The sequence below is a fragment of the Stenella coeruleoalba genome (assembly GCF_951394435.1).
Source record: "Stenella coeruleoalba genome assembly, chromosome: 7".
NCBI lineage: Eukaryota > Metazoa > Chordata > Mammalia > Artiodactyla > Delphinidae > Stenella > Stenella coeruleoalba.
The window spans coordinates 122,196,103-122,326,090 of record NC_137153.1 but is presented as its reverse complement, the minus strand read 5'-3'; the positions used below and the strand labels follow the sequence as shown (position 1 = coordinate 122,326,090).

The 129,988-nt window shown below is 63.6% G+C and overlaps 18 protein-coding genes across 35 annotated transcripts; 7 read left to right on the top strand and 11 right to left on the bottom strand.

Annotated features, from left to right (window-relative positions):
• Positions 1-7,444: 7,444 nt before the first annotated feature.
• TOR4A (torsin family 4 member A) lies at positions 7,445-8,280 on the bottom strand (the record flags this gene model as incomplete). Its single annotated transcript, XM_079926599.1, has 2 exons — positions 7,445-8,215; positions 8,248-8,280. The coding sequence occupies 2 exons, from the start codon at positions 8,278-8,280 to the stop codon at positions 7,445-7,447; spliced, it is 804 nt and encodes a 267-aa protein (XP_079782725.1).
• Positions 8,281-8,478: 198 nt separating this feature from the next.
• On the bottom strand, positions 8,479-22,168 carry NELFB (negative elongation factor complex member B). Of its 7 annotated transcripts, XM_079926461.1 has the most exons (13): positions 21,689-21,922; positions 21,192-21,355; positions 20,910-21,009; positions 20,329-20,559; positions 18,218-18,403; positions 17,473-17,585; positions 16,784-16,886; positions 16,522-16,617; positions 16,217-16,359; positions 16,037-16,143; positions 13,751-13,892; positions 13,534-13,642; positions 12,833-13,368 (listed from the first exon to the last, which is right to left on the bottom strand). In XM_079926461.1, the coding sequence occupies exons 1-13, from the start codon at positions 21,788-21,790 to the stop codon at positions 13,222-13,224; spliced, it is 1,743 nt and encodes a 580-aa protein (XP_079782587.1). In that variant the 5' UTR covers positions 21,791-21,922; the 3' UTR covers positions 12,833-13,221. The 7 variants fall into 7 exon arrangements, with proteins under 7 accessions (XP_079782592.1, XP_079782589.1, XP_079782588.1 ...); XM_079926466.1 differs by lacking the exons at positions 12,833-13,368; positions 16,037-16,143 and adding an exon at positions 8,479-8,732; XM_079926462.1 differs by lacking the exon at positions 12,833-13,368 and adding an exon at positions 8,625-8,732 and having other exon boundaries at positions 13,534-13,892.
• A 2,380-nt stretch (positions 22,169-24,548) lies between these two features.
• Positions 24,549-25,947, bottom strand: STPG3 (sperm-tail PG-rich repeat containing 3; the record flags this gene model as incomplete). The annotated part of the gene is given in 6 exon segments (XM_079926598.1): positions 24,549-24,736; positions 24,738-24,802; positions 24,888-25,013; positions 25,109-25,332; positions 25,399-25,620; positions 25,841-25,947. Coding segments are annotated over 6 exon segments (846 nt in total). The 3' UTR covers positions 24,549-24,634.
• Positions 25,948-27,883: 1,936 nt separating this feature from the next.
• CIMIP2A (ciliary microtubule inner protein 2A) lies at positions 27,884-31,488 on the top strand (the record flags this gene model as incomplete). 2 transcript variants are annotated; one of them, XM_079926539.1, is made up of 7 exons in its annotated part: positions 27,884-28,040; positions 29,436-29,650; positions 29,736-29,998; positions 30,140-30,221; positions 30,474-30,568; positions 30,861-30,978; positions 31,400-31,488. In XM_079926539.1, the coding sequence occupies exons 1-7, from the start codon at positions 27,985-27,987 to the stop codon at positions 31,486-31,488; spliced, it is 918 nt and encodes a 305-aa protein (XP_079782665.1). In that variant the 5' UTR covers positions 27,884-27,984. The 2 variants fall into 2 exon arrangements, with proteins under 2 accessions (XP_079782665.1, XP_079782664.1); XM_079926538.1 differs by having other exon boundaries at positions 30,095-30,221.
• On the bottom strand, positions 31,481-33,931 carry TUBB4B (tubulin beta 4B class IVb). The gene is made up of 4 exons (XM_079926537.1): positions 33,800-33,931; positions 33,412-33,520; positions 33,224-33,334; positions 31,481-32,694 (listed from the first exon to the last, which is right to left on the bottom strand). The coding sequence occupies exons 1-4, from the start codon at positions 33,854-33,856 to the stop codon at positions 31,634-31,636; spliced, it is 1,338 nt and encodes a 445-aa protein (XP_079782663.1). The 5' UTR covers positions 33,857-33,931; the 3' UTR covers positions 31,481-31,633.
• Positions 33,932-37,773: 3,842 nt separating this feature from the next.
• On the bottom strand, positions 37,774-43,521 carry SLC34A3 (solute carrier family 34 member 3). The gene is made up of 10 exons (XM_079926597.1): positions 42,822-43,521; positions 42,456-42,545; positions 41,939-42,067; positions 41,715-41,858; positions 41,527-41,638; positions 40,969-41,455; positions 40,785-40,872; positions 40,098-40,454; positions 39,900-40,024; positions 37,774-38,622 (listed from the first exon to the last, which is right to left on the bottom strand). The coding sequence occupies exons 1-10, from the start codon at positions 42,904-42,906 to the stop codon at positions 38,158-38,160; spliced, it is 2,082 nt and encodes a 693-aa protein (XP_079782723.1). The 5' UTR covers positions 42,907-43,521; the 3' UTR covers positions 37,774-38,157.
• A 1,764-nt stretch (positions 43,522-45,285) lies between these two features.
• On the bottom strand, positions 45,286-46,406 carry RNF224 (ring finger protein 224; the record flags this gene model as incomplete). The annotated part of the gene is made up of 1 exon (XM_079927302.1): positions 45,286-46,406. The coding sequence occupies exon 1, from the start codon at positions 45,754-45,756 to the stop codon at positions 45,286-45,288; it is 471 nt and encodes a 156-aa protein (XP_079783428.1). The 5' UTR covers positions 45,757-46,406.
• Positions 46,407-46,669: 263 nt separating this feature from the next.
• On the bottom strand, positions 46,670-48,861 carry CYSRT1 (cysteine rich tail 1). Its single transcript, XM_079927157.1, has 2 exons — positions 48,835-48,861; positions 46,670-48,545 (listed from the first exon to the last, which is right to left on the bottom strand). Exon 2 carries the CDS (start codon positions 48,535-48,537, stop codon positions 48,196-48,198), a length of 342 nt encoding a protein of 113 aa, XP_079783283.1. The 5' UTR covers positions 48,538-48,545; positions 48,835-48,861; the 3' UTR covers positions 46,670-48,195.
• A 3,882-nt stretch (positions 48,862-52,743) lies between these two features.
• RNF208 (ring finger protein 208) lies at positions 52,744-53,669 on the top strand (the record flags this gene model as incomplete). Its single annotated transcript, XM_079926758.1, has 1 exon — positions 52,744-53,669. The coding sequence occupies one exon, from the start codon at positions 52,744-52,746 to the stop codon at positions 53,539-53,541; it is 798 nt and encodes a 265-aa protein (XP_079782884.1). The 3' UTR covers positions 53,542-53,669.
• Positions 53,670-54,403: 734 nt separating this feature from the next.
• Positions 54,404-56,386, bottom strand: LOC307188987 (ring finger protein-like). The gene has a single exon (XM_079926645.1). It carries the CDS (start codon positions 56,112-56,114, stop codon positions 55,218-55,220), a length of 897 nt encoding a protein of 298 aa, XP_079782771.1. The 5' UTR covers positions 56,115-56,386; the 3' UTR covers positions 54,404-55,217.
• Positions 56,387-56,536: 150 nt separating this feature from the next.
• Positions 56,537-64,851, bottom strand: NDOR1 (NADPH dependent diflavin oxidoreductase 1). 3 transcript variants are annotated; one of them, XM_079926642.1, is made up of 14 exons: positions 64,649-64,851; positions 64,234-64,311; positions 60,546-60,643; positions 59,400-59,498; positions 59,218-59,319; positions 58,917-59,126; positions 58,582-58,703; positions 58,244-58,464; positions 58,059-58,166; positions 57,776-57,890; positions 57,504-57,650; positions 57,300-57,436; positions 57,138-57,232; positions 56,537-57,053 (listed from the first exon to the last, which is right to left on the bottom strand). In XM_079926642.1, the coding sequence occupies exons 1-14, from the start codon at positions 64,808-64,810 to the stop codon at positions 56,909-56,911; spliced, it is 1,839 nt and encodes a 612-aa protein (XP_079782768.1). In that variant the 5' UTR covers positions 64,811-64,851; the 3' UTR covers positions 56,537-56,908. The 3 variants fall into 3 exon arrangements, with proteins under 3 accessions (XP_079782768.1, XP_079782769.1, XP_079782770.1); XM_079926643.1 differs by having other exon boundaries at positions 57,300-57,418; XM_079926644.1 differs by lacking the exon at positions 59,218-59,319 and having other exon boundaries at positions 57,300-57,418.
• Positions 64,852-64,922: 71 nt separating this feature from the next.
• On the top strand, positions 64,923-66,900 carry TMEM203 (transmembrane protein 203). Its single transcript, XM_079927507.1, has one exon. It carries the CDS (start codon positions 65,157-65,159, stop codon positions 65,565-65,567), a length of 411 nt encoding a protein of 136 aa, XP_079783633.1. The 5' UTR covers positions 64,923-65,156; the 3' UTR covers positions 65,568-66,900.
• Positions 66,901-68,738: 1,838 nt separating this feature from the next.
• On the top strand, positions 68,739-77,761 carry TPRN (taperin). Its single transcript, XM_079927262.1, has 4 exons — positions 68,739-70,613; positions 76,105-76,366; positions 76,463-76,569; positions 76,688-77,761. Exons 1-4 carry the CDS (start codon positions 68,790-68,792, stop codon positions 76,748-76,750), a joined length of 2,256 nt encoding a protein of 751 aa, XP_079783388.1. The 5' UTR covers positions 68,739-68,789; the 3' UTR covers positions 76,751-77,761.
• A 497-nt stretch (positions 77,762-78,258) lies between these two features.
• On the bottom strand, positions 78,259-80,113 carry SSNA1 (SS nuclear autoantigen 1). The gene is made up of 3 exons (XM_079926263.1): positions 79,996-80,113; positions 79,320-79,519; positions 78,259-78,980 (listed from the first exon to the last, which is right to left on the bottom strand). The coding sequence occupies exons 1-3, from the start codon at positions 80,045-80,047 to the stop codon at positions 78,873-78,875; spliced, it is 360 nt and encodes a 119-aa protein (XP_079782389.1). The 5' UTR covers positions 80,048-80,113; the 3' UTR covers positions 78,259-78,872.
• A 34-nt stretch (positions 80,114-80,147) lies between these two features.
• Positions 80,148-91,213, top strand: ANAPC2 (anaphase promoting complex subunit 2). Of its 2 annotated transcripts, none has more exons than XM_079926261.1 (13): positions 80,148-80,326; positions 80,602-81,239; positions 82,192-82,324; positions 83,318-83,492; positions 83,637-83,756; positions 84,089-84,206; positions 84,862-85,043; positions 85,396-85,537; positions 85,875-85,950; positions 86,032-86,235; positions 89,710-89,839; positions 89,986-90,221; positions 90,309-91,213. In XM_079926261.1, exons 1-13 carry the CDS (start codon positions 80,216-80,218, stop codon positions 90,519-90,521), a joined length of 2,478 nt encoding a protein of 825 aa, XP_079782387.1. In that variant the 5' UTR covers positions 80,148-80,215; the 3' UTR covers positions 90,522-91,213. The 2 variants fall into 2 exon arrangements, with proteins under 2 accessions (XP_079782387.1, XP_079782388.1); XM_079926262.1 differs by having other exon boundaries at positions 80,172-80,326; positions 80,617-81,239.
• Positions 91,214-93,158: 1,945 nt separating this feature from the next.
• TMEM210 (transmembrane protein 210) lies at positions 93,159-94,431 on the top strand (the record flags this gene model as incomplete). The annotated part of the gene is made up of 4 exons (XM_079926596.1): positions 93,159-93,527; positions 93,691-93,826; positions 94,044-94,073; positions 94,245-94,431. The coding sequence occupies exons 1-4, from the start codon at positions 93,440-93,442 to the stop codon at positions 94,429-94,431; spliced, it is 441 nt and encodes a 146-aa protein (XP_079782722.1). The 5' UTR covers positions 93,159-93,439.
• Positions 94,432-95,398: 967 nt separating this feature from the next.
• Positions 95,399-96,447, top strand: LRRC26 (leucine rich repeat containing 26; the record flags this gene model as incomplete). Its single annotated transcript, XM_079926595.1, has 2 exons — positions 95,399-96,071; positions 96,146-96,447. The coding sequence occupies 2 exons, from the start codon at positions 95,399-95,401 to the stop codon at positions 96,445-96,447; spliced, it is 975 nt and encodes a 324-aa protein (XP_079782721.1).
• A 907-nt stretch (positions 96,448-97,354) lies between these two features.
• GRIN1 (glutamate ionotropic receptor NMDA type subunit 1) lies at positions 97,355-119,822 on the bottom strand (the record flags this gene model as incomplete). 8 transcript variants are annotated; one of them, XM_079926782.1, is made up of 21 exons in its annotated part: positions 119,543-119,822; positions 117,263-117,397; positions 114,575-114,751; positions 112,441-112,503; positions 111,576-111,676; positions 108,497-108,618; positions 108,252-108,426; positions 107,078-107,222; positions 106,897-106,980; positions 104,104-104,245; positions 103,888-104,015; positions 103,481-103,645; positions 103,287-103,405; positions 103,040-103,152; positions 102,808-102,956; positions 102,544-102,701; positions 101,660-101,821; positions 101,390-101,499; positions 101,140-101,285; positions 99,819-99,929; positions 97,355-97,423 (listed from the first exon to the last, which is right to left on the bottom strand). In XM_079926782.1, exons 1-21 carry the CDS (start codon positions 119,798-119,800, stop codon positions 97,355-97,357), a joined length of 2,832 nt encoding a protein of 943 aa, XP_079782908.1. In that variant the 5' UTR covers positions 119,801-119,822. The 8 variants fall into 8 exon arrangements, with proteins under 8 accessions (XP_079782908.1, XP_079782912.1, XP_079782910.1 ...); XM_079926780.1 differs by lacking the exon at positions 97,355-97,423 and adding an exon at positions 97,674-97,790; XM_079926786.1 differs by lacking the exon at positions 99,819-99,929.
• Between the last annotated feature and the right edge of the window lie 10,166 nt (positions 119,823-129,988).

Below are 129,988 nucleotides of genomic sequence, written 5' to 3'. Positions count from 1 at the left end.
CAATTAAGGAGAAAAATGGAACACTGGGCATTGGAGGGTACCAGTACAAAAAGAAGTGAGAAATAAGAAAAAAGAAGCATAGAAAAAACTGGACAACTAAAAGGCACAAAATAAAGTCAAAAGAAGAAGTTTAAGTTGTGGAATTAATTATAGAACCCTCAGTTAAAGTTGGAGTCAGGACGGGTCTGTAGGGAGCTCTCTCCACGAATATGCACGTCAATTACCCCAAACAGGAAGAGATTTCCGCCTACATCTTGGACAGGAAGGTGCCTCTACTTACCATCAGTCAGGAGGAAGGAAACTTCCCTCCACCCCCGACAGCCCAGCCAATCAGAGACTGCAGGGGCCCAGTCAATGGGAAGACTCCATTGAACCCCAGCTCCTCCAATGGAATCTTTGGTTATCACAGCCCCTCCCTACTCCTCCTTTTCCCTATAAAAGCAAGTTCCCCCTCCTTGTTCTCTGGATTTGGCTTTTTTGTCTGCCATAGTTTCCACATCCCAAATTGCAATTCCTCTGCTATTCCTGAATAAGCTTGCTTTCGCTGGTAAAATAACTGGCTACCATTTACTGAAGTTGATATATTTATATGGTGTCAGAAGTGGGATCTGAAGGCGGCGAACCCCAAGAGATGACAGGCCCTGGAATGGAGCGAGGTACCCACACTGTGAGCCCTTCATGCTCATCACTTCCCTGAGTCTCTTCTTGTATTCCAAACTGCTTCTTTGCGTTTTGAGTTCTCTAGCTTTTTTCGGGATCTGGAAAGGCTTTGTCCTTTCAGGGGAGAGGTTTCATCCTTTCTGGTTCAAGGTTTCGCCCTTGGTGAATACTCAGTTGTCTTCTGGAGTGTGCAAGAGTGGGGGGATCGAGCTAACTGGAATCGAATAATTTGCTTTATTCCTTTTGGAATCTGGGCTAGGACTCCAGCAACTTTCTTGGGTTTCCAGGAGAACTTAAGGAAAAGGGATCCTGGTCATCTATGCGCTCTGAGGGCAGCCCTCCCTCAGGGACTCTGGAAGGTTCATGTTTGAAAGCTACGGACCCTGACATGCTCGTTTCTTTTTCCCCTGACATGCTCATTTTTAACTAAGTGGGCTGAACCAACTAAAAGTAATCCAGAATTATCACGGCCATTACAGGGAACTTTCAATCTTCCCAAACTTGTTTTTCTTAAGATTAAATTGGAGAACTGTGGTTCTAAAATTTTATTTTATTTAATTTATTATTTTTTAAATTAATTTATTTACTTTTGGCTGTGTTGGGTCTTCGTTGCTGCACGCGGGCTTTCACTAGTTACGGCGAGGGGGGCTACTCTTCCTTGCGGTGCACGGGCTTCTCATTGCAGTGGCTTCTCTTGTTGCAGAGCACGGGCTCTAGGCGCACGGGCTTCAGCAGTTGTGGCACGCAGGCTCAGTAGTTGTGGCGCGCTGGCTTAGTTGCTCCACGGCATGTGCGATCTTCCCGGACCAGGGATCAAACCCGTGTCCCCTGCATTGGCAGGCGGATTTTTAACCACTGCGCCACCAGGGAAGTCCCATGTGGTTCTAAAATTAAATAAGAAGAATGGGATATTTATTTTCATTGGTACCTGGAAGCTTGCAACTGTGCACCAAAGTCTACAATTGCCTCTTTGCAAGATGCCATTTCTAAAGTGGCCAAAACAACTAAAAAACTTGAAAAGAGCAGAACAGTTTCTGAAGCCTTGTGCTCCTTGAGTTCCCCTCCCCTAACTTCTTTGTCTCTGGCACCATCTTGTGTGTCTTCTCCGTCCCCTTTGTCTCAGACTCCGCCCCCTTTGTTTCTTCCTTTCCCCTCCCCTGTGAAAACCTGCCCCTTTAAAATCAGACCCTCAGGGGGACTTCTCTGGCGGTCCAGTGGTTGAGGCTTCACCTTCCAATGCAGGGGGTGCAGGTTCAATATGTGGGCAGGTAGCTAAGATCCCACATGCCTCGAGACCAAAAAACCAAAACATAAAACAGAAGCAGTATTGTAACAAATTCAATAAAGACTTCAGAAGTGGTTCACATCAAAAAAAAACTTTAATAAAAATTAAATAAAAATAAAATAAAATTGAACCCTCTTAGGGTCCAAATGCTTAACCCCTAATTATAGTTTTTAAGTTAACTGGAGCAGGACTCCCCTGGTGGCACAGTGGCTAAGAATCCGCCTGTCAATGCAGGGGACACAGGTTTGAGCCCTGGTCCACGAAGATCCCACATGCCACGGAGCAACTAAGCCCGTGCGCCACAACTACTGAAGCCCGTGTGCCTAGAGCCCGTGCTCCGCAACGAGAAGCCACCACAATGAGAAGCCTGTGCACTGCAACGAAGACCCAATGCATCCAAAAATAAATAAACTGAAATAAATAAATTTATAAAAAAATACTTAGGTAAAACTAAAACAATTCTCTTTCATTTACTAAGAGGACAAGGTTTTCTTGGAATATTGGTTTGCTTCTCGTGGGAGATTATGAATTTTTCTTTACCATTTTTTAAAGTAAACTGCTTAGAAAGCAAAGATTTGTGTTTTAACAAAATTATTTCCTGTGCTTACGTTGTCTTATTCAGGACTTTCATTACTAAAGAAAACTGAGTCTTCTCAATATTTTTTATTTATTTATTTTTGGCTGCATTGGGTCTTTGTTGCTGCACGCGGGCTTTCTCTAGTTGCGGCAAGTGGGGGCTACTCTTCGTTGTGGTGCGCGGGCTTCTCATTGCAGTGGCTTCTCTTGTCGTCGCGGAGCATGGGCTCTAGTAGTTGTGGCTCGCAGGGTCTAGAGCGCAGGCTCAGTGGTTGTGGCTCACGGGCTCTAGAGCGCAGGCTCAGTAGTTATGGTGCACGGGCTTATTTGCTCTGCGGCATGTGGGATCTTCCCGGACCAGAGCTCAAAGCCGTGTCCCCTGGATTGGCAGGCGTATTCTTAACCACTGCGCCACCAGGGAAGTCCTCTTCTCAATATTAAAAGAGCTAAAAAAATTAAAAATAAATAAAAGAGCTAAGTTTTGCTTACAACTATGTAACCTCTTGTATTTGCCTTTGAAATCTTTTATTGTTACTTTGGTCAGACAGATAATTAAGTATCATTTCATAATGATCTGTGGTCCTGTTTGGTCAAATGTCCAACACCTTTTGTTGCTTTTGACAAACTTACCCCAAATCATGTTATAAATGAAGTCTTGCTGACCTTACACTAACTGGGCTCTTCCAGAGGGCCCCTGGAGAATCTCAAAGGATTTGTCTCTCACCTGGTAAAATGCTGAACTAATCAGGCTTATTTGATGAGCTAGATTACATGGGAAGCTTGTAATAGGCTTCTAAATAAGAAGGAATACAGAACCTTTTAACCTTATAGTTGTATAGGTACATATTAACATGCGCTCAAAATCATATGAAATTGCTAAATTCTGAGATGTCCTGATATAATGTTATTGGTCATGATTTTTGTTTTGTTTCTGTTTTTTGGGTTTTTTTGGTCGTGCTGCATGGCTTGCAGGGTCTTAGTTACCCGGGCCCCAGCAGTGAAAGCGCCAAGCCCTAACCACCGGACCACCAGGGAATTTCCAACCGCTCACCATTTTAAACATATGTCAAAAAGATAAGCTGATCCCCTTGCCACTCCCATTATAATGAATTCTCATCAGATTTTTAATAATGGGCATTTTCAAGTCTTTCTGTCATTATAGTTACTGCGTTACTCTGATGCTTCTCGTAATGTGTTCCTCTTTAAAGAGATTCACGGAAAGGACTCTGACGGGTACTCTGAAACAGTTTTCTTTCTTATAACTCTAAGATCATACGACTGAACTGTGTAAGAATTTCTAAAACTCTAATGGAAAACCAATTGCTTTAATGTTTTGCTTTCCAGACATAACGGATCCCCTTTTCTCCTCTCCTTTAAGCTGTCTATAACTTAAAACAATTTGGTAAAGTGTACGTTGGCATCAAAGGTTGAAGCATTTACATTTTCTCCCTACCTGGTCCCTCAAGAGTTCTGAAACTCTTCTTAAGTATTTTTGTTTTTCATGACAGTGGACGTATGTGCACACGTTCAATGGAGTCTGTTGTCCCTGAACAGGACACCCAAAGCACGTGGTTCTTTGATCCGAGCTGAGAAAGGGAGAAATACTTCTGCATTGTAAAGGCCTCATTGCTTCTACTGAAAATAACCAGTTGGGCAATGCCCTGGCGGTCCAGTGGTTAGGACTCCGTGCTCTCACTGCCGAGAGCCCAGGTTCGATCCCTGGTGGGGGAACTAAGATCGTGCAAGCCACATGGTGTGGTCAAAAAAAAAAAAAAAGTTTAAGAAAATAGTTAGGATTAACATATACACACTACTATACATAAAACAGATAACCAACTCAATATTTTATAATAACCTATAAGGGAAAAGAATCTGAAAAAGAACATATATGTGTGTGTGTGTAACGAATCACTTTGCTGTCCACCTGAAACTAACGTAACATTGTAAATCAACTATACTTCAATTAAATTTTGAAAAACTAAAAAAGAAAGAAAATCACCAAGCTCTGGCAGAGCACTCCTTTTGCAGCACACTCCCGGAAGACCAAGACCCCGAATGTCACAGCCCACAGCCTGGAGATTCTGGGTGCTGGAAAAGGCACCTCCAAAAGGATCCTCTCCAGGCTCGCCAGCAGGGCCCCATCAAATCCTGTTGACTAACGCTTGTGCCACCAAACTCCAGAGAGGGGACTCCTGGGTTCAGTGTCCCATCTAAAGGAGGCACCAAATCCCAACTGGACCTGTACACTCTCTGGCGACCTGAAGATAATGCCCATTAGGACCCGAAGCAGAGGACATCTGAGGCCAACAGCTTTCCCAAAACGTCTGGACCAGGCCTGTATACCTTTACTTCAATACAGTCCCTCACCCTGTTCCTCCCTCCCTTCTATGGAAGGACAACACCCTCATTCGTTATCTCCCAGTCCCTGAAGAAAGGGGGAAACCTCTCCGATTGCTCGATTTGCCATTGGAATCCTCAGCTGGCCCAGCATAGCAACGGCCTCTTGGTTCAGCCTATAAGTAATTTCACTGGGGTTCCAGATGCTGCTGTCTGTCCAAATTGTCCTGCAGGCCCATTTTATAGAGTTAGGGAGCTAAGCCCACCTAAATGTATTTCTTGCTTCAATTTGACCCACCCCTGGCATAGGAAAACAAGATCCTTTGAATATCTGCATGAAAGTTCAACGGAGCTGGCAATGCAAGTTGAGTCATCTGTAAACTCGCTGACATATCCGTACATCCAGGTAACTTCCTGTCGTGGAACAACAAAATTTCCGAGCCTTGGCTAAGCAATGCCAGTGCCTCTGCACCACTGAAGGAACCCAGAGATTCCATCACTCGTGTGGAGGCTTCATGAGCGCCCCCTGGTTTCACCTCCATATGTGGAAGTTTGGGGGATGGCCTTTATGCTTGGGCAGCCCATTGTCTTGATGGCTGGAGAACACAGGACGGTGTGCCCTGCTCTATTCACTGTCCTGTTCTCCTGACATAACTGAACAGAAGCCTCATGTTGATCCGTCCCATTAAACCTCTATAACTGCCTTAAGCAAGAAATTCCAGCAGGCGTAAGAGAGTCTGCCTTTACCTCTGTAGGGAGAGCTTTCCTCCCACGGATGGACGTATGATGAGGAATCTCTCCCTGACACTAGGAGAGTTAGCCACTCCGGAGCCAAAGCAGTTTCAGCTCAGTGATGGTCACTTAACTCACCAGCCAAGGTGGTTTCAGGTAACCACGAGCCTGCAATTACCTACCTGCTGAGCAAGGAGGTGTCTGCAGCAGCAAACCCCTCTTGCTGCAAGTGGTTAAATGCCCCTGGGGAAGCACAGACCCAATGACATAAGGCTAAAGAGCAAAGACGTTGGCTAGAGCGACGTCACCGGACAACCCGCTGTCTCTCAGGTGTATTCAGCTGGATACCTGCAGGTCTGGCTCCTGCTTTAGAAGCGTCGTGCAAACTGGCCATCCCTCGCAGCCCCCAGGGAGCCCTGGAGCTGGGAGGAATCCAGCCTTTCCCGGCAGGACGTGCCCCCTCCCCACCCTTCCCGTCGGGGCCCAGGGGCTGCGTGCCAGCTTGGCAGGTCAGCCGCTTCCCTGTGCCGGAACAGGCTCCTCTCCCTGACAAACCTCAGCGCATCCAGGTCTGCAGCCGACCACCATGACCACCACGAAGAGGATGGATGGCGGCGAGGCGGCTGTGACCATGCGGGACCCCCAGGGATGGGGCGTCTGACAGGGTCTCTAGAGACACCAGCCCCCGTGGTCCTTGAGGTTCTGGGAGGGCAGGGGTCGGGCTGAGCTCGGCGGTGCGGGACTGGAGCTCCTGGCACGGTCCACGCTGGCGGCGCCTCCACCCTGACCAGCCCTCCCCTCGGCCCCTAGCTGTGCTCCTGTCCCGCCCACCTCCCAGGCCGCGCCCTCCTCCCGGGTGGGTGGGGCCGTGCTGACCCGCGTGCCCACCACGAGACAGCACTGAAACTGCCTCGCCCCCCTTGGGAGCCCAGCCCAGGAGGGGCCCCAAGGCTCACCCACCCCAGCCAGCCGGCGCGGTTCCTGCAGTCCCGCTCGGGGAGACACGAGCCTGCGGAGCCAGGGCTGTGGAGAAGCCAGGATGGCAAGCGTGAGGCCCCAGTCCAGGCCTGGGAAGCAGTGGACCTCTGAGGTCTGAGGGATCCCTACTCGAGGCCTCCCCCGAGTTCAGCACCCTGGAGCAGGTTGGTGGGCAGCGCAGGGGGATCCAGGAAGTCAGGGCCCCCGACTTGGACCCACCTCCTGCTGCTGTCACCCTGAGAGAGCCCCCCTTCTGGACCACTTAGGGAATATTCCACTGGACCAGTTCATTGGGTGGAGCCCCCACCCATCCCTTTGCCTGCCGGGGAGCTCCTGGGCCCAAGAGGCCATGAGAAGTCCAGGCAGACCCACGGGATTCTTGCAGTGGTGAAGCATCCGGAATTTTAGGCCCCCGGGGTGAGCAGGTGTGTGTGGGGGAGTGTGTGTTCGGCTGCTGCGGGCACCCGAAAGACTCGTGGTCACATGCGACTCTGCAGGGGACCAGCTGTGTGTCCCTGGGGCCTGCTCACGCTGTCTGCCGTCATCTATCCTGTCCCACAGAGACAGACCTACCCACTCCCCGGGAGCCAGCCCTGTGGGACATACTGGCGCTGAAGAATGCAGGCTGGATTAAGGACCCAGCAGGTGGCAGGCTGGGGCTCTGAGGGAGGTTGGAATTGGCAGAGGAGCTCAGAGCTGCCCCAGCCCCACCGGTCCCCCCAGGTCCCAGTGTGAACCAGCGGAGGGCCATGGACAGATTTATTCGAGGCGTAGAGGCCTGGGGCAAATCCACAGGGTCCCCTCCCTCCAAATGCCCCTGTCAAACCAACGTCCCGTCGTGCCAGTGGGCGTCCACTGCGTCCGGTGGCACCTGCGCTACAAGAGGTTCACCGTGGCCACCACCTGCTTGCAGCCAGTGACGGCGAACTCCCGGCCAGCCACGCGGTAGTAACTGAGCTGCGCGGCCAGGAGCTCGGCGCGGGCCTGCTCTGGGAAGAAGCCCTCCCCGGCCATCTCGTCCCGGAAGCAGTTGACCACGTCCCCCTTGTCCAGCAGCAGGAAGGGCACGATAGTCGCGACCTCCCACAGCGGGTGCTCGCGGACCAGGAGCGCCCTCAGGCTGGCGCGCAGCTCCTCCTCAGCCTGTGCCGCCACCGCCGCGGCCCCGGCCCCGTGGGCGCCGTCTGCGCGCAGGGCCAGCGCGCGGGACGCGTTCTGCAGCACGAAGCGCGTGACCTCCGCGCCGCCATTGCCGCTGAGGAGCACGTAGATGGCATTGTGGAAGTGGTGCGAGCGCTGCGGCTGCAGGAAGCCGTGCAGCTCGTCCAGCAGCGCCGGCGGCAGGAGCTCCACGTCGTCCAGAAGCAGGAGCGGGGTCTTCTCCTCCGCCTCGGCCCGCGCCACGACGTCGGCCACGCGCCGCGCCAGCTCCTGGCGACAGTCCCCCGCGGCGCGCGGCTCGGGGCAGTGGTGCCGCGCGTGGTACTGCAGCACGAGCGCGCCGTCCTCGAGCACCGCGCGGAAGTGGCGCGCCAGCAGGCGGCCCACATGGCTCTTGCCCACGCCGCTGGGCCCGTGCAGCGCCAGGAGCAGCGGGCGGCTGTGCACGTGCGTGGCCAGGTAGTCCCGCAGCAGCGCCACGATGCGCTCCACGGCCGCCGGCTGGCCGAACACGGCACGCTGCAGCGCCTTCTCCAGCCCGTCAAGGTCATAGCGCTGCGCGTTATCGTCCAGGTTCTCGATGGCGTTGAGCACCTGGAAGCCCACGATGGCCACGAGCAACAACAGGCAACGCTGCGCGCGGCTCCGGCGCTCCACGCGCGGCCGGTACTTGCGCGACGTCTCGGGGTAGAGCACCAAGCGTCTGCGCCGGCGCTTCTTTCGCGGCGGCCTCGAGGACAGCTCCGCCGGGCCGTCGAAGGTGAAGAACTGAGGCTGGTCCGGGTCCGCGCGCGGCGCCCGGGGCTCGGAGTCCGGCCTCACGGCCGTAGGCGAGAAGCACCGCTTGCGCAGGAGGCGCACGCGACGGCGCAGGCGGACCACGGCGCGCACGGGCGCGATCACGCTCGGGCCGGGGGCGACGTGGTCCGCTGCCGCGGGCTCCGGACTGGGCTGGCCGCGGTCCATGGCGCAGGGGCGGCGCTTGGCATGCAGGTCACCCTCCCTGCAACAGGAAGACGGAGAGGGTCTCCAGACTTCCGCCCGGCCGACTGGGACCCTCCCCCGAGATCTCAGCCCCACCCACCCCCGCGAGGCCCCCCGGAGTGCGGCCCGCTGCCCCGAGGGCAGGGCCTGGCACGGGCCTCGCCCCTCTGACCAGGAAGCGGCTCCCGGCCGGGCCCCAATGCAAATCTCTCGGATCCTCGCATAAACAGCCTCCGGCCTTGAGGAAGTGGCTGCGGGGGGGGTGGGGGGCGGGGGCGCATTTTATCAGGCGGCCGCCGCCCGGGCTTCCTGGAGGAGGAGTCGGAGTCGGTGCCAACCTGCCGCCAATTAGGGGTGGAGCAGGGTCAAGGCCGGACCCCGCCCCTGACGCAGCTCGACTGCCGGGCGCCGGGGGCCCTCCGGTCCCTAGAGGGGGGCGTGGGAAGCAGACGCCCAAGCATCCCCAGAGTTCAGAGATGCCCCTCCCCCACGAACACTTGGTGGTGGTGGTGGTGGGGCGGTCTGGCCGTTACTTCTGCTTTCCAGAATGGGCCCCTGTCCCCAAGCTGAGCCCAGGCCTCCCAGCATTGCTCTAGTGGGCACACTAATGGAGTTGGGGGCAGGGAGCCCCCTAGAGGCGGGTGGGGGTGGGGTGAAAAGAAGAACAGAAAGACAAGACCCGGAGAAGGAGAGATGAAGCCACTGAGACAGCTGGAGAAAGGTGGGGTGGATGCCCCCGGCCCTCCCCAGTACCTGCAGCTGCGTCAGCTCAGGCTCTCGCTGGCCCGCCCTCAGCCCCCCAGGGCGGGCCCCCAGCCCACGCCAGAGGCTGGGGCCTGCGACGCAGGAAGCTGAATGTGCTGGCTTCCTGGCGGGGGTCGGGGTGGGGTCAGGGGCCTCACTGGGTCAGCTCAGGCTCAGAGGGGCAGCGACACCTCCTCCGGAGCGGAGGAAGCTCTGGGGAGGTTTCCGCTTCTTTGCAAAGGAAGTGAGTCAGGGGTGTGGCGCGGGCGGGACTCAGGCTGGACGGAGGCACCAGAGGGGGAGGCCTGGCTGACTCGCCCAGGTACCCCGGCCGGTTGGTCACCTACCTTAAAGCCCTCCCAGCCCTCCTGACTCAGCCCAGGCCCAGGACACCCGGTGAGGCCGAGGGCAATGCCTCCCCTGCGGTCCCACGTGCCTTTGCTCCTCAGCCTGCCCTCCACAGGACCCCCACCTCCCCAGGGACATCTGCGCCTGACCACCCCCCGCCCCCCGCAGGACCCACAGCGAGGGGGATAGGCATGTCCAGGCTGCCGATTAGCAGAGGCGGAGCGGGCGGGCAGGGTCGTCCCCCAGCTGGGGTCCTCCAACCCTCTCCCCTCTTCACCCTGCCCAAGCCCAATCCGGGTGCTCACAGAGTAGGGCTCGTTTCCTTTTCCTCCCCCTCTTCTACCAGGTCCCGGGCTCCACGGCGCTCCCCCCCCCCCCCGCCTCCCCCTTTGTCTTCCCCTGTACCTCGGCCTAGAGCACCCCCCCAGGACAGGGCAGGAAGTTCTAGAATGGGGGGAAAAAACCCACACATGACTCAGGGCCCTGGTCGGAAGGCAAATTTAGAAAGAACTTGGACCCGGAGTTGGCAGATGGAGGCTCTGGGCCCCTCCCCGCCACCAGCTTCAAGTGGCCCTGCCCCCACCCCCGTTCCCATCTCTGTGGAGACTGGCCTATCTGGATGACCCTCCCCTCTGGAGCGGGTCTACTAACCAGTAATGCCCCCAAACCAGTCCTGGCCCCGAGCTCAACTGTGTCCCGCGGGCGCTGGCAGTCCTGAGCCCCCCATCCTCCAGCCTCCCTGTCCCTCATCCTCCACACTTCTGCCCACACGGGGTCCCTCTGCCGAGCGTGCCATCCCTCCCCACTTCCTAGCTTCCCTCCACCTCCCTGTCCAACCTACATCAGGGAGAAGCCACTCATGGGCTTGGGGGTTCCCGTCCTCCCCAGAATATGGGGCTCCTGCCTGTCCACGTGTGTCCGATGCCCTCTGGCAGGATCACTGAGAAACCACTGCTTCTCCGCTTCCTCCTCTCCAGCTGCGGGCCTGGCTCCCCGAGACCCGCTGCCCCTCTCTGTGCTGGGCCAGGTGCTTAGGGACCCCTCGGGCCTCACGCACCATGTGGCCCCTGCCCAGGCCTTCCTGGAACCAGGACGGAAGGACATCTGTCCAGGCCTCTGCTGGTGCCCCACGGCCCTGGGATGAGGGTGGGGTCCTTCGGCGTCTTCAGGCTTTCTACAGTCTCCCAGCTGCTTCTGACACAGAGAACCCCAGGGGGCCCTGACAGGCAGATGCAGGAAAAGGTGCCCAGGGGTGGGGGCGGGGCGCTGGCTGGCGGCTGCTTCCGCCAGATGCTGGTCCCAAACCTGCTGGGGTCCAGAGCCCCAGCACTGGGTGAGGTGGGGGCCTGGACGTGGGGTGTGGCAGGAGTCAAGAAAGTCATGCCTCAGAGGGCCTGCCCCCAGCGGGGTCAAGGGTGAGCCTGAGCCCTGCACTGAGGCCCGCCTCCTCTGTACTTTCTCCCCCATCTCCAGGGGTGAAGGGGGCCCCACCTGTCCCTACCCTTCAGGACCGAGCCCACCACGCCCGTAGGATGCCCTCCCACCCCTCCCTCCAGCCTGCGCCCTGTCCAGCCCTGTCCCCAGCCCCGAATTCAGGTCCACAACTTCAGCCTGGTCTCTGCAGACCCCTCACCTCGCTGCCCACCCACGACCCCTCCACCAGCCCAGTGTGGGCTCAGGTTCCCAAACTGCTGGCCTGGAGGTGGGCGGGGCCTGCACCACACACATGCTCCCTCCTCCCCGAATTCCCGTGTGGACGCTCCCTTCCTCTGACCAGACCTCCCACCCCCCAGCCTCCCCGCAGCCCTGCCCGGTCCAGCCTCAGGATTCCCGCCTCCCTCGCAGCCCCAGAGTGTCCCTGAGCTCAGCTGCCCCCTCCCACCGGCCCACCTGGGGCTCGCCGTCTTTGCAGCCCTCACCCCCACCCGGTCCGTCCTTGCAGCTCACGCCCTCCCCCTGACGAGCCCCGCCCACCGGGGGCCTCTGGGCCCCGGTCCCTTTGTCGGGGCTGGAGGAGCTTGGCCTCCGACTGGTCTCTGTCCCCCTTGACCGTGAGCCTCAGGGGGGGTCACGCGGGCCCCGTGCGGGCACTTGCTCCTCCCCCGGCCCAGCTCCTTCCTCATCCTCTCCTCACCTCTGCCCCATCCTGCCTCCCAGCCCAGGACCCCCTGGCTCCCGGAGGAAAAGCGGCAGCTGGAAGTGGGTCCCCGCCTCCTCCCTGGGAACGCGCCTGCTCCCGCGGGGCCCACCTGGGCCTGGCGCTGCCCCCTCCCCCACTCAGTGACACCCCAGCCGTCCCCCAAAGCCCCATCCACTTTTCATTCCTTGTCACTCCCATCAGCGCACGCACACCGGGCTCCTCCCGACTGCTGACGCCCACACCCCCGGGTCTTTGCTTTCCTCAGTCACCATCTCTACCAGTGCCTCCCGACACCTGCAGAGCCGCACCTGTCGAGGTCACAGTGACCTCCACACAGCCTGCCCCTCGGCAACATGTCAGCACTGGTGATGGGCACTGAGGCCCACCCAGGGCTGACCGTGTCGAGTCTTTTGGCCCCGAGCGCAGCCAGGCCCAGGCCTCACCATCCACAGCTGCTGTCTCGGACGGGGCTGGGCATCCAGGCTGTGCCCACGGAGAAAGGCGCCAGGAAAGTGCTCGCCGGCCTGCACTGCAACCAGCCCTGGGCGCGCACAGAACAGCTCCTCTGCTGGATTTACCAAAACGCCTTTTATTTACAAAAGTGAAAGTCTCACTATGAGCAGCAGCAGACCCTCCCCTGGCCGAGGACGCTGCTCGGAGGGTAAATCGAGGCAGCAGGGGACGCTGGGCTTTCCTCCCCCATGTGCTACTCGGGACTGCCAACAGGGGAGGAGCTCCTTGGAGAGCTGGGCTCCACCTGCAGACCCCCGCCCCCGGCAAACTCCGCGGTTCTGCCAATCGGGCGCCAACCCTGCCGGCCCGCCCTCTTCCCCTCAGGCCTCGGACCCTGCCCCACCCCCCACCCCCCACCCCTTGGAAAACGGGTGTCCTTTTCCTAATGCCAACTACTGCCTGTCTGCCTGACAGCAGTGGAAACCCACACGCGAGGAGGAACACGCAAGCAGCTTTCCACGGCGTGGGAGTGCGAGGGGCCCGGCGGGGGGCAGCAGGCCTGCAGCAGGCCTGTGCTCCAGGGAGCCAGCCGGGTCCCGTTCACGCAGGAGGCACGCACCTCCCAGGACCAAGTTCCAGGGGAGGCTGAGGTGCAGAGCACCGGTGCCCTGCCCACAGGACGGTCCCCGGGGTCTCCGCTCAGCCCACCCCCAGTCCCAGAACAGTCAGTCCACCTTCAGGAGAGACGCCTCTTCCCCTGGCTGACCAGGGCCACGACCCCACCGGGGGCCCTGCCCACCCCTGAGCAGCCCCAGGCGGAGCCTCAGAGTACAGCTGGGGCGGGCACGCTGGGGAGGGGCAGCTCCAGGGCTGGGGTCTCTGTGGCCTGGGCCGGGCTGGGCTTCCTCCGGTCCAGCTGCTCCAGCTTCTCACCAAGCTGGGAATACAGCTCCTTCACCGCCTCTCCACTCTGTGGGGGGAAGCGCGTGGCTTCGGGGCAGGCCCAGAGCGTGTGCACACAGATCTCTCTCCTCTCTCCCTCTCCCTCTCCCTTTCTGTCTCTCTCTCTCTCACACACGCACGCACATGCACGCCAGCCAGCCTGGGGCGGGGCGGGGCAGGGGAGGGCACCCACCTGGCCCGTGGGCTCCAGCGCCTTCTGCAGGGCCTCCAGCTTGGATGGGGCCACCCGGTGGTGCAGGTGGAGGAGGAGCCGCAGCACGTGCCGCTGCACATTCTCCTTCCTGGAAGAGGCCGCGCTGGGCTGCAGGCGGCTGCAGAGCCGCCCTCCCACCCCCTCCCCGGCTGTGCCCGGCGCCCCCGACCGAGATGTGGACCGAGAGGACGGGCACCTCGGGGAGGCGGTGAGGAGAAAGCCGTCGAAGAGGCTGCTGCAGAAGTCCTCCAGGGCAAACTCGTCCGCCAACAGCGCCAGGTTGCCCGTGAGCAGGTGCAGGAAGATGTCCCCGAACGCCAGATCGCTGAAGGTCTCCACTGCAAGCACAGCAGGCGTCGCACAGCTCGCCCAACACCCACCTCCCCGACCCGGGCCTGAGGGCCAGAACCTGGGCCTGGACGGGGGAAGCAGACGGTGGGGGTGGGGCTCCAGAGCAGGGGTGGGGAGGGACGAGAGCCCGTCACGGGTGGCTCTGCCCAGCGGCCAAGGGGCTTAGGATGAAGGGGACTCCAGCAGAGGGAAAGCTGAACGGGCCGGTAGCGAGAGGACACACAGAAGTGCCGAGGGCTGGCCCGGCAGGCCTGCCGGACCACGGGCTCTAGAGGAGAGAGAACGGAGCAAACGAGCCTTCTTTTTTTGAAGCCACGGCCATCAAACCTCAGAAGAGAGAGATGGCAAGAGTAACTATCAACCGATCGCAGCGATCACCGGCAACACCACCGAGTGCACGCGGGCAGGCACAGCAGCTGAGACAGAAACGCCGACGCAACCCCAGCCACCGAGCCCCTAACGCGGCGGGAGACACGACCCCACCAGACGCGCCCGGGGTGCACTCCTGCTGCACAGCTGACCGGGGACTCGGCTGGCCTCGTGGCCGGTTACAGGACACTCGAGCGAGCACACGGTCACTGCACCAAGGGACGCTGCCAGCAGAGTCCCGACCGGGGAACAAACGCCCTGGTTCCCCCAGCAAACCCCGCGTAGCCCTACAGACCACAAGACCTGAGAGTCAGCCGGAGAAGCCAGGTGAAGGGAAGCCCTTGTTTGACTCCTGACTTGCACACACCATCCGCACAAAAGTGTTATATGACAACTGGGGCAACGCGGCCACCGTCAGGACCTGGACCCCAACCAACCACGTGCCAAGGTCGTGGTTTTTAAGAGTCTGTCTTCTGTAGAGACACCTGCTGCACCGTGCCAAGCCAGTCTGCCGGGTTTACGTACAGACCGCTGAGCGGACGGGACGGCAGCCACACGCGGACCCCAGTGCAGGTGGGCGACGGGCACTGGCCTGCACAATCCTGTGCTCTTTACTTGGGTTTCATCAAAAACTCCCACCAAAAAAAAGTTTAAAAATAAAGAATTTTAAAAACCAACATTCTTTCTTACCAGAACCTATCAGTTACAGCAAAGAACGAGATCGCTCTCCCTGAACGTGATTGAAGACCTGCACCCCAGCCCCCCAGGCGGCAGCTCGTGGCTGGGAGACACTGATGCTCCCACCTCACAGGACATCCTGTGTCTACAGACACGATTAAACAAGAAAGATACAGAAGTTCAAAAGTGAGTAGAAAGAATGAGGCAAATCCAAGTTCCTTATGACTGTGCTCCTGGAAGCCCCCGAAACAGACAAGCTGTCGCCCCTGAGATCGCCACATGCTGACCCAGAAGCCTGTGAACGCGCCACCTGAGGGGCACCGGGCCCCGAGACGGAAGATGGTCCTGCACGCCCCGGGTGGGCCCACGGTGATCGCAGGTCCTTGGAAGAGGAAGGCGGGAGTCAAAGCCAGAGACAGGAGGACGGGAGAAGCTGGACAGATGAACTGAAGGGGCCAGGAGCCAAGGACGCGGCTCCCGGAAGCTGGAGGAGACAAGAAGGGGCTTCTCCCTGGAGCCCCAGGAGAAGCCAGCCCTGCCCACACCTGACTCCAGCCCTGGGAGACTCACTGCAGACTTCTGACCCCCAGAACCGTAAGAATAAGTTCCTGTTGATCAGTTGGGTGGTGGCTGGGTAGAAACTAATACCCACAATGGGCCGCTTCCCCCACGTGGAAAAGTCGGGAAACAGCTCGCACCACTGTCAGACGGTGAAGCGTGAGATCCTCCCCGGGAAGCCGCAACGCCTCAGACGGGACCAGGACCGGGCCAGCAGAGGCCCCGGGCCTGTCGTGCGCGGCGGGCCGGCTGGGCGCTCCCTTACCCTTGAAGGGGTCCACTCAGATCCCTCCCTCGTCTTCCTGCCTTGCACCCCGCACCCCAGGCAGAGCAAGGCTCCCGGGGGAAGCGGCCTCTTCACCACCGCGGAGCGGGGGCTCTCTCAATGGTCTGAGGACTTGAGGGGCTCCACGCCTCTCGCCCCTCAGGAACAGATTAAGGTGGCTCTTCGCAAACGCGGGCTGCGGCGAGAGCCGAGGGCGTCTGTGAGAGGACATGGCTGGGCCCCGCCGCCCACGTGACTCACCGAGACCCGGGAGCAGGCGCAGGAGCGCGTTCTTGTTCCTCTGCTTGGTGATGTGCAGCACGTAGTACAGCCCCACCTCGCAGGCCACGCGCTGCTCCTGCAGGAACCTGCGCCCGAGCACCGTCAGCCCCGAGGGAGCCCAAGGGGAAGGCCCTCCCGCCCAGTGCCCGCAGCCCGTACTTGGTGAAAGTCTCTGGCAGCGCGCTCGGGTACGAGACCGGGGCCTTCTCCTCGGCCGGGAGCTTCTGATCCACGTTGAAGGCGTGGTCGTCCACCACAAAGGACATGAGCGTGGGCAGGAACCTGGTGACCAGCTCCACCTCCTGGGGCAGAGGCCCGAGAGCTGTCCTGCATCGTCCCTGCCCCTCGGCCCCCTTCCTCCGTTCATCCTCCCGGACGTGGGCCTGGGGCCCGTCCTCCTCCCCAAACCCCACCCCACAGTCCCTTGAGAAGGCAGTGGGAAGGAGCCCGCCTGACCCTGTTACCATCTTGGGTTCCTTGAAGACCTGGCTGTCGATCATGTCCCATGCCCCCTGGCCCAGCGCCAGCAGCCGGAGCAGCAGGAGGAGATCCGGGCTGTCCTGCAGGGAGACGCAGGCCTTGGCCGTGCTCACCTGAGCTCCCCGCCCGGACCGCACTCAGCCAGGGGCTCTGGCTGCACATGCCCTCCACCTGGCTGGTGTGTGTGCTCTCCCCACACCCACATGTCCCCCAGAAAGCAGCATATGGCCAGCCGGGTGCGCTCACCCTGGGCAGCAGCTCCTGGCCCACCAGCTCCTGCAGGTGCCTGACCGTGCTCAGCGACAAGGTGTTGATGGCGAAGGGATCACACAGGATCATGGACAGGTCCCTGTGAGGACGTGCCCGCGGCATCAGTGAGGGGCGCTCCCGGCCCACCAAGCCACTGACCCGAGGAGACGGCCCTTCGGCATGGACAACGGCCACGCCGCCCAGGACCGCCTTCCACAAGCTTGTGGTTCGTGACTTGCCCTTAACTTACTTAACAACCTGAAGCATCAAGTGGTTTTTAAAGAATTAAGGTCCAGTCCTGGTCTAGAACCCGACCCGGACTCCATAAATTCAATCAGGTTCCCACAGAGACAATTCCAGGAGCGAGGAGCTGAGACAGGAGACCAGGCGGAGCCCACCCAGAGAGGGCCCTGCCGGGAGCCAGACCCCCCCACCTCCGGGTGCGGCGGGCCTCTCAGCTCACAGGCAGGCCCCACGTGGCTGCAGACACCAGAGCCCCAGCCCGGGCGCCCAGCTCGCCTGGGACAGCAACGGCCTCACCCCAGCAGCCGAGCCTCTCAGCCGTGGGCACGGGCGCCAACCAGTCCTCCTAAAATGTACTGGAAAAAACAGCCGCTCCCGACTGCGGCCACAGCACGCTCGTCCGGACGCCCGTGGACAGGACCCGGCACAAGGCCGACCCTCACCCCAGGACCTGCTCCTGCCCCTTCTTCACTCCGTCAAGGAAGCCCTGCAGCTCCCGGGCCCTCTTGCTGTCCACGAAGCGCTCTCGGATGCAAGCGTCCAGGCACCATGTGAACTGCGGGGAGGAGGCGTGGTCAGGACTCAGCCAGAGACCGCAGCCTCCAGGCAGCACTCACCGCTGCCTGAGCTTTCTTGAGCCTTTGGCGAACATCGGGACCCCCACCTCGAGTCGCCGAGGCATGGCTTGCCCCCAGGAATGGGACAGCACAAAGGAAGCAGGCCCAAGTGCCCACACCCCCACAGGCCAGGTGCTGCAAGAAACAGCAAAATGGGCGTTTTGTTCTGAAATGGGCCCCTCCAGGGCCCCCACTGTGCGGGGGTGGGTGCAGTGCCGGCTCAGAGCGTGACGCTGCGAAGCCCCCGGGAAGGGACGCCGTCTGGGGCCGCACGGCACCTATGCCAGGACAAGGGCAGTGCAGAAAGCCCTGTTCCTAAACACAGAGCTCGCCAGTGAGCAGCCCCCGAGGGCTCTGGGGCAGGGGAGGGCCAGAGGCCCCGGAAAGACCGGAGGGGGCGGGGCGCAGCTGGCTCTGGCTCAGACGTCCAGGGGACATCACGGTCCCCCAGCCGGGTGGGCAGAGGTGGCACAGGGGCTAGGGCGGAGCCCACGTGCCTGGACCGCCACATCCAAGGGGAGGGGAAAGAGAAGCCGAGGGGGAGAGCAGCAACGGCGGGGCGGGTGCCCACCTTGTGGCAGGGGTCCACGGAGCAGATGTCGCCGACGTCCAGGTCATGCAGGGACATGAGCAGCTCGGCGCGCAGCGTGCAGTAGTGCACATTGCGGGTGCGCAGGAAGAGCGTGCGCAGGAACTGCAGGACCATGTCGTACAGCTTCACGTTGCGGCCCACCATCCGGGTCAGCCTCTGCACCACCTGCCGGGACACCGGGCAGGCCTCGCACACGCCACGGCCCTGTGGCGCTAAGCTTCCTCTCTCACAAAACATCAACTTGTGCTGGGTGGCGACGTTTCTTGTCTTTAAGGAAGCGAACCCATCACGCCCTGCGGCTCCTCTGAGAGGCCGTCAGCCCGGGTCCCAGACTCCACCAGAGTCGGTGGGCGGGGCAGCCGGTGGTGGCGTGGGGGACTCGGGCCCAGATGAGGATGGGCGGCACCGCCACGCTCAGCGTCTGCTCAAGGCCCTGCCGCAGCCACCCCACTCCCGCCTTCTCCCGGCGGCCGCCGCCGCCCCCCTCCGCCCCCTGCCCCTATTTGGGAGGCTCCTGCCAAGGCGGCAGCCAACAGGAGGGGGCCCCACTTGGGGCCGTAAGGATGCACAGGGCCACCTGGTGTGAGACACCAAGGCAGCCCAACAGGCTGCATGCAGCGAGTGGGGAGGTCAGCAGGGACGGCAGCCCACCGTAGGGCCCCTGCCGAGGACCACCAGCAGGCCTTGGCACCCCGACAAGCGGGGCAGGCATAGAGCATCACCCGCGTCTCAGCGCCGACGTACCAGCACCTCTAACGCGGAGACAGGCGCGCACTCCAGCCTGACCACGGCCTGGCCTGCTGGGCACAGAACCACAGCCCCAAGGCCTAACCCACCCGAGGACGGTGGGGCAACGTGTCACCTGCCACCGCGCTCTCCCTTTACCCTGGCAGGACTCCAAGGCGGACCCTTGGCCTGGAGGGGAGAGTGAAGAAGGGGCAGGAGCACGGCCCAAGGCCAGGCTCCCCCAAACGAAAGGGGACGCAATGCAGGCAGGGCTCTGACACACTCAGCGGCCTGTCCAGGAAGTGGTGCTGCGAGCACCGGCCCAACATCTGAGAGAAAACATTAGGTGAGGCCCTACCTCAGGCCACACACACAAAACCCCAGGTGAGAAGGCTGGCGGTGAAAGAACACGGCGAAACATCGAACGCTCCTTGGCCAACGTTTGGCCTCGTACCATCACCTCCCTCCCAGGTTGAGGGGTCCTCCTGGAACCGGGCCAGGGACCCCAACCTCACCAGGAAAGGTCAAAGTGTCCACGGTGGCCTCCAGACAACAACCCCCCCCCCCCCCCCCCCCCCCGCCTTCCTCTACCCCTGGAGCTCTCAGGGACCGAAATATGACACCTACTGCATAGGGTCCGCCCCACACGAGCCTGCAGTACCCCCAGGCAGGTGCCCCAGTACCCCAGGGGTCACTGAAGGGCCCAGGGGCCAGGGCAGTGAGTCAGCACCCTAAAAGCATTTGTTGGGCTTCCCTGGTGGTGCAGCAGTTAATAATCCGCCTGCCAACGCAGGAGACCCGGGTTCGAGCCCTGGTCCAGGAAGATCCCACATGCCGCAGAGCAACTAAGCCCGTGCGCCACAACTACTGAGCTTACGCTCCTAGAGCCCACGAGCCACAACTACGGAGCCCGTGTACCACAAATACTGAAGCCTGTGCGCCTATAGCCCGTGCTCCGCAACAATAGAAGCCACGACAATGAGAAGCCTGCGCACAGCGACGAAAAGTAGCCCCCGCACATCACAACTAGAGGAAGCCTGCGCACAGCAACGAAAACCTAACGGAGCCATAAATAAATAAATACATTTATTTAAAGAAAAAAAAAAAAGCATTTGTTGAAACAAGGAATGAATCAAACACAGAAACAGAGAAAAGCTCCCAAAGCTGAAAGAAGACACAGAGAGTTTAGCTGAAGAGGCCGGCTAAGCTGCCGAGCTCCAAGTACGCAGGAAAGACCAGAGACCCACACCCAGGTGCAGTGCTGCAACGCCCCTTGCCAGCCCCACATCTGAGCCCAGCCTTCTGGAAGCAGACAAGCCGGGCTTCACGGGGGAGGCCCTGCACACATCCCCGCCCCGCCTCACCTCGCCCTGGCGTCTGGTCTTGGGGGAAGGGCTGAAGAAGTTGTGCAGGACGGAGAGCTCCGTGCTGAAGAGCGCGCTCTCCTTTTCCACGATGTACTGTTTCAGCAGCGGGGAGACCTCGTCGCCAAAGAGCGCCTGGTTGTCCTGCCAGATCTGCCGCTTCACCTCCACGGCGCAGGCCCGGTACAGCTCCTTGTCGGCCATCACCAGCTTCAGTTTCTTCTCAGGAACCTACGTGACCCCGGAGCCCACCTGTGAGCAGCACCTGTGCCCCAGGGGTCTCCCTCAAGACAAGCCGGCAGGCCTCAGCCCCCCACAGCAGAGGCCACAGCCAGCCCAGCCCCAACTGACAGCGGCACCCGTGACTGGCCCCCCAGGCTCTGACGGGGCAGGAGCTGTGCTGCCCACAAACAGCTTTTTCCCAGAAAGGGCGCCACGCTCCAGAGCTTGTGCCAAGGTTCAGTCGATGCGCGGCTCGGCTCAGGGAGAAGCCAGCGAGGGGAACGTGCTCCGAAGCTGCTATTCCTGAGGCAGGCAGCTCGGGAAACCTCCCCAGGGCAAGCTGGTCCTGCGGCTGTTACCTTGGGCAAGTGTTTCATGACGCACATCACCACTGGCTGCAGAGATGGCATCTTCACCAGAGAAAAGCTCTTCTCCAGAAGGTCCTCGAGTTTCTTGTACCTGGAAGGACTCTCAGCACTGAGGGAGCAGCCCAGGACCAAGTCGGAAGCAGCTCCCTGCCTGTCCCCAGACCGGTGGGTGATGTGCACAGGCGGCCCCTTTTTCAGTAGGGATGTGTAGCCACCGGGGCACATTCAGTGCCCGAGCTGGGGAGGGGGCTGCCCATCTCACCGCCCACTTACCTCTCCTCGGCCTTCCCCTCTGTGGCAATGGCTGACACGCGCTCCAGCAGCTTGTCCCGAAGCTCATCAAACACTGACTGGTGGAATTCCAGTCGGGGCGTCCCATGCAGGTCCAAGAAGGGCAAGGCCGACTGCAGGGAAGGCAGCAGCACGCCATTTTCTGTCTAAAGAAGCGGAGCTCGATTTGACTCTTCGGGCGACAAGAGAAACCTCAGCCACAGCCCCGTCTGGCCAGGCACTCCGGATGCCCTGAGTACACACGGAGGCAGGGACAAGGATGTTCCCAGCCGCGCTGGCTGTAACTGCAAAAATTGGAAACCACTCAGATGTCCGTCGACGTAGTCTCAACTCAGGACACTTGGTTCCTCCAGCCCGGGGAAAAGACGCAGCGATCGGGAGGGAGAGAAATCTGCCCGCTTTCCCACGCGACCTCGCCCCACGCCGGACTCACACCCAGACGCTCGGCCTCTCCACCCGGCCCCTCCACCCGGCTCCACCTGGAACTGCTCGATGGCTTTGAGCGGCTCGGTGCAGTTGGTCAGCGTCTCCTTCAGGTCCTCGCCGTTGGCCACGCCCAGGTCCTGCAGCCCCGCGAACATGGCCGACGCCCCGGCCCCAATCCGGCTCGGCGCCCCATCTCCTCCGCGCTCCCCGGGCACCGCCGCGCTCGCCGCAGGCCCCGCAGCTGTCCGCTCGCCCGGGCCTCGGGGGCCGCCCGAGCTCCGCTCCCCGGCGCCCTCCAGCTCGGCCAGATTCCGCCCGCAGCGCGGATCCCCTCGGACCGCAGCCGCCCACTTCCGCCCCGCACAGGAGCCGGGTCCGCCCGCCAACCGGCTCCCCGGAAACGCCGCCGCCGCCCCGGAGAGGTTCCCGGCAACTGCGCCGCGGCCCTCGCCTGGCGGAGACGGAGCGCGAAGGCGGTGCCAGGACGACGCACAGGGCGTCGAGAAAACCCCGCCCCGCCCACCCGGGCCCCGCCCTCCTGCGCGACCCCGCCCAGCCTCGCGGCGCTTGCAGCCGTTTACCGGCAAAGGAGAACAGGGTTGGCGCGGAGGGAGGGCGGAGTGCTGCGGGGCGCCTGGGGGAGGGGGCACCGGAGGAGGGGGATGGAGCACAGAGGGCGGGGTGCCGCGGCCTGCTTCAGGAGATTCATAGCTGCTATTTTAGCCAAGAGCGTTTTAGTAATCATGAAAAATATTGTTGCTGACCTCACAGCGCCCACCAGGTGCACGACCCTCTCTCATCCTGGAACTTGGTTTCTTCCTTGTCCAACCCGGCGAAGCTCACACGGCGAAGCTCACACCGTAGTGTTATCACAAAGACCAAAATCTAAGTGTGGGAACTTCCTTGGTGGCGCAGCGGTTAAGAATCCGCCTACCAATGCAGGGGACACGGGTTCAAGCCCTGGTCCGGGTAGATCCCACATGCTGCGGAGCAACGAAGCCCATGCGCCATAACTACTGAGCCCTCGGTGCCACAACTACTGAAGCCCGCACGCCTAGAGCCCGTGCTCTGCAACAAGAGAAGCCACGGCAATGAGAAGCCTGCGCACCGCAACAAAGAGTAGCCGCCCCCCTCCGCCCCGCTCACCGCAACTAGAGAAAGCCCGTGCGCAGCAACGAAGACCCAATGCAACCAAAAGTAAATAAATAAATTTATTTAAAACAAAAACAGTTTGCCTCAAATAGGGAGTGCCTAGCAGAGACCTGGACACGCAGTGACAGGGTGACAAAGGATGGCTGTCCTCTTGTCACCTTGAGCATCTATCCCCCTTGCTAACCAAAAGTGTTAGGCCCTCAGGCTGAGGTCCAGCCCAACTCGCTGCACATGTGAGCCCTGGATTCCATGGGGTCCCTCATCTCTTGCAGTGCAAGATGCCCATACAGTGCCTGCAGCAGTCACTGCCTGCCCTGCACCCTCCGTGGGCTCCCCATTGCCAAGCATGCAAGCCCCCGGACCCAGCATGCAGCCCTCTGCAGCTTTTCCATCCCTCCAGCTCACCTCCTTCTGTCCCACCAGCTCGGGGTCTTCCCAAGCTTGGCCACACCAAACATCACACCCTCTCCCTTTTCATGTGCCTTGGCTTCTGAGGTTTGCTCTCATAAATTCCCTTCCTGCTGCCCAGCAAACTCATCCTCGAAAGCCCCCTCCGGAAAACCCTCCCTCCTCAGCCCAGCTCGAGGGATTGCTGCAACCTTCCTGCTGGTCCCACTCCTGGCTTTGAGACCTAGGGATTGCTTGTGGTGCAGCTGAGAGGAGGGCTCCTGGTCCTCCCACGCTGGGCCAGACTCCCAAGGCCAGAGTGCCCCAGGTCTATCTCTGCTGCCCGCTGCCTGAGCTGGTCAGCCCAGGGCTCAGTGCCAACAGTCTGCAGTCCCACTGCTCTGATTCCCGAGGGTGCTGGGGCTTGACCCCCAGCTGGTTCAGCCCTGGAGGAGGTCACAGGTGCGCGACGCTCAGACTCACTTGTCCTTGGCTTCCCTGCGGAAAGGGATGATGCCAACACCATGGGAGCAGCTCTTGTGCAGTGACTGTTTGAAGGGGTTGAGCTTAGAGGAGACAGAGAAGGGGGCCTGGCCCAGGGCTTGGGTGACACAGGGAGGACCCCTGGGGAAATTGGTGCAGAGACAGGAGCCACCACAAGCTGCAGGTGAGGCCCCTGCAGGGAGGCAGCCTTGGGGCCGACCCCTGGGTAGGAGGGCGGGTCCATGGTGACGAGGAGTCCAGTGGCCAGGCTGCTGCTGTGGGCAGGGGCCGGGCCGCACAGTGAAGCCTGGGGAGTCTATCGGCTACAGCTTGACCTGCACGGCCCCGTGTGAGTTCACAGGGTCTTTGGGCAGGTGCGGGAAGAAGGGGGGCCGGGCCCTAACGACCTGGTCCTCTGGGCCCTACCTGGTGGCCGGGCAGTCTGACCTTACCTCAAGACTGCCCCCCGCCTCCACTGCAACGGTCAGTTCCTCGGCTCGGCAAGCAGCCTGATCCTTGGGTAGACTGGCAGCCGGACCCTCTCCGGGATGGCACGGCTAGATGGGGGTGTCCCACACTGCCCACAGGGCTCCCTCCCACCCTGTCCCAGGCCACCCCACCCTAGAGGAGAAACACTGAAGGGGAAGTGAAGGGGGATCCCTGGCCAGAGAAGGCCGGACATGACAGGTTAGCTGCAGGCCACATCTGCAGCACAGCTCACCAGGCAAGACCACCAAGCACAGCACAGAATTCGGAAGAACCAACAGCATCTCTATATAACAAGGGGGGTGGGCAGGTGGGGCTCCGGGCTAGGGCTCCAGGCTGGGCTCCAGGCTGGGTCCACCGGTCAGAGGGGTCGGCCGGCCCGGAGGGTGGATCACGGGTGCCCAGAGGGTCAGAAGGCCAGGCTGGGGGCACTGAGTTCCAGAGGGAGGCCCGGGAAGGCCCCCAGGCCTGGAAGGCCAGGGTTTCATGTGCTAACTGGGTGGGCCAGCTGTACCCACTGGGCTCGAGAGCGCGCAGAAGGGGCCAGTGTCGTGGCACTTGGGTCTCTGCAAGCCTTGGATGACCACCCCCATGTGCGGAGGGGAAGTGCGAGTTGTAGCAGTCCTCCACGCCATAGGCAGCCGGGCCCAGGGTGCAGGCTGCAGAGGGAAGGTGGGTGCAGTTACCGTGCCCGCCCCCTCTGCCCGGTGCCCACCTCCCCCCCGCCCCCGCCCACCTCCTTACAGGAGCCCACCCAGGAGGCCAGCAGGGGCGAGCAGCTCATGCAGAAAGCGGGCGGGCAGGGGCCCGGCAGGCGGCACCCGGGAAGGATGTTGTAGGCGATGGAGCTAACCCCGTCGGCAGAGGCACCTGCAGGAGGGGCTGGGCCCGCGGCCCTGCACCCCAGGCCTGCAGCATCCCCAAGTGGGCTCGGGCCTCGGTGGGGGAGGCTGGAGTAAGGCGACCCCCGAAGCTGAAGGCCGGGCAGGCGGGCGGGCTGGGCGGCTGGTAGTCGGCGGGCGAGGGCCACTGCAGGTCAAAGTCGCCGCAGGCTCCTCCCTCGGGGGACACGCCCCTGCCCCCACCCCAGGACCCGCCGGGCAAACCTGCTCCCAGTTGAAGTCGTTCTGGGTGACAGGGCTTTCCCTCGGGAACCACACGGTCTGCCACGCTCTGCAGCCGCCACCCTCTGCGGTGGGGGCAACGTCATGGGGGCGCTGGTGGCCGGGGTCCCACTCCGGGGGTGAGGGCGGACAGTGGGGGCTTTCGGGGAGGGCGCACGTCACGGGTGGGGTGCATGCGAGCCGATGGTGAAGAGTGGGGCAGTGGGGAGCACTCTCGCACCGAAGCATCTGGCACCCGGTACCTGGTGGGGCCCGGGACGCCCAGATTGGTAACGACGGGAGGGCGTCGCTCCAGCCCTGGCGGGAAGCAAGCTCTGGGCCTGGGTCCTCCAGGCGGGCCTCCACCAACCGGCCTGCCTCCCCAGACCGGCCCAGGGCTGGGGGTCCAGAGCCCTCACTCACACAGTTTCCTCAGGTTGTGGGCGCAGGTGGGCGGGCTTCCTGGAGGGGTCCGTTAGCATCCTGAGGCCCGCCTGGAGCTCTTGCACCCCTGGGGGCCACCATGCCCCCAGCCAATAGCCACCCTACGCCAGCTGCCCGCCCCCCAGCCCGCCCAGCGCCCTGGGAAGTTACTGGGAAGTCACAAGTGGCTTCTGTTTCAGGGGGCCATGGGTCCAGTGTTCGCCTCCATTGATGTGAAAATTTGCCAGGAATTTCACCGCCTTTTGGTCAAAATTCATTGTCAGGGTCTCTGGCTCCCTCCCCCAGGGACATCTCAGGGCTCTGTGACCTCGCTGGCTGGTCATGCCCCCCACCCCCACCCCGTTGCCGGGAACTCCCTGGGGAAGCAGCCCTGGAGGTGCCCTTCCCCTGACCTGCCAGGTGGGTTGCCCTGGGATCAGCCATGGCCAGGAGGCCCTCAGCCGCCCCACGCCCGTGACTCCTGGCTCGGCCACCTTTCCTCCCTCCCCCACTTTCTTGCCCCAACCCTTCCGCTCTCCTGGACTTTGGGGTCTCTTGGGGGGCTGGGGTCCACTCTAGTAGGGCTTTGGGGAGGACTGAGGCCCTGGCAGAGGGTGGAGAAGGGGGCAGGGGCCAGGGGGCACCTAGCTGTGCAGGGCCAGCTGAAGGAGGCGTGGGGGTAGGGTGTACGGTCCAGGGAGACTCCCTGGCGCAGGAGGAGCCCCTGCGGAAAACCCGGCCCTCGGAAAAGTGGAGCAACAGTGGTTGGCTCTGAGTGGACCGTGCCCACCCCAGAGGCAGGCCTGGCGGCCCAGGTGGGGCTGAGGTGGGGAGGCCTGTCTTCTTGGGGGCACAGAGGCTGGAGGGTATCACAAACAGCTGGGGCTGCTGAGGCTGAAACGCAAAGGAATGACAATGACGAGGCCGACTGAGCGAGAGTCCATCTGCACACCGGGCCCTGCGGCGCGCTCCAGAGCTGACCAGCCAACCAGCTCAGCCCTGGCCTTGGCCTCATCCAGGCGGGGCCCGGCCAAGAATGTCTCCTCCTCCGCACCCCCGTCTCTTCCTCTCCAGAGCCCTCCCATCTGACGCTGACCCTGCCTGGCCTCGGGAGGTGCTCCAGATGGACAGGCAGACAGATAAAGACTTCCTTGAGGAAACACACCTTTGATCAGGGCGGGGGGCTCCCAGTCTGTGCTCCAGGGCCCTTCCCGTGGTGCATGGTGTTCTCTGAGGGCATAATCACCCACAGATGCAGGTATAGCTTGTCAGAGCCCTTGTCACTGGGCGTGAGCAGCTGGGAGTTCTCCCTGTGACAAATACTGCCATCGCCTTGGTGGATGACGTGCACGCCTGTCTTCAGCTAAACATGGATCATTTCCTCAGGGTAGACGCACCGAGTGGAAGCGGTGGGGCAAAGCCTGTGCAGCCTTTGTGCTCCCAAATTAGAGGCGGTCCTCATGCTGGCAAAGGAGCGTCAGAAAGTGCAGCATCAGCGTTTCATCAGCATTCGTTTGACGAGGCTCTGCCCTCGTTGACTATAGGCACAGTTCACATGTATTTTTCTGGTGGGGTGTTAATTTTTCATAGGTTTGTTTTGTAAGGTTGTTTCCACTGATATCACGTCTGCACATAACACTTGCTGCAAACTTTTTCCCCAGTTGCTCATCTGCCTTTTAGTATTGTTTATACTGTTTTTTGACACGTATTTGAACCCGCTAATCGTTGCCTTTATGATATTTTTCTTCGTTTTTATGGTTAGAAAGTCCTCCCTACACACACACACACACACACACACACACACACACACACACACACATCAGGATTTCTTTAAAATGGAAAATAGTGCCCAGCTCCAGGGGAAAGACCCTCCAGGACAGAGTCCCAGCAGCTCCCCGGCTCGGGAACCTTGTGGCAATGCCTCCAAAGCGTCCAGGGCCTTGCATCTGAGGCGGGGCTTGGGGTGGGGCTCCCTTAGCCTCACCCTGGGAGGCTGCCCTTCAGTTGGGTACTGGCCCCCTGCGGGTAGCAAGCGTTCAAACCCAACCCTGCCTCTCACTACCTAGCAGGACCGACTGGGCTGCAATTACAGTCCCCGTTTCCCAAGCTCTAGGTCTGTCCTCAGTGAGACGCCTCCCCGGGCCTCCCGTAAGACGGGAGTGCTCACAGGGTATGGGAAGGGGCCCGGCCCAGGTGCTGCCCAGCAATGCCGGGCCTCTTCACAATGGTTGCCAGGCAACAAGGACTCCTCTCTGGAAGGAGCCAGGTGCAGGCACGAGAGGGGCTGAAGGCAGCCCAGGCAGAGCTGAGGCGCGATGACAGCTACTCAGAAGCACAACCTCTTCCCGCCGGAACCTCACTACATCCCTGGGTAAGCGCCGGAGCCCTGCGGGGAGGCTGGGGTCCCCGAGGATGGGGGAGCAAGGCCGGGGCCTAAGGGCTGAAGGTTGCTCAGCTGTGAGGGGGGCCCCAGAGCTGGGTCTCCAGGAAGCTGAGGCCAGAGGGTGAGGCCCTTGAGCAGGAACCTGGGGACCCGGAAGGCCAGGGAAATGGGGGTGAGGCCGAGGGCTGGAGGGGCCAGGAGGGAGGGCTGGGGCGGGCTCGAGAGGGCCCGGCCGACCTGCCCTGCTGGAGCAGCCGTCTCAGGTGGCCAGCACGTCTGTCGAGAGCAGAAACTGGGGACAGCGCGACAGCTGGGGAGGCTGGCTTCTCCTTCCATAGAGCACTCCGCGCTTTAAAGAGGAGATGAACTGGGGATTCCCTGGCGGTCCAGTGGTTAGGACTCTGCACTTCCACCGCAGGGGGCACGGGTTCGATTCCTGGTTGGGGAACTAAGTTCCTGCATGCCGCGCAGCCAATAAAAATAAATAAAAACATAAAGAGAAGAGGAGCATGTGGAGTAAAGTGATGGACACCGATGCCAGGCCACCTTGCTAGGTGTCCCGCATGCCAACAACAGAAACGAGGGACTTCCCTGGCCGTCCAGCGTTTAAGACTCTGAGCTTCCACTGCAAGGGCCACGGGTGGGATCCTGGTCAGGGAACTAAGATCCAGCGTGCTGTGCGGCACAACCTAATAAATAAGAATAGAAACAGGCCTCCAGAGTGTGTGTACACACCAACACACACTCAGACCACATACAAGGAAAAGGCTGGGAAGAACCCGACCCAACTCTGGTGACACTGCAGAGGCTCTCGCCTTCAGCCCCAGCCGCGCGCCGCTGACTGACAAACTTGCATTCTCTTGAGCAGATCTTAAGAGGAAAGCAACGCACCCCCCTTGGACGTTACACAGGCCCCGGGCAGCAGTGGACGCCCTCAGGGCTTAGCCATGGCGCCCACACCACTTCCCCACGGGCCTCAATGACGCTCAGCTCCAGTGCCACCTCCCGCCAGCCTCCCGGGTGGCCGCCATCTGGGCCCAATGCCCACCATACCTTCCTGGCGGGACCGACTCGTGTACAATGGGCTGCCCTGTGTCTCAGGCCACCCCTGCAATGCTTTCGGGGGGGGCAGAGCTCCCCGTTGCCTCATCTTTAAGACCCTTGTTGTTGGAAGATGGCTGGGTGGATGGGACCCCGATGGTGGTGATGACAGAGCTCCCCTCCCGTGGGCCAGCCCCGTTCTCAGTGCTTGGCCTGTGTGCCCATTCAAGCCCCAAGAGCCCCGGACGGCAGGTGCTGCCGTGACCCCATTCTGTAGGCGGGTCGCGGATCTTGCCTGTGGCCAGTAGGCTGGGCCCACACCGGCTCCTCTCTCCTCCACAGCTATGCCGGCTTCTACCCGCAGCTGCGCTACCAGGTGGGGAACACCTATGGGCGCACCACGGCGCAGCTGCTCGCGGACGCCAGCGTGCCGAAGAGCCCGTGCTCCGTGCTGTCCCCCATAGCCAAGCCCAAGTCCATCGAGGACTTCAGCAAGTCCCAGCCACCTTTTACGCCCTGCCGTGAACTGACAGAGCCCTACGTCTGCCAGTACACCAGTTAAGCCGCTGCCCGCCCACCGGCCCTGCAGCCCCGGGGACGCCCCCATGCCTGCTGTGGCTCAAGGCTGCCCTGTCCATACAGGTCTGAAGCCCTACAAGAACTGTGAGATCCTGGGCCGGTTCCCACCCCAGGAGGTGGATGCCCAGGGGCCGCCGGGAGGAGAGAATGTATCCAGGCAAGTCCCACTGCCTGCAGGCTTCGTGCCCTACCCCCTCTACCCTCCCTGCCCACCGGGCAGGAAGGGGGACTCCAGGGACCTTGGACACCCGGGCCTGCGGTTGGCATTAGGGGAAGAGGCCTGGATGAGCGCCACCTCTGCCCGTGAGGCCCCCACGCAGTACCAGGTAACTGAGAGACACACTGGGAGCACTGGGATCAAGCCTCGCCACAGCCAGAGCCCGGTGGGGGCTGGGGCGCTGACTTGCCCCTCCCCATTCCAGCTGTGCCCCTGCATGAGGGAAGACTGCCTGGCCCCAGCCCACCAGCGGGAGACACTACGTGTGGGCTGCTTCCACAGGCCGCCCCAGATGGACCACCCCGACCTGATCCAGCGCAAGGCCATCTCAGGTGGGTGCCTGGGGCCTGGGCACGACACGCACCCGCAAGGCTCCAAGGGCCCAGGCAGGACCTGGGGAGAGCAAGTGAGGCTGCCCAAGGGCCCTCCCCGAGACTGGGAGCTCCTGTTGATCCATTCCTGTCTGTTTAGCGGGAGAGAGGAGCCCAGACAGACTTCCCTAACCCCCCGGGAGCAGGTGCGAATGCCCGGGCGGGGGAAGATGGGCATGATTGGGAACGGGGCCCTGGCTCCTCCTTCCCCAGGTTATGCTGGCTTTGTCCCTCGCTTTGCCTGGGTGATAGGGATGAATTTTCGCGATGGGGTCGCACAGGCCACAGATGAGTTTGACAAGAGCCAGGTATGTGGACACCATCCCTGGGCGAGCACAGAGGTCTCCACGCTCTGGCTTCCCTGGAGGGAGGGGGCTCTGCCTGGCCCAAAGAGGCTGCTCCCCTCCGCCCGCCCCTGCCCCCCAAACGTCTTTCTGACTAGGTCTTGGCTCTCTGCCTTGGAGTGTTGAAGACAGATGGGAAAAGACCCTGAGCCACTCATTCGCAGGAGAATGTCAGTCTTGCACCCACCGGGACATTCTGCTCACTGGTTACCAGTTGGGGGCGGCAGCACATGCCAACGCCTGCCTGTTTCCGCAGTTCCTGCTCAGAAATCCCTTCCGTGCCCCGGGCAAGAGGCTGCCCAGAACGCAGTGGCCTAACACCACCATCTACAGAAGCCAAGGTCTGATACCTTTCTACATGGGGTTCATACCAGGTGAGTGCAGTAGGCTCCCCGCCCCCATCCCAGACAAGGTCACGGTGACAGGTCACTGTGGGGAGGCGTCCGGGGCTGGGCTCCCTTACCCGTGCTGAACCTCAGGCAGAAGGCCAGCTGTGGGACCACACGATTCCCTTGGGGCAGGACTACCCAACGTCCCCTCTTCCCCAGTGTAGAAGGGTTTCACAGCCCTGACATTAGAAGTCAGACAGAGGCCAGCTGCCTGCAGACCATGCTGGCCTTCTAGAGGTTTCCTGTGCACAGGCCAGACCTGCCTTCAGGAGGCAGGGGCCCAGGGCAGCCCCAAGCTCCCAGGAGTCGGCGTGTGCGCAGGCCGAGCCGACCCCTCCAGCAGCCACTCGCGTGCTCGCCCTGCGCACGCGGCGAGCGCGCTCAGCTGCAGTGGTGCCCCTCGCAGCCATGCAGGACAACTACGCACTGACGTTTGGGAACAGCACCCGCAAGGCCTGCCAGAAGGAACTGGAGAGGCGCAGCCAGACACTATGAAAACGCTTTAATGGTGGTACCTGTACAGCATGTGATGTCGAGACAAGAAGAACAAATACACACACAGAAAGACAGGGCTATCAGAGAACAGGCTGAGTGAATAAAGAGTTCCCACGGCTCCCATGCCTCACCCGGTACCGCAGCCCTAGGCCACCTCCTCCTCGGCCTCCTCCTCAAACTCCCCCTCCTCCTCGGCCGTGGCGTCCTGGTACTGCTGGTACTCGGACACCAGGTCGTTCATGTTGCTCTCGGCCTCGGTGAACTCCATCTCGTCCATGCCCTCGCCCGTGTACCAGTGCAGGAAGGCCTTGCGGCGGAACATGGCCGTGAACTGCTCTGAGATGCGCTTGAACAGCTCCTGGATGGCCGTGCTGTTGCCGATGAAGGTGGCAGACATTTTCAGCCCGCGGGGCGGGATGTCACAAACAGCTGTTTTCACGTTGTTGGGGATCCACTCGACGAAGTAGCTGCTGTTCTTGTTTTGGACGTTAAGCATCTGCTCGTCCACCTCCTTCATGGACATGCGGCCCCGGAACACGGCGGCCACGGTCAGGTAGCGGCCATGGCGGGGGTCACAGGCCGCCATCATGTTCTTGGCATCAAACATCTGCTGGGTGAGCTCGGGCACCGTCAGCGCGCGGTACTGCTGGCTGCCCCGGCTGGTCAGTGGGGCGAAGCCGGGCATGAAGAAGTGCAGACGGGGGAAGGGGACCATATTGACAGCCAGCTTTCGCAGGTCAGCATTGAGCTGGCCCGGGAAGCGCAGGCAGGTGGTGACCCCACTCATGGTGGCCGACACCAGGTGGTTGAGGTCACCGTAGGTGGGCGTGGTCAGCTTCAGGGTGCGGAAGCAGATGTCGTACAGCGCCTCGTTGTCGATGCAGTAGGTCTCGTCCGTGTTCTCCACCAGCTGGTGCACGGACAGCGTGGCGTTGTAGGGCTCCACCACCGTGTCCGACACCTTGGGCGAGGGCACCACGCTGAAGGTGTTCATGATGCGGTCGGGGTACTCCTCGCGGATCTTGCTGATGAGAAGGGTGCCCATCCCGGACCCGGTGCCGCCCCCCAGCGAGTGGGTCAGCTGGAAGCCCTGCAGGCAGTCGCAGCTCTCCGCCTCCTTCCTCACAACATCCAGCACCGAGTCCACCAGCTCCGCACCTTCTGTGTAGTGCCCCTTGGCCCAGTTGTTCCCAGCACCACTCTGACCTGCAAAGGAGAGCAGCCAGTCGCTCTTCGGCCAGGCACGTGGTCACCACTGGTCACCCGTGCCAAAAGGCCAGATGACACGGCGTGAGGCCACACACAACCCCCCCACCGCAGGTACAGCAGGTGGACCCCCAGACGAATAACGTAACGACGTACCCGATTAGAAATAAAGAGTTCAAGCTAAAGTAGTTGAACGACAAGCCAGCTGCTCCCACGGGCAGCCTCCGCCAATTCCCAAGGGCAGAAGAACCGCCACCGCCTCTGACTCAGCCTGCACGGCTGGCAGATTACATCTGCCTGCTCCTTCCGTGCGTGCGGACAGCTGGGCCTTCCCCCCAAAGCCGCTTTAGGAGCGGGGATTGAGTGACTCGAGAAGGAAGGAGAGTGTCCTTGAACCCCGCTTCTACAGGGAGTGCAGAGTGAATCAGGACCTCGGCTCTGCGGTCCTAAAACTGACGACCTTGGGCACCCCTTGACCTATAAGGCGCCCTGGCTATCAAGCCACCCCCCAGCCCGACCTGCAGCTCACCGAAGACGAAGTTGTCCGGCCTGAATATCTGCCCGAAGGGCCCCGAGCGCACGGAGTCCATGGTGCCCGGCTCCAGATCCACGAGCACGGCGCGGGGCACGTACTTGCCACCTGGGGGGCGGGAGGGCGTCAGCGACGGGAGGGCCGCGGGGCGGCAGGGGGGTGGGGAAAGAGCGCGGGGGTCTCACCCGTGGCCTCGTTGTAGTACACGTTGATCCGCTCCAGCTGCAGGTCGCTGTCCCCGTGGTAGGTGCCGGTAGGGTCGATGCCATGCTCATCGCTGATCACCTCCCAAAACTGCGGGAGACGCGAGCGGGCCGGGCTGGGGCTGAGTCACGCCTGAGGTGCCCGGAGCCGGCCCCGCCCCGGACGGCGCGGCCCTCCCCTCCCCCGCCGCCGCCGCCGCCGCCGGGCCGTCCCCAAGGGCCCTCGCTGCCGCCCCCGCCCCGACTCCGGTTCGGGCGCCGCGCGGGGCCGCAATGCGGGGCCGCCGCCGCCCGCCCGCTGCCGCCATTTTTCCCGCCGCCCGCTCGCCCCGCCCGGAAGACCTGCGCCGGCCCCGACGCCCCCGCTCACCTTTGCGCCGATTTGGTTGCCGCACTGGCCGGCCTGCAGGTGCACTATCTCCCTCATGGCGTCGGCGGCGGCGGTGGCGGCGGCGGCGGCGGCGGCGGCAGCAGTGGTAGATGAGGAGCGAGAGCCGAAGAGCTGGCGCGCAGAGTGCTACAACTGACTCGCCGCCGGTGCTTATATAGCCGCCGCGCCCGCCCCCGCCAGCCTCGTATTGAGTTTCCAGAGCGAGGCTAGCAAGCGTCCTCATTTGATTGGCTGCAGCTCCGTCAATCTTTCCGCCTAACGCCCGCCTTCCCAACGCCTTTGGCCCTTTATTGGTCCGCCGCGGCCTCTGCTCTCCCTATCAAAATACCCCCCTTCGCTCTGCGGTGCTCTGTCCATTGGGTGTTTCAAATGATTGATTTGTTCTTTCATTGGTTGGCTCCGGAGAGCACGCCGACAGGCCGGCGCTATTGGCTACGCTGGGCCAGCGTCCTGGTAACCGCCGCAGTGCCGCGGGGACCCACGCGGGCGGGGGCGCGGGCTCGGGAGGGGCCAAGCGGGGAGGGCGGGGGAGGGCCGGCCCGAGGCCCGGGGAAGGTAGGCGGGGCGCGCCCCGTGGGCGAGCGCTTAAGCCCGGGCCCGCCTTGCGCCCTGTGGAGGGCGGTCGAGCGCGGGTTGCTGGGTCTCCCAGCCGAGGAGGGGCGCGGAGCCGTTCATAGCAGAGACATACGGGGCTCAGGAGCCAAGGGGCGGCGGGGCGGGTGTGTCGGTGGAGTCGGGCCCTCCCCCCAGAGCGGCGGAGACCTTGTGGCTCCCTGCTCCCCTCCTTGGTCCGCACCCGTCGCGGGCAGGTGGGGGAGCACGTGGGCCCGCTGCGCCGGGCCCGTGGAGAGGGGGCAGAGGAGGGGAGAAGTGGGCCCGGTGGGGCGGGGAGGGGCCCTGCCTAGCAGCGGCTTGTTGTGGAGACCGCGCTGGCCCTGCGCCCGTTGCCTTGAGACTTTGGCCCCAGGAGAGAACAGAACTGCGTGGAGACGAGGGCAGCGCCCAGGCCTCTGGGCAACCACGGACCAGTACACCTGGGTGGACAAATGTTTTTACTCGTCCTTGATTTTTGTTTGGGGGGAAAAAAAATTTATGAAGGAAAAACAGTTAAATTACACGTGGTCACACCTTTAATCACTCCTTTTACAAACAGTACACTTGCAGTATATTTGCATAACATTTAAGAAACCAGGAATTACGACCTTGGGTCTGCCCTGGACAGCCTCCATTGCCGTGGCCACTGGGTCCTCTGTAGATTCTGGTTTTCTCAGTGCGGTTCTTACCCTCCTTTGCTCACCAACCCAAGGGTGTTGGGGGCAATACCTGTTTATTTCTACCTAAAGAGAATGCGCTTTTCTCTTCACCGTGTAATACATGACACTACGGTATCATGGTATACTGCAGCGTTAGGACATGTTATTCTATACTTAATCTGTGGATGGAATTGTTGGGGCAAGCAGCATGCCGGCATAGAGATTAGCCTTTGCATCCCCTGAGAGTGGTCTGCAGCTGCAGTCCTGACCTGGAGGGTGAGTCAGCATGTCAAAGTGCTGGTCAGTCCCCCCTCCATGCCAGTTCAGGAAGGTGGGCCCGGCTTCTGCTGGCCACAGGCAGTGGCATGTGGGGTGTGCAGGGTCACTGCCTGGCATCCGGGGTTCTCACGGTGCCCTGCAAAGTGGTTTAGCTGCCCAAGCAGCAGTCTGCACGGCCCTGGCCCTGCAGCAGGGAGGCTCTGGGGCCTGGTAGCATTGAGTTGTCCCAAACCCACAAACTGGTGAGCAAGGGAGCAGCTCAGATTTTCCTCCAAGCGAGCCAGTGAGCAGTGCTCTTTGAGATGTTTGTCAAAGCCTTCTCTCCTTGCCCCCCACACTTGCCTGAGATCCCCACTGGCAAAGGTCCCTGTTTCCCGTGACCAGTGCACACAGGGCTGGGAGTTCGGCATGGCCCCCCTACTTTACAGGTAACAAAATAGAGGTTGTGTCTCCCACCCAGGTGTGAGCCCCAGAGCCCCCCGTGGCACCAGGTTGTCCACCTTGCCCTCCCAAAGTGAACACTGGGAACAAGACAGCAGGAAGCTCCCCGTGTCCCTCGGCCAAGGACCACAGTTGCCACTGCTGCCCAGGGCTGGCGGGGGTAAGCCCTGCAGGTCCCCACCCTTAGCCAAGGGTGTTCCTGCTGCAGGGTGGAGAGGTTGGGCTGGGGGGCCGGTCTGGGCCCAGTGCGGCTCTGTGGCCCAGCGGGACGCAGGGCAGAGTGGGCAGGGGCTGTGGGAGTGCTAGGCGCCTGGCCCTCCTGCCCCAGCCTGCAGCTGTCGGAGGCATCCACAACGACGGCTCTGTTTACCGGTGGCCATGGTCCCAGCGGGAGGGTGCGTTACCGCCAGGCAGGAGCAGCAGGCAGACAGTCGTTCACGGCCTCAAAGGACCCAGCAGTCAGCCTTTGTGGGCGGCCTCACCCGCCCCCGGAAGGAGAGGTGCATGGGGTACTTTCTTCCCCTCTCACTGCCTTCCCACCATGGGGAGGGGGACCTGCCCCCTCCATGTCCCCAGGGAAGCAGCCAGGCCCAGTCCCTCCTCAGGGGACTTCCATGGGAGTGAGGTTGATGTCAGAACCACAAGTGTGTCCTGAGGTTACAAAAGTGGGGGGAAGCCAAAAGGGGGTAATGAGCCTGCCCCAGGGGTCTTGTTCCCATGAGGCCCCTGTGGCTCTCAGAACGTGTGACTAGCTCCTTCCGAGGCCAGGGTGAGCCCCAGGCTCAGGAGACCCAGGAGCGTGTTGGGGGGGACAGGAGACCTGGAGGGGCTGAGAGGGACTAGGGGACACGGAGTGGGGCGGAGAGACCTGAGAAGTGAAAGGACATGATCCTGGACAATAATTGGTTCTGGGGTCCCCTGGTCTCATCTTCCTGACGATTCACACCTGTCCCCCCGGGTTTGGTTAGGCAAACGTGGGGGCCAGGGAAGGAAGGTGCTCCCATCAGGGTAGCATCCACGGACCGGGAGGCGGTGACTGGCCGCAGCAGCTAACGGGGCAAACCAGACCCCGAGCGGCCCGCAGGTCTGCGCGTGCGCGCCCCTCTCCGTGCGCGACTTGTGCCGGGACACGTGATCCGCCAATGCCCTCCTCTCAGGGCGGAGGCGTGAGGTCGGGCTGGGGTTGTGGGCAGCCCCGGGCTGGAGGGGTGTCCGGTTACCGCCCGGCCGCCAGACAAAAGCGGTCCTGTGTGGAAACCCGCTGCGCTGCGGGGAGGAGCAGGGGGCGGGCGGGGGCGGCCCCCTCCCGCACGCTCCACCCCCAGGTGGGCACCTGGCCCGGAGGCCTTCGACCGCCTCGCGGCCGAGGTGTTTCGCGTAGGTGGGGGCCTCCAGATGCGAGCGGCGCCGGGCGTCGCGGGCAGGACCCACTTCCTGGGGTGGGGGGCACTGAGCACCCCCTTTGCCCAGGCCGGCAGGGTGGCGCCCCTGGCGGCCGGCCAACTGTAGGCTGGCGGACCCGGGAAACCGCGCACTGGCTCGCCTGCCCCGCGCTCCGCCCCCCCCCAAGCCGCAGCCCGCAGCCCCGCGCCCGCCCACTCCCCTCCCCGCAGGGCCTCCCCCCCGCCCCTCCCCGCTCCGGCCACGCGCCACCCCGCAGCGCCGTGCCCTGCAGCGCCTGCGCCACGCTCTGCGGAAAAAGAGATAGAGGCAGAACGGGGACGGAAAGGAGTAGGGCGCCTTGGGGCCACCCGGTTCTGCATGTGCCCTCCCCACTCCCCGACGCACCTGCGGAACTCGCGGCCCTGCCGCGGCCACGTGACGTCCTCCAGCCCGACAGCCGACAGGGGGCTGGACGGCGCAGGAGCTGCCCGCGCGCGTCCTCCGCGGCGGCGGTGCGTGGGAGCCGGTCGCCCTTTCCCTCCTGTACCCACAGGGAAGGCCCCGGCCGCTTCCAGGCTCCCTGGACCCTGAGCTTCTTGCTGCGGGAAGTCTCTACGCTCTGGATTGGCCACTACTTAGGGCCTTCTGTCCCCAGTGGCCGCGGAGAGAAACAGAGTCACAGCTTGGGCCTCGGGGATCAGCTGTGTAGCCGCACCTCCGGGGAAGGCCAGCTCCCACGAGGGCTCAGTGCGGGCCCCGGGTGTGCGCTGGGGGCAGCAACGGCGCTGCCCCACTCCCAGCTCCCTATGGAGGCAGGTGGGGCCCTGCCCACGCAGCCTGGGGTTGGGGAGAGAAGACCACCCACACCTGGGTACAGGCTTGTTTATTTGCAAAGAAGGTGATGCAGGTGATGCAGATGTCCGCAGCCACTAGGATCCCTCAGGGCACCCAGAGGTCAACGGGGGTGGGGGCGCCCGCTCTTCACAACTGCTGGGAGGCCAGGACCTCGGGGTTCTCATAGCAGTGGGCCTCCTTGGCCGCAGCCTGAGGGGGGCTGCAGGCCTTGCAGGGGCAGCAGCGGCTCACCAGGCGGTCCCAGGGCTCCAGAGAACGGAGCCACAGGGGCAGCCAGGCCCAGGAGCGCAGGCGGCGGGGCAGCCAGGCTGGCCGGTGCCGCTGCAGGATGGCGACCAGGATGATGAGGAGTACCAGCACAAGCAGGGGCCCCCCAACTGCAGCCAGCACTGTACTCCCCGCCAGGGAGAGCCCGCAGGCGGCCAGCGGCAGCAGCAAGAAGCTGAGCAGCAGGTAGGCGACGGCCACCCAGCGGTAGCGGGCAGTCAGGTCCCCAAAGCGCTTGGCCAGTGGGATGGGCAGCCGGAGGACGGGCACCACGTACCACAACAGGATGCCAGCCAGGTTGAAGAAGAAGTGGATGAGGGCGACCTGGAGGGAGGGAGGGCAGGCAGGGTTCAGGAGCCTGGGCTCTGTGGTACGGGGTCCCCTGGGCTCCCCGGGATGCCTGCCCCTCCCTTTCTTGGCAGAAAGGGCACTAAGCCCAAAGGCAGTTTGCGGTCCCGCTCGTTAGCCGAGACGGCAGCCTGGGAGGGCAAATTCTGGCCAGCTGTGTTGGGCCCGCTCTTCCTGCACCCCCCAACACTTTGAGGGTCGGGGCCCTAGTACGGCATCCCCGTGTGGTAACTGCATCTGTGATGACCCCGTGGATTCGACCTTCCTCTGAGCTGGCTTAGCTTGCCAAAGCGTCGTTCATGGTGACCCCGCTCATGCCATCCCTGAGCGGGTTTGGCCACCCAGCCCTGGGCTCTGGCCTGGCTCCTGTGAGGAGGAGTTGCAGGGCCACACGTGGAGAGAACACAACTCCCTCCAGGGGTTGCTGAAGAAGTCGAGGAGTCGGTGTGGTGGGTGCAGTCCGGAGGGCTTCCTGGAGGGGGTGGATCAGGGCCCTGCACTGGGAGGTTCCAAATGGACAAAGAGCCAAGGCAAGAGAGCAGGTGGGAGTCGGGGAGGGCTGGGGTTCATCTCTTCTTGTGGGCAGCAGCCCAGCAAGATCCAGGCTTTCAGGAGCTGCACCTGTTAGGGTGCTGGGACAGAAGCAGTGGAGCACGGGATGATCTGGAGAGAATCCGCAGGATTGAATGGGACTGGGCGTGGGGTGCGCAGCTGGGGGAGGCATCCCGGAGGCAGAATTGTGACCGGCCAAGGGTGCACGGAGGAGGACGGTGAGTCGTCCACGTAGGGGCCTGTGGGGTTTAGGTGCCTGGGGGTGGGGGACATCCTAGAGGTGTTGGCGTAGAGGGGCTTGAGGCCCCCGAGGGCCGGGAGGCCTCAAAGGGACACAGCCAGCAGTATGCAGTGGTCCCTCAGGAGAGGTTGGGGGGAGCTGCCAGCTGGAAAGGAGGAGAAGGTACCCTGGGACTACAGGATCCTAGAAATGATAAGGTTGCAGGGGAAGAGAAGAAGGCCTGGGATCCTGAGAAATGCCCACAGGGCCCCTGGGGTCCCGGAAGATGAGGAGGCCGCAGGTTTGAGCAGGCAGCCAGAGGTGGGGCCCAGGAGAGCTCGAGCCTGAGGCCCCAGGGCAGGCCTGCCGCCTCCAGCCCAGAGGGCTGGACAGGAGGGGGCTGAGCCTGAGCGCAAGCCCCAGGCCTGTGTTGGGAGTGGGAGGGGCTTGGGGGCAGGGGAGGGGTGCGGGAGGGTGGTACCTGGACGGCGCTGATCAGCATATCCGAAGGGCTGGCCAGGGCAGCCAGCAGGGCCGTGGTGGTGGTGCCGATGTTGGAGCCCAGGAAGAGGGGGTACGCCCGCTCCAGGCTGATCACCCGGACCCCTGGGGGAGCCAGGGGTCGTCACGGGCCCCTCACCCCCTGCCCCCTCGGCCAGGTACCACCTGTCGTGCTCACCCATGAGCGGCACGACGGCTGCAGTGAAGACGCTGCTGCTCTGGAGCGCGAAGGTCAGGCCGGCCCCCACGAGGATGGCCAGATAGCCGCTGAGCCAGCCGAATGGGGAGGGGAAGTCTGCGGAGGGGGAGCCGGTCACCCGCAGTCGGGCCTCCTCGCCGCCACCCTCACCGCCTCCCCAAGGCCCACCAGCGTTGACGACGGTGCTCACGGCCTGGCCCACGCGGCCCCGCAGAGTGGAGCTGAGCAGCTTGACGATGAGGGCGAGGCAGGCACAGAGCACGAGCAGGGAGGCAGCCAGCAGGATGAAGCCCACGGCCAGGTCCGCGAGCGCTGTGCCCTCGAACAGGTGGCGGCCTGGTGGCGGGGCAGGGGTGGGTGAGCTGCGGCCAGCGCGCGGGGTGGGCGGGGCAGGGGTGGGTGAGCTGCGGCCAGCGCGCGGGGTGGGCGGGGCAGGGGTGGGTGAGCTGCGGCCCGCGCGCGGGGTGGGCGGGGCAGGGGTGGGTGAGCTGCGGCCCGCGCGCGGGGTGGGCGGGGCAGGGGTGGGTGAGCTGCGGCCAGCGCGTGGGGTGGGCGGGGCAGGGGTGGGTGAGCTGCGGCCCGCGCGCGGGGTGGGCGGGGCTGGGGCGGGTGAGCTGCGGCCCCGCGCGCGGGGTGGGCGGGGCTGGGGCGGGCGCCGGGCCTCACAGGGAAGCTGCTCCTCGGCGGCAGAGCTGTTCCTCGCAGGGCAGGGGCCCCCAGTGGCCGCCGCACAGGTGCTGCTGTTCCCTGCAGTCTGGGGAGGCAAGGCGGGTTGGGCTCAGGACAGGCTCAGAGTAGCCAGCACCGGCTAATTCAGTGGGTCGGAGTTCAGGGGTCCAAGGCACCTCACCGTCTGCACCTCGGTGCCACACCATCGCTTAATGAGGCTACTGTTGGTAGCGTTGCCTGTGCCGCGGCCCGTAATGACATCAGCGTCCAGCTGGGGGACAGAGGAGTCTGGGTCTGGTGTTGGACGCCCCGGGGGCTCAGAGGACCACAGCCCGGCCCAGTGTGCTCTCTCTTCCCCAGCCGATGACGCCCTGCCCACATCTGCCTCGACTGTCTGTCGCCACCTCCCCAAGAAACCCCTCCCCGCCACGCCTGGCGTGTGGGTCCTGCCGGAAGCAGCGGCTGGCCTCACCTGCACGATGAGGCGTGTGAGCGGCCGTGTCAGCACCTTGAGGATGTCAGGCGCGCGCCCCCCGGGCTGCAGGCTGGCAGCGCCCAGGGCCAGTGCGCTGAGCCTCTCCAGGGGGGCCGCAGCGCTCTCCAGCGGCAGCAGGGTCAGCGCCGTGAGCCAGTTGAAGACGCCGTGCACGGCTGAGCCGCCAAAGGCCCTGAGGCCACACGGAGTTGGGTGGTCGGAAGCCCCAGCCGCAGCCCCTACCCTCCCCCGCACCTCACTCACCTCCGAAACGCGTCCCGGTCCCCCGACTGTGCCATCGAGACCAGGGTGCTGGTGACGGATGTGCCCACGTTGACGCCCATGATGACGGGCACAGATGCCCGCACGGTCAGCACTGTAGGGGCACTGCATCAGCCTCTCGGCCCTCACCCCGCCACCACCATCCTGGGGGAGGGGAGGGGGGCACTCACGCTTGGAGGCCACCATGCTGACCACGATGGAGGAGGACGTGCTGGAGCTCTGCACGAGGACCGTGCCCAGCACGCCGATGACCAGTCCAGCCACAGGGTTGGACAGCACCACGTTGTCCTTGAAGATGTCTCCAGCTACCTTGCCTACGCCCGGGAGATGGTGCCCTGAGGCTGGGGACGGTTGGCTGGCTGCCCCACCCCCAGCCACCTAGCCAGTCACTCACTGCCTAGCAGCTGGAAGGCAGAGCTGAGGATGTCCAGGGAGCAGATGAAGAGGTAGAGGCTGCCCAGGAGCCCACAGGCCTTGAGGAAGCCAGCAGCCCCCTGGAGCACCCTGCCGGCCATGCTGAGCTCTGAGGACAGAGGGCAGGGCTGTCCTCAGCCAGTCCCCACCCTGCCCCCGCCCCGGCTCCCCTTCCAGGCCCCTTCCTCTTCTCCCCTCTCCCAGCACAGGGCCAGGGTCCCTCTCCTCTGTTCCTTTGCAGAGTGGCCAAGCAGACAGCCCCTTAGGGCCTCCGGGGAGCCTCACTGCCCACAGGAGGGAGGAGGGAGGGCAGGTGGGCAGGCAGGCCGTTGAGCTGAGGGACCAGGGTGCCCTGGTGGTGGTCTGCGTGGCGGGTTTCCATGGGGCCCGTTGAGGCAAACCCCCTCCTTGCTCTCTCTCCCCAAGAACCCTCTCACGCTCACACCCTGGCAAGTCCGAGCCTCGTTTGTCCGGTTACCCAGCATCTCCAGACCTACCTTTCCAGGACTGGCCAGTGTCCTTTAGCTGAGGGAGGGCCCAGGGGTCCACATCCCCGTCTTCCAAGATGGGGGCAGAACCGGAGGTCCCTGCAGGGATCAGGGTCAGGTAGGGCCAGGAACCTAGCTGTTTCCTGGACACCTTTAGGTGGCGCCCAAAGGGGTTGGGGGGACTGTGGCACAGGGGCTTGGGGTGAGGGACAAGAGTGGGAAGGAGGGGGGCCCCTAACTGTTCCGGCCCCTGGGCTCTCCTGGGGACGGATGGGCTGGAGCCCCTTTCCCAGCTTCCCCAGAGCAATGGGTCAGGGGCCAGGTGGGTGGGCAGGGAGGCAGGCCGAGGCTCCGGGACCCTGGGGCTGCTGGTACCTGCATTTCCCAGCCTCTGGTCCACCAGGCCAACTGTGTCCAGAGTGGCAGGAGGGTCCTGGGCGCAGGTGAGGGAACTCGGCATGGATTTTGGGCAGGGACAGGCCCAGGCCCAAATCTAGATCTGCTGGGGCGAAGGGCAGTTCAGACACAGCTCCTACCCCTGCCCGCCAGGTCTTGGGGTCCCCTGGCCTGAGACCTCACCGCTGTCCTCCTTTCCCACCCGCCGTTGGCCTTGGTGACTGTCCCCTTCCTCTGTCTGCAGGGAGATGGCTATAGTGACCTCGAGTGGCTGTCAGGTGAGCCCAGTCCAGTTTGGGGGGACCGAGTTGAGGGAACCCTGGCTCCATTGCTGGTCCTGGCTGGAAGAAGGCCTGGTGGGTGGCCTAGGGTGCTGGGGTGTGGCCGGAAGTGGTCGGGAGCCGGGGACTCGGGGACCTCTCCTATCAGGTGTCACAGAGACCACTGCAGCCGGTCGCGGCTTAGACTCTGGTATTTGGTACCAAACGGCAACATCTCCGCTTGATAAGGGCCCCACCTCCAGTGATGGGGGGCAGGACAGGGGGCTTGGTCGCCCCCACCCCACCTCAAGGCTCCCTCCTCAGCCTGCTGGGTCTGGAGCTCCCATCGAGCCGCCTACCTCAGCTCCCAGTGCCCAAGGCCCGGGAGCTGGGGAGCCTGCTGCCCCCAAGCTGCTCTCTCTCCCTCAGCTCCTAGAGAGTGGGGGGGCGCCTAAGCCCTGGAGGTCACCCAGCCCTGACCCCAGTGTCCTGGGTCCCCACCTGGTCCTAGAAGCTCCTACCTGTGTGGGTAGTGAGGGGCACCTTCGGGGAGGAGACACAGGCCAGGAGCAGCTGCAGGTCAAAGATCTGCTGGGCGCGCACATGACCTGCCGTGCGCTGAGCCCCATTAATGTTTACCCAGGAGCCGAGGCCCCTGAGGGGTGCCGCTGCAGCCCCGGTGCCCGCCTCGTCCAGGCCCCACTGTCACTCAGGGCTGTTGCGGGGCTGGGCAGGGGGTCCTGAGTGCTGGACTTCCACGAGTGGATGACTCGGTGACACGCCAGGTGTGCCTGCTGCCTGCCCAAGGCAGGGCAGGGTGCTGGGGCTCTGACTGGCCAGCCTGGGGACCCCTCGGGAAGCTCTACGGACCTCACCGTGGTTTTCCTGCCCAGGTCCGATAGCCAGAGGGAAGCCCTTTGCACCAGGTAGGCGGGGAGGGCAACAGCCCCTGAGGTCATCCAGTTCAGGTCTGGGCTTGGGGCAGGGCTGGGCCTGGCAGAGCGCCCTGCGGGCTCAGCCCCAGTGCTGGGCAGCAATGGTCACGGTCACGGGTGTCATGCCATCATCTGCAAGGGGGAGGGCGGGCCAGGCCCCTCCCCCAGGCCACGTTGCTGCCCAGCCCACTGCCCAAGCTCACCTGGACCAGGAGACTCGGCCCATCCTGTTCTCGCTCCAGCTGAGCCCTGAGCGGCCCCCTTGCTCGTGGAGTGCCTCTTATTGGGGTCAGTCCCCTTCCTGCTCCTGGGATGTGGGGAGGAAGAGCTGTCCGGCTGGGGCCGGCCCCTCCCTGTCAGGCCTGGTCTTCCTGCCCCTGCTTGCTGCCCACCGGTCACTGGTGCAGGGGGACTTTGTCCCCAGGAGGGCGGAGGTTTCTGAGTGTCCTCTCAGCACATTCTCTCGTCCGTCCCTGCCACCCGCTGCCCGGCGCGGGCCCCGTGGGCCCTCCCAGGGCCTCCTTCCTGTGCGGGGGTGGGGATGCTGCAGCCCAATTGGTGGGGTCTGCGTCCGCTGTCTCCAGCACATGCTCTGGTCCCTCTGAAGGGCCTGTCTGGTGGCCACGGGGAGGCAGAAGGAAGCTGAGGGCCTGGCATGGGAGCGGCTGTCCTGAGCAGCCCTTCAGGCAGGTCCCCCCACCCTGGGCCTGGACCTCCTTGGACACCTGTGGCAGCAGTGACTGGGCCTGCGGGGGACCCTCCCCAAACAGCTCCCGACACAGCGGGAGCTCAGTGAGCAGACGAACATCGCAGGGCTGCCTCACGGGCCAGGGGTGAAGGGAGAGGCCCTCCCTCCCTCCGGGCTCACGCCTCTGGGCCGTTCTGTAGAGGAGGGGAGACCTGCTCCAGCAGGACCGGGAACAGCCTCTGCCGGGCCCTGCCGCTCCGGCCTGCAGCCCAGACCCTTTCAGGAGCCACCCTGTGAGCTGGGTCTGGACCCGGGCTGGCCTTGCAGGCGACTCTGACAGCAGCACCGCTCCCCTGCACACAGACCAGCGCGGGGCCTGGGAATCCTGGCTGGGATTCCAGCTCCTGCAGGGGCTTACGGTACTGTGGGCACAGCTCCCGACCTTAGGTTGTGGCCCCGGGGTGAACACGCAGAGTGGCACCCGGGACACTCTGCCGCCAGGCTGTTCTGGGCAGACGTGCCAGAGGTTCTGGGCAGGCGTGCTGCAGACCGGCCGGAGCTCAGGCCTCGGGGCTGCCTGGGGGGTCCCAGCAGAGGCCGCTGCAGCCCCAGAAGCAGCATCTGGGCTGGGGGAAGTGGGGCTGGGGGCCCAAGGCAGGCCAAAGCCTGGCCGGCTGCTGAGTGATGGCGGTGCTGCCTTTGAGGGGCGTGGGGGGCTGGGGTTCTGTGCGAGGCGGCTCCCGCTCGGCCCTGACGGCCAGGAAGGCAGCCAGGTCGAGGTCCAGCATGGCCACCCCTCCACGGGGCGTGGGTGTGCTCTGGCGGCACTGCGGGCAGGGGATCCAGCGCTGCTCGTGGGCTGGCGTGTCCAGCCGCCGCACGCACGCCTGGCAGAAGGTGTGACCGCAGTAGAGGCGGCGGGGTAGGTGTCCAGTGAGGTCATAGGCTGAGTAGCAGATGACGCAGTCACCTCGCTGGGGCCCAGCGGCTGTGCCCTCTTCGGAGGCCCGGGGACCCTCTGGCGGCAGCATCCTGGGGGAGGCATGCAGGGGGGTTGCAGCCTACCCGTCCCAGGCTGCCCATGCTTGTCCTGCGTGGTTGGGGCCTCAGCACCAGAAGCCCCACCGGAGGACAGGAGCCCAGGCCTCTGCGGACACGGGAGGGTGGGTGGTGGCCAGTGGGCCTGGTGGACACCAGGCTCTGGGCACAGCCTGGGTCCCTGTGACAGCTGCTGGGCAGCACCCTGCCCTGCTGTCTGGTCTCCCTCTGTGGCTCTCGTGCGCCATCCCAGGCCCGAACCCACCCCAGCCTGCCTGAGCCGCAGGCGTCTCTTACCTGCATCCGCTCTGCTGGGTGGCTATGTCCAGCCAGAGGGTGGCTGGGCGTAGGGGGGACCCAGGGCGCCCTGCGGCTCCCTCCTTGGGGCTCGCGTTACTGGCCTACCACGGACCAGTCAGCAGGGAGGCAGGTGGTGGCTGTGGGCAGGCGTGGGCTCCCCTTTCAGCCACAAAGAGCTTGCAACTGGATCCACCGGCACCACCAACTCATCAGGAGATAAGGGCCCCCCCCACTCTGCCTGCCCCGCCCCCTTCATGCGCAGACCCAGCTCCACTAACCCCTCACCCAGGCCTGGCTTTGCCACTCAACTTTGCCCATCTTCCCGCTTCGTCCACCCAGACCTGTGCCCACCCCACCCGCACTCATACTCCACCCCCACCTCACGATGGGAAAGCTTTTTGGCTTTGACCTGGGTGATGCCTGTTCTTCAGTTCTTAGTTCAAGCGTCACCTCCTCCAGGAAGCCTGCCAGGACCCCCACCAGCTCAGAGCTCTGAGGGGTCCTTCTGCTCTGTGGCTCAAGCACAGTCACGGTGTGTGTGTCCATGTTGATTTGTCCCATTGCCTTTGTCCCTGTCTGGGCTAGGCCTGTCATGTTCCCATCACAAGCCAGCCCCGTAAGGCTGCAAGGAGGCCCTCCAGCACAGGAGTGGAGATCCCCACTCATACAGAGACCACCCAGAAACTCTCTGAGGTGCAGGGCACCGCGGGCAGCTCCGGATGCCCTCCTCAGAGGTCACCTCCCCCTGGCCTCTGCCTGGTCAAAGCTCTGGGGCCAGCCCAGTGACATAGCAGAATGGGGTGTGTTGGGAAGGGTGGGTTGAGGTCAGGACCCCAGAACCCTCTCTGTCCCGCTAGAGGAAGCCAGGCCCAGAGGGTCCCCTCCTTACTCCTGCCATCCTGGCAGGCCCCCGCCTCCTGGGCTGGTCAGATGGGTTTTTGGTGACTGGCCCAGGTGGGGTCATCTTCCTGTGCGGGCCAGTCATGGGGCAGGGCCGGGAGCCTGAGCCCCGTGGAGTCAGGCCAGTGACACGCCTGCCCACGCCCAGGGACCAGTCCTGCCGTGTGGCCAGTCACCAGGGGTCGGGGGAAGGCTGGCACCAGGACACGTCCATCCTGCGGGGCCAGCTTGGCCTCCTCCGGCTCTCTCTGCCTGGTCCCGGAAACATCAGTGTGCCCGGTACCGGCCTCGCTGCCCAGTCTTCACACCGGCATCCCGGCCTCACCCCCGTGCCAAACGGCTCAGCGCCCCACATGCCCCTGACGCAGGTGCGCTGTGCTGCTTGGACAGGTGGGGGATGGGTCTGGCCCAGCGCCTTCTCTGCCCACCTCCACAAAGCCCAGGCCCCAGAGGCAGGACAGCAGGGAGAAGCACACGGCAGATGTTCAGGAATTGGATGTTCTGTGGGAAACCAGGAAAACACCCCGGCCGAGGCAGGGCAGTGAGTCTCGGGTGGGCAGGCTCGGTGCTGGCCACCTGGGCTCCACTCCTGGAAACCTGCCCGCGCCGGTGCCGCCCACCACCGCACTGCCAGCACCGTCCTCCTGGAGGCGTCTCTCGGGCTCTCCTCCTGGTTCCAGGCCCAGCATGCTCCTGCCGTGTGACCCGCAGACTCTCTTGTCTCCCATGCTCACCCTCGGCCCCAGGGAATGCAGGGCAGCTCAAACCCAGGCCCGACCAGCCTTCCTGTCCAGCCTCTGGGCCAACCTGAGAGTGCAGAGCAGGTTAGGTTGTCATGAGGCTGCCCCACCCCGGAATGTCCCATAGCGGCTGGCAGCCTGTGGTGGCCTCCAGCCTGGGACCCTCCCAAAGCGGGTAGCAGCAAGGAAGAGGGGCCGGGACGAAGCTCGCCCTGCTTTATTGCCTGGCCCTGGGCCTTGAAGAGGTGGTCAAGGGTGTCCCCGGGGCTGCCATTATGGCTAACGCCCAGGGCTCTGTTTCAGGGGCGGGGGCTGAGCTGTCAGCCTTCTCGGTGGGTAGGTGCCGCTGTCCAGGGTGGGGAGCAGCCAACGCCCATGACAACAGGCCAGTGGCTGTTCCAACTGTCCAGGCACTGCTGTGGCCACCTGAGCAGAGACCCGGCTTGCCGTGTGGGGGCGCCGCGCAGCAGGCCCTGCGGCCCAGGGGCCAGGCTAGGAAATGACACAGCACCAGCAGTGGTGGGCAGTGTTGCCGCCACACCCCATCGGCGGCAGGCCAGCGTAGGTCAGTCCTGCCTGGCCCTGCCCACTGCCATAGTGGGTGCAGGGCTGCTGCCAGGCCTGCTGGCCTTGGATGGAGGCAGGCCCCTTGGCACCCTTGGGCCCTGGGGCCTCGTCGGTAGGCTCCAGGGTGCAGGACCCCACGGGCAGAGGCTGAGACTCCAAGGAGGATGGAGCCGCGTCCAGCTGCTGCCCCAGCTCGGGCCGCAGGTGAGCCCTCGGGATGCTGACATGGGCATACGGGTCCTTGACGAGCATCTCAGGGGGGTCCATGGCTTGCCCTGGCAGGGGTGGGCAGAGGAGACAAAATCAGCTCAGTGGAGGGGAACCCAAGAAAAGCCAGGCTGTGGAAGCGCCTGAGTGTGTGTGTGAGGCCTATGTGTCAGTGCGTGTGCAAGGCAGCGGAGAGTAAGGAGAGTGAGGGCCAGCGTCTCCTAGCTGCCCCCAGGTGTCCCCTGCCCTCCCTGAGAGACAGGACCCTGTGACGGAGCTGGGAGTGGGGTGGGGGCTGGGATATGCAGCTAAGCTGGTCCTACAGGGGGTGCGGAAGCCCCTCAGCCCAGGACCCACCTGAAGTGGTGGCGGCAGCAAGCTGTCTTGTTCTCTGGGCCGGTGCCCGTGAGCTCTCTGGGCCGGGCCCCGGCGCCCGTGAGCTCTCTGGGCCGGGCCCCGGCGCCTGTGAGCTGAGCGACTGGCAGCTGCCCTTTCCCTCCTGGGGAGGGGTGGGGCTGTGGGCGGGGCTCAAAGATGGGGTTCCCAGGATCCCAGGAGGCCCCGGCTCCTGGAGCACAGCGGCCACCCACCGTTCCTTTTTTGGATGGGCGTTGACTGCAGCCTGGCCTCCCCGGGACATTGCCAGCCTGGGTGATTCAGCCTCAACGCATCTGGGGCATGTCCTGGCCCTCCAGGGACCTGCAGCTCACCAGAAGGCAGGACAGGAGGCGAGTCTGGGGTCAGGCCTGCAGGTGGTCTGGGGGCCCAGCCATTACTCACACGTCTCAGAGCCTCTGCTCCGAAGCAGAGAGCAGAGGTCCTCACTGTGACCCAGCCTCTACCCCGCAGGCAGAGACCAAGATGTTTGCGAACACACGGCTTGGAGGTTTGCTGGTTTTTTTAACCGATAAGAAATGCTCGGTTTACACACCTTTGCCGATAAAACTTACTTATCTTACAATTGGCGACATGGGCTTCATACACAAGTGACGTTTCTAGCTCATTTCTGAAACTAGTTTCCCTCTGGTTGGTGGCCTCGTGGGCCACAAGCCCCCGATCCCTCAGCGTCCCCATCCTTGGCCCTTGCATCCCCTCCATCTGTGAGGGGGCACATAGCACCTGCCATACAGGGTCGCTGTATGTGGGGGGGTGGATGTGAGCACTGGGGTCTTGGGTTTGGGCCTGGCACGGTGAGCTCCGCTTGGGGCAACCGGGACAGTAGGGTGCGGCCTGGACACGCACCCCTAGTCCTTGGCGCTCGGGGGGCACCCCCAGGAAGGGCGGGATCAAATCAGACATGGCCCAGAGGCCAGCTGACCAGAGTGGCTTGCATGGGGCCGGTCAGACCGGTCCGGACATGAGTAGTACCGATGCGGCACCAGACGTAGGGGCAATTAGGCCCGAAGACCGGGAAGTTCGGAGGCGGACAACAGAGGTCCAGTGCGCAGGCGCCAGAAGCCCCGCCCACAGCCCCTACAGATTCTGCCCCTTGCTGAGAGGAGGCTGGCGCATGCGCAAAACAGGACTGACAGGGTTGGGGTGGAGGTGCGACCGGTGGGAACTATATTCCCCAGAAGCCTCTGCGCTCAAGGGTTTTCCTAAACACCAGGTTCGGGGTCAGCTGGCCTCATCCGTCCAGGACCCGGCTTGGGCTGCACCATCTCTGAGCCGCCCGGCTCGGGAGGCGTGGGTTTGGGCGGGCTCTGGGCGGGAGCCTTGCACTGGGTGGACTTTATCTCCAGGGGCGGGGCCTCGGGTAAGGGGTGGGGCCTAGTGGCCGGTACCACCTTGGGTGCGCGCCTAGGGAGTTGGTGGGGAGATGAGCAAAGCCCTTGCCTAGACTGGACCCCCAGTCCTCCCCTGGTCGGGGCTGCCGCAGGTTCTCTGCCTTCGCGCCAGGGCCCCATAAGCACCCCGCTGCCCCTCCCACGGGGCACCTGCACACTAGCACACATGCTCTCGCTGAATGGGGGAGGGCACAGAGGCGCAGGCACTAGCCTGAGATGGCAAAGAGCGGCAAAGTCAAGGCCTATGGGCCAGGGGTGCCTCTGCAGCCTGTTTTGCCCGCGTGGGGCCCTTTATTAGGAGCGCCGACCTTTCCGGGCTCTTTTGCCTGCAGGACTTGGGGCTAGGTGTATAGCCAGTCTGGCCTGTACAGAGCAGAGGAGCTGTGGCCAGAAGGGGCTGGGACTGTCCAGGGTTAGGTGCATGGCCCAGTGCTGATCAAAGGAGTGCCAGCATGCCATGTGGTGGCCCTGGCAGGTTAGGGAAAGGCTCTCTGGAGGCCCATGCAGCCCTGGTCCCTTGCCCTGTATTTGTCAGCGTGTCCTCTGTCTTCCCTCTCACCTGAGAGCTCCTCACAGGCAGAGGGCGTATCCCGGGGGGTGAGGGGGTGGGCAAGGAAGCCTGGCCTGAGGAAGAAGCAGAAAGGAATGGAGCCTCTGTGCTGGGTGCGGTCAGGTTAGCACACAACTCTGTGACAACGGGACACGTGCTGACCTGCTGGGATGCTGGAAAGGGCCACCCCACCCTGTGTAGGTGCGTGTCCTCCCTGAGCTGCCCCATGGCAGCCTGTCCAGCTGTCTGTTTGACCTTGCACCTACCCCTCACACCACCCATTTGTCCAACTGTCCTGTCCCTGGAGCATTCTCCCAACTGCCGTTCCTCCCTCCATTCACTCCTCTGATGTGGCTTGCCCGCCCCTGATCACCCTCTTCTGTCACATCGCGGTCTTTGAAACAGCCTGCTGCACCTGTGAGCCAGAAAACCCTGGAGGCATCCCCACTGGGGGCCGAGTGGAAGGGCAAGCAGAGACCCTGACTCTGGCGGGGACACAAGGCAGTCCCATGGTGGGGTCCTGGGAACCAGCTTTCATGGGACCACCCCTGGGCTCTCTCCTCCCCTTCCTCCCTCTGGCATTGTGAGAGCTCAAAGCAGGCTTTCCCTTCCAGAATTGAGGCGGGGGGCTTGACTAGGACCCAGGCTCAGCCAGGCGGGGACGGGGGAAGGGGAGGCAGGAGGGGGGACGCCGCGGAGATCCTGACCCCCACGCGGCCCGCGCTGGGAGGAGGAGGGCGACCCCGAGAGCGGGCGCCAGGCCCGCGGCGGATCGAGGGGCGGCAGAGAGACTGGCCCCGCCCCGCGGACCCCGCGCGGGTCCCCAGACGGGGGGGGGGGGTGGCGCTGCGGGCGCGGGCGGGCGCCGCGCGCACTGCGGTCCCCGCGCCTCCGCCGCAGAGCGCGCCACGCTCGGCACGCACCTGCCGCCGCCGCCGCCGCCGCCGCCGCCGCGCCGAGCCGAGCCCCGCGCCCCACGCCCCCGGGAGCCGCCGCGGCCCGGCCATCGCCCGAGGTCGCCGCCAGAGCCGCCGGAGCCACCGGGCCAAGGCGCGGGCGCCGCATCCAGGCCTGCCTTTGAGACAACCTCTGCGGCGGCGGCGCGCGGCCCGGCCGGGGACGCCAGGCTGGGGCAGGTGAGCGCGGGCGGGGCGGGACAGCGCGGGGTCGCCGCTGGCCGGCCTCCACTCCTAGGCAGAGGTCGGGCCTCGGGAACGGGGACAGGGGAGGGGGCTGGGTTCCGAGTCTGGCGAGGGTAAGTGTCAGAGGTCGGGCACCCTTTTGTGCAGGGTGAGGTTGAGGGTGAGGGTGAGGGTGAGGGTGAGGGTGAGGGTGGGCCCGGGCGCTGCCCTCACGCTGTCTCTCACCTGCAGCTCGGGCCCGGTGAAGGCCTCTCCTCTGCTCCCGCCGCGGCCGCCGCGGCCGCCGCCGCCGCCGCCGCCGAGCTTGCAGCCCGGGTCCTTCCGCAGCCAGGGCTCAGGCTAGCTGCCTTCCCTGGGCGCCCTGTCCTGGAGCCATGGGGCCCACCTAGCCCCTGCCTGCCCGGATGTCCCGGCCCCGGGACGGCTGATCTCGGCTGCAGGGGGACACCCCCCAACGCCCCCTCGCCAGCCTCAGCAGCCAGAGACCCTGGGTGAGCCCCTGGGCCCGACCTCCAGCCCAGGGCAGTCTCCCACACCCCCCTGCCCCTGTTCCTCTCCTCCTCCCCCGCTCCTTCCTCCTCCTCCTCGGACTGGACCTGAGAAGCCACTGTGGCCACTGGGGGGGGCCCTTCCCCCCAAGCTCTTGCCAGCCTCCCCCAGGAGTCCACAGGGCGTCCAGGGTCCCCACCAGGCCTGGCGGGACCAGGATGCTGCCCCCTCTCCTCCCCCCCGGCCGCACCCAACTCCCCCACCCACCCGAACACCCAGTCTGACTGGAGACAGCCGGATGCCGGCTGACCCTGGGCCCGAGGCGGGCAGTGGCTGGCCGAGCTTCCTCATGTCCTGCCTGAAGGGCCCCCATGTCATCCTCAAGATGGAGGCCATGAAGATGGTCCACCCTGAGAAGTTCCCCGAGCTGCAGGCGGCCGCCCCCTGCTTCCCACCTGCACCCCGGCCCACCCCTGCTCTGGCACCCAAGAGAGCCTGGCCCTCAGACACAGAGATCATCGTCAACCAGGCCTGTGGGGGGGACATGCCTGCCTTGGAAGGGGCGCCCTGCACCCCGCCACTGCCACGTCGGCCCCGCAAGGGCAGCGCGGAGCTGGGCTTCCCCCGAGTGGCGCCGGCGGACGAGGTCATCGTGAATCAGTACGTGATTCGGCCTGGCCCTGCGGCCTCAGGGGCCTCCGCGGCAGCGGCAGCGGCTGCAGGAGAGCCTCTGGAGTGCCCCACCTGCGGGCACACGTACAACGTCACGCAGCGGCGGCCCCGCGTGCTGTCCTGCCTGCACTCTGTGTGTGAGCAGTGCTTGCAGATTCTCTACGAGTCCTGTCCCAAGTACAAGTTCATCTCCTGTCCCACCTGCCGCCGCGAGACTGTGCTCTTCACTGACTACGGCCTGGCTGCGCTGGCCGTCAACACGTCCATCTTGAGCCGCCTGCCACCCGAGGCACTGACCGCTCCGTCCGGTGGCCAGTGGGGGGGCGAGCCTGAGGGCAGCTGCTACCAGACCTTCCGGCAGTACTGCGGGGCCGCGTGCACCTGCCACGTGCGGAACCCGCTGTCTGCCTGCTCCATCATGTAGCGCCCGCCCGCCCGCCCGCCCGCCACCGCCCACCGGTCCTCGCTCGCTGCTTCTTCAGGGATCTGGCCCTGCCCTGTTGCCCACTGACCCCTTGCCCACCACAGCTTCTGGTCCCCACCCGCGTGGCACTGTCGCTGCAGCCAACCTTGCCATTAAAACTCTGCCAAAGTTTGCACCTCGTTCCCTGGACTGAAGCCTAGGCCTGCGCACAGGCCTGGGCCAGGGTGGGCACGCAGGGCTGCAGCCCTGACAGGGTCCAGGCTGGAGGAGCCAGAGGAAGGCCCAGTGCTGTTTGGGGTCAACCTGGTCTGCTCGCTGGGGGCCAGTCTGGTCCAGGAGGGCTGCCCAGGAGGGCTGGGCCTGACACTCGTGTGTGTGTGTGTGTGAGAGAGAGAACGCCCCACACCTCTATGCAGAGCCAGCCTCTGTGTGTGTGTGTATGTGTGTGTGTATGTGAACGCCCCACACCTCTATGCGGAGCCAGCCTCCTGTATGTGCCAGGCGGGACTGTGGGGGCAGGTGTGCAAAGCAGGCCCAGCTGGGCAAAGGGAGGACGCTTCCTCTGCACTGGCCGCTGGATGTGAGTGCAGCCAACGGGGGAACAAGTCAGTCCAGCTGGCCCCTGGTGCCTGCCTGATCCTCTGAGGTTATGTGAGAATGGCCTGGGGGCCAGCCTGGACTGGGGTTGGGACAAAGGCTGGCCGCAGTCACGATCAGGTATGAGGACCGGAGGAGGGTCTCCTGTCTGGCACCAGAACGACCTGGATTTGGAGAAGAAACTTTGTCGCCTGGTTGGTGAAGGCAGGGTAAAGATGACGGCGACGTAGCCACAACAGTGTCAGTAGCAGCTACCGTTTATTACCGAGGGCCATCTCGCGCGCTGGGCACAGGGCTCAGCATGTCACCAACGAGCCCAGGAGGTGGTGCTGTGACGGCGCCTGTCCTTCAGATAAAGGCCCCGGCTCCCCGAAGGGAGGTCACAGAGGAGGCAGGGGCAGAACTGGGGCCCAGCTTGGTGCTCTGCGTCTCCAGGGCCTGGCTGGGCCCACGTCCCTTGAAGCTGAGGGGCGTGTGCTGACCCTCCGGCTGTTCAGGGTCGCCACTTGGATCCTGACTGGCCAGGTGAGCAGGCCCTCTGTGGGCTGGGCCTGTGCGGCAGGAGCCCTCCCCTCGGCTACCCTGACCTTCAGGGAACACATGCTGGCCCTTATCTGGAACATGGGCAGGTGGGGGTCCTGCAGCCCCGGCCCAGGGCTCCGCCCACTCCAAGGACTCAACTCCCTGCCATTGCACCCGTCCCGTCCCGCTCCTGCAGGCAGGCCAGGTGGGAGGGCGGCGACAGCCTGGCAGCAGTGTGGGGCCTGTCCATCGAGGGGCACTTGGGGCCCGTGTCACAGAGCTCCTCCAGTGCTGTCCTGGGCGTCAGTGGCATGTCCGGGCAGCAGGGCAGTCTGGAGTCCCTGGCTGGGTCAGATGCTGAACACAGGCTCCTGGGTGGCCCTGCCCGGGTGCTGGGCCTTGGTTGAAGGCTAGTGCCCCGGTCACCCTTGGGTCCTTCAGCCTGGTCATCGGGCCTCAGGGCACCAAGGCTCGGGCCAGCCTGGGCCTCCTGTCCGCTGGCGGCCATGGCTGTCCCAGACCCAGGCCGTGCTGGTGGCGGCCGTGACGGGCTCTGCTTAGCGGCGGGAGCTGTCCAGCAGCACGAAGAGCAGCCCCAGCAGCGCGAGTGGGGCGAAGATGAGCAGCAGCCCCAGCAGCTCGAGGGCCAGCAGCCCCAGCAGCGCCAGGCGGCGGGCGCAGGGCCCCCGTTCCCGCAGGGCCCAGAGCCGGGAGCCCAGGCAGGGCGGGCAGGGCAGAAAGGGCAGGCAGCCTCGGCTGCCCACAGGCCCCGGCAGGAAGCGCAGCTGGTAGCGGTGCTCTAGGGAGGCCCAGGGCCCGGGGCCCCGGCGGGGCGGCATGGGGAGGGCGTTGGGCGCAGGGCGCTGGGGCCCATCGGCTTGGAGCAGCTCCTCCTGCAGCCGGCAGATCGCCCACTCGAGCGTGGGTGTTTTCTGGCGACACAGCGGGCAGCACACCCGGCCCAGGTCAGCACTGGGGGCTGCACCCAGCAGCCGGTGCAGGCAGCCCACGCATAGGCCGTGGCCGCAGTTCAGCAGGGTGAGGCGGTGCTCCCCGGGCCCGTAGGCCTCAGTGCAGATGGGGCACTCCTCGTCCTCGTCCTCGTCCTCGTTCTCTGTGGGCCGGGCCCAGGGGCGGGCCGAGGCTGCAGCCCCCAGCAGGGGCTCACTGTCTGGAGTCCTGGCACCCTGGGGGCTCCCAAGGGCCCCGCTGTCCGACCCATTATCTACCAGCACTTGGCGCAGAGGGTCCAGGTGCTCAGGGCCCAGGGAGGCCAAAGGCAGACTGGTGAGCCCAGAGCTGAGGTCAGCAGGGCCATGAGTGGGGGCCCCAGGGCACAGTTCAGGGGCGGTGCCTCCAGGGCAGGGGTCGGGATGGGTGGGTGGGGACCCCAGGGCGGCGACGGGGCAGGCCGGGGCTGTGAAGGTCAGTGTGGCCCTCCGGGGCTGGGGCATGGCCTGGCACTGACCTTGCAGCGACTGCCTCCTCCTCCTGGCTCCAGGCCCCACTCAGAATAAACTTCACTCGGGCCCCAACAGCCGTGCCAGCTGCGGGCGGCTCCTGGGCCCAGCGTGCCGTCCCGTCCCCAAGAGGCTCTGCCAGGCCCAGCCGCAGCGATCCCTGTGTCAGCCAGCTGTATTCTAGGCGGCGGCGCTGTGGGCAGGCCAGCCTAACTCCTCCAGCAAGAATTCCACTCCCGGGGTGGGGACACCGCGCACACGTCTCTCCCCAACCAGTCTGGGCCCCGCCCCTCCCCTCCCACCCGAGGCCCCGCCCCCTCCCTCCCAGGGCCCTGGGCTGCTCTGCCCTGGGCTGGGAGGGGACGGTCGACGCCAGCCTTGCCTGGTGCCTCTCCAGGCCTCCCCCTACTGGGCCGTCAGGGCCAGGGCAGAGCTTGTACAAGGAGGGCAAACAGCTGGCACCCACCGCGTGAGAATCGGGCACCGAGGTGTGGGGCTGAGCAACGGTGCCCTCGCGCCCAGCAGGGCGGGTGAGCTGTGGGCCCACCCACCACCTGAGAAGCACTATGGCACAAGGAAGAGCAGGTAAGAAGCGGCCACCCAGAGCCCATCCTTTATTGCTCAGGCTGTACGGTGTGGGCTGCCTGGGGGTCTCCTCCCGCTGCTCGGGGTCTGTGCAGGAAGGAGAGCTGACTGTCCTCCCAGCTGGGACCGGACAGGGAGAGAGGTAACAATGGTCTCCAGAGAGCAGAAGTCAGAGTGGCCGTGGCCAACAGCAGGACGGCTCCTCAGGCCCACGTCTCGGTCTGGAAACGCAGGGTCCGCTGGAGCCTGGCGAGGTAGGCGGCCGCGGCGGGGCCGGAGAGCCCGCCCTCCTCCTGGAAGATGGACGTCAGGGCGTCCGACACATCAGCTGGCATGTACTTGGCGTTGCTGGAGGGAAAGGCAGGCTAGGGCTCAGCACGGTCGGAGTCCCCAGGGGACTGGTCCCCCGCCACGACCTGCGCCCGGGCTCACCCCGCCAGGTAGAAGTGAGCGCCCCGGAGATCCAGCAGCCCCCACACCAGCGGCCCGAGCTCCCGGAGCCGGTGCTGCACGTACACCTTCTGCTCCTGCAGGGCGGGGGGACGGGGTGAGTCTGCGCCCCCCAGCGTCCCTCCCCGCCCCCCACACACCCACCTGCTCCCGGGAGAAGGCCGTGACGAGAGTCAGGCAGCCCCGCGTCTGCAGCTCCTTCCACTCGGCCTCCCAGTAGAAGTCCTGGTCCCGCTGGCGGCAGCCGAAGAACAAGACGTTTCCTGGGGAAGCGCGGGGGCCTTGAGCCAGGACTTGGGCCCTCGAGGTTCAGCCCGGCCACCACCCCACCTGAGACTCTGTGCTCACCGGTCTCACCCTGGGCCACTCGCTCCTGGATGGCCGCTCGGAAGGGGGCCACGCCAGTGCCTGGCCCCACCATGATCACAGGCGTGTCTGGTGTCTTTGGGAACGTCAGGCCCCCGGACCGCACCCACAGGGGCACCCGAACAGGTCCTATCGCGGGAGGGAGGCGGCGTGAAGAAGCTCGGAGGCCCAGGGCCCTAGCCCGGGACTGGCTGTGGTGCACGCGGGGGAACGGGGCCTGCGCACGGCCCCCCGCCCCAGAGAGCCAGGGTCACCTTGCCCAGGGTCCAGAGACGCCAGCCAGTTGGAACAGAGGCCCCGGCGGGGCTCCTTGAGGCGCGTCTGGTACTGCACCACTGCCACGAGAATCTGCAGCCTCGAGGGGTGGGCCTGGGGGAGGGGACAGTGGGTACCCTGCCCTGCTTCAGGCTCCAGCCCCTTCACCCGGCTGGGTCCCAGTGGCTGCTGAGGGTTGGGGAAGGCCCGAAGCCCTCACGCAGGGCCCCGCTGCCCACCCTGGTGGCCCCGGCCCTGGCTGCCCCGAGGCCGGCCCCTCACCAGCAGAGAAGAGGCGATGGAGAAGGCCCGCGGCCGGATCAGGGGGATAAGGTCCAACAGGTAGTCCGGGGGGATGGCGCCAGCCGTGTGTGGGAAGTCGCACAGCACCTGGCGGAGACAGCCTCAGGAGGGCTGCGGCTGGAACGGCCACACACGCCCGCCCGCCCGCCTGCCCCTGCCCGCACCTCCAGGACCGTCCTGCGGGGCCGGGTGCAGTACTCGCATAGCTCCTCCTGGCCCTGGGCCGAGCTGAACTCCAGCAGCTTCTCCCGCTCGAGCTCATGGCAGGAGAGGCAGGCCAAGAGCTCAAAGAAGGAGCGGCGGGGGACGCTGGCGATGTCCAGGTACTGGGACACGAGGCGCTGAATGGAGCAGGGCTGGGGCAGCCGCGCGGGGCAGGGGACACCTGCAGTGGGGAATGGGAGGCTGTGGGGGGCTGGGGACGCGGGTGGGGGCAGCCCGGGGGCGGGGGACACAGAAGAGGGCGCAGTGCACGGTGGCAGCAGCGGCGGCTGGGGCTCACCCGGCTCCCGGGGCTGCAGCGTGAAGTGCTGGTCAGGGTCCAGGCCCAGTGCCTGACAGAACTGCTGGACGTGGCTGGCCGTGTTCTCGGGCTGTATCAGCACCACGTCGCCAGCCACAAAGCTGTGGGGGACACCCAGGGCTCTGGGGGACTTCAGAGGAAGGAAACAAGCGGCCAGGGAGGCCGGGGGCGGTCCTTGGTCCCCCCTCCCTGGCCGCCGTCTCTCTTCTCTTCCCCGCTGAGTGCCCGCTTTGGAAGAGGACCTGCTGAACCCCAGACCACGGTCCCCCCTGCTGCGGCCATGCCCCCCACGGGTCCCCAGGACCAGCCCTCACCTGACCCCAGAGCCCGTGATGTCGAACTCAATCAGCCGAACATCCTGGAAGTGTGAGGGGCCGGTGACCCTCTGATTGGTGACCATGGCTGCCAGGAAGGGCTGTAACTCTGAAGGGGGTCCCTGAGGGTCTGTCCCGGCCACACACAGCTCCTCAGAGCACGTGCTGGGGACCTCCTGGAGGAACTTCAGGGTGAACTTGGAGGGCCAGCTGTGAAGGGGGAAGACACTTGTCAGACCACTGGCCAGCCTGGACGAGCGGCCTGCTGCGCCCGCAGGCGCCGCCCCAAGGCCACACTTACGGGATTCCGGGCGGGCTCAGGCCGAGGTCAAGGGGCAAAGGGTGCGGCCCCAGCACCTTCTCCCACAGGTCGTGCAGCCAGGGGTCGATGGTGGCGTCGGGCCTGCAGAGAGCACGTGCACCCTGGTCTGGGGACCCCGCTCCCGGCTGGGCCTGCAGAAGGGTGCTCCGCCCCCCACTCACCCCAGCTCGTGCTGGTCATCGCCCAGGCACACGGGCAGGAGGGCGCTGCCCCCGAGCTGCAGCAGCCGTCGGTGCAGCTTCTTGGCCACGAAGTTGAACCTACGGAGAGACGGAGGCTGGCGCTGACCCGGGCCCCAGGCCCCAGGCAGGGGCAGGAGGGAAGCACCCAGCTGGCTGCGCAGGGCGGAGGGTCCCAAGTCTGCCTGGGGTCACTTCGCTGCTCCCTGAAGGGCAGCTCCTCGCAGAGCCACTGTCAACGGAAGGGTCTCTCACCCCTCCTGTGGGCGCGCCCACCAGCAGGAATGGATGTCTACGTTACGCGCTGAACAGAACCCCTCGGCCCCCGTAGGCAAGGATAACTATGCCACCCATTTTCTGTCCTTTTCACCTGGACGACTGCAGGCCTCGTGCTGCGTCCGGCTCTGGAAGTGTCTGTACCCAGCGACCCCTCCCTCAGCTCCTGTGCTGCACAGTTGCGGTTTTAATATCTTGGGAACCTAACGCCATGCATACCCTTGAACACAAAGCCCTCTGTACTTCCCCAAGAAATAACGCAGAGCGATGGCATTCTCTGCTTAGGACATGGCTACGTTGTGAAAACGTTGAAAGAAAAAAAGCCGGGGCAGGCAGTCCCATGGCCACGTCCAGGGAAGTGCTGGCTTCAGGGCGGCTCCCAGGGGCTGGGGTCTTCTGTGCCTGCCGCCTGTTCGCAGCTCACTGTTCTATGTGCTCTTCGCAAGCCCAAATGTCTCATGAAAGGCTTTTATAAAAGTGGGGGAAGAGCAGGTAGGCCTTTGCTGCCCTACGTCACACGGTGACAGGTGACGCTGGCTCAGACCTCGGACGTCCGGCTCCAAACATCACCTCCTGCCCTGGAAGGTGCCTTGGGCGTGGCCCCAGCCTGGCGCCCACCTTGCCGCCCTGCCCACTTCCTGCATGGATCTGGCCTGCCCTCCGAGCCCTGGGGCCTCTGGCCATGGAGGAGGTGCCCGCCAGAGAGTATCTGTGGGACGAGAACGCATGGCCAGGGCCACATCCCGAAGTGGAAGCCCTGGGGGCTGGGCCACCCAGCCCTCTGCCGGGACACCTTGTGCTTGACCCCAAAGACAGTCTCTGCAGGCCAGCAGCCTGCCCACCCTTACTCACTTGGCGTAAGATGAGTCCCCAAGGCCCAGGACGGCAAAGTCCATCTGACAGAGGGAGGTCGATGGCAGGCTCCTCCGGAAGATGAACCTCCAGAAGCTCTACAGCAGGAGAGACCGAGCCCGAGTCCCTCTCCTTCCGACCGCAGGGCCGCCCGCTGGGCAGCCCGTGCAGCAGCACACCCGTTCCACTCCCTGCCCTGGCCTCCCTGCAGGCCGACAGAGGTGCTTTAAACAAAGCTCCCCTTCACCTTTGGCCACTGGTGACCTGAGCCCTGAGACACTGCCCTCTGGGTACGGTCCAGGTTTCGCCTCACAGCCCACCTCCCTTCTGCTTTGTACCTGCCAGACAGAGGCCCCCTGGGGTGGAGGGGTCCTGGGCCTGTCGGGGCACAATTCTGCCTACTGGCCCTGGACTGCTCCCTGGAGGTCTCAAGACTTTCCTGCATGGGCCACCGCTGGGGACCACGCCTGCTCTGCCTCCTGAGACCCCCTGCTCATTCCTGCTTGGACCTTGTCTCAGGCAGGCTGTGGAGCCCCCCAGGGTGCTTCCTGAGAAAGGGTCCAGAGAAGATGCAATTCCCACGGCTTATGTCTGAAAACGCCTGGCCTCCCCTCACACTGCCTGGTAGACAGCAGGGCACACTTTACATGAAATCGTCTTCCCCGAGAGCCTGAAGCTTTGCTCTGAGCTGGTCCAACCGCGTGATCGCTGCCGAGAAGCCAGCGTCGCTCTGTGCCCTGCTCTGTCCCTCACTAGACACCTGGGCACTCTCTGCGCCCAGCAGCTGAAACCCACATGAGACGTGTGTCAGCGGGAGCCCTGTTCACACCCCACGGGCCCTTCCTGGGCACATGGTGGGCTCGCGGGCTGGAGACTCGTCCTTCAGTCTTGTTGCTTCCCTTGGTAATTCCCTCACCACTCTTCCCGTTTCGAGGCTACTGGAATAATCTCGGAATTCTGATATTATCTTTCGTTTCCTATCTCGTTATATTCTCTTGGAGGATTTCTCAATGTTATCTTCTGATCTGGTATCATTTTAAGCAGTGTTTCCTCATCCGTAGCTCTGCCCAGGTTTTGCGTTTCTGTCCCAAGGGTGCCAAGCTCTCCCTTCTCGCAGATGGAACCCTGGCTGCTCTGCCCCCGCTCCGCCGGGTTCCGCTTGTGCTTCTCCTGGTCACTGTTCTTCACGGGGGTCTTTCCTTGAGAGCGTGGTCATTCTTTCTGCTCTATGTGTACTTAAGAATCTGATAGAGGGGGATTCTCTGGTGGCGCAATGGCTAAGAATCCACCTGCCAGGGCTTCCCTGGTGGCGCAGTGGTTGAGAATCCGCCTGCCAATGCAGGGGACACGGGTCAAGCCCTGGTCCGGGAAGATCCCACATGCCGCGGAGCGATGAAGCCCGTGCGCCACAACTACTGAGCCTGTGCTCTAGAGCCCGCGTGCCACAACTACTGAGCCCACGTGCCTAGAGCCCATGCTCCGCAACAAGAGAAGCCACCGCGACGAGTAGCCCCCGCTCGACACAACTAGAGAAAGCCCGCACGCAGCCACGGAGACCCAATGCGGCCAAAAAATAAATAAATAAATTTATTAAAAAAAAAAAAGCACTGATAGAAAACCCCACGTTCGCGCCTGTCACCAGTGGGGCAAGGCCCTGGCTGCCTGGGAGGGCACACCTGGCCAGCGTCCTCAGAGGACCGTGACGAGGAGGCTGGGCTCTCCCTGTTCAGTGTGCAGCCGGTCCGGGGCCCCTGGTCTGAGCCTCTCAAAGGAGCCTCCAGTCCGTGCTACGTTGGGAGGGCCCCATCCTGACCACTTCCGTAGGGTGTCCATCCCGGCACTCTGCCCTCCTTTATCCACCCTCGTCCCAGTGTCACTGTCACCACCTTCATGCTGTTGGATTCCGACGTGAGGTCTGTACCTCTGCCAGCTGACCTGACGGAGGTCTTCATCGCCTCCCTCACCCCACCCTGCGTCTCTGGCATCCACCATCCTCCTGCCTTTGGTCTTCCAGACTTGCCTCCTCTCCTGTGCGTGCTCCTGTGCGGGCTCTCCCACAGCATCCCACTCCAACCCAGTTCTTCAACCTTCTGCCTCCTTTCCCCCACCAACTTTCCCCCACCAACATTTAAACAGGCCTGCGTTTCTCCGTCTCACGAGTATCCTCTTTTTAACCCCTTAGCCCCACTCAGAGCAATAAGCCTTTTCGAATTGTTTCGTGTACAGACGTTCCTCAAGGCTTCTCTCCCCGATATCACCAGCAGTCCCTTTGCTGATAAAGCCCAGCAATGCCTCTCGGGCCTCTCCCTGCAGCTCTGAGTGCCGGAGACCATCCTCTGGAAACAGCCAGCTCTCTGCCCTTGACCTTGGAGATGGTGTGCTCCCTCTTCTTGCCCATGGGGCCGCTTTCCCGCCCCTCACAGGCTTTTCTCCACCTTCCACGCCCTTCGTGCTTAGGGCAGCTGCCCTGGGGGAGGGAGGCGCCCCCTTTCTCTCGCCTCCACATTCTGGTCACTGTGACATCCACCTCCACCCCGGATCCTCACCGGGGCTCCAGACCAGCTGCGCGTCTCCACCCGGGTGATGTTCAGGCACCTCACCCTCCCTATTCTCTTGCTTCTGTGCCTGGAACCACCATCCATCCTACTACCTGAGCCCAATTTCCTGTCTTGATTCCACCTTCTTTCTCATCTTTGAGATATGATTACACATTCAATCCACTCTACCTTAACATCTCTGGAGTGGGTCCACGTTCCTCTACTCTGCCACCATCCTGGCTCAAGCCACCAGGCTCTTGGCTGCGCTGTGCACCCCCCCCCCCGCATTGTCCCTGCTCTCCTGCAGCCTGTTCCCCCTGCAGACAAGTGCTAGTTTTGCTAGAATACGAACGTGACCACGTCATCCCATGGGTTCCCTGGCCCTTTGTTTCAAGTCCATCTGCCTCCCTGTGACTGCTGGGCTTCTTAGGATCTGACCTGGCTGCCTGGCCCCTTCTCCTCTCCAACCCCGACCATCCTGAACTGCTTTCTGCTCATCCCAGAGGCTGGGTTGTTTTTCTCCTCTGCAGAGGCTGCTCCCTCTTTCCTGGTGCCTGGCTAGCCCCCACTTATCCTTCAGGACTTAGCCTATACACCTTTCTTCTAGAAAGCTCTCCCTGAACTCCCAGAATGAGCTAGATAGCCCTTGTTAATGCTCCCATAACATCTGGCATTTTCCCTGGAAGCATGCACTTCCTGGCATAGTAACTACCCATTCAACTCTTTCACTTTTGCTGTATTTTGAGCTCCGAAAGGGTAGAAACGTGACTACTGGGTTCATAGCCAGATTCCCAGCACTAGATTATGCTCGGAATACGGTGTGTGCTCAAAAGACGGTCAAAGAATCGAAGAATGTTCCCTGAAGGTCAGTTTTGAAATACACACAAGACCCATAACAGATTTATATATAGTCCTGGAAAAACAGGAAAAGCTAAAGTGGTAGCCTGTGAAGAGTTTATTAAGATGGACAACCAGAGCCCCCAGCTCCACCGAAAGCTCTCCTCCCAAATCCATGGCTGACGTGCAGCAGATATAGTAGGGCAACTATTTATTGTGCTTCTCAAGACTTTCCAGGCAATGAAAATGGGGTGAGGGCCGAAGGCAGGGATCTGAGCTCCTAGGCACAGTAAGCCACTTCAGGTCAGCCTTACCTTCATGTTGTCCGGGGGCTCTCCTTGGCCTGTAGTTGCACAAACAAATATCACCAGGGGCTCGTTTATCAGATTCACCTCAACAAAAAGACACATATGTAAGGCCTCGGGCTGTAATGACCAGGCATCCTCCCAGCAGCCTGGCTCCGTCTCCTTCACTCAGAGAGATGGGGTAAATGTACTTAACACCCGCGAACGGCTGGCCTGCCTTCTCTCTTTCAGGGTCCACCCTCCTACCTCACCCCCTCCTCCATGTGCTAAGCTGGCCGCTGTTCCCAAGCTTTCTCGGCCCCTAAATCTGCCGTAACGGAAGGGCCCGCTCTCAGACAAAACGCGGCGCCCTAGGGTCAAGGGCTCTGGGGGCCGGAACCCCAAGCCTGCTGGGTCTCCCCGCCGAGGCCCAGGGAGCCCTCACCACGGGGTAGGAGTCCAGGGCCTGCACCCGGCAGCCAAGCTCCCTGCGCCGGGCCTCGCGCCTCAGCCTCTCCGACACATCTTCGGCTGTGCCTGTCTGGCTGCCGAAGAGCACCAGAAGCCGCGTGTTCGGCATCGGGGTGCGCCCCGGGGTCCCCTGCATTCAGAAACTGGACCGGCAGGCAGCTCCCGCTGGCCCGGGCGGCCGGGATCGGCTCGGACTTCCGACTTCCGGCGTCGGCCGGAAGTGACGCCCTTGGGCCGCGCCCGGCGGGGCATGGCGTCCGAACAAGGCGGTCGTCGGCTGGCGGCCAGTGCTGGGTCCCGGGCGGGGGCCGGGGGATTGGCTGCATACCGGGGCCGAGGGCCGGGGCAGGCGGGGTCGCTTTCTGCCTCTCGCTGGCCGCGGCGGCGACGGCGGCAGGCGCCAGCGAGGCCCGTGGGGAGTGGCGGCGCAGCCTGGCGGGTGGCACCATCGGCCGGGCCCTGGCCCGCGCTCAACCGGCGCGATGCTTTTCTCGCTCCGGGAGCTGGTGCAGTGGCTGGGCTTCGCTACTTTCGAGATCTTCGTGCACCTGTTGGCCCTGCTGGTGTTCTCCGTGCTGCTGGCCCTGCGTGTGGACGGCCTGGCTCCCGGCCTCTCCTGGTGGAACGTGTTCGTGCCCTTCTTCGCCGCTGACGGGCTCAGCACCTACTTCACCACTATCGTCTCCGTGCGCCTCTTCCAGGATGGAGAGAAGCGGCTGGCTGTGCTCCGCCTTTTCTGGGTCCTCACGGTTCTTGGCCTGAAGTTCGTCTTCGAGATGTTGTTGTGCCAGAAGCTGGTGGAGCAGACTCGGGAGCTCTGGTTTGGCCTGATCACGTCTCCGGTCTTCATTCTCCTGCAGCTGCTCATGATCCGTGCCTGCCGGGTCAACTAGCCTCGCAGAAGATAAGCTAGAATGCGGGACCCCAGGCTGAGGTCCCACTTCCGCCGCACCGGAGGAGAAGTCTGGGTCTGAAAGCCAGCTTGTGCCCTGCTGGGTGCCCAGCTTTCTATCAGTCATCTCTGAAATGGTTCCCTCAGCAGGGCTAAAAAGAGCAGCCTTGATTCTTAAAACGTATTCCCTCTTATTTCATCCTTTGAATAGCTAATCTTGAATTGAGATCCTGAGAAGGATCCTGAGAAGGCCAGACAGTCCTGAACTCCTCTGACAGTTGGAAACGGCATATAAGTAAAATGTCCTGATGGGCTCTGAGTATTTTCATGGCTCCTGGGAAAGTACCCACTGTGCAAAGGCTGCAAAGCTGGACTCGGATCTCCCCTGGCCAGCAGTGCTGACCTGAGAGCTTACTGCCCCATCTGCCCAGACAAGATTTCCTTAGATGCTTGAGCTCTAAAAAGTGTAAACCAGCTTGTGTCTTCTCCCCAGTTGCGCTGGGGAGGATGGCTCTTTCTTCATTCCAGCCCAGGCAGACAGGAGTATGTTGAATAAGCATGATCGGGACCCTATCTGGATATCTGTCGCCTGAGAAAAGAACTTGCTTTCAACGCGCTGCTTGTCTACCTATCCCAGCAGATTGCAGTGTCACGACTTTTCCACCACCTCACGGCCGGCACTGTTAGTGCACCTGAGACCTTTAGGCCGCCCTAAGGGACCAGAGAGAGGAACAGGTGCTCTGACGCGCATAGCCATTGAGACCCACACGTGGGAAGTTTGCAGATGGTCTCAGGCCACGCCTGTTGGCCTAAGGGCTTTGGTTTGATGCCAGTCAGGTGCCAAATGAGAACATTTGCTGAGATAAAAATAAAATAAGAGAATGTTTTGCTGAAATGCACAGTGGTTGCCTGACCTTTTGAGGGTGAAATGAGATGAATGCTGAGACGCTCCCTGCTGTGTGGTGTAGCTGGTTACAGGGCTGAGGTTGTGAGGGGGGGTGCTGGAACTTGGCTAGAGCATACTGGGTGGATGGGGGCCAGTTCCCTTGGAGAATCCCTGCTTCCTGCCTAGGGAGCCAGGGTGAAGACAACCCAGGTGGACCAGTGTTGAGGACCTACCAAGCAGTTTGTGTGACATCAGAGTCTTTGTGGGCCTTGCTGATCTGCAGAGCAGGGGTCAGCAGTCTGTGGCCTGGGGTCTGTTCCTGTGCTGCCCATCAGCTAAGAATAACTTTTCCATTTTCAAAGGGTTGTAAAAACAAAGAAGAATGTGACAGAAAGCGAATGTGGCCTGCAGTGTACAGGGTCTCTCAGTCTTGGCACAGTTGGCCTTTTGGGTCGGATCACTGCTGTGTGTGCAGAGGGAGAAGCCGTTCTGAGCATTGTAGGGTGTTTAGCGGCATCCCTGGCCTCCACTCACTAGATGCCAATAGCACCCCTCACTTGTGACAACCACAAGTGTCTCCTGGAGGACAAAACTGTCCCTGGTAAGAACCACTGGGCTAAAATATTCACTGTATGGCCCTTTACAGAACATGTCTTTGGAGCCTTGTTCTAGTGAAGCAGCTTCATGACTCCTGTCCTGGGATGGATGCTGCATGGCCTGAACCATTGATATGCTTGAGTTGGAGGCTGGTGTAGTTTGTGCCACAGCTACAAAACTGTCTCCTACCCAGGATTGGCATAACTTGTGTCAAAGCCAGGTACAAGCTGGCCGTTGGGAGCGGGTTTCCTTTTCATGTTATTCTTAGTTTGTGTGTCTGTTGCTCCCCTGTTGTGTTCTGGTAGTTCAGGATCAGGTAATCCTGTCGGCATAGATGCGATGGGCATAAGAAGGCTTAGCTTCCTTCGGAAAGGTGATTTGAGCAGAGTCCTGAAGGAACACTTGACCTCTGGAAGGCCGTAATCCAGTTTCTTTTCTCCAGCTGAATAAACAGGGCTGTTAAAGTACCGTTAACGTAGTGGTAGCTGCAGACTGCCATGGGATCCAGAAGCTGCGAAGGGCCCTGGGTTGAAACCTGCCCCTGGTCTCTGCAGAGCCCCGGGCGCTCTTGGAGCCTGGTCCCTGGCAGGTTAGTGGTGTGGGACTCAGTAGTGTCATTTTTGAACATCTGCTGACTGTAGGGCAGGTGATGGAAAGGCAGGTAACATTTGTCCTTGCCTGTGCCCACCAAATTCCCCTTCTCTCCTTGGCTCCCACAGGCCTGAAAGATTGTGGTGGGCACTGTGCAGCCCTCCACGGAGAGTGAACTTCCTCACGGCAAGTAGGCAGAGAAGCTGTGCCCGCAGGGTTAGCCTTGGGATGGGGCCGGTTCAGCGGCTGAATGGAATACACGCCCTGGCTTTTGTGGCTCAGCGTTGGAGAGTTGTGGGCCTGCTTGTGTGCGAGGAGAGTCCCCTGCCTCTGTGCCTGCTCACAGCTTACGCACTCCCGTCCGTGTTTGCTGGGCCCTGGATGACAAAGTGCGGGTAGAGAGTTTCCACCACCTGTCTGAGCCACAGAGTGGATTCTGGGGGCCGGCAAAAGCTAGGGATTTCTGAGAAACCGGTTCCTCAGCACTGGTTGGGGCTCCAGCATTGGCATCTCCGTTAAGGCCTGTAGGGGACCGAGGACCGCAGGTGGGCAGTCCCTGGACCCGGAGGGTCCTGGACCGGGAGGCAAGAGGCTGGCGTGCAGCCGGCACACCGCCCACGGGAGCGGGACAGTCTTCCGGTCCCGGGTTGGCCCTTCCTCCACCGTGCTTTCCGCGGGGGTAACAGGCGGGCAGGGTGCTGGCACGACGAGGAAGGACCAAACCCGGCCAAGGTCATACGCGACCTGGGGCCCAGGGGTCCGACCCGCCCACCGGCCAGGATCCACTCCCTCCGGGCTCCGCCCCGCGGGCGCGGCGGGCCAAGGGAGCAGAGGCGGAAGTGGGGGCCTCCACGGAGCGGCGTGAGGCGTCGCGGGCGTGTCCAAGGGGGCCTCCCCAATGGGGCCGGCTCCAGCGATGGGCGCTGCTCCACTGAGGCCCGCGGGAAGGCGGGGTCGGGGAGAGCGTTCTCCAATCAGCACGGCTGGCCATCCTCCCTCCCATAGGTGAGGCTGCCGGGCGCGGGGCGGGTCTGAACAGGCCTCCCCCAATGGGCGGCGGTCAGGGGGGCGTGGCCGCGGCGCGAAGGCCGGCGGCGGGCGGCGGCCGCAGTTCCCGGCGCGCGCTGGCTCCGGCGGCCGCTCCGCAGCATGGCAGGCCTGGGGCGGCCGAGCCCGGCGCCCCGCGCCACGATGCCCGCCTGGAAGCGAGAGATCCTGGAGCGGAAGCGGGCCAAGCTGGCGGCCTTGGGCGGGGGCGCGGCGCCGGGCGCTGGGGCGGGCGCGGAGGAACCCGCGGGGCCGGCGGCCGAGCCGCTGGTGCTGGCCGAGAGCCTGGGCCCGCTGCGCGAGAACCCGTTCATGCGGCTCGAGTCGGAGCGGCGGCACGGGGCGCGGCGCGGCGGGGCCTCCGGCGCGGCGGGGCCGGGGACGCGGCCCGCGCAACATCTGCTGGAGCTGTACCGCTGCGTGCCCGGCGTGCGCACCATCCGCGCCGACAACATCCTCATTATCGAGTCGGCGCCCGGCTTCCCTCCCTCTCCCGTCCCCGGCCCCGGGCCGGGCCCGGCTGCCCGCATCCGCGCCGCCGAGGTGCTCGTGTACGAGGCGCCGCCGCCTCCCGGCCGCGTTAGCCGCCTGCTCCAGAAGTTCGACCCGCCGGCCGCGCCGCGCCGCCGTGGGAGCCCGGAACGCGGCCGCCCCGTGCCGCCGCCCTCCCCGGGTCCGGCCCTGGTCCCGCGCGTGGGCGAGCGCGCCGCCTGCTTCCAGCCCGAGCCCGAGCGCTGCGGCGCAGGCCCCGGCCCCGGGCCCCGGCGCAGCGACTTCCTGCACAAGACCGGCAGCAACTCCTTCACTGTACATCCACGGGGCCTGCGCCGCAGCGCGGGCACTCGCCCACTCCCCAACGGGCCCGCGGCCCCCGAGCGCCGGGCCGGCGCTGCCAACGGCCTCACGGGCTCCGCGCCTGGGCCGGGCGAGTGGAAGCCAAAGGTGGAGTTGGGGGAGGCCCCCGCCCACCCTCTCCCCAGCCCCGGAACCCCCAGTGCCACTCTAGCCGCGCCCCCGGCATTGCCCACGCTCAGCCCTGCTAGTGCCACTCCCAACCAGCGCCAGTGGGTCTCCGCGGCCACCAGCGCCAACGACTCCTTCGAGATACTGCCGGCCTCCAAGCCAGACATGGACACGATCCCTGCCGGGGACCTCCAGGCCCGGGCTCTGGCCAGCCTTCGCATGAACTCTCGAAACTCTTTCGTGTTCATCCCCAAGCGCAAGACCTCCGGGGTCCCTCCTGCGGAAGGGAGGCAGTCCGTGGGGCCTCCAGAGGGAGAAGTTGGCTGGGCCTCCCAGCACCAGGAGCGTGAAGCCCAGCAGGTGCCTGGAGCAGATGGTGTGTTTGCCGGTGGGAGGAGCCCCTCGGGGGTCGAGGAGGGAGGCTGCCCCGTGCCAGGCACTACTCTCGTGGACTGGACCGTTAGGTGGCAGAGGCTGTCTTCACCACCCCCGTCCCCACTGGTCGCCACTGAAGCTGAGCCTGCCCAGGGCTTTGGGGTTCCTGGCTTGACCAAGAATGGCAGGGAGCCTGGGAGGCCAGGGCTGCCCGTCACCTTCATTGATGAGGTGGACTCTGAGGACGAGGTTCCCCAAGAAGCCAAACTGCCCTGCCCCGGGGCTGGTGTGCCTCCCCAGTACCACCCACATCCCACCGGGCCTGGGCACCTGTCAGAGCTTCAGCACCGAGGTGGCAACACCTTCACGGTGGTGCCCAAGAGGAAGCCAGGGGCCCTGCAGGCCAACGGGGAGGCTAGGCCGAGGGAAGCTGAGGAAGAGGGGCCGGGCAGCCTTTCGGAGCCCCCTGCTGCTTTGGGGACCTCAGTGAAGAAGCGCTACCCCACTGTGCATGAGATTGAGGTGATTGGCGGCTACCTGGCCCTGCAGAAGTCCTGTCTCATCAAGGCCGGCTCTTCAAGAAAGAAGGTCAGTGGTGGCGAGTCACAGAGCTGTGGGTATAGCATGTGCCTTGTTCCCAGGACACCTCCTGGCCTGGGTGTGGGATGGCTTCTACGTGGACCAGAGGAGAGCTGGAGCTGGGTGGCCGTGTAAGCTCCAGGAGAGGTCAAGCTGTGGGGGAATCCCTGGCCTGGGTTCCAGCGGAACCCTAGTGACCCTGGGGCTGCGGGGACGGCTTGCCTGCTCTGTGCCTTGAAAGGCTGGTGGGGAGGGTCAGTTCAGCCAGGGCTTCGTCTGCTTGTTGGTTCTCGGGGCCCTGTCTGGAATTGGCTGGGCAGGACTGTCCCTTCGTAGGTCCCGCTGTTGGCTCCACCCCGGCCTGGCTTTGAAGGGTGGCCTGGCATGTTTTTCTGGAGTCTATGCACGTAGGAGGTGCCAGGATGGAAGTGGAAAGGGACAGGAGACCTTTGATTTGGGTGGAGTCGGACACCTACTGTCAGCTCTCCAGAAGGCATTCTGGCCTGGAGCTTAGCAGGACTTGGCTTCGTGCGAGTGTCTGTTGAGCTCCTAGTGTGTGGCAGGCCTGGTCTGAGCCTGGGGTGTGACGCTGGGGAGCGATGAAGACGCTCCCCTCACTGGGGAGGAGAGACTGAGGATGGAGAGAGACCCAGGTGCAGGGCCAGGAGCCTCTTGGAGCCTCACTCTCCTGGCAGGGCTGCTTGGTGGCCTGGAACCCTCTGGGCCCAAGGAGACGTTCCTCAGATTCTTCCTGGTCATTCTAGCACCTAGCACCTGTGTCAGGCCCTGGGGCAAATTCCAAGGCCATCCCCACATGACTCCAATCAGCAGGCTCGCTGGGCGGATGCACCCTCCCCCGGAACTGCTTCTCTTCTGGCTGCTGGTGTCTCGGCTCCTCCCTGAGGCCACCTCTGCCCCAGCCTCAGTTTCCTGGGGGCCCTGGGGGACGGTGATGTGCCGTGCGTCACTGGAGCCCCCTTACCCACTGTCCCGCTGGCGCTGTCTAACTAGATGCGGCGTCTCCTCTCTGTTGGCTTCCTTTGATTTCCTGCCTCGGGGTTGGCCTTGGCACTGCCCTTCCTCCCTGCATCATCCTCTCCTTCTCCAGTGAGGGCATCGGCCCTCCTGCCAGCTCCATCTGCCGGGCCAGGCATCCACACCCGTCCCCCGCAGTGCTTCTGGTGCGCCCCGAACCCCCGCCTGTCCTGCTCGTCTGACCTTGCCTCACCCTCTGCTCGGTGCTGCGGTCATCCGGTAGCCGTGGTCACCAGCCCAATCCCCATGCTTGCCCTCCCCACCTTGTCTGCTCCTCCTCCTGCTTCCTGACCCTTGATCCCAGCTGCTCTGGGAGGCGTCCTTTCCCATGCTAGCCTGGGGCGGTGGAGGTGACAGAAGCCTCCTGCTTTGTAGACCGAGGATACTGAGGCCGGTGGAGATTGGGGAGCTCGTGGGGTGGGACCCAAGTGTGAGCCCCTGTCCTAACCCGGCTGCCCTTATACTGGGAGCCTGGCCGCAGCCCGGAGCCTGGTCATTCTGTCCCCAGCTGGGGGCAGAGCCGTGGGGGTCACTTGGGGCTTGGTTGGAGTGAGAAGGGCACGGTGGGGGCCTGAGGGCCTCTCGAGGCAGGAACAAGTGATGGGAGGGAAGCAGGCCCCGGTCCAGCCTGGCGCTCGGGCCAGCGTGGCCCCCGTCTCTGTGCCAGCCTCAGGGGTTGGGGGTCCAGATGGATGGTTCCTGGCATAGCCGCGTGGCCTGGCTGGGGCCGTGCCGGAGCAGCACGACCTGCTGGGGGGATCTTCTGCCTGAGCATGCAGTAGCTGCCCTGTCCAGGAAGAGCCAGGACGCCTACGGGTGGGTCGGAGGCATGGGGCTGCCCAGCCCTTCAGAATGACCTTGGGCTACCCCTGGCTTTATCCACCCCTCGTCCCACTTGCCTGCTGCCCCTGGGCCTTGTCCTTGCCCAGCCCACTCCAGCCGGCCTGTGGTTTCTATCACTGTCCTGCTCCGCCCCCCCCGCCTTCCAGGGACGTGGTGGCCTGGAGGCCAGCAGGACCTTGGCGACCTCCCAGGGCAGGGGTCCTGGTCCCTTTTCCAGGGGGCAGGTGAGGTGCAGCTCTTGATGGCGTGGAGCCTGCCCCCCGGGTTGCCACCTCTCCGGTGCAGGGTGTTGTGCTCTCACCTGGCCTTGGAGGGCGGCAGCCCTGCCCTGGGTAGTGGGCGCGCAGCCGGCTGGGCACACGTCCCCACTTAGTTACCTCTTGGTGGAATCACAGATGCCCTCTCTCTCCGTCCCTTGCTGGCCCAGCCGACCGCTGCAGGCCGTCGCGGCCACACCCCCTCTCGCCCCCGCCCCCAGGCTGTCCCGGTGGGTGGGGCCGGCCTGCAGCTCCGCACACCTGCCTCCCAGGGGGTCGGCGCTGTGGGCCTCTCCCCTTTGTGAGGTGCCAGCTGGCTGGGCTCCTGCCTGTCTGGCAGCTCCTTCCCTTCCCCTTTGCCCTCCTCACTTTCTAACCCGCTGATCCCCTGCCCAGCCTGAGCGTGCCACGTCCCCACGCCCTCACCCTTGCCTGCGGTGTAGCAGTCACCCTCACCCCGACGCTCGGGTCCTCAGATCCGAGGCGCCGCTGCCCTGGGGGCTTCTCCACCCGCTCCTCCGCTGGCGGGCGCGGCCTCTCCTTTCATCCGCTCTCCCCGCAGGCGCCTCCCCCAGTGGTCTTTTTGGACCCCGGGGACCACTGGAACAGGCCTGGACCCTCCTCCACTCAGCTTCCCCACTGGTGGGGGCGGGGGAAGGCTGCCCTTGATGCCCAGCAGGCGTCCCACCTGGGCTGCTGTGGGAACTTCTGGGGGGCCGTGTGTGGCCCCCGGAGCTCGGGCTGAGTGGGGGATGGCACGTGCTGGGGAGTGTGGCGTGGGGCGGGTGCTCACCCCAGACCGGGGCGGCTGGAGCCCAGCTCCCAGCCCAGACTGCAGGGTGGACACCCTTCAGTAATCCGAGCTGGGCGTGCCGGGCAGGGTGGGGTGAGGGGAACAAAGGGCTCTCTCCCCGTGAGCAGCGGGAAGTGGGCCGAGCCAGGACCCACCTGCTGGCTGCACAGTGCAGCGGGCAAAGTCCCTGAGCCCGGTGAGCAGGTGTGTGCTCGTGCCAGCCCCTGGCTGTGCCCCCCGCCGGTTCCGTCTGCCCGGGGTCTGGAGGCTGCCCCCGCCGCCCGGGCATTAGGAGTCACGTGGGGTCCTGTGACCCACAGACCCGCACTCACGAGGAGCCTGGAGACTGAAGGCGAGGTGGGACGTGACCGGAGCCTCGGGCCCCAGCTGGGCGCCGACAGGCCTGTGAGCCCCGCCCCTGCCTGGCCCGGCTGTGCCAGGCTCCGGGCCTGCTTGCACCCAGCCCCCTCGGTCTCCCTGCTCAGAGCTGGTCATGCGGACTAATGAGGGCGTGCTGATCGGCTGGGCCCTGGCAACTGGCCCTTCCCTGTCTTCAGTGGTGGGGGATGGGCCCAGAGGGCTCAGGGTCATCAGGGACAATGCCACGTACCCAGGAGCACTGTTCGCTGCGGGGCCCAGCATTGGGCCCCGGTGCTGGCAGCCCCATTCTGCCTTGGGCTCCTCCTGGGGTCTCTGTCCCCAGGTCTCAGGGAGCCAGTCTTGGGGGGCCCAGGTGACTCCATCCCCATAGGGGCCACAGGATCACCCCACACAGCTGCCCAGGTGGGACGCGCTGAGTCAAGGGCAGCCCCCAGCCCAGGGCAGGCCCCCTGTCAGTGGGGAAGCTGAGTGGAGGAGGGTCCAGGCCTGCTCCAGTGGTCCCTGGGCAGTGGGCGGGCATCTGTGGGCTCTGGTGATTACCCCGTGCCAGGCCTCTGCTCTGTTTGGCCTCGGGGGGGGGGGGAGGCGGGGGCAGCTGGAGGTCCGGGTGGGGCCCATGCGGGGACAGTCACGAACATCTCCATCCTGGTTTGATCCATCTTTGGTGGCCGTCTGCCCGTCTGCTTGCGTCCCTGACTGCTTGTCTGTGTGGACGACCGGGGCGAGGGCAGCAGCGACAGGGCTCGCGACCTGCCCAGCAAGTGCCTGTGTGGGCCGTGCTGAGACGCGCAAGTCCAGAAGCTCGGGGGGCGGGCGGGGATGCCCACGGCTGTGCGGGGCTGTGTGTGCCCGTGGGGTGGTGGGAGGAGCGCATTGCGCTCCTCTCTGGACACTGGCTCGGCAGGGCAATGCCTTCTACTCCTGGCCGGCCCTGCACATGTTACCCTGAGGCTGGGGTCCCTCTGCTGCCCAGGGCTGCAAGCCCGGCCCTTCTGCGAGGCCCCTCCCCGTCCTGCTGTCCCCAGGCCCCAAGGTTCCCTGCCTGGGGGCCCGACTCCCGCCCCTGGCTCTTTCCAGGGGAAGAGGAGGAACTTGAGCTGGCTGCGGTGTCCTGTGCCCTGGAGTTTAATATTTCGAGCTCCAGCAGGGCTGCTCCCATCTGCTGCAGGCGGGCAGCTCTCGTATTCATTACCGCCCTGCCAGGCCCGGCCGAGCCCTGCCGAGCAGGCCTTGGGGGACGTGCGACTCTTGTGGGGAGCCTAGTCCCGGGTCTCGGAGGGTGAGGATCCTGACCCCCAGTGCCCAAGTCCTTCTACCAGTGCCTGTCCCCATAGCCCCTCAGAACCGGCAGCCTAGTCTGGCCTCTGAGGCCTTTGGGAAAGATTTGCCACGCATGGAATTCTGGAGCCTGCAGAGGGGGCAGGGTGGACGTGGGCCATGTGGGCAGTCGCTGACCCCCACGCGGTGCAGCCTCGGGCTACCTACCTCTGACTCAGTCTGCAGAGTGGGTGATAGCACTTGGGGCCACTTTCCCGGGGCTGGCACGTGGCAGCCGCCCGGCTTCCATGCGGGACCTTGGGGGCCTGGCTTTGGGTGTGCCGGGCCCTTGCCCAACAGTGGTGGTCCGTGCCGAGCTGGGTGGGCAGGAGCATCCGGGTGCCTGGCGAGCTGGGGCGTGAACTCAGCCCTGGAGAGAGGCACCGGCCAACAGGAGGGGCTGCTGGAGGTGTAGATGTGAGCTCCCCAAGTGCAGCCTCACCTGGACCTTGCTCCTGCCGGGGAGCCTCTGGCTGGGAGATGTGGCTGGTGGTGCCCTGCCCCCCTGAGAAGGCAGACCTGCAACCCTGGGAACGCCTTAGAGGCTTCTGGAGACCCTGAGGCTTTGGGCTCCTGGGGCTGGCTGGGGTCTGGCCCTTGGGAGGGGTGGGTCACTTGGGATGCGGTGATCCTGGGGTGGGGAGGGGATGGGTGAGGCCTGGGCTGCAGGTGTTTGGACATCCTGAGCCTGCAGGGTCCAGGTGGAGGGGACTTCTCTGATGAGGGGCAGCCCCCCACTTCTCAGAACCTTTGAAGGGCCAACGGAGTGTTCGGCTCTTGCGCTGGTCTGACACCCGCGCTGTACCCGCTCGGTCCCGCCGGAGGAGCCCTGTGGCTGGGCACAGCACTTTCACTGGCGTGCCTCCTGCCCTAGATGAAGATCTCCTTCAACGACAAGAGTCTGCAGACTACGTTTGAGTACCCCCCCGAGAGCTCCCTGCAGGAGGAAGAGGCAGAGGCCGAGAAGGGGAGAGACGAAGAGGAGGAGAGCGAGGAGGGGGAGGGGGAGGGGGAGCCGTGCGGCTCAGACCCGGCAGCGGCTGCGGCGGAGAAGCCCTTCGCGCTCTTCCTGCCCCGAGCCACGTTCGTGAACAGCGTGGGCCCCGAGAGCCCTCGGCTGCCGGACGGCAGCTCCGGTGAGTGCCTGCCTGTGGGGATGGGCAGCCCAGGGGGTGGCCCGGGCCACACGATCATGCAGCCGCACATCCACCGGTGTGCCTGTCGGCCCGCAGGCCTGTCCAGCTACACTCCGAAGCACTCCGTGGCCTTCAGCAAGTGGCAGGAGCGGGCGCTGGAGCGTGTGCCGAGCACGGAGGAGCCCCCGTCCAAGGAGGTCATGGTGAGCAGGGTGGGGCAGGAGGGCGGACGCCCAGGGAAGCGGGGCGTGGCGGGGGTGTGGGCGTGGTGCTCCAACGCCTGGACAAGCCCCATCGACCGCCTCTGTGTCCCTCTCTCAGCTCACCCCTGCCGGTCAGAATGACCTCGCGGACTTCCGAAGCGAGCCAGCCCTCTACTTCTGAGCCCCGCCCTACCAGGATGACGAAGGCTGAGCCCCAGGTGCCCGGGAGCTGCACCCCTTCTGCCCCACCAGGCCTGCCCTCCTACATCCCGCTCTCCCTCCCCGGGGCCTCCCAAGTAGGCCGGTACTCGAGGCCTGAGCCTGGGGCACCCGGGACTCACTCGACCCCGGCTCGGGGGCACTGCCTGTGGGGGAGGGATGGTGTCCTGCTGTACGCCATGCCCAGCGGCTGTCGGGTGCGTCTGGGGTGGGGGCTGACGGGACCCTGACACCACCCCCAGCCCACACCCCACGTCAGCCACTCCGTTTCTGATGAACGGCAAGTCTTTTCCCGCCTCTGATGACAGACCCAATAAACAGCCCTGGATGAGGCCGCCTCTACCTTCCTTGCGTGGTCCTCGGCTGGGAAAAGGGGGAGCGGGGCTCAGGTCTGCAGGGCTATGCTGAGGCACTGGCAGCTGGGAGGCAGCCACCCACGCAGGGTGTGATGCAGGCCCAGCTTGGGTTTCTGTGCCCGGGGGAGGCAGTCCCGGGTGACACGCCACACTGCACAGCCCTGGTGCCCCAGGCTCTTTCCCCACCCCTGTGGCCCTAGTTGCCCTGCTTCTCCTCCCAGCCATCCCCTTGGCTGGGAGAGGGACTTCCCTGTGCCTACCCTGTGAGCACCCCCAGTCTCTGGGGCTCCCCTTGCCTCCCAGAAGCGGCTCAGTGGGAGCTATGGTGGGAGGTGGGACGCCAGGTAAGCCCTCTGGGGTCTGGAACTCTCTGTGGGCCCGGGTGGTTGCTGCAGCTGTCGGGTCCGAAGTGGTTTCCCTGAAGGGCCAGAGCCTGGGGGTGGACGAAGTGCAGGGCAGGTGGTGGGCAGAGCCTCAGGGATCTTGCCTCCTGTTTGGATTGGAAGGTTCCCTGACCCACAAGGGCCTGCAGGAATGCTGTGGCAGGCAGACCACTCCCCTGGGGTAACGTCAGCAGGGAGGTCTGATAGATCTGGAAAAGTGACAGAAGACAGAGCTGCCCACTAGGGAGCGGCTCCCGGCTGGGCTGACTGGCTGTGCCGAGACCGGCCGTTCACAGTCCTGGCATCAGACGCAAGTCTTTTCCTCTTGGAGCACCAAGCCCACGGGAAATGCCACCTGGCCAGCCTTGGGAGGGAGGAAGGCGTTTTCTTGGGAATGGTGGGCCCAAGTTTCTGCAGACCTTCTCAACCAACACATGCTTCCCAACCCCCCGATCCCCCACGGACAGCAACTGCAGGGACCCCATGGGGGCTGACAGGCCAAGGCAGGTGGACCCATGGAGGACTCGGGATGGAAGGCAGGGCCCTGGGCTGCATGTGAGACTGGCCTGTGACCAGAGAGTGGGAGCAGGGGTGCTGCTGTCCGGCAGAATCTGGAATTACTGAGCTGGGGTGCAGCCACTCCCAGGGGACCTGAGCGCAGGAAGAGCGTCTCCTTGGGCCAGGCCTTATGCTAGAAACCAGGACCAGCGGCCCTGATGGGAGAGGTGGGTGACGGGGGTCACATGAAACGCTTAGGGGCACCCTTAGCTCTGAACGCAAGGCCGGTCACAGAGGAAGCCATCCCTTCACGGAGGAGCCGTATTACAACTGGACAAGGATTCGTATTTTGACTCTAGGGGGGCCCGGCAGCCCCACACTCCTGACACAGGCAGCAGGCTGTCGTGGATCTCTACAAAGACAATCTTTACTGACAGTCACAGGCCCCAGGCAAGCTCTGAGGTGAAGGAGGGCCCCAGCCCCTCCCACACTTGCCTGGGCACCTGCGGGCCGAGGGAGGGGTGACAGGACTCCCAAGGTGCTGAGACCGGAACCGGGCCTTCCCCGCGGCCCCAGGCTGGTGTGGAGGCCTCAGTGGGACCCTGAGTAGAGCTGCCCTCCCCAGCGCCTGTGTGAGCTCAGAGCCAGGATCCCCACCTGGTGGGCTGTGCTCAGGTCTTTCCTGTCACCCAGAGCCGGTGAAGGTTGGCAGTTGCTTCTTGGCACCCCAGACACCAAGAGGAAAACGCTGCTGCCGTGAAGGACAAAGATGCTTTGAAGACAGACTTGCCGGGGGCTGAGCCGTAGAGGGGGCACAGTGGAGGCAGGCCCTCCGCCTCTGGCCTCATCAGCTGTCCTTGCCTCCGCTGCTCCTCTGCTCGGGGGCTGCGGCCTTGGTCAGGTTCCCCGCTTCCCTCTTCAGGACACTAAGCAGAGTCTGCGAGCTCTCCAGGATCTGCGAACAGAGACACCAGCCGGTTAGCACTGCTCCTCCTGTTGGAAAGCTCCTGCGGCCCGGCCCCCCTCCTGGGCCAGGGCCTGTCTCCCCTCTGAGTCTGGCCCAAAGCCCCTTCCTCACACCCTGGGAAGCCAGGCTGAGGTCATGGCTCCTGCTGCTGCTCTGCGGCTCACAGTCCGGAACCCGCCACGCGGTGATGAGTATGGTGCCGACAACAAGACCCAGGTCACTCTGAGCGCGGTATTGTCACCACGGGGGGCCTACAGCCTGCCTAGGCACCCCTGGGCCAGAAACCCTTGACGGGCTCGGTCCAGCACGCGAGCCCGCGAGGCCCACCTTGAGGTAGGCAGCCTCCGTCTCCGCGATGGTCCGATCGAACTCATTCCGAGAGGCTATCTTGCGAGCCAGGTTCTCGTTGACTCGGGCCAGCTTCTCCGTCAGCTGCCTCACCTCATTCTGCAGCCGCTGCTTCTCCTCCTCTTCCTGCTGGATCTGCCGGCACAACTCCTCCCGCTTCTGACACAGCTCTTCGATGCCTAGGGTGGGCCGAGAGAGACAGGCGCGGTGGGCCCAGAGCAGAATGGAGAGCACCGCCCCTCCAGCTCTGGAGCCCCCTGCTCTGGAGAAGAGAAGGCTAGTGGATAGTGGAGGACCCGGGTGCCGGATGGGCCACCTTTCGCCCGAGCCAGGCCAATGTCCTGCGTCCGAGGAGTCTCAGAGTTAAGGAAAGCACCGCGCGAGGCTCGAGGCGCGAGGCCGGGAGGCCGTGCGTACTCAAGCCCATCGTCCTCTGCTCACTCCACAGATACCTAGCCCTGGGGGCGGGCCACAACGCGGCTGTGCGCTGGGCAGGTCCGCACGGCGTCCGCGCCGCCCCGGCCCGCAAAGCCGCGCACGGACCGTACAACACGCTCGGCCGCGCGCTGCGGGCCAGCTACTGCCCGGGACCGCAGGCCGGCGAGCCCCACGCCCTCCCAGCCTGCCCGGCGGGCCCCACCGCTCGGCCGCTCACACTTGACCAGCTCGTTGTTGTAGTTCTGCAGCGCCGCGCCCTGCTGGGTCATGGTCGCCACCCGGGGTCCCGGCCGCTCCAACCGCCGTTACCGCATCCGGGTCCGCGCCTGCGCACTGCCTACAGACGGCGAGTCCACGGTACACGTCACTGCCGCGCGCCTCTCGTTTGCGTCATCGCCGCGCGCCGCGCCGGCGGCTCTAGGAGCTGGTGGGAGCAGATGGCGGCGGCGGAAGCGGCGGCGCACAATGACCCCGGACCTGCCCAAGAGCTGCTGGTGGCCTGGAATACCGTGAGCACCGGACTGGTGCCGCCGGCCGCTCTGGGACTGGTGAGGCCCGAGAAGAGGGCGGCGGGCCCGTGCGGGGTTCCCGGGACCCTGTGCGTCCACTCTCGGGTTCATTCGGATCCCTCCGCCCGCTTCTGTCCAGCTTGTTTCCCCCAGAGTCCTTTATTGTTCCACAGCCTGTCCCTAAGCGTGGGCCCTGCATCCGTGCGACGAAGGGCAGCGGGGTTTCCGTAGACTCCCCTGTGCTTTGTCCCTTTCCTATCTATCTTTATCTGTCACTGCTTTCTCCAGCTCTGCGCTGTGTTCTCTTCTTACAGTTTTCTGTACTCCAGGCATCCTCCCGGACCAGCGGTGCGGTCCCTCCAAAGGAGGAGGAGCTCCGGGCGGCGGTGGAGGTTCTCAGGGGCCACGGTCTGCACTCGGTCCTGGAGGAGTGGTTCGCAGAGGTGCTGCAGAACGACCTGCAGGCTAACATATCTCTCGAGTTCTGGAATGCCATCTCCCAACGTGAGAACTGTGCAGACGAGCCCCAGTGTCTTCTGCTGCTCCTCGATGCTTTTGGGCTCCTGGAGAGCCGCTTGGATCCCTACCTGCGTAGTCTAGAGCTCCTGGAGAAATGGACTCGCCTGGGCTTGCTTATGGGCACCGGTGCTCAGGGGCTTCGGGAAAAGGTTCATACCACGTTGCGGGGCGTCTTGTTCTTTTCCACTCCCAGAACTTTTCAGGAGATGATCCAGCGCCTCTATGGGCGCTTCTTGAGAGTTTACATGCAGAGTAAGAGAAGAGGAGAAGGAGGAACCGACCCCGAACTGGAGGGGGAATTGGACAGCAGATACGCCCGCCGCCGGTACTACCGCCTTCTGCAGAGCCCACTCTGTGCGGGATGTGGCAGTGACAAGCAGCAGTGCTGGTGCCGCCAGGCGCTGGAGCAGTTCCACCAGCTCAGCCAAGTCCTGTGAGTACTTGTGCCTGCGTGGCCGTGCCCCGTTCCTCCTGGCTCCTGCTTGCCCCTCTGGGTCCAGCTGGCCCCTGCAGAGAGCTGCTGGCAGAGGTCTCTGCCACCTGTCCTGGTAGCCAAAGAGAGGGTCCCCAGGATCCGTGTGTTGTGAGTTTTTACCTTTCACCCTGGACACAGGTGCACCTGTCACTCGCCCTAGCTCAGGGTTTCACACTTTGCTTATGCTAAGATTCCACGTGATTCCGAATTTCCTGGGCTGTGCAGAGTTTTGCTGTGCTGTTTGTAGCCTCTCAGAGGAGGAACGATGTTTATCCTATGGTTGCAAAAGGTGTGACTGTTGTTTTTTCTCTCTAGAACAAGTCAGAGATTAAACCAATGTGCTGGGCAAACTGATTGCTCTTCTGGCCTCTGGAGGAGGGAAAGATTTTGTTGTCAGAGCCAGGTCCTGTCATGTGGTTCTTCCATTCTCTGTGGTCACTTATGATGATTTTGTCACTTTGAGTGAAGTGGCAGCAGTGCAGCTGTTAGAGAGTCTCTTGGCTGGACCGAGGGTGTGATCGGATCCACAGAAGCTTTGTTCTCTCAGGAGCCTTTGTCCTCACAGATCGGCATCTGCACCAGAGGGCACAGACAGCTGCACCTGTGTCTGTGGGGCTGGGTAGTGACGTATTTAGCTGTTGTCTCAGGGCTGTCTCTGGGAGGTGAGCCTTGGCCCCAGTAGCCAGACGTGCTGACCACGTGGGGAAGGCTAGTGTCCCGGCCTGAGCAGGGAGGCCGGCTTGGGGGGGGCGGGCGGTCGCTGCCAGTGCTTGTCTTCACAGCAGCTTTTCCTCGAAGCCTCTGGTGCAGCTGTACCCCCGATGGGAGAGCTGTGGGCGGTACGTGCTGGGGTGGGGTTGGGCGCGTGTGCGTGTGCTCTGCGTTCTTCATGGGCAGGGCTCTTCTCCAGACACAGGCTTAGTCTGCTGGAGCGGGTCAGTGCCGAGGCCGTGACTACCACCCTGCACCAAGTGACCCGAGAGAGGATGGAGGACCGTTGCCGGGGCGAGTATGAGCGCTCCTTCCTGCGTGAGTTCCACAAGGTGAGGACCCCCACGGGCTGTGTCCTTGTGGATTAGAGGTTTCTGGCAAAACTGACACCTCAGTTTTAGAAATGGCCAGAGCGTGGAGAGCCGGGTGCGTCAGGACGTTGCTGGTGCTGGAAGTCGTCTTGGTGCTGGGTGGAGGCCAGTCATTCTGGGCCCGTCCTGGTGGAAGGAAGAGCCTGTGACGTGCTTAGTGAGGTCTTCGCGGAGCCACGTGGCTGGAGGCCGTGCCAAGGTCTGGGGTATCCCAGTGGGGGGCCTCGGGGGCATCCACGCTGTTGGGACATGGTCTGGGATCTGCTCTGGGCTGCAGAGTTGAGGAAGAGCTGCACCCAACCACGGCGGGGGGGGCTCAGCCCGCTCCCACTTCCCAGCTGCTCCCCTCCCCTGCTCTTGCTATCTGTTTCCTGAGGATGCAGGTGAGCTGTGGGGATGCGGGGTGGTGTTCAAAGCAAGTGTCTCTGCCACGGGGTGGGGGGGCGGTGTGTGAAGCTGGAGGTCTGGCGGGTAGCTGTGCCGTCCCGAGGCGGCACATCGTCCGGGTGCTCTTTCCGGTGGCTGGGCGGCCGTGGGAAGACATGGACACGCTCGGGTCCGTGTGGTAGGGTGTCCTGTAGATTTCATGTGCACGGGCTCAGAAGCGTTCCCGCTAGATGCTGTGGGTTGTGCATGGGGGGGTCTCGTTGTGCATGGGACCCCCAGGGTGTGTCCGTCCGCTCAGATGTAGCGCCCTGTGTCAGAGCCGCTGTTGCTGGGGATGAGCACGGGTGCTGGTGTGTGTGGAAGGGGCCTGGGTGTGTGTTGGTGGAGGCCCTGGGAGGCCTCCTTTGGGCCCCTTGTCCTGCTGATTTTAACGTGCTCCTGGTCTTCAGAGTAGGTGGCCTTGGGGGCTCCCAGGGCCCAGCCAGAGGCGCGGGTACCTGTGTGGCTTCTCCTCGTCTCTGTTCTGGGCTTGGCCCCCAGAGTCCCACACTTGTGTTCTCCCGACAGTGGATTGAGAGGGTGGTCGGCTGGCTGGGCAAGGTGTTCCTGCAGGACGGCCCCAGCAGGCCTGCGTCCCCGGAGGCTGGGAGCTCCCTGCGCCGCTGGCGCTGCCACGTGCAGAGGTTCTTCTATCGCATCTACGCCAGCCTGCGCATCGAGGAGCTCTTCAGCATCATCCGAGGTCGGCCCCGCCTGCCAGGGAGCCGCCTTCCCGTGCCTCTGCCCTTCAGCTCGTTGAGGGTGGGGCGGCGGGCACATCTGGGCCCTTCGCGCGCAGTGCGTGCTCGCCACATGTGCACGTGCCAGGACCAGCCTCTCCCCGCAGACTTCCCGGACTCCCGGCCGGCCGTGGAAGACCTCAAGTACTGCCTGGAGAGGACCGACCAGAGGCCGCAGCTTCTTGTGTCCCTCAAGGCTGCCCTGGAGACGCGACTCCTCCACCCAGGTGCCGCCAGGGCGAGGCCCACCCGCCATTCACCCTCAGGGCCCGGATCTGGAAGCCCAGGCCTGGGGCCTGTGGAGGGAGTGGGTTTAGAGGCAGTTTTGTGTGGTCCTTCGGGGGCAGGGGCAGTGCCCGGTCCCTTCAGAACAGACCCCACTTTGTAAGGGGAGAAAGCAAGTGAGTGCAGGGGGAGCGGCGGGGACAGCTCCCTGCAGATCACGCGGGTCTCCGGGGGGTGAGGTGGGACTTGCAGGTCACCTGGCCAGGGTGGCTGCCTCTGTGTCCCTGTGTTGCCTGGGCCCTTCTGTGACGGAGCTCTCCCGTCCCGGCCGCAGGCGTGAATACGTGTGACATCATCACCCTGTACATCTCCGCCATCAAGGCGCTGCGCGTGCTGGATCCCTCCATGGTTGTCCTGGAGGTGGCCTGTGAGCCCATTCGCCGCTACCTGAGGTGAGCTCCAGGGCCCCACTCGTGCAGCTGCACTCCCCGTGGGTCTTGCTGCAGCCAGAGGGGTGTGGTCCTTGGGGAGCCAGGGACGCTCCATGTCCCCTCCTGGGCCGGGCAGCTCAGGCTGGGCTCCTTCCTCCTGCCAGTGCTGGTTCCCACGCCTGTGGCCCAGGGTCACCAGGCCCGTGTGCAGGTCGCGGGGCCCACACCAGCACAGACAGGTGGCCCTGCTTGCTTTGCCTCGCGCCAGCTTGGCCCCAGGGCTGACGGGAAGGGTGGGGCCTTGCGTTGCTGGCCTTCTACCAAGAGGAGCAGAGCCTCTCGGGCTGTCTGCCGGGGGATGTGTTGGAGCAGGGGCCACGCACAGCCACCCAGAAACCCCTAAGCGCACAGTGGCGTCTCGGGGATGGGGCCGGGCAGCGTCTGGAGCTGCTCTGACTCAGGCCTGCTGCCTCCTGGCCGGGCATGGCCTGGCCTTGTGTCTGTCTTGTCGTCTCAGCTCCTTCTCCTAGAAATTGATTTAGCTTTAGGGGTGGCGGGGCGGGGGAGGGAGTCTCACGGGCTTACCTTTAGCACGTGACTGACGGCCCTGGCTGCAGGGGTCAGGCGGGGTCCCGTGTTCAGGTGGGACAGGCGGTGAGGGGCTCGTGCCTGACAGGACGCGGGAGGACACGGTGCGGCAGATCGTGGCAGGGCTGACCGGGGACTCGGATGGGACGGGGGACTTGGCTGTTGAGCTGTCCAAGACGGACCCGGCCAGCCTGGAGACCGGCCAGGACAGCGAGGATGACTCCGGCGAGCCAGAGGACTGGGTTCCCGACCCTGTGGATGCGGATCCAGGTCAGCGCCTGCCGGCCCTGCTGCCAGGCTCTGGATTTTGGGGGGTGGTCCAGTCGGGCAGGCGCTCTGGTCTCCAGTTTGTTGCCACGTGGGCTCTGGAGCTCCAGGGGATCCATGGTCAGAGTGTAACCCCGCCTGGTTCCCCAGGGTTCTTCACCTGCCTTGGGTGGTGTCCCCGCCCAGACCCGTTGGGGGGGTGCCCTGCCTGCCTCACCTGCTTCTGCCGCTTCAGCCGGAGAAGGAGTGGGTTTTCGGCATCCCCACCTCATGGGCTTGGCCGGGCACGAGCTGCCTGGCGCCATCTGTGCCGCCTCCGTGTCTGAGAGGCGCCGGTGGTGCCCGTGCCGTGCAGGGAAGTCCAGCTCTAAGCGGCGCTCCTCGGACATCATCAGCCTGCTGGTCAGCATCTACGGCAGCAAGGACCTCTTCATCAATGAGTACCGCTCGCTGCTGGCCGACCGCCTGCTGCACCAGTTCAGTTTCAGCCCCGAGCGGTGAGGCCTGTGAGGTGCCACTCCAGGTCCCCAGGGAGGGGCGGCCTTCACTCGCAGTGGCTGCTCTCTGTGAGCCCTGGTGCGCATCGGGGATGCGCTGGGTCCCCGAGGCTGGGCGGGGACTGACCTGTGCTTGGCCTCTGCCCCCCGGGGGGGGGCCTGGGGGCAGCCAAGGAGCCTGGGGCGGTAGGTCCCAGGGCTTCCGGCCCTCCTGGGGTGGAGTGGGCACAGGGCTCCCGCCTCTCCTCCTGGGCTGGGGGGATGGGGAGCAGTGTCGCTCTGTAGGCGCCAGTTGGGGTGGGGGCGCACCGCAGCCCTCAGAGTTGCGTCCTTCCAGGGAGATCCGCAACGTGGAGCTGCTGAAGCTGCGCTTTGGCGAGGCCCCAATGCATTTCTGCGAGGTCATGCTCAAGGTAGGTGCCTCGGGCTCCCCGCCACCGCCTGGCCCCTACGCCTGTCGGTCCCGGGCCTTCAAGGCCCCGCCTCCCCCCCAGGACATGGCAGACTCGCGCCGCATCAACGCCAACATCCGTGAGGAGGATGAGAAGCGGCCCGCGGAGGAGCAGCCGCCGTTCGGGGTCTACGCCGTCATCCTCTCCAGCGAGTTCTGGCCGCCCTTCAAGGATGAGAAGCTGGAGGTTCCCGAGGACATCAGGGAGGCCCTGGAGGTCTATTGCAGGAAGTACGAGAAGCTGAAGGTATGGCCGCGCCGCTGGGGCGCCGGCACCTCGGACGAGTCCCTCCGCGTCTGCGCCCTGCGCTCGGCACCCTCCCCTCCCCTCCTGGGAGCCTGTCTGTGCAGGTGTGCACACTCTCTGCACGCCCTCCTGTGCCCCCAAGGCGCTGGGAGTGGGCGTGTCCCTGGGCCGCCTCTTCCACCGTCCACCCTCTTGGCCTGCAGGGATCGCCCCAGGGGGAGTCGGGGGCTCTGTCTGTCCCATGGGCGTCTCCAGGGAGTCTGCAGGTTGCTTTTGAGGTGTTTGACCTCTGCCCCTCCACCCTCCTGCCCCTCCTGCCCTTCCCTGGCAGCTGCTTCCTGGAGTGCCAGGGCGCTTGGGCACCCAGACCGTGCTGTCTGCTGTTAGGTCCCTGGGGCCACAGGGCTCGGCAAGGAGAAGGGGGTGTGTGGGCTGGTCAGGAGGCCGGGGGCCAGGAGTGGCCGATTGGCAGAGTTTATCGCTCGTCCCCTCCAGTCCTGGCGTTGGGAGTCCAGGTGAGAGGTGTGGACAGGTGGATCCTGGTGTGGGCAAGGGTCCGTGGCATGGAGGACCCTTCTTCCAGGTGATGGTTCAGAGGAGCCGTGTTGGGAGAGAGGAGGGAGTTTGGGACCCCTGTCCCAGGTTTCAGGGGACAGGTGGAGAAGTGGGTTCTGGGGCGTTCAGTCTGATGAGTGGGGTGTGGGGCCCTGAGAGGCCACCGGCCGGAGGAGACGCCAGGCACCCAAGCAGAGGACAGGGCCGCAGGTGTCCAGGGTGCAGACCCTGAGCCCTCGGGGGACCTGGGACACCCCTGGAGGTGGGAGCCCTCAGGACAGAGCCCCAGGAGGGCGGCAGGTGGGGCTGGGCCGGGACCCTTCCTGCCCCTGCGTGGGGGGTGGTGCTTGCTCTGTGGGGCCTCGGCGCTGCCCCGCCCCCGCCCCCACACCCCAGTCGAGGACGTCCACGTGGCCCACCCGTGTGCTCGGCACCCTCCCCCGCTGCTCTGGCTGCCCTGCTGGGCTCTGCGCCGCAGCTCGCCTGCCTGGAGAGGCCCCGCCGGCTTCCTCCGCAGTTCCCCCTGGGGCCTGGGGGTGGCTCAGGCGTGCCCTCCATCTCAGGCCGTGGACCCGGCATGCCAGCGCTGGAGCGGCCGGCAGGCCCCCGCTCTGTGCCAGAGGCCAAGCCTGTGGCCACGGTGCCTCTGCTTCCCGCCAGCCGGGCTCCGGGTCCGAGGACTGCGCTGGACACGTGCGGGTGGCCGTGCCTGTGCCGTCTGCCGCTGGGCCTCGCGTGTGCCCGCTGCAGGCCGGAGTGGTTGTAAAGGTCATGGCCTTGGAGCCAGAGGGCGTGGTTACGAGCTTGGCCAGCTGCCAGCTGTAGAGAGGTTAGCTGTCGCCCCCCTTCAGAGCTGGGGGCGTGAAGAAGGGCTCAGAGCAGCCAGTGTCCCCCAGGCTGGCCCTGACGAAGTGCCCCAGACAGGCGCCGTCGGTGCCCCGGGAATTTATTGTTCCGGTTCTGGCAGCCAGCAGTTCACAGCCAAGGTGTGGGCAGGGCCGCGCCCCCTCCAAAGGCTCCGGGGAGGGTCCTCTTGCCGCTTTCAGCTGCTGGGGCTCCAGGCGTCGTCGGCTTGTAGAGGCGTCACTCACCCCTGCATCGTGCCCCACGGCCTCTCCTGGTGTCTCTGTGTCCACGTTCTCCTCCTCTTATGGGGACGCCAGTCGTACTGGATTAAGGGCCCCGCACGCCAGTGTGGCCTCCCCTTAACTAGCTGCATCTGTAGTGACCCGACTGGCAAATAGGGTTACGTTCTGAGGCACTGGGGGTGAGGACTTGAACATCATTTGTGGAGCTCACAGTTCAGCCTGTGAGAGTCTGCTCTCTGGCCCCCCAAATTCACGTTCTTCTCACGTGCAAGTTACATTTAGCCACGTCCAGCGTCCCCAGATTTTAACCATTCTGGCACCAGCTCAAAGTCCCAGATCTCTAAGTCAGGTCAGGGTGAGAGCTGGGGCACGATTCTCCTTCAGCTGTAAACCTATGAATAAATCTTTCTCTGCTTCCGAGGTCCAGTGGTGGGACAGGTGTTGGGCAGACACCTGCCCTCCGAAAGGGAGATACTGGAAGGAAGGGAGGGTTCCCAGGCCCTAAGCAAGTCTGAATTCCACTGGAGGAAATTCCACTCCATCTGGCTGGGTGCCAGTCTTCTCTGCCCTCGGGGGCAGCCCCACCCTGCCAGGCCAGGCCTCTGCAGCACGGCCCTGCCCTCGGAGTCATGCTCTCCCTCTGGCCGTCCCTCCCTTTCCACCCAGGCTGGCATCGTTTCCACTGCTATTAAATTCTCAGGAGCCTTTGTGGCCTCCGTGCAGTTCTCGGCGTCCAGTCCGTGGGCCTGGGGGCTCTCACACCTCTACTGGCCCCTCTGTCCTGGCTCCTGGGCACTGCTGGTTGGTGCCACCTTGACACAGGTCACCTCTAGGGCCATAGAGGCTCTGTCTGCAGAGCACACGGCAAGATGTGCAAACCACCGAGTGCTCCTGGCTCCTTTCTGCTCACCACGTCCTCCCTCGGTTTTCTCTCTCAATTCACTACAAGCGGTGAGGAGAAGGCAGGCTGCACCTTCCATACTTTGCTTGGAAATCTCAGCCCAACGTCCAGGTTCCCCCCTCGCGAGTTCTGCTTTCCACCCAGCAGAGCACGTTTCTGCCGCCGCGTGACGGGTCGCCTTTCCTCCCGTCTCCGGTGATGTGCTCCTTGCTTCAGCAGGCCTCGCTGGAGTGGCCTTTCCTGTCTGTGTTTCTACCAGTAGCCTCTCCAGGGCAACCCGGGATTTTATGAGCCTGCAGCTCAGAACTTTCCCAGGCCTCCCCATCCCCCACACCGCAGCCACGCCCACGTGTTCCAAAAAGGTGTTTGCTAGAGCAGCACCTTCCCCTCCGGCGGAAGTCTGTACCGCTGTCCTGCGGTGGCCGTGACAAAGTACCGCACACCAGGTGCTAAAACAGGAGCTTCTCTCGGCTCTGGAGGCCGGGGGTGAGATGGAGGTGAGGGCCTTCTGGAGGCTGCGGGCGAGTCCTCCCTGCCTCTTCCGGCCTCCAGGGGCGCCTGTGTCGCTCCAGCCTCGCACGCCGTCTGCCCTCCCGCGAGGACACTTACCGAGTTAGATTAGGGTTCGCGGTACTCCAGCACGACCTCTTCTTCCCTACCGACATCTGCAAAGGCCTAGTGTCCAAGTCAGGCCACTTTCTGGGGTCCTGGGGCCAGGACGTGGACGTTTCTCTCAGAGGTGCAGGGGCCCTCGCTGTTAGGGGGTGCCGGGGGAGGGGGAGGGGACTGGAGTCCCGCCGTGTGCTGGTCCCGTCGCTGCCCGCCAGGGTGGGGGCAGGTCAGGGAGCCCTTCCTCACCCGGTCCCAGGTAGCAAAGCCTTGTCCAGCTGGACCCGCCGGGCGGCCCGTGCTGACCCCAGCCCTCCCCAGGCCATGCGGACGCTCAGCTGGAAGCACACCTTGGGCCTAGTGACCATGGATGTGGAGCTGGCTGACCGTACCCTGTCCGTGGCGGTGACCCCTGTGCAGGCAGTGGTCCTGCTGTACTTCCAGGACCAAGGTGAGCCCCCAACCGCCCTGCTCTGGCCGCGCCTCCCGGGAGGGCACCGTTCCGTGTCCGGTGGAGGGTGGGTGGGACCCAGGCGGCTGAGCCATGCGGGGCCTGGCTGTGCCCTGAGGGTCCTGTCGGCCCCGCCCCGCCCACAGCCAGCTGGACGCTGGAGGAGCTGAGCAAGGTGGTGAAGATGCCCGTGGCGCTGCTGCGGCGGCGCGTGTCGGTGTGGCTGCAGCAGGGCGTGCTGCGAGAGGAGCCGGCCGGCACCTTCTCGGTGGTGGAGGAGGAGCGGCCCCAGGACCGGGACAGCATGGTGCTCGTCGACAGCGACGACGAGAGCGACTCGGGCATGGCCTCGCAGGCCGACCAGAGGGAGGAGGAGCTGCTGGTGCGCGCGGGGCCCGGGCCGGGCGGGGGCGGGGGGGGGCGCCGCCCAGCTCGGCCTGACCGCCGGCCCCGGCCGCCGTGCCCGCAGCTCTTCTGGACGTACATCCAGGCCATGCTGACCAACCTGGAGAGCCTGTCGCTGGAGCGCATCTACAGCATGCTGCGCATGTTCGTGGTCACCGGCCCCGCGCTGGCCGAGATCGACCTGCAGGAGCTCCAGGGCTTCCTGCAGAGGAAGGTGCGCGACCAGCAGCTCGTCTACTCCGCCGGCGTCTACCGCCTGCCCAAGAGCTGCGGCTGAGCCGTCGCCCGTCCCCGCCCAGCCCCCAGAATGAGAGTAAAGCAGACGGTTCTTCCTCCCTCCCTGTCCTGCTGGCTCTGTGGGCTTCGTGGGCATGCGGTCAGGTTCTCCCTCCAGACCAGCCTCTGGCAGAGCCTGCCAGAGCCCGGGCCCCAGGAGTCGGTGGGGAGCTGCACACCTGTGTTTGGGCTCCAGGCCGGGAGTCCTGGCACGTGGTATCTCTGGACCACCGTGGCTGACAGGGGCCCCCGTCACTCTCATGGCTTGGGCAGGAGCTCACGGGGGGTGGGCTGTCTGGGAGATGGGCCCTCCTGGGCCACCCTCCTGAGGGACATCCAGCTCCAGCCTCACCCCTCTGGCCTTTGAAAGAAGCCCTCGGGTCCCCCTCTCTCTGCCTGGCACGAGAGTCTGGCGCCCAAGTGCTGGGCTGAGAGCCCCAGGGCTGCTGCTGCGGCCCGGGGTGGGGGGCTCCATCAGAATGCATGAGGTGGGCGGGTGGCCAGGCAGCCCGTGTGAAGCCAAGAACTTCTTGCGTCTCCAGCATGACGTGCTGCCTGGGATACGCCTAGGCTTGGGCAGCTGCAGTGCTGGGGGCTTCCAAGGAAGAGTACTTTCAGAAAGGCCAGTTCTTTCTGTGCCCGGAGGCGTGTGGTCAGGAGCGCCTGGGGGCCTCGATGTTCCTAGCACAAGATGCCGGGCCCAGTGAGTCCAGCCATCCCCAGAGCTGCAGCACAGGGCTGTTGTGTCCGGAGCACAGGGTCCTGTCCAAGGCCGGCACTGGGGGCCCCGCACTGCCCTTGCTCCCAGGTCCCAGGAGGCGGGGAGGCTGTGAGCTCTGCCAGCCCAAGGCCTTCAAAGCCGTGCTCGGTGCCACGGCCTCCGCGGCCCAGACCTTCACTTGTCCAGCGGGAACTGCTCGAGCCCAGTGGCGCTGTCCCCATGGCAACAAAGGCCCTTTGGAATGAATGTCTCCACTGCCCTGCTCCTCCCTGCGGTGCATTCCCAGGCCTGGAGCCATGCCCGCTGCCCCCCAGACACGCTGCGGCTCCCCACCAGTCTGTGCCCCGGTGCCCCCACTCCGCTCTTTGGCCTGTTCTGCTCGAGGGCCCTAGTGTCAGTCCTGCTCTGGGGCTTTTCTTTCTTCTGCTTCTTGGCTGTGCCGTGCAGTTTCTGGGACCTCGGTTCCCCACCCAGGGATTGAAGCCAGGCCACAGTAGTGGAAGCCCGCAATCCGAACCCCTAAACTGCCAGGGAGCTCCCTCTAGGGCTTTTCCTTCTTGCTCCACAGGGTGGTGTTTGCTGTGGGATTTGGAGAGATTAGCTGCATAGCCTTAGCAGTTTGAGGACTCTGACAGGCCAGTGGGTCCCTGCCTTGGGCTCTACCTGCTTGGCCCCTCCAAGGTGGGCTGCACTGTGGTCACAAGAGGGGCTTGGGACTTCCCTGGTGGCGCAGTGGTTAGGAATCCGCCTGCCAATGCAGGGGACATGGGTTTGAGCCCTGGTCCGGGAAGATCCCACATGCCGTGAAGCATCTGGGCCTGCGTGCCCCAACTACTGAGTCTGCGCTCTAGAGCCCACGAGCCACAACTACTGAGCCCGAGTGCCACAACTACTGAAGCCTGTGCACCACAACTACTGAGCCTGCGCTCTAGAGCCTGCGAGTCACAACTGCTGAGGCCCTCGCGCCTGGAGCCTGTGTTCCTCAACAGGAGAAGCCGCTGCAATGAGAAGGCCCCGCACCGCGACGAAGAGTGGCCTCGGCTCACTGGAACTAGAGAAAGCCTGCGCGCAGTGGCGAAGACCCGACGCAGCCGAAAATAAATAAAAAAGTAATAAAGACACTTAAAGAAAAAAAGAAGAGGGACTTCCTGCCTGGCACTGGGCTGGGCATGCCTTCGTCATCCTAACCAGGATGCAGACCTGCTGGACTGGCCTGGCAGGGTGGCAGTGCCAGCCGCTGGGCCGGGACACACCTGCCCTGAGTCCCTTTGGACTCGGTTTGTGGATGAGTGTGGTGAAACCCAGCGTCTCAGGTCATAGGATCACTCAACAGGTGTGGAGGTGTGCCAGGAGCTGCCACCAGGAGGGGCACCTGTGTGAGGGTCAGGGAGGCCCCCAGTGACCAGGGGTTGGCTGCGGCCCAGCGGGGCACCCCCCACCCCCAAGTGCCCTGTGGGGTTAGCCGTGGGGGGGGGGCAGGTATTTGCTTCTGCTGCCTGGGTTTGCTCGGCAGGTCCTTAGGGGAGGAGGCTGAGGTTAACCCCAGCCGTGCCAGCCTCCTGTGGACAGCGCTTGCCTGGTCTGCGAGAGGCTGCACAGGGGACAGACTGCAGCGGTGGTCGTGAGCTCTAACTGTAATGACACACTTAAGCCAGAGCCCCAGCCACCTGCTCCTTGAGGGGGTTCTGCGAAACACGGCTGGGGCCCGTATGGGGCGGTGGGTGCGTGTCCACCCCCCGGGCCTCACTTGGTCCCTGCTTGTTCCAGTCTTGGGGGGAGGGTGGTGACATCAGTCAGCTGGATCCCAGGCCCCACCTGAGCTGCCGCAGCCCTTATCCTGACAGGGAAACTGAGGCCCAGGCTTGCCCACTGTGGACCTCTCTGGGTTTCCAGGCCGCTGCCTCTGCGACCCCAGGGTCCCAAGTGCAGCCGCTGCCCCTTTGCCGTGAAGCGCTCTCCTTCCAAGACCACGGCAGCCCCACCACTGCCCCTGCCTCAGATCTGGCCAGGGCACTCTGGAGTGACTCCCAGGCCCCGGCCGCCCTACCTACCCTACTCTGGGGCTGCCTGCCCAGGGCTTCTCGGAGCCCAGCACCCGAGGGCGGTGCCCAAGGCGAGGCCCTGCCCCCACCTTCCCTGCCTCACAGCTCCATTGTGAGGTCAGCGCCTTCCGATGAGTTCTGTCCAGAGGTGTGGAGATGGCCCCCTGTCTCCAGCCTGACTCCTGCCTGGTTGGCCGCCCCCTCGGCCTGATATGTTTGTCCCTTTTGCTCATCCCTGCTGCAGGTGTCTCCTCCTGTTCCCCAACCCTGTCCCCAGCCAGGGCCCCTCCCTGGTTCAGGCAGGCCAGGCGCACCCGTGTCCTTCTGGTGGCTGCCGGGGGTGGGAGGGCAGGCTTGGGGGTGACCCACTGGGAGGTGATAAGAGCCCCTTGTCCCTGTCTCTGCAGCTGGGACCTACTGTGAGTGTAGCCTTGGCCTCAGCCGCAAGGCCCTCATTGCCCTGCTGGTGGTGCTGGCGGGTATCAGCGCCAGCTGCTTCTGCGCTCTCATCATCGTGGCGGTTGGCGTCATTCGAGCCAAGGGGTGCGTGAGCCCCAGGGCCAGGGAGGGCGTGTGAGGGCTGTGGGGCCGGGCCGTCCCCCTGGGCCCTTGGTCTCAATGGGCGAGGTCACCAGGGGCTTGGGAATGGAGTCTCCCAGAATGGGATGGGGAGAGGTGTGGGGAGCACCGCTGGGCTCCTGGAGGCCAACCCCACTGTTCCCAGACTCACGCCTTACCTTTGTTCCCCCCCGCCCCTCAGTGAAAGATGCCCCGGACACATGGAGAGCAGGTGAGTGACCCCGGGGGAGGACCCCCGGGGTGAGCTGTGCCCCTGCTCCCTGACCCCCCACCCCCGGGAGGTGTGGTTCACAGACACGGCAGGAGCCCCGGGTGGTTGAGGCCTCATGAGCCCATGCTGATGGCCGCCTGCAGCTAGCCTGACCTGGACCACGCTGCGCAGGTTGGTGGGGCACTGCGGGGCTCAGGAAGATCACATGGACCTGCACGCGGTGCACGTGGGGTCCCACCTCATGGCCCCTGAAATGGAGGTCTCCATGATGCCGCCCCTGGAAGATCACTGCCTCACGACCATCACCGTGGACTCGACCCTAGAGGAGCTGCCCCCACAACCCCTGCCGCCTCAGTAGGGCTTTGGGCAGCTGGGGGAAGGGGAATTAAACAGTAGTTAGCAGGTCTGCGTTGTCCTCCCTGCTGGCCCCCCTCGAGCCCTTCTGCAGATGCTATTGGGGTGGGGGAGGGGTCTGCGTCGCCTCCTGTCTCTTCAGTGGGGTGCCCAGTGCCCATGCTGGGCTCCCGCTGTCCACCCTGCAGGGCAGGGAGCACACCCCTGGGGTTTCCACTTCCTGCCATCGTGGCGTCAGCCCAGCTCCTCCCTGCATCTTCCTGCCGCTTTGTCCCATGAAGCAGACAGCCCCCCCCGCCCCCCGTGAGCCCCTGCCCATCCCACCCCCACCCCAGGAAAATGCCGGGACAGGACCTGCAACTCTGGTGAGTCCAGAGGGAGCAGCATGTGGCAGGAGGACTTGGGCTGGTGCCCCTGCTCCACCACACTGCCTCCTCGAAGTTCCGGCAGAGTCCCTGGTGGGCAGGGTGGGGCAGATGTGATGGCCTCGCCTTCCTCAGGCGTGCAGCCCTCCCTCTACCTCACTGCCTGTCCCCTGGGCTCAGGCCCCCATCCTGTGCTTGTGCCCCATGAGGATGGGAGCATCCCTGGGGGGCTACTGGATATGCGCACTAGAATCCCGGCTGAGAGGAGGCGGCAGAGACTCGGGGGAGGAGCGGGTAGCACTGGGTCCTGTTCCGCGTGTCGCAGCCATGAGTTCAGTGGCGGTGAGGCTGCGGGGGCGGCGGTGTGGTCCAGTTGCCCAGGCCTCAGCCGGGTGCGGGGCGGTGGACCACGCAGGTGAGGAGGGGGTGGCGCCTTGTCAGTGCTGCTGCTGGCGCGGAGCCAAGAGGAGCTCAGAGCTTCAGGACAGGTGGCTGGCAGTGCCGGGCGCTGGCTATGTGCCCAGCCTCCGCCCTAGGCACGGGACCAGCCGTGGGACGGACGGGCTCCCGGGACGCCTGGGCAGCTGGCCTCCTACCGTTGCCCCCATGCGGAGCCCCTCCTTTCTCTCGCGACGGCCGCCGCCGCTGTTCCTACTGCTGCTGTCGCCGTGGCCAGTCTGGATCCAGGCGCCCCCCGCAGCCGCCCCCGCGGCAACCCCGGGCGCCCCGGACTGCCCCGAGGCGTGCGCGTGCGCGCCAGAGGGCCAGGCCAACTGCTCCGGGCGCGCGCTGCCCGCCGTGCCAGGGGGCCTGAGCCAGCGCGTGCGCGCGCTGCTGCTGGACCACAACCGCGTGCGTGCGCTGCCGCCCGGCGCCTTCGTGGGCGCTGGCGCGCTGCTACACCTGGATCTGCGCGAGAACGGACTGCGCTGGGTGCACGCGCGAGCCTTCTGGGGCTTGGGCGCGCTGAAGCAGCTCGACCTCAGCGCCAACCAGCTGGAGGCGCTGGTGCCCGGCACCTTCGCTCCGCTGCGCGCGCTTTGCGTCCTCTCTCTGGCCGGGAACCGGCTGGCGCGTCTAGAGCCCGCGGCGCTGGGCACGCTCCCGCTGCTGAGCACGCTCAGCCTGCAGGACAACGAGCTGCCTGCCCTCGCGCCCGCGCTCCTGGCGGGCCTGCCCGCTCTCAGCACGCTGCGACTGCGCGGCAACCCCTGGGCCTGCGGCTGCGCGCTGCGCCCACTCTGCACCTGGCTGCGCAGGCACCCGCTGCCCGCGCCAGGTGAGCCCTCGGGGGCGCGGGCGGGGCGGGCCACTGCCGCCGCCGTCGCCTGACGCCGCTCCCGTGTCCCGCAGAGGCCGAGACGCTGATCTGCGTGTCGCCGGGACGCCTGACGGTCAGCCCCTTGACCGCCTTCCCCGACGCCGCCTTCAACCACTGCGCGCGGCCCCTTGCCGCGCGGGAACTGGCCGTGGTCTACGCGCTCGGGCCCGTCTCCTTCCTCGCTAGCCTGGCCGCCTGCCTGGCGCTGGGCTCCATGCTTACCGCCTGCCGCGCGCGCCGCCGCCGCGCCGCCGCCCGCCGCCCGCCGAGGAGTCTGCCGGATCCCGGTGCCGGCATGGCCTCGCCTGCGGCAGTCGCCGCCGCCGAAGCCTGAGCGGGCCGCGGCCGCCCTCGAACCTTCGCCCTATCCCCTGCCCTCCTTCGCACTCCCTGCAGGCGTCAACAAGCGACACAGATAGAAGTTTTCTTGCCATTCCTTTCGGCATCACCACTACACACACCGGGTGGGGGGGGGGTGGAAGGCGGTGCACGCCGGGCCCCTGGGGCGGAGGGGCAGTGCGCGGCGGCGCTCGGACCGCAACGGGGGAAGGCACACGCCTGGACGCGGGAAGGGCTGGGCCTGTACAAGGTGGCGCGCGGGGCTGAAGACAGTCCCGAGCCGGCGTCCGGGGAAGCGCATCCTGGGCTGCGGGCCAGAGGAGGCGAAGAGAAGGCTCAGCCCTCACGGAGTCCGGAGAAGGGGGAGGCAGTGGGGAGCCCGAGCGCGCCCCTGGGAGGCGGCTGCCAGCTGGGGGGTCAGGGTCTGCAGTCCGGGAAGGGCAGGGCCAGCTCAGAGGATGGGGTCAAGCGGAGAAGGGGTGTGGGCAAGAAGGGAGAGGTGGGGACAAGGCTGTGGGGTGCCGGCGCTGCGGGAGCGGGGGACCCAGCCAGCCGGGGCCAAGGGCCCCCATGGTGGCTCTGGTGGTGGCTGGGGAAGGATGGGGCTTCAGTCTCTGCTCCAAGGCCCTCTGCCCGGGGCCAAGTCAGCCCCTCTCCCCACTGCTCAGAGACCCCAGGGCCCTGCCTCTGCCGGAGCGCCCTGCGGCCCTGCCCAGCCAGCTCAGCTCTGACCCGTCCTCAGCAGCTCTGGCCCGAGCCTCAGTCCAGCAGGGGCTGCCCGCCAGGCAGCAGGGCAGACGGACGGACGGGAGGCCCAGGGTGGGCAGTCTCTGGCAGGTGGGCTTCCCTCAGGCCTTCCCGAGCAGCAGGGCTAACTGGGCAGGTGGGCGCCTCCGGGGGCCTCACACCACGGTGCTGACCGAGGGATCTGAGAGGTTGAGCGGGCCCGTGATATCAGTGGGATGGTACTGCTGCAAAATAGAAATACACAGACAAGGCGCCCGTTAGCCCGACGCTCAGGGGGCGTGCGCGGGGCCGGGACGGGTGGACCGGCCAGCCGGCCGACCGGCAGGCAGGCGGGCGCGGCCTGGGGGAGGCTGGGGGGTGCTCCTCCCCCTGACCCCGTCGTGCTCCGGGACTCTGCGTGGGCCGGGCCGCTGTCCCGTCCGTCTGTCTGTCTGTCTGCGGGGGAGGGGGGCAGAGGAGGGCGGGCAGGGCGTCTCAGCTCTCCCTATGACGGGCACACATCTGCAGCTGGCCCTCCTCCCTCTCAATAGCGCGTCGCGGCAGCACTGTGTCTTTTTGGTTTTGCAAAGCGCCGCGTCCACCCCCGGTGCTCTATAAATAAGAACCAACAATCAATACCCGCTGGCCCCGCCGGCCGCCAGGGACCCCAGCCCTGAGCGCCCAGTGCCGCCCTGGCCCAGACCAGCCACGGGACAGGGGCAGAGGATCTCAGCAGCCGGACTGACCCCACCCCTCCCGCAGAGCCCCCCACCCAGGCCTCCCTCCGCGCAGGCGCCCAGCCTGAATGGTGGGAGCTAGGCTGCCCTCCCCCGCCCAGCCCCCAGCTTGCAGTGTCCCCAGTCACCCCTGCAGGGCAGGCCAGCCCCAGATGCCACGTGGCACCAAAGCTGGCCTGGAGGATGGCCCCTGGGGAGGCTCGGGCAAGGAGTCTGCTGGGAGCGTGTCCCTGGAAAGGCACCATGAGGGTCTCTGAGCTGCACCTGGCCCAGCTAAGGGGCCTGCATTTCTGCTCCAGGGCGGAATGCGGGGTAAGGACTCAGTGATGCCCTCAGAAAATGGCCCACTGCCTGCGAGACTCTGCGGGCCCCCAAAGCGCTGTCTGCTGGGTACCTTCTCGCCCCTCCCCCCGACTGCCCCACCCCTGCTCCTGTCGGATCCTCCTCTTCCTGCACCCCCTGCTGGGTCCCCTGGCTCAGGCTCCACCCACTTCCCGGGCCTGGACAGCCCCAGGCCTGTGCTCCCCGCCCCACAGATCCTCCCTGTCCCCCCACCCTGTCTGTGCTGAGCTCTGGGAAGTGGAGCCCCCAGGCCTTACAGGCCCCTCATGGGGCGCGCTGGTGGCTTCCCCTGGGACTCAGATGGCTCTGTGCTGAGCCCTGTGTCCCGTGTCTGCCCCTCTTCCCATGCACTGGGGGTGGCGGCTGCAAATCCTGCCTCCTTCCACCTTGGGGCAGATGGGTGACGCTGCCCACGAATGTGGGGCTTCCTGCGGACTGGAGGCCAGACCAGCCCTGACTGCAGGGAGGCCGCTGGACTGAGGGCTGTGCTGGCTCTGGGCGGCCCCCTCCCCACCTGGGGATGCTCCTAGCAAGGCTGGCTCAGTCTGGGGGGCCTTTGGTTCGAGCGCGCACATCTGGGCCAGTGACAGGCTGCCCAAGGCAGAGAGGCAGGGAATTCTTGGCTCAGGTGGAAGGCCTGGCTCTGGAGGGGCGGGGGGCCAGGCGCTGAGGCACTGATCTCCGTAGAGGCCGCCCCTTCCCGAGCCTCTGTCTAGGAGCCTCAGTGCCCACGGCTTGGAGGCCACGGCTTTCAGGCCCACCTCCATCCGTTCTCAGATCCCTGGGTGCTGCCGGCACGCCTCCTGCAGGGCCCCTGCTCGGCCTGGGGTGGGAGCCGCCTCCTTTGGTCCCACCCATTCCCCACCTGACGTCCCCTGTGGCCAGGGGCCTGTACCAACTCCAGGCCCCAGCCGTCCACCCAGATGGAGCCAGGCCCGGCCCCCAGCCCCGGCCCACACAGAGACCACATGGAGGGAATGCAACAGGCATGGCTCTGGTGAGACACGTGAGACAGGTGTCTGGGTGGCAGGGCTGGCGGCCAGACAGATGGGCGGATGGGACATCACAGCCGTCCCTCCGTGGACGTCGCAGGGAGGGAGGGAGGGCGGTGGGCCTCTCTGGGAGAGGCTGGAGAAGCGGACGTAACAGAGAGGTGGTGCGGCCTCCTGACAGGTGAGGAGCCTGGGACAGGGTGGTCCAGGCTCCCGGGGCCCCGGGCACAGCCCCGACGCGGTGAGGCCGGCTGGCTGACCAACAACATGACACGGCTTCAAGATGGCGCATGGCGTCATGGCATGGGTGGGGGGCAGACTAACGCAGAGACACACGGGGAAGAGGACCCGGTGAGGGCCAGCGGGAGAAAGGACCACGAGAGAAAGATCTAGAGAGTCAGAGAGAGAAGACCTAGTGTGCTGGGCGAGTAGAGGTGAGGGCAGAAAGGCCACGGCAGTCAGAGGTGGGAGCGGGTGGGATGGCGAGGGAGGGGCCTGATGCACGGGACACAGACACGGAGGGGCGAGATCAGAGTCGGAGACGTGGAACTGGGCGCTCTTCCCCTTACCGTGTCTTTGGAGGACCTACGTCTCTTGAAGCTGGAAGCCAGGGTGGAGGTGATAGCCCTAAATGTGGCTTTCTTTTTAGGGTCAGGCTCTGCTCTACCACTCTTTCTATCCTAAAATGAATATGTATAAGTGATTAGATGGCTAAGGGTGGCGGCCACACCTGCCCTCGCCTGCTCCTTGGGGGCTGCTGCCCGGCCTGGCTGGCCACTCGGGCCCTCACTCCGGCCTGCCTCCCTGTGCTGGATGGACCGACCGATGGTCGGACACTCGCAGGCGGCCTCTGCTCCTGCCCGGCTCTCGGGCCTGACCTCGCTCATGCTGGGGCTGGGCTCGGGGGGTCCCATCTGGCTCTCTTCCTGGGAGGTCCGCCTGGCTCCCTGGCTCCGAGGTGCCCCTGGTTTAGGGGCGTCCCGAGGAGGAGGAGCCCTCCGAGCACGGGAGGAGTTGCCCCACCGGCCCCACCGGCCACTCTGACCCCCGAGGAGGCGCACCAAGATTCAGGAAGGGGCTGAGGGGCCGAAGGCAGGTGGCGAGATGCGCTGGAGTGACAGAGAGACGGAGGCAGCTCCTGGGACCCTGGCCTCGGGTCTGATGGTCAGGACGGGCCCTGTGCCCGCCAGTGAGAGCAGCGGCCAGGTCCCAAGAGCAAGAGAGGGCAGATGAGAGGCGTGGGCTTCCAGCAGCCCCGTCGCCCCGGCCCTCCCTCCCTGCAGCACCAGCTTCCTCCCAGGGCACAGGCTCCGGGGAGGTACCCAGAGAAAGAGAAGAGATGGGGCAGACTGGGGCTGGACTATGGGGCACGAGCCCGTCCCAGGTGGGCTGCGGCCACCCCACGTGCAGCCTGTCCTCTGCTGGCGGCAACTTCCCACAGACACAGCCTGGGGTTGCAGGCAGGAGCGGCCGGCCAGTTAAGACTGGAGTTATAGGGAGCACAGGACACACCAGGGCCGCGGGGAAGGGGGTCCCCAGAGGGTGCCAAGGAGGGGCGCGGGGCGGCGAGGGCAGAGTGCGTCTTGGACTCACATGCTACACCCAGGTGGGTCCCTGTCTTACCCTGCCTCAGTTTGCCTTCCTATGGAATGGGCGCCGGTGGGCGACTCTGGAGACAGAGGGGCCAGGCGGACGCTTGAAGCCCGGCTTTGCGGAGGCGGCCACCTGCGGGCGGCCCCCAGCAGCGCGGCCTTGGCCGTGGCTCCCAGCTCCAGTCCTCGCCACAGGGGCTCCTGGGAGCCAGAGCCACGCTTCGGCCTGCGGGGATGGAGGAGGGCCGGGGCCAGGCCGAGCCGTGGGCACCAGGCCTCGGAGGGTGGCCTGCCCTACCTGCAGGTTCTTTCTCCACACGTTCACTGCTGCAAAGGCCAGCTGCATCTGCTTCCGGCGAGCATCCTTGTGCCGCTTGTAGGCGATCTCGATGAAGATCAGGAAGATCCCGGCCACGATGCCCCCGGCCACCAGCATGAAGACCCCTGCGGGCCAAGACCCAGCGCCTCAGCTGCGGGCGGGCCAGGCAGCCGGCCCCCGGGGAGTCCACCCGGCGTCAGCACTGGTGTCGGGGGCGTGGGGGGCCCACCTGCCATGTTCTCGAACGTGAGGGTAGCAGGGGCGTTGCTACGCGAATCACACTCCTGGTACCGCACCCACGTCTTGTCCAGGTCTTCCATGAAGCCGTTCTCGTGGGACCTGGGCGGGCGGGGCATGTGAGCCGAGGAGGAGGCTGGGCCGGCACTGGCGGGGCGGGGCGGGGCGGGGCAGATGGCGTGCATCTGGGGGCTACGTTGGTGGGGGAGGCGGTGTGCCTTGGGTGGGGCTCTTGGAGGGGGGCGGGGTGGGGCCGACTCACTTGAGGATGGACAGGGAGACGTTCTGCTTCCAAGGACTGTCTTTGCGCATGCCGATGCCAAAGCCTGAGCGGAAGAACAGCTCGCCGGTGGTCACCAGGTCGCACTTCTGCGAGGCCTCGAACTCCAGCACCGCCGAGTCCCAGATGAAGGCATGCAGCTTGCTGTGGGCAGGGGCAGGGTCACAGGGGCGGGGGCACAGGGGCAGGGTCACAGGGGCGGGGTCACAGGGGCAGGGGCACAGGGGCAGGGGCACAGGGGCGGGTCACAGGGGCAGGGGCACAGGGGCAGGGTCACAGGGGCAGGGTCACGGGGCAGGGTCACAGGGGCGGGGTCACAGGGGCGGGGTCACAGGGGCAGGGTCACAGGGGCAGGGTCACAGGGGCGGGGTCACAGGGGCAGGGTCACAGGGGCGGGGTCACAGGGGCGGGGTCACAGGGGCGGGGGCACAGGGGCAGGGGCACAGGGGCGGGGGCACAGGGGTAGGGTCACAGGGGCAGGGTCACGGGGCAGGGTCACAGGGGCGGGGGCACAGGGGCAGGGGCACAGGGGCGGGGCACAGGGGCAGGGTCACGGGGCAGGGTCACAGGGGCGGGGTCACAGGGGCGGGGTCACAGGGGCGGGGTCACGGGGCAGGGTCACAGGGGCGGGGTCACAGGGGCGGGGTCACAGGGGCGGGGTCACAGGGGCAGGGTCACTGGGGCAGGGTCACAGGGCCCACACGTTCGGGCCGCCCTGGCGCCCTTGCAGTCCCGCCCGCCAGCCTTGAACCCCCTGTCTATCCCCTTCCCGTGGTTCGCGTCCAGCCTGGACGCTCTGACTTTGACTGGAAAGAGGGGCGCCCCCACCGCTCCCGCCCAGGCCAGCGCCCCGCCCGCCCCCTCACTTGTCCCGCACGGCCTGGATGGCCTCGGCCGCGCTCTCGTAGTTGTGCTTCTCCATGTGCCGGTACATGGTGCTGAGCTCCACCTGCCGCCGGAAGTAGATGTCCACGGAGCTCTGCTTCACCGTCGCGTAGATGAACTTGTCCGAAGGATTCCTCAGCTGCAGGGTCAGAGGGTCGGAGGGCCCGGCTCGCGGCTGCTCTCCGGCCCCACCCCAGGCAGCCGCTGACCTCACGCCCCGCTCCCCTCGCCGGGCCAGGCCTCACCCGGGGATCGTTGATGCCGGTGATGCGCTCCTCGGGCCGGTCCAGCACCAGGAAGGCCGCCAGGTTGGCAGTGTAGGAGGCCACGATGATCATGGCGAAGCCGGCCCACACCATGCCCAGGATGCGCGCCGAGAAGCTTCTGGGGGCGCCTGCGGGCAGAGGACGGTCAGCTCCCGGCTTGGGGCGTGAGGGTTGCGGAGCAGCGTGGGGCCCGGGCCGGGCGTGGCCTCACCTTCCCCGATGCCCGAGTTGAGCAGGACGCCCCAGGAGAACCACATGGCCGAGGACAGGGTCAGCGCATCCTCCTCCTCCTCCTCGCTGTTCACTTTGAACCGGCCAAAGGGGCTGCGGGGGCGCAGAGGGCGGGCGGGAGAGGGCGGGAGAGGCAGCCCTGCCCCGCCCCCTCGCCCGCCCCGTCCCGCCGCGCCCGCCCCGCCCGCCCCGCAGGGGGAGGAGTCCGGCCCCCGGGCCGCGCTCACCTGAAGCGGTCCAGCAGGTACAGCATCACGGCCACCACATGCACTGACAGCCCCACCAGCAGCCAGAGCGTACTCTGGAAGGGCTGCATGAACGAGTCCAGCGTGCTCCGGGGGATCTCCTGTGGGAGGCCGGGCCGTCAGCGCCGCCAAGGCCCTCCCAGGACCCCACCCCGCCCTGCTGGGCCCCTGCCCACCTTCTTGACCAGAATGGTCAGGCCCTGGTACTTGAAGGGCTTGGAGAACTCGATGTACTGTGCGCGCTCGTTGTTGATGGTCAGCGGCGCCACGATCATGTCTGCCTGCCCGCTGAGCAACTCGCCCATCATCCCGTTCCACTCCTTCTTATTGCTGTTGTTCACCTGTGGGGAGACACAGCCGGTGGTGACACGGCCATCGCGGGCGGGCCTTGCTCCCCGGACCGGACAGTCTCCCTCCCTGACCCATCTCGGGATCTCCCACTCCAGACCCCGCCTGGCTCGAAGGCCCCGCCCACCCAGGCTCCACCCAGCCTGCAGACCCCGCCCACCCGAGACCCTGACCCTAGCCAGACAGGGTCCACCTGGACTGGGTCCCGCGCCGGCTTCCAGAGACCCACGCGTACCCGCTCCTGCGTGCCGAACTTGCCGTCCGCCACTAGGTGCACCTCATAAGTGAAGTTCATGGTCCGCGCCAGTTTGATGAGTAGGTCGATGCAGAAGCCGTAGCAGCACTGAGGCACGGTGTGGCGTGCTGGGCGGAGGGGAGGGGCGCTAAGTGAGGGGCTCGCAGGTGCGCCGTCCCGCCCGCTCCGCGGCCCACGCCCCAGCCCCGCACTCACGGCTGCCCGGCGACGTGTCGTTGGGCCCGGTGCAGATCACCTTCTTCACCGGATCCCCGTTCACGGTGAACTCCTCCTTGCACGTGCCGTCGCTCAGCGTGGGCTTGACATACACGAAGGGCTCCTGGTGGATCGTCACGATCTGGAGGGGAGGGGGACGCCCAGCCTGGACCACCAGCCCTGGGCTGCCCTGGGGTGCTGTCCTCTTCTCAGCATGCAGACTCCCCTGGACCGCCCCCCCGCCCCGCCCCCTGCAAATGCCCCACACTGCCCCCTCTGGAGCTTCAGGAAGTTGGTCGGCCTGCTGCCTGCAGGAGGGGCCCCAGACTCCCCCGTCGTGCCCAGGCCACCTCAGCATTCAGAAGGCGCCCGGCCTCCTGAAACACCGCGCCTGCTCTTGGCCACTTTCCTTTGGGTCTTGGCTTGCACATCACTAAAGTCGGCCCTGGGCCCCTTCTCTGACGTCTCAGGGCTGAGAAACCACCTGTCCCAGCCCAGAGCCTGCCCCCTGCCCCCACCCCTGCCATGAGGACAGAGGCATGTGCACTCAGAGCCTGCACAGGTCCGGGGACCCGCAGGGATTGCCCTTGTCTGGTGCTCCGGCCTCTCCTGACCTCAGCCTCCCCTGCAGCGGGTCTTTGTCTGATCATCTATCCTTCCTCCCTTCCTCTTCCCCGCTGATGCCGCCCTCTCTGCCGAGGCCTCTTCAATCCAGGGGCTCCTTGGGGCTCACGCTGGAGAGCTCTCTCCTCCCTGTCCTTCAGGGGCCTGAAGCCTGGGGGTGCGGAGGACAGATACAGGCAAAGGGGGCTGAACCGAGCACGGCATGTGAGGAGGGGTCCCAGGGGACGTGGGGTCGGTGTGAGAGGCCCCTTCTCCTCCAGGGCGGGTAGCCCTCGGCCTCAGCCTGCAGGGCAGGAGATGGGGAGCCCCTGAAGGAGCTTATTTGTCCTTAAAACTTTCCTCATCGTTTTCTATTGTGCGAGTAACATGCTCGTGCTTTTAAAAAATCAGTGAGGGGACTTCCCTGGTGGTCCAGTGGCTAAGAGTCCACACTCCCAATGCAGGGGGCCCGGGTTCGATCCCTGGTCAGGGAACTAGATCCCACATGCTGCAACTAAGAGTTCGCATGCCACAACTAAAGATCCCGCACACCACAACGAAGATCCTGCATGCTGCAACTAAAAAAAAAAAAAAATCCCACATGCTGCAACTAAAGATTCCGCATGCTGCAACTAGAAGATCCCACATGCTGCAGTGAAGATCCCTCGTGCCGCAACTAAGACCCAGTGCAGCCAAATAAATAAATAAATATTTTTTAAAAATTCAGTGAGATGGGAGGATAAATCGGGAGACTGGGATTGACATATACACACTACTCTATATAAAATAGATAACTAATAAGAACCTACTGTATAGCACAGGGAAATCTACTCAATAACCTGTAGTGACCTGTATATGGGAATAGAATCTAAAAAAGAGTGGATATATGTGTATGTATAACTGATTCACTTTGCTGTACAGAAGAAACTAACACAACATTGTAAATCAACTATCCTCCAATATAAATTAATTAAAAAGTAAACAATTTAGTGTCAAAAAAATCAGTGAGACAGGGCTTCCCTGGTGGCGCAGTGGTTGGGAGTCCGCCTGCCGATGCAGGGGATGCAGGTTCGTGCCCCGGTCCGGGAAGATCCCACATGCCGCGGAGCGGCTGGGCCCGTGAGCCATGGCCGCTGAGCCTGCGCGTCCGGAGCCTGTGCTCCGCAACGGGAGAGGCCACAGCAGTGAGAGGCCCGCGTACCGAAAAAAAAAAAAAAATCAGTGAGACAAAAAAAAGTTGTAAAAAGCCATCTGGCTCTCGAAGCCTGCGTGGGACCATCGGGCTGACTGTCGTCTGTTTTACACTCGGACTTTTCAATACCAGGTGTCTTTCCTGAGCGTCGGCTTTGGGAAAGTCCACTCTGCCCCTTGAGAGGGGTGGCGACCTGTGGGCAGGTGCTGGCAAAGGGCTCCAGGTGAGAGGCCAAGGGGGAGCTAGCTCAGAAAGCAGACAAGGCTGAGAGACACTTGAGGACCTGGGGGCGGGGACACTGGGAGAAGCACAGTGCTTGAGGGTCCTCGCCTTTTGTGAGCTCAGGTACCAGCCCGGTGCTGGTGTGGGTCAGTGTGGGAGGGACGCTGGGGAGGGCACCCTGGGGTGAGTCCAGAGGAGCATGGAAGAGTCAGGCCGAGGAAGAGAAGCTGTGAGGGATGAGGCCAACCGGGGAAGGGAGCTCCCAGAGGCCCAGGGAATCATGGAGGGGATGGCCAGCCATAGGGAATGCTGTAGGGAGACCGGGCTCAGAGGGCAGTGAGACCGAGTCACGGCAGGAGGCCAGGAAGGCTAAACATGGGGGGTTGGCTAGGACCACTTGGAGGTGTGATGAAGAGCATGGGGGCATCATCCCCAGGACTCAGGGCAGAGAGCACTGAAGCTGAAGTACGCCCATCTGCTCCCCTGTCCCCGATCGGCTCATCCCCAGGGGAGTCCTGGCCCACGTGACTTCCCCAGATTTAAGTGGGGTTGGGTCAGAGCCCATGAAACGGGGGGCCGGCGGCTTCCTCTCCTCCCTCCACCCGCTCTCCCTGCTGCCTCTGCAGTGCCAGGTGTGAGCAATGGCAGCGGGCGCTGGCCCCGCCCCCACTTCCTTTAGTCACTTTCGTTGACCTCACTGTCCCCTCCTCTGCACCCGAGGGGCGGGATGGAGTATACTGGGTGTGGAGGCTAGGGCAGGGTGGCGTGTCCCCCACCTTCAGCCTGGTGGACATCTGGTAACCTCGGGGCTTCTCTGTCTCTCCGCCTGGCCAGATGATTTTCCTGTCGTTGGGAATAACCTGGGGGTGGGAGTATGAGATGGAGGGTGGCCACGCAGGGGTCTTGGCCCCAGGACCCTAAGGCCCCAGCCCCCACCCCCTCATGACCCCCACCTACATGGGTGCCGTTGTAGATGCCCACTTGTACCAGCTTGCGGTTCTGCAGGTTCATGATGCTGTAGTTGGCAAACTTCCGGTCCCCATCCTCGTTGAACTCCACGCGGCCGGTCACGCCGTCTGCGTACTTGGAAGACATGAGCACTCTGGAGGGGGGCAGTGTGCGTTAGAATGATCAGGGATGCAGTGAGCCCCGCCCACTGTGAGTCAGGTGCACAGCGCAGCTATGGCAGCCGGGCAACTGCCGGCCTCTAGACCCTGTTTTGAGGGCTTTCTGTGGGTTGGGATATTCGATTCTCATGGCAGCTGCCCTAGCTTCACAGATGAGGAGGCGGAAGCCCAGGCAGGAGCAGCGGGCTGCTCACCAGCCAGTGGGGAGGAAAGGCTGGGGTCTCGTCGTCCTGAGTGTGCACGCCTGTGTGTGTGTGTGGGGGGCCCTATATGTGTGCACACAGGATCCTTGCGTGGGGTGCAGCCCTGTGCCTGTACTTGTGCCACATGTGTGATGTGCCTCTCAGCCTGTCTGTGCACACACGCGTGTGCACGTGTGCACATATGCTGCCTGTATCTGCAGTTGTGCGTGTGCTCCTGTCGTGGGCCCCATGGACCATGGGTCTGCACGTGCCACTTGGGGCTGGCGGTGTTGGTGTTGGGCTGGGCCTCCCCACACTAGTGCCGTGGTGTCCAAGGTTCTCTGAGTTAACTCCTGCCCTGCTGTGGCCATCCGCTTGGGTCTCTGGCCAACCCTGGCTCTCTACAGGCTTGGATGCCATACCTGGATTCCTTGTCTGACCTCCTGGGCCCGTGGGCTCTCCCAGTCCCGGCCGGAAGCAAGACCCTCCTCCCCAGGGCTGTTAGCCGCCCTGGGGAGTGGGGTGGGGCCTCAGGGTGGGCAGCAGTGGGAAAAGGTGGAGGCAGGAGAAACGGAAGCAGCTGTGATTTCAGTGACATCCGAGTGTTGGAAATGGGGCAGGTGATTATCGTGGTGGAGATGGAGGTGAGGGTGGAGCGCGGGGGCGGATAGAGGAGAAAACTGGGGAAGGTGGCGGTATCTATAGGATACAGCAGGCTGGGCTGGACCGCCCTGGGAAGAGCGACTGTTCCCAGCGCCGGAACGGTGGCCCGCCCACTTTAGGAGATCAGCCCGCCCACCTCAGACGAGCGGCCCCGCCCACCTCTTGAAGAGCGGCCCGGTCTTCCAGATGTTGGTGTTGCCCACGCAGCCCCGCGGCGGATCGGTGATGTTCTCCTTCTCGAGAAGCTCGTGCACGGCCTGGGCCACCACCCCCACGGCATCGCTGATGTGGGCCGACTCGTTCTTGCCGTTGATGAGCTGCAGCCCGATGATGCCTGGGGCAAGCGTTGGCTTAGAGCCCGTGGGGGACCCCTGCCCACCGGGACCCTGGAGCCCAGCACTCACCGTCCGGGGCGTAGCGCAGGGCGTTCCCCGAGATCTCGCGCTCCCCCACCAGCCACACGTACCCCGAGCCGGTCATGTTCAGCATCGCGGCTGCGCGGTACACGGTGGCAGCGTCGTCCTCGCTGTGGGGCAGAGCGGGTGAGGGGCCGGGATTCCAGCCCTTCCCACCCGGGGCCGGGGGCGGCCGCTCCACATTCCCAGGGTCTCCTCCGCAGCGTGGCCTACCCACGTGGCCTCTTCCCCAACCCTGCCCCCCACAAGGGAGGTCTGGAGACACTGCAGAGATGGGGTGCGGCCGCCACCCCAAGCCTACACCGCACCTGGGCCAGGAGACCCCCACAGAAGCGAGCGGGTGGGCCCAGACCCCCTGAGCTTCCCAGACATCTCTTGCTGGCCCGCTGCCCTCGGTGGGCAGGGTTTGGGTGACATGGGATGGCGATGGCTCCTTACTGGTTGATAACTCGCTCACCGGGTACCAGGCAGTATTCTGAATGCTTTTCATGGACCATCTTATTTAATTCTCACAACCTCCCTGTGAGACGGGCAGAAGTACTACCCCTGTGTCAGGAGGGGAAACTGTGGCACCCAGGGCACACAAGTGGTAAGCGACAGAGTCGGGTCTGTGCCTGGACTGTCCACCCCTGAGCCCGTGCTCCTGCAGCTTCCTGGACAAGCCATACCCCTCTGGCGCTGCACGCCTCAACTTGTGAACTGAGGGGCTGGGGGCTTTCTGGTTGGTCAGATGCTTCTGGGACCGAGAGCCAGGGAGCTGCCCTGAGCATCACAGCGGAAGCCACCGGAGAGAGATGAGGGTACCTGCTCTCCCTTTTGGAGTCTGCCCAAGCAGCTGTGTTCTCTCTGCCATCCAGGGCTGGGGCCACTGGTAGGACACAGCACAGGCCTCGCCTTGCAGGCACACGTGGTCCTGAGTTTTTGGCGTGTCCTTACAAGTGAGCCTCTGTGGACCTGGTCTCCTAGGGCTGGGCTCTCTCTGGTCAGGGCAAGGACCCTGGGCCTGGTGGGGCTCCCACCTTCTGTCCCCTATTGGGCCGAATTTGGTCCCAGATGGGCCTGGACCACAACAGGCACTTTGCTTCTCCAATGCATGGGCATCGGGGTACAAAGAGGCTGGGGAGATTGTCCAAGTGTTGGGTTATTTTCCCAATGGCTGAGCCTGGAAGCTAAGATGGCCCTAGGTTCCCTAAGGGGTCTGCCCCCAATTTTCTCAAGGAAGAAATGCAAATCTTCAGTGTTTGCTCTAAATGAGAACGCTACTGTTGGCTGAAAGCAACACAAAAGAGCGGCGCTCCAGGCAACATCCAGCCCGAATCGCTGGCAGCACCCATTCGTGCATGTCAGGGCACGGTGTGCCCCTGTCAGCGGCGCCCACAAAGCCTGGCGGAGAGGCCTGTCTGCTGGACACCATCCAGGCCTGTGACGTTGGACTTGGTGGGGTGAGCACACACCTGTGCTTGTGTCCGTGTAAACTGATATCTTCAGTAAAGCAGACAAAAGCCTGATCGACCCGCCAAACTGTTTTATGGAAATAACTGATCCCAGTAACGATAACTTCAGGAGGATTATTTAAAAAACAAAAGTTTTGGAAATCAATTAGAAACTCTGAAGCACTCTGTAGAAAACTGGTCAAAAGTTAAGATTGGCTTAATGGGGTCTCTCCGCAAAACGCTCTCAACAGCCCTCGTGAGGGGAGCCAGAATGTGTCAGGCTGGGGCGCCAGGGCGAAGAAGACCTGCGTCTGCCCTGCCCAGGGGACCACCGGCTTCCCCGGGCTCTGGGAGCTGGGCGCGCTGGGCAGGCGGGTCCCCCTCTGTGGTGGGACTCTGGCCTCTCTTGTCCGAGGAGCCCCGGCTGTGAGGGGAGGGGTCTCTTCCCGCCTGACAATACACAGGCCTTGCGTGGATTCAAGAGGTGGGCATGTGGTTGCCAAGTGCTGTGCCTTTGTGAACAGCAAGTATCGCCACATGTGTGGGGTTCGTGCATGTACGTAGCACGCGGTGAGTCTGTGGCGTGTGCACCTGTGCACGAGAGCACCGTGCCCTGTGTGTGTCGGCGCGGAGCGTGTGCGTGTGTGGTGTGTCTGCACGTGTATCTAGGTGAGAATATGCCTGCGTGCGTTACATGTAGCAGCGTGCCCGTGTGCGCATAGGTGTGTCCTGTGTGCACGTGTGTGCGGTGTGTATACGGCACATGCACGTGTACAGGAGGGCGTGGAAGCATGTTGTGTGCACGTGTGTGTGTACGGCATGTGCACGTGTAGACAGTATGCGGGTGATGCGTGTTCGTGTGTATGCGTGTGAGTGCCTGTGCTGGTGTGCGTGAGCGGAGGGCGGTGGGCGTTAGTGCCCGCTAACTGCCTTCCAGCCCGAGGAGCCCCTGCTGGTCCCATCCTGCCCTCTGCCCAAGGACGGGGTGCACCTGGCTCTGTGCCAAAGGTTTGTGGCCTGAACGTGCAGACGGACACCTGCCCTGCTACTCAGGGCACTGCAGGCTCCCGCTGGCCGCCTGCAGGGCGACCCCTGCTGTCTTTCCCCACTCTGCTGGAGCCTGCAGAGCTTCTGGGACAGGCAGACAGTGGGCCGGGTCTCCCCAGGCTCTCCCACGTATGTCCCATGAGGCAGGGCTCTTCCTTTTCCTATTGCTGGTGGCCTTGCCTTTCCCTCCCCAGGAGGACACAGCCATTTGCAAAAAGGGAGATTTTTACTGGGGGCTCAGCCGCAAGGTTATGGTGGGGACCAGGCCCGTCCAGCAGAGCCTGGCTTTGGGTTCCCCCTACGCGGTTCCCCTCTCACGCTGCCTAGTCCGACTGCCCCACCCCTTCAGCCCTGTCCCTGCTGTGGGCCTCCCCCCGCAGGCTCACATGCAGACCCCACGTCACTGCCCCAGGCCCCCTCCCTGACCCAGCTCCCAGAGCCCCGTGTCCCCCCGTCTATCACCTGGGCCGCGTTTGCCTTCCTAAGGGCAGGGCCTTATCCCACCCCCATCCCCGAGGCCCAGGGTACACGTGCAAGGGGACCGTCCTTGGCAAGGACGCCAAAGCCTGAGTCCAGCCTGGCCGCACCTGGCGGAGAGGACGATGACCCGAGCCTCCAGCTCCCGCGCCTCCATCAGCAGGGCCGTCACGTTCTTGGTCCCCGGGTCGAACTGCAGCACCTTCTCAGCCTGCGGTGTGAGCGGGTGCGTTAGCAGGTGGCCGGGGTGGGGGATGCAGCGCCTCAGGGGCCAGAGTCGAGCCGCAGCCGCTAGGAACCCCGAGGCAGCTCCGCTAGGGCCGCCTCGGCCTGCGCCGGCCACCTGCACTGCCACCTGCCTTCCAGGCTCCTCGGCCGGCCGGCCGGGCTGGCCTCGCTCGTCCTTTCTTCAGCCTGCTGGCTCTCCTGTCCTCGCTCTCTGCTCTGCGCGTCTCTCTCCACCTCTCACTCCTGGCCTCACTTTTGCACTGAGCATGCAAGCTGAAGTGGACCGAGACTCAGAAAGAGGCGTGCAGCGGACGGAAACAGAAAAGAGTTTTGGAATGCAATCGGGAGCGGAGACTAGGCCGCCTTTTCCAAAACCACGGGAGGTCGTCTGGGGCCTGGTCCACAGGCCCCGCAGGAGCAGCCCAGACCGCAGGCAGGTCAGGCGGACAGGCGGGCTCCCTCCTGGGCTCCACGAGGAAACCCTGGGGTGCCTGGAGATTCGCATGCACTTCCCAGAGAGCAGCTCCTCCTGCGGCCGTGCCTGCCCCTTGGCCCGGCCGGCGGGCTGCGGGGCCCTGGGCGGCCAGCACCTGCCCTCTCCTGCCTACGCTGCCTGCTCTCGACCTCGCTCTCTCCTCATTGCTCGGGCCTGCGGCGCGGCTGGGCCCACGGTAGCCCTAGCGGCCGAGGCGCCGGAGGCCGGGGCTCCCTAGTCGGTGGGTGGCGTGCACGTCCATGCATATATACCTTGGGTCCGCGCTTGTTGTCATAGGACAGTTGGTCGAGGTTTTCATAGTTCCTTTTTTTACTCTGATGAATAATGTGCACAGAGAAAATATGCAGACACAGAAGAAGATTATAAACGGTTGAAAATGACGGCGCTAAAGCAATCACACCACCTCCTCGGCACGTCTGCAGAGGGGCACGTACCTGGAGCTCGCAAACACCTAGGCCCGGGGTGGGGCTGGGGGCCAGGGAGGTGCTGGGGAATGAGGGGGCGTGGGGGCCACCGAGGCTCCCTGCCACGGAGCTGCGCTCTTGGAAACGCTCACGTTCAGGAGAAAGGGAGGCCCTGTCTGCGCCCAAGCCAAACGCCTCCCTTTGGGGTCCCATCCGCCCGCCCCCCGCCAGGCACCTGCTATGTGATGCCAGCAGCGCCCACCCCAGCCCCGTCAGTCCTGAATGGGCGATGTCCCCTCCCCCAGCCCCGGCCCCTATTCCCCACCCCGCCCAGCACCCCCTTCTGCCTCTCTTAGAGGTCCAGCTGCTCTGCCCTCACTGACTGGTGTGTGATGGGCGCGCCTGTCAGCCCACGTGTGCGCTGGAGAGCAGCTGTGACAGGAGTTCGTGAGCACGTGTGCATCTGTGGGCGTCTGCGTGGCAGCATCAGCCTACGTTAGTCTGTGGTGGGTGGGAGTGAGGGCCAGTGCCGTCTGAGCATACGTGTGTGCGCGTGTGCGTGTGCGAGCCCCCGGGCCGTGGAGGTGTGGAGGGCGCCTGCGAGCCTGTGGCAGGCGTAGTAGAGTGTGAGTGGATTGTCTCGGGAAAGGCCGCGTGTGCCCGTGAGAGGGAACACGTGCGGCTGGGCGTGCGGGGGGTGCGTGAGTGCGCACTGGGCCTGCGTGCAGCCACAGGTGGGCACGCCAGGAGCTGACCTGCTTGCCTGGTGCTGGGTGCTGTCTCAGGGGGGTGGGGCCTGCAGTCCTGGTAACCAGCCCTCCCTCCCAGACTCAGCCAGTCCCCCCCAGCAGGACCCCAGGACCCTCTGGGTCTGCCCTCTGGTTCACCCCCAGCTGGTGCCCTCTCTTCCCTTCGGGGCCTACGGCACCCTGGGGGACCCGGGTTGGCACTCAGCTTACTGAAGCCAACTCTGACTTCGCAGACAGCACATGCTCCCCGCCGCCCTTGGTCTTGCCTCCCGGGGCCCTCCCCAGCCTGGGCGTCCCTCCCTCTCTGCCCAGCTTGGCCTCCACCCAACCCCGGGGGGCCTTGGCCCAGGTGCTGAGCGCCCAGGGCTCCAGGCTGGGTGAAGGCGGGACCCCGGGCCTCCTCTGGTGAGCACCAGCTTCTCCTCAGTCTGGCAGTGGGGATGGGTGGGGTGGGGGTCGCCTGGACCCCCAGAAACGCCACTCCGGTCTCTCCACAGCCCACACGTGGGCGCCGGGCTGGGGTAGAACGGGCAGGTGGAGCCAGGTGTCTACCGGATTCCCAGGAGTCCAGAGCCCCAGTCCCCACGGTGGGGAGGTGAGGAGAGGAAGGGCGCGGGGTTCCGTGGGGAGAGCGGGGGGGGGGGACGAAGTGGGGCAGGGCCCAGGCCGGGCTTGGGGGTGGCAGATGTCCGTGGGTGGGGCTTTGGGGAGGGTGATGGGCAGCTGTGAGGTGAGGGGCTGCGGCGGGGGTGAGGCCGGCGCGAGGACAGGGCACGGGTCACAGCAGAGAAGGAACCGGGTCCTTTGTGGAGGGGGCACGGTGAGCGGTGCCACCACACTGAGGGGGCTCCCGAGGGGAGGCCGCTGGGAGGGAGCGGTGTGGGGGGCAGAGGCGGCGCCCCTAGGGAATTTTGAGCCTAGGGCCTGTGTGGGCTGGGAAGCGCGCTGCGGGGAGGTGGGGGAGGGGACGGGGGAGGGGAGCGGGGCGGGGCGGGGTGTTTGCGGAGCTCCAGGTGGTCCTGCCCTCGCCCCGCAGGGACTGACACGAAGGAGATTTCGACTAATGGCAAAAGCGAGTGAAATGAGCCGAGGACAGGCTGGGGCGGGCGCTCGCCAGACGCAGTGGTGCTGACCATGCACGATGGAAAGAGAAGGGTGTTCACACGGGCCACAGACACAGCGGCGGCTCGCCGGCTCCGACTCCTGCTCGGGACACCCCGCCCGGGCCTCACCTTGGACTCGCGCTCCTCCAGCAGGGTCTCCAGGCGCTTCTGCGCCGCCCGGCCCTCGTGGTCGTCGCTGACCAGGAGGATGATGTGGTTCCAGCTGTAGACGCGCATCATCTCGAACCAGACGCTCGACTGGTGGGAGTAGGGCGGCACGGTGCGCAGGAAGCTAAGGTGGATGCTCTGCGGGACACGGGGCGGCTGAGGACGCGGGCCAGGCGCGCACGCGTGCGCGCGCGGGCCAGACGCTCCCCCTCGCTGCTTCCAGACCCCGGGGACCCTGCTTCCCTCACTCCTCCCTTCCCACCGCTGGCTTCTCTCCCCACCCCACATCATCTAATCTGAGAACCGGAGGCTCAGTTTGCCCAGCAGCACCCTGACTGAGACGGGTAGAGGGGGCGGTCTGTGGAATTGTTCCTGGGGTCGTTCCCCTCCTCCCCTGCAGCCACCCGCTGCTGAGCTACTTGAGATCAGAAACTTCTTGCTGGCGTGCAGCATCTCAAAGATCCCCCCTGGGTCCTTCCCAAATTCACGTAACTGGTATTTAGAGCAAGTCTTCACTCTTGGGGCGAAATACTTCACCCCTTCACCGAGCCCAGGGGTTGCTGCCTGCTGACCCCGCCTTGCTTCTCTGAGTGCACTGGCTGCCAGGGAGGGGACGGAGCAGGATCCTCCCGCCTCAGCACAGGACCTTTGAGTCTGCCCAGGGAGCAGTGTTCCTGGGGACCCACACTGATCCTGGGGCCCTCTGAGCCCTCCAGATCCTTCTTCCACCTGCGCCCTCTTTGTGCCTTGGAATCAGGGTGCAAGAATGCCCTTTTGCCTCTGTCTGTCATCCAGCAGGTGACATGGCTGCAAGGGGGCTGTGGGTGGGGTCCTGGACTGGCTCTGACCCAGGCCCTTCTGGTCCACGTGTTGGGCACAGATGGTCTGTGGTTTGTACCAGGAGTGGGGTCAAGGTGGAGCGCTAAGATTTGGTCGCAGGTTTGCCCTCGTGCTGGGCCTCAGTCTGGATCTGGGGCGGGGGCACGTGATGGGCTGGTGTCCTGTTCTGGGACAGGGCTCCCCCCACCCCAGCCTCTCCTGTGCCCCACCGCCTGCTCTCCTCTGTAGAGCCATTGTTCTCCCATTTGCATGTGAGGGGCCTGGTACCCAGAGAGGTGAAGGAGGCTGGCAGGCCTAGGGGGAGCCTCCACTTCTCACAGTTGAGGGTTAAGTGCCTCTGAGCAGCTTGGGTGCCTCTGCTGTGTGCTGGGGTTTCCAGAGCCTCAGGAACGGGTGGTCGTCCTGGCCTCCACTGGCCTCCTCCCTTGTGGGCCGTCCCAGAGGACCCCTCACTCTGGCCTCGCTTTCCTATCGCCTCCAGGAGGACCCCTCCCTGACCTCCCCAGACACCCTGGGCCCGGCTGAGATGACCTCCGTGCCTTAGGCAGCGTTATCCAGGACCCTGGGCTCCCGGCAGGATGGATTTGGAGAAGATGGGGAGAGCGGGGAAGCCCCCAGCAGCCCAGCCCTCTGGCCCCTCAGCTAAGGCATCAGCTGGAGTCCCCTGCCAAGCAGCGCCTCCGGGCCTGTCTGCAGGTGACACCAGGCCTGGAGGGAGATGTGGAGGAGGCTGCCCCCCCCAGCCTCTCAGTGGCCAGTTTGCCTCCCCAGCTGACCAGTCCTCCCAGAGCCGTGGGCAGACACTGCGGGAGGGCTGGGCAAACTAATGCAAGGTGCCGGCAGCTATGGGGGTGAGTTTCCTGCCAAACCGACTTGGTGACCTCTAGACTCTCCCAGCTGCTGCTCCACGACTGGGCGACTCCAGCCAGACCCCCAGCCCATGGGCCACGATACAGCCCCGAGGCCCGAAACCCCCAGGCCAGCGCCCCCAGCCACGAGCTGCCTCCTCTGTTCACCTGGAATCCTCTTCCAGCTGTGCCCTCTAGCGGGAGGTGCCGGTAACTACACCCTCACTGCCACCTGGTGTCCCAGCCACTTCTAGGCTTTTCCTCCTCCTGGTGCCCCTTCCTCCAAAGTGCCCCGTCCCGCTGTCCAGGAAGCTGCCCTGTCTGTCCCTTCTTCTGGCCCACGACGGCCTCTGCTGCTTCCCAGGGCTTGCTATTGGCGCCTGTCACCTGTCAGTGGGCCGTGTGCCCGAGTGTGGGTGGGCATGTGTGTCAGCGTGTGAGTGTGGGCCTGTCTGAGTGTATGATGGAGCGTGAGTGTGGGGGAGTGAACACGTTAGTTATGGGAGTGTGCACATGAGCATGAATGTTTGAGTGGGTGATGGTGTGAGTATGCGTGTGAACGTCAGCGTGTGCGTAAGAGCACGTGAGTGTCCCTGTGAATGTGTGTGGCTGTGTGTGTGCAGGCGTGAGTGTATGGATTTGTTAGTATCTGGGAGTCTGTGTGACTGTGAGTTTGTGTGCTGTGAGTGTGTACTGGTGTGCCTGTGTGTGGGTGAGTTTGCGTGTCTCCGTGAGACCGTGAGTGTGAGTTGTGAGCGTGCCTCAGTGTATCACCCTGTTGCACCTGGAGCCCAGAGCCCATGGTTTGAGCCCCTCTGCCTGTGCCCCCCATCCTGGCAAAGCACCTGCCCCCCACTCTCTCCCCCAGCAGCTGCTGGCGGCTCCGGGCTGCAGGAGCGAGCCGCCGGGTCTGAACACGGGAGCAGAGCGGGCTGGGTCCCCGTGCAGCGGTCAGGCTCACCTTGTCTGAGTAGATGGACATGCGGGTGGTCAGCCCCAGGACGGGGATGCGGTAGAAGCCGGCTGTGTAGGAGACGGGGGTGGGAGTGAAGTGGTCGTTGGGGGTAGGCGGGTGGCTAACTAGGATGGCGTAGACCTGTGGACACAGGGCACAGGGTCAGCTCTAGTGGGGAGCGGGGGCCACTGCCCTGGAGCTGGCTGTCCAGCAACAGCAGAGGCTGAACACGAAGCGGGGCGTGGGTGGTGGCGGGGGGACACCACCTGTGCTCACACAGCCCCAGGAGTGCAGGCCACCCAGCAGGGGACCAGACCCCAGTCCCACCTTCTGCGTGTAAGTGAATCATGGGGGTGAGGCAGAGGCAGACAAGACTCCTGGGACCAAGAAGACACACAGGGAGCTGACAGGCCCCTCCCCCACCCCTGTCCAGGGCCTCCCCTCTCGCCCCTCGCCCTGGGGGGCTGCCCTGAGCTGTGTGGTGAGACCCTGAGAGGGAGGACGAAGGCCAGTCCTTGGCATGTCCTGGGGCCGCACCTGCCGCCCCAGCGTGGGCTGGGAGAACCACACCAAGCCCCACGCTGACCCTCATCCTGGGTCAGAGGTGGACGGAGGCCAGCACTCCAGAGACGGAGGGCAGCTCCGGGAGGTGCGTCGAACATCGCAGACTATTAGCGGGAGAAGCTGGGCAAGGAGCCGCCTAGAGGCCCGGGCCCCCCTGCTGGTGTCTTCCAGGGGCAGGCTGAGACCCGCTCGGTTTGAACAAGACCCAGTGCTGACTTGGGCACTGACCACATCCTCAAGGAAACCTGGCCTTCCTGCCTGGACCAGTGGCTCAGCCCCCGAGGCAGGGAGATGGGGCAGATGGCTTGGCAGTTCCGTGCTGCCTTCACATTAGAAGGACAGTCCCAGTCCTTCTAATGTCAGTCCCAGTTCTGCCTTCCCATCTCTGAGCTGCAGGACCACCTGCTTTTGCAAACGGGGCGGGGGGTGCGCTGGCCCACGTGGTGGGGGCGATGGCTACCGAGCCGGCACCTGGCTCACAGCGTGTGACAGTGAGTGACAGCTGCTGCTGTCACCTTTGCTCCTAGCACTGGCTATTCCCTGGGAGAACAGTGCCCACAGACAGCAAAGCTAAGTTGGAGGAGGGATTCCCAGAAAGGGCCACACTTGTTCTCCCTCCTTTGCCCCGCACAGTCTGCACCCAGAGGGGCCTGGCCAGTGTCGGCCTGAGCGTGTGTGTGCATGCGTGTGACCACGCAGGTGCTCACAAGTGTGTGCTGGGTATGTGTGTGGATACCGCATGCCCCAACATGTGTGCATGTGCGTGTGCGATTGAGCTTGTGTGAGCACGCGTGTTTGCGTGTGTGGCACGGGAATGTGTGTGCTCATGGATATGCGTGGGGGGTCGGTCTGTGTGTGAATAAGCGTGTGCAATTCTGATGTGCACGAAGCGGTGCTGGCTTAAGTCTGCGCAGCTCTGTGCACAAACGTGATGAATGTGCGTGCGCATGTGAGCGTGTGTGTCCATGGATGCGGCGTGCCTGTCCGGTGAGCGTGTAAGCAGCACTTGGACCGGTGTCGGTCCCGCCTGTTACATAAAAGGCTGCATTGCAGTGATCCCGAGGCCTCATCGGGATTCAGCAGGCAGCGCAGCCCGGGGGCGGACAGCTCTGACAGGCAAAATCCTTGAGTCGCGTCCTCCCCCGCAGCGCTGGCTGCCAGTGGCTGCCACGCTCTGCCCTGATACCTCTCCCCGTTCCCACCCTGGAGAACACCCGGCTTCAACACCTGGGCCATTTCCCATCTCAGGCAGACCTGTGGATGGGGGAAGGGGAGGAGGAAGGGAAGGAGATCTCCAAGCAGGAACAAAGATGGCCCCAGACCCCATCCAGTTTAAAGCCCTGCAGTCCTGCCTGTGGCTGGGACAGGCACCTCTCAGGCAGGCCCGGAATGCCCGCCCCGACCCTGACACACAGTGACCAAGCAAACGGCCACATGTCTGCACACACCAGTCTGGACCTCGACACCTGGAAACCCTGTGAGGACAAGCCCCGCTGGCCGGTGACTGATCTGGGGCTAAGATGGGGAACCGGCAACACTGGTGTTTAGCTGCTAGTGAGACCAGCCCCCTGGGTCCTCTCTCAAGGGGAGGGAGAGGGCTAGGAAAGGATGGAATGAAACTGGGACAGGGGGAGGGATGGCGGGTGAAGGAGGGAGGATGCTGGCAAGGCGGTGGGGGAGGGGCGGGAGCTGGCACAGCGTGAGCCCCGGGGGTGCTGGCACCTGGCTGGAGATGAGGTCTTCGCACACCGACAAGGCCATCTGGATGGCGTTGGGCTTGTGGGTGACGGAGGTGGCGTTGAGTTGGATCTTCCAGGAGCCGTGCCGCTTGTTGGCCTGGTTCACAGCCTCGCGGAACATCTGCTCGTGCTTCCGCGTGCTCAGTACCGCGCCGATGTTGACGATCTTGGGGTCGCAGGCGGCACGGGCGAAGGAGCAGGAGAAAAGCAGGGCGAGTGTCAGCAGGCGCATGGTGCTCATGGGCTCCGGGCGGCGCCCTGGCTCTGGGCAGCGCGAACGCGGGGCCCTCGGCGCATCCCCAGAGGGACGCCCCGGCCGTCCTGCGCGCGCCCGATCCCGCGGGCTGAGGGCGCCACGTCTTCCCCGGGAGCCTTAGTCCTGGGACGTCTGCACCGAGCAGGTGGCACCGAGCCTTCGGCCGGCCGGGCGGACCCGGGTGCGCGTGGGTTCCGGGCGCTCTGTTCCAGGCGGCTGGCGCTGTCCGCGGTGCTGAAGCGGGTCTCGGCGCCGCTCCGGGTGCCCCGCGCCGAAAGGACCCGGCGGCGGCAGCTCCTCTGCGGGCTTCGCTTGTCCCGGTCCCGACGCTGCGGCGGCTGCGGCGACTGCGGAGCGCCGAGCGGGACCAACGTCTCCTACCCCTCCCGCCGCCCCCGCTTCCCAACACGGAGCCGGAGCGGGGGCGCCTCCCGCGCCAGAGTGTGCGCCTGCGTTCGTGCCAGCATTTTTCAGAGCGCGCGCGAGCGGGGGACGCCTGTGTGCGCGTGTGTGCGGGCGTGTGTGCGTGCGTGTGTGCAGGGTTCGCTGAGACAGTGACCTGGGCTGTCTCGAACCTGCAAGGAGCCGAGTTTGGAGAGGTTGGAGGGGTTCGCGTCACTGCGTGCAGCCTTGCGTGTCCTTTAACATGACTGAATGTGTCGTGCCAGTTTGTGTGTGTGCGCACACGCGCGTGCACGAGTCCTCACCCACAGTCAGTGATACTTCGGGGCCTGACTCTGCTGGCTGGAAACCAAGGCGTGTGGAGAGGCCCTAAACCGTGCCTCTGGGAGAGGGACGGCGGCGACCTCTTCTCCAGAAGGCTCAAAAATGGGGGAGAGACCTCATCTGCCTGGCCATGTGACTTGGACTCCCCCCAGAGGGTTAAAAAGAATAGAAGGGGTGACAGTGGCCGCCCCTTGTTGAGCTGGATCTTCCAGGAGAGTCTGAGGGTCTGAACCAAACCAACTGTGGAGAGACCACGGCCAGAGGGAGTCGTCTCTGCAGCAGATGGGACTAAGGTTAGACATCAGGAAGCACTTGCTGATGCGGGGATAGACATCCCATACATATCCCCCCTTTCCACGCTCCTCCCCTTGGCAGCCCCTCTCCTAATTCACTCCCAGCACCCCCTCCTGCCCCTTTCCAGAAGCTCCCTGTCCTCTGGTGCTTGTGATCCCAATTCTTTGTCCTCACCGTTCCCCCCACCCAGTGTGCTTCCTTCTCCCTAATTCAAAGGATGGCTGAAGCTCCGCCTGCTGCCAGTGACATCACCGTTTCCAATAGCAACTGAGGATTCTGCAGACCCAACAGCAAAAGCCCCCAATGGGGACAAAGCAGGGTCGCCTCCACACCTAAGTGATGTCCGAAGCAGTGGAGAGGGGAGGAGCCATGTCCCTCCCAACAGGGTCACACCCCCTGCAGCTCTCACCACTAGGCTTACCTCCCCACACCCAGCCCAAAGCAGACCCCGCGGGACTCCCTGGCTCTGAGGCAGGGACTGCAGTGCTTGGCCTGCTCCCTTTCTTGTCCCCTTCTCTCCTGATGCAAGAAAATCATTGCTTGGAGGCGAGTCTCCCTGCCTCCGGCTGCAGCCCCACAATTCTCTCTGTTGTGGGATTGAGGTCTGTAGTGGAAGCAACACCAGCCCTGGGGACACAACTCCTCCTGTGGAGTCTCAGGAGAGCATATGGGGTGTGCTCAGGGGCCCAGAGTGGGCCCTATCTCCACAGGGTCTGCCGCCTCTGGTAGCTCAGAGCTTGGAAGCTGCCTGCGTGCCTGGGAACGGGCAGCCGCCAGCTGCTGGCTCTGGTGTGGCCCAGACAGCTCCAGCACATTGCGGGGAGGGAGGGATTCAGCAGGGGGCTGCCGCCAGAGGTTCAGGCCCCTTCCACCCACCCCAATCCCCCAGTCGGGGGTGCTGGAGAAGCTCCTACTGGTCCTGGAAAAAGAACTTCGAAATAGCCAGAAACCTGAGGGCTGGCTGTTCCACAGCTGGGAGCTTGATCTCGGTCACGGTCGGGGTGCTTAGGCCGCGGAAATTGCGAAGCCCTGCGAATCAGGCCTCGTTTCTCCCTTTAGAAGCCAGTTCACCAGCACACCACCGCCTCCCCCAGGCTGGCGGTGCTCGAGCTTCTGTCCTGAGGCCCTTGCGTGTCCCAGGCCTCAGCCCCTCCCGTGCTTGAATCTCTCCTGGGCCCTGCACTCCCTTTCACCTTGTAGGCTTCCTCCACGCCCCCAGCAAGGGGGGTGCGGTTGCAGAAGGCCTCGACCTTGCTTTGTCTTGCTGTGGGTCGCGGCTGCCTGAGGCTCCGGTCCTGCGCTGAGATTCCTGAAACCTTATTAAGAACGTTTGGATCCCCGTGGAGCCCTAAGCCGAGAATACCAGGAGATTTGGGTAGGAACGGGGGTGATGGGCTTCATCGTTTATAAAATCAGGAGTGCCGGTCAAAGAAGTAAAGCCTTGAAAGCTTCCAGTCCTGCACCTTCTCATGGTCTTCGTTAACCAGATGGGACGTCCGTCTGGCTGTGTTGTGGGAACGTGGGACATCGTGTTGACTTGCAGCAGTGAATAAATGCATGCATGAATAAACGTACCTGTGAGACACACACACACACACAAAGATATCACCGGGACTTGGACCCCTCTGAATCCTGGTGTATCACACTCCTTGGTGAGGACCAAGGAGACCTGGGCTGCTGCGTCTGGCCTCGGTGGGAGCGAGGCCCTGTCTGCCCCATGGGGAGGGGGCTGCTTCAGTGCTCACTCGTTCTTCCCAACCCGTTCCTTCCTCTGGGAACTGCAGCCCCATGTGGAGCGAACGGCTTCACCTCCTCCCCGGCTCCAACCCAGGGGCTCTAGCAAGGGCTGTCAATCATAGATACAGTCCCTCCTTGGCCTTGGTCTATTGGCCGAGAGGTAGTCACGTGACCCAAGCAGACCACTCAGGGTTTTTCCCTAAGATTTTGGCTAGATCAGAAACTGTGACAAGAACCCATCTCTGCATCTTCTCTGGAGGTGAATCTCTGAGAACTGAGCCACCTGTGGACACATTTCTCTCAGGAGGAAGCTGACAGGCAGGGAGGAGCCATTATGCAAGCTCTCTGTGCAGACATCTTGCCTGTGGCCGGCCAAGTGGGCAGAGGATGGGCCTTGGCCTGGTGTCCACCCACTGCAAGGGCCCACCTCCAGACCAGGACTGGGGAGATGGGGCTGGCTGTCAGCAGGCCTGGCCACCAGGACTCTATCCTTGATCTGGGGGAGCCCAAGGACCCTCACAGACCACAGCCGCAGACACCTGTGGTGCCGTCTTGCTTGCCCTCAGGTTGACTTGCACTCGCACACCTTCATCCACATGGTTCTACTACCTGCCTCTCCACACGATCCCTCCTCTCCCTGTCCCCACAGTCTCTGACTTTCCAAATCCCACCTTTCCTGGAAGCCCATCTTCCCAACATCACAAACTCCCCACAGACCCCACCATATGCAAGGCTGGACTTCGACATTTAATTCACTCATAGACAGTGGCAGGCACTCCTCTAAATTATTGGGGTACAGCAGTGGAAAAGGTAGATCGCCGACTGAACATGTGGAAGACAGATAAGCACCTTAGACCGTTCCATGCCGCGCTATGTACCCCAAGGGAAAGGAAAGCAGAATACAGGGATGGAGCTCGATGGGGCCGTGTGGTAGCTTCAACCCGTCTGCACGCTCTTTGACGCGCATCCCTTCAAAGGGGAGCCCAGTTCCTCTCTCCTCGAATGTGGATGGACCGAATGACTCTCCTACTGGGTGGAACGTGGCGGAAGTGGCAGTGTGACTTCTGAGGTGAGGTCTAGAAGGAACGGCTTCCCTCTGGCACTGTCCTTCCTGAGTCACCTGCTCTGGGGGAGGCCAGTGTGGACACGAACTCTCTGTCAATGGCCCCCTGCCGGTGGCCAGCATCAACTTGCCAGCTATGGGAGTGAACCACCTTGGAGACTCCAGGGGCCCTCCGGCCCCCTTCGAGCCTTCAAGGGATGACAGTCCTGGCTGATGTCCTGACTGTCACCTCATGAGAGACCCAAGCCTAAGCCACCCTGTCAAGCTGTGAGAGATAATGAATGTCTACGGCTGTGGGAATCAATAGATGACTAAGTAATCAATTCAGGTTGCTTTTTTTCTGAATGAAATGAGAGAGCAAGCCCTGCACATATCTGAGGAAAGGGTGTTCCAGGGAGGGGGGTGCAAGGGCATGGAGCAGAGGGAGGGGGAGACAGGAAGGAGGCCAGAGGGGCCGTGGGCCAGGTCCTGTGGGATGGGGCTGGCTGTGTAGAGGGCCCCAGCTTTATTCTAATCAGATTGGAGGGATGAGACCAGGAGAGTGACACTGTTCAATTGACCTTTTAGAAAGGACCACCCAACTGCTATGTGGGTAACAAGGGAGGAGCGGTGTGACCAGCCAGGAGGTTACTGGGATAATTCGTGTGCCAGGCAGGAGGTGTAGAGGTGACAAGACGTGGGACGAGAAAGTGAGGGGTCACGAATAACCCCAGAGCAACTGAGAGAATGGTAGTACTACCACTGAGAATGGAAAGGAGGGGTCCAGGAGGAGTCAAGGAATCAAAACTTTTATTTTCTTATAAAGTTCCCACTAAGCTTTTAATCCTGCAAATTTTGATACGTTGTGTTTTTGTTTTTGTTCAGTTACATATTTTTTCTAATTTTCCTGTAATTTCTTCTCTGATTTATGGGTTATTTAGAAGCCTGTTGTTTAATTTTCAAATATTTGGAGATTTTCTGCATGTATTTCTGCTATCGATTTTTACTTTAACTTCAATATGGCCGGAGAACATATGTTGTATGATCTTAAATACACTGAGACTTATTTTATGGTCCATAATATGGTTTTTCTTGGTGAATATTCTATGAGCGCTAGAGGAAATTGTGTATTTTTCTGTTTTGGATGTAGTGTTTTAATAAATGTAAATGGTTCTCATTGTGGGTTTTTTAATTAATTAATTATTTTATATATGTTCGGCCGCGTTGGGTCTTCGTTGCTGCGCGCGGGCTTTCTCTAGTTGTGGCGAGCGGGGGCTACTCTTCGTTGTGGTGCACGGGCTTCTCATTGCGGTGGCTTCTCTTGTTGCCAAGCACAGGCTCTAGGTGTGTGGGCTTCGGTAGTTGTGACTCGTGGGCTCTAGAGCGCAGGCTCAGTAGTTGCGGCGCACAGGCTTAGTTGCTTCGCGGTATGTGGGATCTTCCCGGACCAGGGCTGGAAACTGTGTCCCCCGCGGATACTTAACCACTGAGCCACCAGAGAAGCCCCTCTCATTGTGGTTTTAATGAGCATTTCCCTGAACGACTGATTAGGTTTAACATCCTTTCATGTGCTTATTGGCCTTTTGTATACTTTCTTTGGAGAAATGTCTATTCAAATCTGTAACCATATTATCAGATATATGTTTTGTAAATATTTTCTCCAAGTCTGTGACATGTTTTTTCATTTTCTTAATGTTGTCTTTAAAGTGCAAGAGTTTTAAATTTTGATGAAGTCCAATTATCAGATTTTTTGTTGTTGATCATGCTCTGGTATATCTAAAACATCTTTGCCTGACCCAAAGCCGCAAAGATTTTATTTTATGTTTTCTTCAAGAGTTTTGTAGTTTTGGTTCTCGCATTTAGGTCTATGATCCATTTTGAGTTAATTTTTTATATGGTATGAGGCAAGGTGTAAATTCATTCGTTTGTATCTAGGTATCCAATTGACCCAGCACCATTTGTTGAAAAAGAGCTTTCCTTTCCCATTGAATTTTCTTGCTACCTTTGTAGAACATCAGTTGACCAGAAGCGTAAGGGTTTGTTTATAGAATCTGGATTCTGTCCCATTGATCTGTATGTCTGTTGTTATGCCAGGACCACACTGTCCTGGTTACTGTAGCTTTGCGTTAAGTTTTGAAATCAACTAGGGTGACTCCTCTAACTTCGTCCTTTTTCAGTATTGTTTTGGCTCTTCTGGGTCCCTTGTAATTACATATACATTTTAGGATCAACTTGTCAATTTCTGCTAAGATTTGATAGAGATTGCAATGAATTCATAGATCAATTATTAAGACAACTGCAGTCTTGGGACTGTCCTGGTGGCGCAGTGGCTAAGAATCCGCCTGTCAACACAGGGGACGCGGGTTTGATCTCCGGTCCGGGGAGATCCCACATGCCGCAGAGCAACTAAGCCCATGCGCCACAACTACTGAGGCCGCGAGCCACAGCTAATGAGCCCGCGCACCTAGAGCCCGTGCTCTACAACAAGAGAAGCCACCGCAATGAGAAGCCTGCACACCGCAGTGAAGAGTAGCCCTCGCTCACTGCACCTAGAGAAAGCCTGCGCGCAGCAACGACGACCCAACACAGAAAATAAATAAATAAACAAATTTATTTAAGAAACAACAAAAAAACAAAACCTAGTCCTGGCTTTAAAAAAAGAAAAAGACTGTCCCTTGTGAGCAAGACCCCCAGTGTCTGCCCAGGCCTGGCCTGCCTGGTGCTGGGATGGCCCAGGCTGGGCGAGCGTCCTGGACTCTGGCTGCAGACCGGAAACCCAAGGTCCCAGGCCAGGCTAGGGTGGAGTGGGGAAGGCTAACCATTTGGGAAGCCTTCCGGACGCCCTCACACTGTCCCAGGACTGTCACTGTGGCAAGCAGCATAGTAACAATGACTGTCCACCAGGTCACACTACTAGCTTCCAGAGACCCTCACACTGTCCCAGGACTGTCACTGTGGCAATCAGCATAGTAACAATGACTGTCCACCAGGTCACACTACTCCATGGACACTGGTGTGGCTGCCACCAGACGGCAAGGGTTCAGGTCCCCGCTCATCCTGGACGTGGACACGGCCAGGACACTGCAGGCCTGACTCCCTCCTAGACCTGCCGGCCCCGGGGTCCCCAAGGCTGAGGAAGCAGCCCCGGCCTGGGCTCCAAGGAGGAAAGCAGGCTGCTCTGAGTTTCTGACTGAGAACATGGACCACAGAGGGTGGGAACTGTCCCGCCACCCGCTCCCCTGGGCCCAAGTGACCGCAGGCCCGCTGTGGGCCCACTCGGCCTCTCTGGCTTTGCTTCTGCTGTGGGGTCCAGGCCGCAGGCAGAGGGACTCAGGACCTTGCGCAGTTGGGCTCAGAGGAGGCTGATGGGGCCCGAGGGAGTGTAGCCGCTCCGGCCTGAGCTGAGGCCTGACGGGACAGGACGGGGCAGGACGGCATCGTGGCTCCCCGGCCCCAGGCGAAGCCGCACGGTGAGAAGCAGCAACCGCCCCGCGCTTCTCTGCAGAGATGAGGACAGTGTCCTCCCCTCACAGGGCGACAAGTTGGAAGCGGCTGCCCCTCCCTCCCTGGCAGCTGAACCTAGGGGCCGCGGCCCAGCCCCCTTCCCCGCCCGGCTGAGACCGACAGCAGGTCGGGATGGCTATCCGGAAACTTGGCCTGCACGCCTGGCACTGAGTTCTCTCGAGTTCCGCCCGAGGCCTCGGCCCCCAGGAACCAGTGGGACTGATGCCGGTGCCGGGGGCTCCCGTGGTGGCTGAAGTCTGGAGTTTCACCAGGAGGGGAGCGCCGTCCCCGCTCAGCCTGCCGGCAGCTGCTGACGGATCCCGGGGCTCACACTCCGCCCCTGCTCTCTGGGGCCGTGGCCCCCTTGCTGCACCCCGGCAGCCTGGCCGAGGCAGGGAGAAACCAGCTGGCTCTGGTCTCTTGCCCCTGGCGTGGCTGCTCTGGGTGCCAGTGCCCGATGTCCCATCTGGAGAGCAGCAGGCGGCACCGGCCTCTTCCTGCTGACGTGGAGCGCATCATAAAACGCAGCCTGCCCAGCCGACGCCGGCCGCCCCCTCGCCGCTCCACAGTCCACGCGCAGCAGTGCTTTCCCCCGGGAAGGATGCTGTCCGGCGGTGGGTTCAGAGGCGGTGATCCCTCTAGCGACTTGGAGTGGACGGTGGCTGCGTCCACGCCTCCCGACCTGGGTGTGCCGGCGGGGTCAGGGCCACGCCCAAGGCCCACAGGACGACTTTGCATCCACCCAGGTGCTGCCACGTTTTTCAAGCCTCAGAATCGAACCTTGTGCCTTAGTTTCCTTCTCCCCGCTGCTCCACAGGTGAGCAGAGGGCCTGGGGCAGCGGAGGGTCGCCAAGGGGGAGGCCGAGGTTGAGGCTCCCGCCGTGGCCCAGGGGCTCCTGACTGCCACACAGGGGCACCCGGCAACCTTTTTCCTACACAAGTACAGTTAGTGGGGTAAACTGTTGAAGCAGCTCGCTTTTGAAAACGCTTTCTATTTCCACGTGAAGTTTCACACGTAGCACAGAGGGGTCCGGGGTACCCTGCACTGGGTTTCCTGTAATGTTTGCATCTTCCGTGATGCTAGGACACTGTGACCAGGAGACTCTGCTTGTGCTGAGCCCTTTCTCACAGGTGAGGCTCCCCTGTGCCCACCTAGCACTCGGGGGCAGCACGGTCGGTGGGTCCCTTCGCCACAAGGGCCTCCCTCCTGCTCCCTTGAGGGCCACACGCCCCCACCATCTCTAACCCAGACGGCCGCTAGTGAAGCAATTGAGTTGAAAGACGGCAGACCCTCGATTTTCCACAGAATGTGGGGATTCCCAATAAACACGAGGCGCTATGATGCCGCCCGGCCTGCTGACTGCAGTTTCTGACCAACACGTGTGGGAGCAACACCGACTGTTCCCAGGGCCGCGTCCATCCAGGGGCTGCAGCCGGCTGGGCCCTGAGGGGACAAGAGCCCACAGGCTGTGCTGACCCCGCTCTGGACCACCCAGGGATCTGCCCCATGCTCCGTCTAGCTCTTTCCCAGGGTCTCAGGGGAGCCCGAGGTGACCTAGTGGGGCTGGCACCCTGGGGGTGGGCCCAGAACATGCCCTTTGAACCAGGTCTCGGGGGGCGGGGGCTCCTGCGCCCTCAGGTTTGACAGCCTGTGACTCGCCCTCCTGCACGTGCATCCTCCAGATGCCAGCGTTTCCCTGGTAACTCACTGCAGGGAGGGGCGCGTGAGGACATCGCTGGAACTGCCAGCAGAGCTGTGTGTGGGAGAAGACCCGAGGAGACCCCAGGGACGACCCCTAGAAGGGAAGGGGCAGGAGGGAGGAAGATCTTTCTGGAACGGGTTCAGACAAGCCTAGGAGCTGAGCAGTAGGTGCACGTGCTGGGGAGCCCTCCTGAGGCCCAGAAATGTCAGAGCTGAGAAGGCAGGAAGCAGTGGGCTCCCCACGGAGGGAGTGGGCAGTTGGGGCCTGGAAAGCCCTAGAGAGGGGCCAAGTTTGAGGTTCACCAGCAGAGAACACTGGGTAGGGCCGTGAGCTGAGCAATCCTGGGCAGCACAGAACTGCTTTGCCCTGCTTATTGAGGGGAAACATGCTCGCAGCAAAGTTCAGTGATCTTTATTTTTTTAAAGTCTTTTCTTCTTATTTATTTATTTGGCTGCGCCAGCTCTTAGTTGCTGCACGTGGGATCCTCTTAGCAGCTTGCAGGATCTTTTAGTTGTGGCATGCAGGCTGTTAGTTGCAGCATGCATGGAGGATCTAGTTCCCTGACCAGGGATTGAACCCGGTCCCTTGCGTTGGGAGCGAGGAGTCTTAACCACTGGACCCCCAGGGAAGTCCCAGTGCAGTGATCTCTAGTACATCCTGAAGACTATCGAGTCTGTTGACCTTAAGAATGAGCAAAAGTGGATTTATTTGGGAACATCAGAGGAATTGCGATTTGGGACAAGCAAGCTACAGCAAAAGCCATAGGTAAGTCCAACAAACAAAGGAGAGAAATGGTTATTTTACAGAGAAAAATGAGGAAGTTGAGCGGTTTGTGTGGGTTTTGCTTTTTGTTGCTGTTGTTGTTTTTTGGTTTGTTTGTTTTTTATGAAAGCCCTTTGGAAAAAAGTGAGAGTTCAGGGTGAGGATGGTTTCTCATTGGCTAAGTTGCTGAGGTAGTTGATTTCTTGTACAAGATGCAATGTACATCTTTTCCTGTTGGGGCCTGTGATAGACGATTCTTCCCTGTTATGATTCTTCTGCTGTAGTTCATAATTGACTGTTGACCTGAAGCAAGATAACAGCCAATTATTTTAGCAGCAACATGGGTTTATTCAGGAACAGTAAAGAATTGGAAAACAGAACAAGCAATCTAAGGTGAAGGGCAGA

What these genes read in the sequence shown, in the direction of transcription:
- NELFB (XM_079926465.1), bottom strand. Translation starts at nt 21,790, where the DNA reads ATGTTCGCGGGGCTGCAGGACCTGGGCGTGGCCAACGGCGAGGACCTG. An exon ending in AGACCAGACGCCAGGGCGAG is followed by an intron (nt 18,404 to 20,328) that starts GTGAGGCGGGGC and finishes GTGTCCCGGCAG; the next exon opens with GTGGTGCAGAGGCTGACCCG. An exon ending in TCTTCAAGGAACCCAAGATG is followed by an intron (nt 16,360 to 16,521) that starts GTAACAGGGTCA and finishes CCTCTGCCCCAG; the next exon opens with GAGGTGGAGCTGGTCACCAG.
- TUBB4B (XM_079926537.1), bottom strand. Translation starts at nt 33,856, where the DNA reads ATGAGGGAGATAGTGCACCTGCAGGCCGGCCAGTGCGGCAACCAAATC. An exon ending in GCAACCAAATCGGCGCAAAG is followed by an intron (nt 33,521 to 33,799) that starts GTGAGCGGGGGC and finishes CGTCTCCCGCAG; the next exon opens with TTTTGGGAGGTGATCAGCGA. An exon ending in GTACTACAACGAGGCCACGG is followed by an intron (nt 33,335 to 33,411) that starts GTGAGACCCCCG and finishes CCCGCCCCCCAG; the next exon opens with GTGGCAAGTACGTGCCCCGC.
- SLC34A3 (XM_079926597.1), bottom strand. Translation starts at nt 42,906, where the DNA reads ATGCCGAGTTCCCTCACCTGCGCCCAGGACCCTCCTGCCACTCTGGAC. An exon ending in CCAGAGGCTGGGAAATGCAG is followed by an intron (nt 42,546 to 42,821) that starts GTACCAGCAGCC and finishes TGATCCCTGCAG; the next exon opens with GGACCTCCGGTTCTGCCCCC. An exon ending in AGCCGTCGTGCCGCTCATGG is followed by an intron (nt 40,025 to 40,097) that starts GTGAGCACGACA and finishes TGGCTCCCCCAG; the next exon opens with GGGTCCGGGTGATCAGCCTG.
- CYSRT1 (XM_079927157.1), bottom strand. Translation starts at nt 48,537, where the DNA reads ATGGACCCCCCTGAGATGCTCGTCAAGGACCCGTATGCCCATGTCAGC.
- LOC307188987 (XM_079926645.1), bottom strand. Translation starts at nt 56,114, where the DNA reads ATGCCCCAGCCCCGGAGGGCCACACTGACCTTCACAGCCCCGGCCTGC.
- NDOR1 (XM_079926642.1), bottom strand. Translation starts at nt 64,810, where the DNA reads ATGCAGGGGACCCCGGGGCGCACCCCGATGCCGAACACGCGGCTTCTG. An exon ending in ATCACGGGCTCTGGGGTCAG is followed by an intron (nt 58,704 to 58,916) that starts GTGAGGGCTGGT and finishes TGTCCCCCACAG; the next exon opens with CTTTGTGGCTGGCGACGTGG. An exon ending in GCTCACTTCTACCTGGCGGG is followed by an intron (nt 57,054 to 57,137) that starts GTGAGCCCGGGC and finishes CTTTCCCTCCAG; the next exon opens with CAACGCCAAGTACATGCCAG.
- TMEM203 (XM_079927507.1), top strand. Translation starts at nt 65,157, where the DNA reads ATGCTTTTCTCGCTCCGGGAGCTGGTGCAGTGGCTGGGCTTCGCTACT.
- TPRN (XM_079927262.1), top strand. Translation starts at nt 68,790, where the DNA reads ATGGCAGGCCTGGGGCGGCCGAGCCCGGCGCCCCGCGCCACGATGCCC. An exon ending in GCTGCCGGACGGCAGCTCCG is followed by an intron (nt 76,367 to 76,462) that starts GTGAGTGCCTGC and finishes GTCGGCCCGCAG; the next exon opens with GCCTGTCCAGCTACACTCCG. An exon ending in CCCCGTCCAAGGAGGTCATG is followed by an intron (nt 76,570 to 76,687) that starts GTGAGCAGGGTG and finishes TCCCTCTCTCAG; the next exon opens with CTCACCCCTGCCGGTCAGAA.
- SSNA1 (XM_079926263.1), bottom strand. Translation starts at nt 80,047, where the DNA reads ATGACCCAGCAGGGCGCGGCGCTGCAGAACTACAACAACGAGCTGGTC. An exon ending in CAACAACGAGCTGGTCAAGT is followed by an intron (nt 79,520 to 79,995) that starts GTGAGCGGCCGA and finishes GGCCCACCCTAG; the next exon opens with GCATCGAAGAGCTGTGTCAG. An exon ending in CGGAGGCTGCCTACCTCAAG is followed by an intron (nt 78,981 to 79,319) that starts GTGGGCCTCGCG and finishes CTCTGTTCGCAG; the next exon opens with ATCCTGGAGAGCTCGCAGAC.
- ANAPC2 (XM_079926261.1), top strand. Translation starts at nt 80,216, where the DNA reads ATGGCGGCGGCGGAAGCGGCGGCGCACAATGACCCCGGACCTGCCCAA. An exon ending in TCTGCGAGGTCATGCTCAAG is followed by an intron (nt 85,951 to 86,031) that starts GTAGGTGCCTCG and finishes CCTCCCCCCCAG; the next exon opens with GACATGGCAGACTCGCGCCG. An exon ending in AGAGGGAGGAGGAGCTGCTG is followed by an intron (nt 90,222 to 90,308) that starts GTGCGCGCGGGG and finishes CCGTGCCCGCAG; the next exon opens with CTCTTCTGGACGTACATCCA.